The following is a 116,065-nucleotide window of genomic DNA, read 5'->3' on the forward strand; positions in this document are numbered from 1 at the left end:
GAATAGCATTCTGGACAGAGGGAACAGCGTGTACAAATGTTTTTGGCACAGTTAAGAAGACCACAATAGCTGGACCTCAAAAAGCGGGGGGAGCCAGGGGCAAAACCAGGCAGGGCCTGTGGGTCATGAGAAGGGTGTTGGTCTTTATTCTGAGAGCAGTGGGACCCTCTTGAGCTGGATATGTGCTTTGAAACGCTCAGTACTGGCTGTAGTAAGTGAGGAGAGGGAGTTTGGAAAGGGACACGGGGTACCAACGGGCAGCTGTTGTAGTGGCCAAAATGAAACATGATAGGTGCTTAGATGAAGGGAGTAGGAATAGAAATGGAGAGAAGTGGACACAAGCAGAAAATACTGAGGAGGTAAGATTAACAAAACTTGGTAGTGGATCTGAGTTAAGGCATGTGGGAGAAGAGGAAGGAGATGGAAATCGAGGGACAGCTGCTAGATTTCTGGTGTAGGAAACAGGATGAATGTAGTGTCGTTCACAGATACAGGGAAAGCTGGAAGTGGACCAGAGCTGGGGTGGGGAGCTATATGTAAGGAGTTCAAGGTGTCTTTGAGACAGGCAAAAGGAGTTGTCAGTTGGTAGTTGGACTGTGGGTCTGAAAAATCAGACCAGAGTTTGGGTTAAAGCCATGAACTTATGACGTGTCAATATAAGCATAGGGACCAAAGCCACAGGCGTGGATGAGCTTGCCTAAGGAGAAAGACTGAGGGTGGATGGAGTCTAGACCAGGTGAGTGAGGAATTCCCAGTTTTCATGGCCAGATGGAGGAAGACAGTGGGCCAAGGAGACTGAAAGGGATATGGGAGGAAAACCAGGAGGACACGATGTCACAGAAGCCAAGGAAGAGTGTTACAGAAAGGAGAGAGTGGTCACCAGTGTCGAGTGCTGTCAGGCAGTCCCAGAAAATGGATTTAGGCCAATGGTGACCTGGGCAAGACCTGTAATGATGGCGACAAGCAGGAAGGAAAAATGACAGGGAAATAAGGACAAGGGAATGGCATGTCCCTATGCCCCTCTCCAGAAGTGTGGCTGAGACAGGGATGTGTGAGGACAGCTGGAGAGAGTGGAGGAGAGCTCGAGGGAGGGTTTTTGCTTTTGTATCTTTTTTCCAGAAAGGAAGAACTGTGTGTATGTTGACTACTGATGGGAAAACTCGGGCTGAGAGCAAGTGGGTAAATGTCAAGAGAGGAGTGACAATTGATAACACCATCCCTGAGTAGGTGGGGCGGTGGGGGGGGGGGGGGGAGGGAGAGATCAGGTCCGAAACACTGGTGAAGGGATTGGCTTTGGGTAGGAGAAGGAACACCTCCTTTCCTGTAACAGGGCTGTATCCATTTATACAACCTCCCAGAAGGACTTAGAAGAGCTCAAGGTTAGGGCTCCTGGGTGGTTCAGTCGGTTGAGCTTCTGAATTTGGCTCAGGTCATGATCTCACAGTTTGTGGGTTCGAGCCCCACATCGGGCTTTGTGCTGACAATGCAGAACCTGTTTCGGATTCTCTGCCTCCCTCTCTCTCTGCCCCTCCCCCTCTTGTGCTCTCTTTCAAAAATAAATATTTAAATATTTTTTTTAAAAGAAGAGCCCAGCATTTGATTTAATGCTCTGCTGCTGCTGTCTTGAAATTCTTAATAATTTTTGAACAAGAGACCCCACATTCTCAGTTTGCAGCAGACCTGCAGATCATATAGCTGGTCGGGCTCCCACCAACATCAGAGCTATTATTCTCCCCCAGACCTCACTGAAATTGACTATAGTCACCTAAATCCTTTTTGTTATGGCTGTTAATGTAATAGGTGGAAATGTGCGCCTCAGTTGTGTTAATTTGCATTTCTTTGACTACTAGCCAGGTTGACCGTGTTCCCTCGTGTCTGTTCACTAACCAAATTCCTTTTTGAACTTGCCTGCATCCTTTGCCCATATATGGTGTTTGCAAATGCCATAAAACAGCTTCCTATGTGGGACTGAAGCACCAATTTGTTGAAATGTAGGGAGAGAGAGTTGGCTGTAGAACCAGTATGGCATTCCAGGAAGGAAGGTCCCAGCCAGGGGTGCCTTGGGAAGCAAATATCCCACTTGTCGATAAAATCCTACTGGCACATGTGTGTGGCAGTCTTTCAACCAAGCACCTTCACATCTAGGTGCTCCTTCAATCCTTTGTCTGAAGGTGGGAACTCACCACTCTGTGCTTCACTTAGGCTGTTCCCCCTGCCTGGAGTGCCCTTTTCCCCCTCCCCATCACTAGACTCACAGCATTCTATTCATGGTGATATTCAAATATATCTATATCACATTTTGCTATAATTATTTTGCATCTGTCTCCCCTTCTGGGCCATGAGCTACAGATTCTCTCTCGTCTCCACCCAATTCATCCTCAATGCCTCACATGTCATCTGCGCATGCCAGGTGCTCAACTTCTATTGAGAAGTGACTGAAATCAACATAACATATGAACATAAAGACTGGGATATTGTAAGGGGGATTCAGGCATGGCGTGGCAGGTTGGACTAAGTCATCGTTAGGTTCCACCCAACTTTGAGGAGCTTGGATTCTGTGACTGACACTGGAAAGTCCACTGTAGTAGACAGACATCTACTGGGTGCCCTCCAGCATCTATTCTCCCTCTTCTCCTTTCTTAAAAGGCCAGTAGCTTCCTTCCCAAGCCAATCAGTTCATCTTATTCCCCAGTCACAGAAACTGGTTCAGAAATAGGCATTTCAAGCCAAGAAGACAAAAAGAGGTGTTTTCTTGGGGCCCTGGAAAAGCACTGTACTCTCTTATCTAGGAGCTACCAAACAGAGAGAGAGAACATAAGCGAGAGGGAGAGAGAGAGTAAGAATTAGCCTTAGGATGAGACATACTAAAAGAAAGTATTCATTGTTAATCTGAAACTCAACTAGACATCCTGTAATTTTTTCCTGCTAATTCTGACAACCCAATGATTCCATGGAGGGCAGAAGAGAGAGACCAGAAAGAAACTGGACTTTTGGTGATACAGTTGAGCCACTGAATCAAGCCTTGCCTGAAGCCCACACTTCTGAAATTTTCAGGTACACAAACCAATAAACCGTCTTTGTTTAATTAGATTTGAGACTAGTTTCAATCTTTAGGAACTTCCTTGTCTTAATTGGTTTATCAAAAGCTGACAGTTTTGATCTTTTAGGGATGCAGGTCTTGTTAGGAGAAGGCTTGCTTTGCATCCTTTCTTAGTCTGGCTACCCTACTCAGGAACTTCTACAGGGCTCCATCCCTTCTCGTGATGTTAATTTTGTCAACTTGACAGGACCATGGGGTGCCCAGATATTTGGTTAAACATTATTCTGGGTGTATCTGTGTGGGTGTTTCCAGATGAGATGAACATTTGAATCGGTAGACCAAATAGAGCATCTGGCAGCTCCCCAAAGTGATTGGATCTCATCCAATCCACTGAAGGCCTGAGTAGAACAAAAGGGCAGGGTACATGAGAATTTGCTCTGTGTGCTTGCCGCGAAACTGGTGATTGGTCTTCTGCCTTCAGACTTGGACACAGACTGGAGCTTACATCATTGGCTCTCCTGGTTCCTTGACTTTTGGACTCACACTGAAACTATACCACAGGCTCTCCTGGGTCTCCAGTTTGCTGGCTGCGGTTCATGTGTATGTACACACACATATAGATCTCCTATTAATTCATATATATATAGACACACACACACACACACACACACACACACACACACCTCCTATGAATCCTGTTCCTTTAGAGAACCCAGACTAAGTAATACACTCCTCTACTCAGACAAGCATCCCTACAGACACTCACTAGGCTAACTCTGGCTTTATTTTTAGCATGAGACCTTTACGAGAAGCACAGTTTTGTCTTCAGCTTCCTTTCCCCCCACCCGAAGCGGTCTGAGCTGAGGCCAGCTCCCTCCGAGAAGTCATTACCACCCGGTGGGTGCTGCAGCCTCAGCCCTGAGCACAGACTGGCCAGTGTCTGCTTGGCTCCAGGGCAGTGAGGAGCTGCCTCGGGACCGACAAAAAACTGACCAGCTTGTTTTGCTTTGGGACCAGAAGAAACCAGCTCCTTTTAATTCTCAATGGCCGGGCTTGGAAATCCAGCTTGCCAGAAGAGGGGAAGGGGGCAGAGAAGCAGTCCTTTGGGGAAGGCTCTGGCCAGGACATTCAAAAGGCAGGATTTTGCTGGAAACTGTGCTCCGTAGCCAAGACCAGGTGGAAAGATCAATTTGGGCTTTATGAATTAGTCCCTTCATTTTTCTGGGTCTGCTTTTCCTCATCTGTAAAACAGGTTGGGCCATCAGGCTGCAGAGCAGATATTCAGGGCTCAGGGCCCAAGAAAATGATACGGAGTCCCAGTTACTTGGCTTTGGGCCTGAGGCAGGGGCTGGGGCGAGGGCAGAGGGCAAAAGCCCAGCGGGAGGCAGGTACAACTACGAGGGCAATGGCTGAAGCCTTCAGATCAGCTCAACTCATGGTAACAAGCTGGGAACCACTGCACTGCTTTGAACAGCGCCCCCATCACCCGCCTCCCTCCATTTCTGATCTTACTTTGCCCAGCTCCTCACTCTCAGCTCCACTGACACCCCCACAGACCTTGCAATGGTATCTGGGCACCTTGGTTGCAACATCTTGCATTCTCCAAGGGTGCTGATTTAGATCTGTTCTTTGGGCCCTCCTGCTTTGGACCTCCTCAGGTAAGATACCCCGACTCTGATGTATTAGTTAGGTATGGCTGCTGTGAAAAATAGACCCAAATATATCATGGATGAACACAATGGAAGTTTATATCATGCCTCGACTGACAGTGTAGGGTGGTTCTAGCCTGGGGCTCAGGTGTGGTGAAAGTGGGGGCATCCTTCTCCGTGAAGTCAGAGACTTTGGCTGATGGCAACCATGCCATCTTTAAAATGGCTTCTGGAATCATGCTGGGGGACCGCTGTCATCTGACCGATAGAAAGAGCTTGGAAGGCTTTTACTGGTCGGGCCTGGAAGGAACACACGTCTGTCACTTCTCACTGATCAGCACCATGTCGCATGGCCTCCCCCAACTACAAGGATGGAGACTAGCTGTGAGCCCAGGAAGGAGAAGCATGTCGGGTGAACAGTCAGCCAGACTGTGAGATGCCCGACTTCAACGCACTGGCATCTCTGGCAGGCTGGGCTCATGGCCCACCTTGGCTCAGATGGTCGGCCCAGCCTAGGGTTCCTGAAATTCCTCTGACTGGAAATGGGAGTGGTTTGGGATTTTGGGAAGTGCCATTTCTATCTCAGATGGATTCAGCGGAAGGGTGTGGAGCAGTGAGCCCGGCAGGATGTGGCACCACTGCCTTCACCACTGCCACGAAGCACCGTCGTCAACCACATGCCCCCTGGACCTATGGAATCTGTCTTTCTCTGCACAGGGAGGACAGTAGTGGGGACAAGCCTTCTGGTGACCTCCCCAGATGGAGGTGTTTCTCAGTGCCATGGCTCCAACATTTCCTGGGAAACGTGTGTGTGTGTGTGTGTGTGTGTGTGTGTGTGTGTGTGTGTGAAGATGACCACACAAAATAATCACAATAACGCAGAGGTATTATTATCCCCATTTTCCAGGTGAGACAACTGAGGCTCAGAGACACTGTGGTTTTTCTAGGTGCAAATTGTAAGCCAGGGTTTGGAAGCAGGTCATCTGGCTCCACATCCCGAACTTCTTTCCCTACATCATGTTCTCTCCCATTTTCTCTCTCTCCTGTGTCCTTCTGTCCATCCAAATGCTACCTCGCCATGAAACCTATGGCTCTTGTCTTGGAATTCCCAGTGTCCCTCATCTGTGTCTCTTTGAAGTCTGCTTGGTGATAGGATTTTTGTGTGTTATTTTGTTCCCCTCTAAGCCTCTTGAGGGCAAAGACAATGCCACATTCACCTCCTGAAAGCAACCTACGTATACCGATCCATTCAGTGAATGGATACTTTGGTCAGAGAATTCTTGAATTCAATTACATGGAAAATCTAAGCCATGCAAGAAAGATCAAAGGACAATTTATGGTAAACGACACACACTCGCTCCTGTATTTTCCCTTCACACCCTGTTCCCTTCTCATCTCCTGGTTTTCCCGGGCAGGATTCCATCAGGCTTGGTTCATTCACTCTGGCTAGAGAATTTCCTAACATGTTGTTTATTATTACTAGTAGTAGCAGGATAGTACTATTACTATGAATAGCTACAATTTGTAGAGCCTCTGAGTGGTATCGTCCTTGAACATGGGGTCTGTGGAGCCCCGAGACCCGAGCACAGGTCAAGTTCTCTGTACACTTTCAATACGTGTTTTTTGGATACATGGATACTTCGGACACTCGTTTAGTGCCAGGCATTGGGTCAGATTCTTGAAATATATTATCTTTAATTTTCAAAACCACCTAGCAAGGAAAATTATTCTAATCCCTATTTAAAAAAATTTTTTTTACATGTATTTACTTTTGAGAGACAGAGTGAGACAGAGCGTGAGCAGGGGAGGGACAGAGAGAGAGGGAGACACGGAATCCGAAGCAGGCTCCAGGCTCCGAGCTGTCGGCACAGAGCCCAATGCGGGGCTCGAACCCACGAACCATGAGATCATGACCTGAGCCCAAGTCGGACGCTCAACTGACTGAGCCACCCAGGCGCCCCTCTAATCATTATTTTATAGATAAGGAAACTAAGGCTCAGTGAGGTTAAGTAATTTCCCCCAAGGTCACACAGGTAACATTGAGCCCAGGTGCCAGTCAGGGACCGTCCAACCCCAGAGTATACCTTTGGGTTATTAAATCACACTGCCGCCTGATGCCCTTTGAATATTGCATCCCAGTCTCTTTCTTTCTTTTACCTACTCACTCACTTAGGAAATATTTCTGAACTTCTCTTCTGTGGGGGATGCCACATAGGGATAAATGGGGCAGACATAGTTTTTGCCCTAATGGAGCTCATGGTCTGGTGATCAAGACAGATAGCAAATAAGTGAATGCCCAGTGAGAAGCCCACTTTAAAGTATGGTAAGTGTCATGAGGGGAAAGAGGAGAATGCCATGATGGGCTTTCTTGGCTTGGATGGTCAGGAAAAGCTTCTCTGAAGCTTGGACTTGATGGATAAAGAATAAAAAAAAAGAATAACAAAGAGTCAGCTTCTTGGTGAAGTGAGGTGTTCCAGGCAGTGGGAACAGTAGTGGCGTAGGCTCTGAGGTGGGAAGGTGGTAGGCACAGAAAGAAGCTGAGAGAAAACCAGTGCGGCAAGCTGTGACACAGAGGATCGTGGATGCAGATAGGCTATAAGTGACGGAGGATGGCAGGGCCACTGGGTGAGGAACCTGGGTTGTGCTGAGGGCTGTGGCAAGTCCTGGAAGAGTTTTAAGCAGCAGAACCACTGCACGCTGAGTGCACTGGCTGGAGACCAGAGTGGAAAGGGGAAGGGGGGTATTGCAATAGTCCAACAAAGAGAGTGGGGGGGGGGGCTTGAACCAGAGACAGGAAGTGAAGGTGGCAAGCAGGGCTCACTTATGGAGACTTCAGAGAGGAGTCAGACTTCCATGCATTGCTGGGGCTTGGGCTTAGTCCAACCTGTATGAACCGGGAGACCCTGCCTAGGCTTTCCAAGAACTTCTGGTGAAGAGACTCAAGTTTATCCCCTCAAGTCAAAACAGCTGAATTTTCATCTTGAGCGTCAGTGATAGAAAGATACTCAAGTGAGGGCTGGCTCTGACTGTGCAGGTATGATCATTACAGAGCAAAGGCCTGGCACTGGGCTGGGTACGGCCACCATGTCCCATCAGGGGAAAAGGCAGGTCAGTGGTCTGCCCCACAGGGTTGCCAGTTGGATCAAGATGTGTCAGACCAGGATGAAATATTGGAAGGAGGTAAAAAAAAAAAAATACCCTGGTCCTTGAGGGGTGAGGAGTGGGGTCCAGATATCTAAGCAGAGCATCCATGTGTCAGGTAGCAGGTGATGCCCATGATGTGGAGACAGACAGTGAGTTAGGGGAACAGAAAACCCAGCCTAGGGGTCACTGACGGGACAGGGTTAAGATGGAGCTCAATGGAATCCATGTAACTGGAAAGATTTTTGTGATTCATTTTCCAACTTGAGAAAGGTTTAGGACTATTTTCTTCTCTGCCTTCTTCCCCATAAATTCCCCCAATGGATCCCCCAAATGCCAGTTACATTTGGGGGAAGACTTGGTAGAGATGCCTTCACTTAATTTCCAGGGTTAGTCAAATCCACTGGATTTGCCCAGGTGTTGGGTGAGATTGACTTTCTGTGGCCTGATAGTCCTTGGGTTCCAGTTCAGTGAAAATAATGGGAGTTCTTCAATTAATGTCTGCCCTCAACCCCCCTCTCTTCTCCTTGCCGCTACACGGCTCCCTGACTCTGGCTGCACCCACAACCCCAGTTCTGGGTGGGATACATTCTCCCTGCCAGGCTCCCCCCGCCCCGCCCACCACCCACCACCAAGACCAGTGAAGGCAGGTCCTACCAGCCCACACCCTCTCTCCTGAGGAAACCAGGCCCTTTGAGCAAACCTGTGATGGGCCACATATTTCCCTCTCTTTTTAAAAATAAGCACTCCCTGTGGCTCCAGTTGGCCCTCCCCCGGCGAGGTGAGTCCCTTCCAAAAACCCATGTCAGAGCATCCTTTGTAACACTCAGGGAAGAGAGCAGGCGGGAAAAAAGGCTTCTATTTACCCGGATGTTTGACATCCAGAGAAGGAATATTATTGTTTCTCCAGTCAAATACTGGGGCTTCACTGAAAAATATTTTCAATCCGCCAGACTGAGTCCAGTGTCTCTGTGAACCTTTGCCAGTACTTACAGGCCTGGGGGGGGGGGGTGGTGGTGGTGGTGGTGGGAGCCTCGTCCATTTCTCCCAGGCAGCCACGTTCCTGATGGATGCTGTGAAAATGGTGTATCTGGTAGCGGTCGTGGAGGCGGCCCCTGTGACATTCTCCCATTCTACCAGTGGGTAGGGTTATGGGATTCTCTCCCTGCCATTACAGGCTCAGTGTCCTGGGGGCTTCTGGGGTAGAGGTGGAGTTATGCCAAGGAACGGCTGTGACCTGGAGGTCACAGAAATGGCGTGGCAGTATCCTCCCAGGTGCAGAAGCCTGCCTGGGATAGAGCACACAGATAGAGAGCACACAGACTAGATAGAGCCTACCCAGTCCCACCCCCTGCCTCGCTGCATTAAAAACATCATTGGGGGCGTGGGGGAGAGCTTACTTTTTTTTATACTACACACGTGATATGTAGCCATTAAAACACATTTGGAAAATATGCACAAGAGGAAGGAGTACGTGAAAATCGCCCAATTTCCCACTTAGTGGCTTTTAAAAACAATAAATGACTTGCTTTTTAATAAATAGCCTGCTTTCTTCACCTAGTGGTGTATCATGAATATCCCTCCATTTTATTAAATGCTTCTCTAAAACAGTAACAAGTACGTCGTATTTTATTCGGCTGATGCATCACAATTTTTAAGGCAATCCTCGATTAATGGCTATTAGGTAGCATCCAATTTTTTACTACTATAAACAACACTATGATGAACATCCATGAGGCTAAGTCTCTGGGCACACCTATAATTATTTGTTACAAGTGATGGTAATAGCTGCCATGTTTTTAGTGTGCATTCCACCTTATCTGGAAACAGATCTAGCTTACCCAATGTACGTAACTGTGCTTGCCAGTGGCAGAATTCATACTCAGGTTTGTCTGGCTCCAAATCCAGATCTCCAAATGGCCATTCTCCTTGTTCTATTAGTTTGATGCTTTAGAATGATGGGGAACATGGTAGGGCTGGCTACTTCCATGAACACAACCCACTGATGTACTCCATTAGCTGTGAAATGAGTTCCCTGGTCAGAAGCAATGCTGTGTGAAATGCCATGACAGTAAATAAGATATTGTGTAAGTCCATGGATGGTGATGTGGGCAGAAGCATGTGGACAGCAAAGACTAACCCAGATCCAGAATACCCACCTATGACAATAGGCATCTAATGTAACCAACCTATTCATTAAGAGACCAATATATTTAGCTGGTCTTTCTGGAGAGTGGTGTCATGTTGGGAGCTCTGTGTTGGTTTCTGCTGTTGGTAAGTAGGTTGGGTATTCACCAGTGACTGTAGCCAGATCGGTCTTGGTGAGTGGAAGTCCATGCTGCTGGGCCCATGCAAAACCAACGTCCATGCTGTCATGGCTGCTTGGCTTATGATCCCACTAACATACACAGAATGGGCCATTTTGTTGACCATGTTATTCTTTGATGAGGATTCACCTAGGGCACAAATTGCCTTCACCTCTGAGACCATTTGGAGAGGTCCACCCAAATACCTCTTTCTCAGACCTCCTTGTTATCGATTTCCAATTGTGTTCTTCCAAGTCTCTGACTAAGCCATTAGCCATGTCCATGAAGAAGTGTACTCAAAGCTTTTGCCCTGGGAGGACTTCTCTCCACCACTGTCCTTCAGGGGCATCCCTGAGTGAAGCCATGGTGCTATAAAGTTGCCACCAGTTGTCTCAGCACTGTTCGCTCATCTCTCACCCGTGGATCTCTCTTTCCACATGCCATGCCCTCAAGGCGGGATTCCTAATGAACTCTCTAACCACAATTATAATGCTGTAGAAATCTTTTCTAGAAAGTGCCCAAATCTCTCTGATTTGTATCTGGGAACAGCCACTCAAGGACCCAGGCACCGGGTTGCTTTCTCAGTCTTGTCCTGGTGGTCCGTAGGCACAGACCATGTCAACTGACCCCCTTACCTAAGAGTGAGTTATTTTTCTATCCAGGCTGCTCCCCCAAAGGTGGCAGGGAGAAATCTATCTCCCTGTCCTGGTCGTGTCCAATTCCTAATACCCAGAGCACTTAGCACAGAGCCGAGGTTCCTCCTCGTGTCTTTCTCCCTAGGGCACGGAGGCATGGATACAAATCTAGCACTGGAAGAGGGCAAGGCCACAACCCAAACTCCACTAACCTCAGGGTAGCGGGTTGTTTTAGTTGGTATCGCTGAGGAAGTTGTCAGAATATTTCAGATTTTCTCAGTTTTAAGCACAAATTCCACCCACCCCTGACTTTAACAATTCTGAAATGGGTAGGTCTTATGGCAAAGTCTACATTTACTGGCAACTGCCTCCCCCCACCCCCGCCACCCTACCTCCATACCAACCAAAACAAAGACAGTCTATCAGTGGTGTATCTTTCAGTCAAGGTAATTCTTGGCATTGAAGTATTAGGGGAAATGATAGCCAACCCCCAGGGATGGGTGAAATTACCCAAGAAGATGGGTGGGAAAGGTAGGAAGAGAACTCTGAAATGAAATAAAATAAAATAACTCGTAGTATTACTGTAATATCAGTTAAGAATTATTGAATGCTTGCTGTGTGCTAGGCAGTGTTCTAAGGGCTTTGCATATATTAACTACTTCATTTCTGATGATAACCTTACGAGCTAGGCATTGCTATCATTAGCAACATCCCCATTTGTTCAGGCGAGGAAGTTGAGGAAAGATGCCCAGAGCATACACTACTCAGTGGTAGAAGTAGAATCTCAACTCAGGCAGCTCTGGCTCCAGAGACCTTCCATGCTATGCCCATGTCATGAGTGGGCACTTAATCAGACATTTGCTAGGTTGAGTTGAAAAAACATAAGATTGGGGTGCCTGGATGGCTCAGTCGGTTGTGTCTGACTCTTAGTTTCGGCTCAGGTCATGATCTCATGGTTCGTGAATTCGAGCCCTGTGCTGGGTTCTGGGCTGACAGCACGGATCCTGCTTGGGATTCTCTCTCTCTCTCTCTCTCTCTCTCTCTCTCTCAAAATAAATAAACTTAAGAAAAACCACACTAGAATGGACATCCGTTTATTCAGCAGAGTTTTTAGTTACAAGCAACAGAAATCAACTCCTCTCTTTAAGAAGGAAAGGGATTTATTAAGAGGCTATCGGTCTAGGCATCAATGCGCAGCACTTGCTAAGCTCATGAGCAGAAATGTTGACAACATGTCAACCCTTGGTCAATTTCAGCACCATGAAAAGAGGGACATCTGGACATTCGTATGTCCTGATATGATGCCAAAATAATGAACCTGAATCTGATTAAGCCTCTGATGTAACCACCAGTTTCCAAGAAATGCAGAGGCCAGAGGAGTTATTAAACAAAACTATGAGACAGCCATCAGCCAAGACCAGAGGTAGAAAATTCTCTAAAAGAACTCACCCTAATTCCTCAGGAAATAAGAGGCACACAACCAAAAAAAGGAAGGAAAACTTTTATAAGTGCAAAGACATTTAAGAGCATGTTAGCCAAATCTAACAGGTGGATATTATTTGGATTCTGATTTGAATAAACCAGCCATAGAAATGCTTTTTTTCCGGACAATCAGGGAAAATTGAGCATGGTCTGGATATTAAATGATATCATTGTTGGCAGTGTTGGGTGGCATAGTGGTAATGTAGCTGGGTGTGTGGTTTTTAAGTCCATATGTGAGAGATACATACTGACATGTTTAGGAGTAAAAAGATAGGATGTCTGGAAGTTGCTTCAAATTATGTAAGTTCTCCACTTTATTTTTTATTTTTTTTAATGTTTATTTTTCAGAGAGAGAGAGTGCGAGCAGGAGAGGGGCAGAGAGAGGGGGAGACACAGAATCTGAAGCAGGCTCCAGGCTCTGAGCTGTCAGCACAAGAGCCCGACGCAGGGCTTGAACTCACGGACCACGAGGTCATGACCTGAGCTGAAGTCGGATGCTTAACCGACTAAGCCACACAGGCGCCCCTAGGTGTCCACTTTAAAGGAGTGGGATCACAAGTCCTTAATTTTCTAACTGTGGGCTGCACATAGTGACTTCCTTCCAAAGAGTCCAGTACAGAAAGGGGGGATATGGGTAACCCAACAGTGGAGAAACCTCACGATCACCACTTCAGCAGGCAATCGAGGCCAACATCAATAATAAATCATGTTGATGGCACATACACTTAATACAGTGTAATGGGAGTGGCACTTCACCTCTGGGTTTTTTCCCCAAACCCATAACCTCCGTCTAATCATGAGATACACAGTAGACAAATTCCAACGGGGTGGGGGGGTACATCTTACAATACAGCTGGCCAGTACTTCTCAAAACTGTCAAGGTCATCAAAAACAACGGGGAGTCTGAAGAGCAAAAACTGTTGCTCTACTCACAACACCTCTGACACCAAATGTGTGGATTTTCCACACCAAGCAACTCGCCAATTTTCTACAGACACCGACTGAGTGTCCTTCGGCTTAATTCAATTCTGATACTGATGACCCAGAGTTGACACGGATGCCATAGGTGAAGGGCTCAGCCCCACAGAACTTCCCCCACCACAGACACCAATCACAAGGAGCGGGTGTCCAGGTTACCCACACTTCGCTGTGACTGGGCTGCAAACTGAAGTTTCCCACTCTCTTCTTCTCAGATTTGATACTTTGCTGTAACAACTCACAGCACTTAGGAAAACACATCTACTGGTGGCATCAGAAAGGATATTATAAAGGGTACAGAGGAACAGCCAGTTGAAGAGGTCCAGAGGATGAAGTCCAGAAGAGTCCTGAAGCGAAGGTACATCGCTCCCTGCCATATGGACATCCCAGGACATGGATGTGTTTACTGACCTAGAAGCTCTCTGAACTCCATCGTTTAGGGATTTTTATGGAAGCTTTAGCAGGTAGGCACTATCAGTTATTTAAGTCAATCTCCAGCCCCTCTCCTTGCCCCAGAGGATGGGGGTAGGGTGGGACTGAGAGCTGCTACCTTCCCATCTTGCCTCGGTCTTTCTGGCAAGAAAGACAGTATTTGTCAACCACAGCCATGGTTAGCATACAAAGACACCCATCACTCAGAAGGTCCCAAGGGTCTTAAAGCTCTTGTGTCAGGAACCATGGACAAAGACTAAATATTTTAGCAGAAGGTGCTCCTATCACTCAGAAAAGTGGGGGGGTTTTAGGAGCTTGGTTTCAGGACCCAGGGACAAGATCAAATACATATATCTTATCATATCACATTATCACAATATAATGCCCTTAATACGGCATGATGAAAATAGCCCTTTACTTCTGTGATCCTCCTTCCCCAAACACATAACCCCAATCTAATCATGAGAAAAACGGTAGACAAATCCCCAGAGCAGGAAACCTACAATATACCTGATAAGCCACGCCTCAAAACTCTTAAGATCATCAGAATCAAGGAAAGTCTGTGAAACTATCACAACCCAGAAGGGCTCCCAAAACCTGACAGCTAAGCATAATGTGGTCTCCTGCATGGGATCCTGAACAGGCAAAGGTCACTGATGAAAAACTAAGGCAGTCTGATCACGTATGGACTCGATTTAATAACAACATATCAGCATTGGTTTGTTACTTGTAACAAATGTACCATACTAACGTAAGATGTTAATAGTAGGAGAAATTGGTATGGGATGGAGTTTAGGGGAATCCGTGGTACCACCTGCTCAAATTTTCTGTAAACCTAAAACTCTGCTGAAAAGTGAACTCTTAATTAAAATGTTTTGAGGAAAGAAGTGTTTGGAAACTCTACAGGAGGGAAGACGAACAAGAATGGCAGGATGTTAGAGGCGCCTGGGTGGCTCAGTCAGTTAAGCGTCTGACATCAGCTCACAGAGCTCACAGTTCGTGAGTTCGAGCTCCGCATCGGGCTCTGTGCTGACAGCTCGGAGCCTGGAGGCTGCTTCGGATTCTGCGTCTCGCTCTCTCTCTGCCCCTCCCCCATTCACACTCTGTCTCTCTCTCTCACAAAAATAAATAAACATTTTAAAAAATTAAAAAAGAATGGTGAATGTTGGTGAATCTCGTAGCTTGGCAATGGACACGTGGGGGTTCTTGGTGCTATTCTGCTTTCGTATAGATTTGAAAGTTTCCGAAATCAGAAGTTATCTCTGATGAATACGGAGAGCCTCCCCTGTCCTCCAGGTGGGTCGGGGTATCATGCTAGTGGGAACTATCATCCTCACGAAGAGCCAGAACTGGCTGTGGGGACACTGTGGCCCGCACCACCCATGTCACCAGTATTACCTCTGCCTCTGGGCACTCGATCTTAGTGCAACTGCCCCAGCCCTGTGGCCACAGAGAATATCCTTGTCCCCTCTCTCTTCATGTCACCAGCTTGAGTATAACCTGGGACGGGTATATCTAACGGGCCAAACCTTGTTCACATATCTCAAGGGCGGCTGGGATTATGGGTTACCGGCCTCTGTGGTGGGCAGTGGGTTCCCCTGCAAGCAACATTCCCCATGGCAGGAGTTCGCTGAGCAGAGGGAGGGGTCCGCTGCTGGGGCCCACACGTTCCCTCGCGGCCTCACTACACTGGGCTGGGACAGCCGGGTGCTTCTCTGTCTGGTCCATCCTCGCGTCCTCTGAGCTTACCACCAAGCCTGGTTCCTGAGAGGCATCCGTTCAAAAGTGAGTGAATGAGAAGACGTGGTTGTAGGAACGTTCTTGCCTCTTAGGGAGAAGGGGATAAGATCCCAGGGTCGTGAAGCCAGCGTTCTAGCCCAGCCTGCATCCTACTGGCTGTGTGCTTTGCAAGGAATCACTCTTCCTCTCCCATCCTGCTTGCCTTCCCTCTGCAATGAGGGAGGTGGACCAGATGGCCCTGTTGCTCGTCCATTTCTTCAGCCTACGTCAAGGACACTGTCTGGACAAAGAGTCCAGTCCAGCAGGTCCTACTGGCGGGAAGGCTGGCTCACAGCTGACCTGGTGACTCCCTGTGAGGACCAGCCCTCTTTACTGCTGAGAGGGGAGGCAGGCATCTGCCACAGACTGGCCATGTGACCTTCAGAAGGGTCTTGAAGACACCGAGGACTCTTTCCACCTCTCAGTTTCCCCATCTGTAAGATGCGGGTGTGCTGGTAACCAATCCCCAAGGACTTTCGTTGCTCTGGGATTCTGTCGTGGCTAAGCCCACCTCCGAAGGCCTCAGTCACAGGTGTCCCGGCTCAGGGACACACATCTGGAAGAAAGCCCTGGAGGAAGAGCCAGGTCACGGGACTGTTTGCTCAGGACCTAGGGTCTGAGGCTGGCCCTTCCTGACGCAGAGACTGGCTCTGTGGGAACGCAGGAGAGCTGGAGCGGATGACACATGCTGTCTCTCCAGAGGGAGGGAGTCTCTGAGAGAGGAGCGAATCCGGGAACATAAATCAAATGAGGTGTAAAATTGTTCCGAGCCACGCTTCGTAAAGCTGCTGCAACATGTCGTTAATAGCAGCCCCAGAGCTGGGGACACACGGGCGGGCACCTGGCGGGCGGGTGGGGTGGCAATTAGTCCAGGAGTGATGATGGGGGCTCACCGCTCACGCGGGGGTGCTGTTGACCCACCTGGCCCTCATTCCTTCTCTGGCGGGACCTGAAGCACGGGGCTGAGGGCCAGGCACCCACAGCCTGTCGGTCCTTACTGGCCCCTCCTTCTGGAATTCTCCTCTGAGGATCTCACTGTGGGCACCTTAAAGGCAGGAAGGGACCCGAGGTCACCCCACCTGCAGCTCAATTTTTGGAGGGGGCTGAGGCCCCAAGAAGGATGATCGGCAAGCCATCGGCCGTCCTGGACACAACCACGGCCAAGGTGCCCACCTTGTCTGCCAGGCCAAGGTCAGCAGGCTGCTGATCCTTGCCTGTGGTCAGACCTCTCGGCCAGCAGGACAGGAAGCCCACTCAGGTGATTTGGGACCCATCAGTGGCCCTCAGACCTAGATTTCCGGGTGGAGCCGCTTTGGCCAAGTGAAGCGATCGAAAGAGATAACAAGCTACCCTCTATTCTCAGCATTGTGTAGTCATGCTAACCGCAGACAATTATGACCAGCATAATCTCTCCCCTAAGATCCAGCGCTCTGTCCAACTTTCCCCACTTTGCCGCGAGCTGTGAAGACTCTACTGGCAGCAGCAGAGGTGGGGGTTTGCCCAGGGACGGAGGACTGGCCATCGCCGTGGGACACACTCACTGCCCAGGCTCCCTGAGTAGGGCCTTCTGGAAAGAGGTGAGTATTAGCTTTGTAGCTCCACACACCTTCTATCCCACATTGTAGCTTCACCTGCAACTCTAACAAAACTCAACTTGGACAGCCTCCCTCCCAGCTGAACTGTATTTCCGGATTTCTGGGAATCTGAGCCGGCGTTAAAGGGCCTATTTTTCAGGGGTGGGTGGTTTGGGCCCCAGGGGCTGCCTTCTCTGTGTAATGAGGATAGTGGTGTTAGCAAGACAACCTTCTTACATAGTTTTTGCAGGCGGGGTTCCCCGAAAGCAGTTGGGGGTGAAGTTTGGGGTGCAAGGTGTTACGAGGGGTCAACACGTGTGAGAGGAAAGGGGGGGAGGAGGTAGGGGGCAGAGACAGACCTCGATGCAGGTCTGATGGTACAGGCTCAACCAGTGCCCAACAGTGTCCCTTGTGGACCCAAATGGCTGGGTCTTTGTGCCCCCTGCTGTCTCATCCCCTGGCTGCAGGCTGCCCTGGGGAGGGCACGACCTCGGGCGAGGTGGCTATCTGCAGCTGAGCCCGGCTACAGGGGCTGAGAGCTGGAGGCCATGTGACCACCGACCATACTTCCGGCAGCATCCCGGACAGAGAAGTGGGCAGTCATCTCCGTGTTCCCCAGAATCGGCAATTTGCACAGCACTTTCACATTCTGGATTCTTACAACCACCTTGGGGTGCAGGCAGAGCAGAGGTACTTACCCCACTTTATATCTGGGCAAACTGAAGCCACACATCAAGTAAGACGGTGCTGAACAGGTACTCTACCAGCGTCCTCAGTCATCTTCTAGGGCCTCTATGACAAAAAGCAAGGGCTCAGTGATAACAATAATCACTATTATAAATGTTAACAGTATTGTTGATTCACCAGTCAGTGAACAGCTAGACCCTGTAACGTGAACTTTGCACATCAGTTCATTTAAACTCCCAACAATCCTACGAGCTGACTTCAAGTATTATCCCCATTTTGTGGACGAGTAAACTAAGGCTCAGAGAGGTGAAAATTCTTAGCCAAGGTTGCTCAGCTAGTAAGGCAGGGTCACAGACTCAGATGCAAGTCTGTCTGGCTCCACAGCCCGCAGGACCCCATGCTCTTAAACACCATGGCTGATCGGAGCCCCCAGACCCTCAGGGGGGCTTCGAGAGGGCTCAGGCTGGTGCTCCGGCTGCGGGCAGGATGGATGGAAAAGCCCTAAAGACAGGCCCCACTTCCTGAGGGAGGTAGTGCTCTGGTCTGGGGGCCGGAGGCTCTTTTTGTCCTGGCTGTGTGGCCCAGAGCCAGCCCCTTCCGCTCAAGGCCTCTGGGAAGAGGAGGGTCTGGCCTATGTGCATTCTGAAGGATCTTCCCAAGAACTTTTTTGTTTAATTTTTTTAATGTTTATTTATGTTTGAGAGAGAGAGAGAGAAAGTAGGGGAGGGTCAGAGAGAAAGGGAGACACAGAACTCAAAGCAGGCTCCAGGCTCCATGCTGTCGGCACAGAGCCCGACGCGGGGCTCGAGCTCACCAACTGTGAGATCATGACTCGAGCTGAAGTCGGACGCTCAACCGACTGAGCCACCCCGATGCCACTGCAGAGAATTTCTGACCAGCTGGGTTTCTACTTTGGACTCATATCTGGAGTCACCTGTGGCTTCGTCGACCTGCTTCTGTGGGAACCCCCCAGGGTACCCCAGCCCCTCTCTCCTCCCAGCTCCCTGTCTGTAGATGGGCCTGGACTGTGTAGATCACCTCTGGCCCCAAACAGTGGCAAGTCGTTCTCTGTCCTGTGACGTCACACTTGTCCACAAGGCACAACTGGCCCTGGGTTTGGCCACCATCACCTCCTCCTGGGCCCTGGGTGAGCCCTTTGGCCTGGGAAGATACCACGGAGACTCCTGGAGAGACAAAGCTGGGGAGGGAGGGGGAAAGAGGAGACAACAAGGGGGACGCAGGGAGCGGGATGTACGTTGCAGGGGGGTGGGGGCACGGGAGGGCCGCAGGGGCTCCACATTGCACAGGGAACCCTCTCCAAGAAACGTCATGCTCCAGCAAGAACTCATACAATCAAAGATGTGCTTCCATATGCAATCATTTACCCAGAACAAGTGATGAAAACTTCCCTCCCATTAATCATTGGGCAAGAGGCTAATTGATTTACAGCCATGTGGCCTACGCAACACTCCAGAGGGTTATATGTGATGTGAGTACGGCTATGACATCATAGGCTCCAGCGTGGCATGCAAGGCCCTCCCCAGGCAGGGCCAGGCCTGGCTCTCGCTCCCCCCACCGGCCTACTCCACACTTCCTCATTGTATGCCGCTGCTCCCCGATCTCCGAGATGTTCTCGGAGCTGCTCCTGTGAAACCAGAGCTGGGGTTTATCGCCATTCCGGATAGGTTTCGGCTGTTTCACACCAGTCACAACAGGCTCAGACCACTTCTAACCAGTCCAAGCTAGTTCTGGCTCATTCTGATTCTAACCAGGTCAGGATAAAACCTGGTTCTAACATGATCTGATTGGATCACACTCCTTCAGGACTCGTCAAACAGATTCCGACTAAATCTAACTGGATCAAACGAGTTCTACCCGGATCAAAGCAATGCTGACTGGTTTCAGGGAGTCCAGTCTGGTTCCAACGTGGCCTGTGTCTTCCACTCTGAGACAGTGGTCATTGAACCCTTCCTTGGCCTCCTCTGGGCCCTAGTGATCGTTCTTGAAGAAAAAGAGGGATGGTTATGTTTGGTTCTGAGGAAATCTAAAGGAGTTTGTTATTTTAGTAATAACTCCATGTACAGTTTCCTGAGTGACTTTGCACGCGCTGGTTTGACCCCCACAAGAAGTGTCTGAGCCAGGGGCCCATATGCCGTGTCCAGCGGATTTTTAGAGGGGGTAAGAGGTGGGGTCCGCAATCCCAACCCTTCACTTGCCATCTTCGTGCCTTGGTTTCCCTGCTCTGAGCTCCATTTCCTCCCTTGGAAAATGGGGAGAGTAAAAGTGTCTACTTCACTGCTGTGATGAAGATCGAGAAAAGAGAATCAATCTAGGTGGAAGCACCCGGGGCAGTGTTATAACCCAGAGCAAGCACAAGAAATGTTAGCTCTTTTTAAAAATTATGATTTGGGGACACCTGGACAGCTCAGTCGGTTGAGCACCTGACTTCAGCTCAGGTCATGATCTCATGGTTTGTGAGTTCGAGTGCCATGTCTGGCTCTGTGCTGACAGCTGGGAGGCTGGAGCCTGCTTCAAATTCTGTGTCTCCCTCTCTCTCTCTGCCCCTCCCCTGCTCACGCTGTCTCTTTCTCTCTCAAAAATAAATAAACGTTAACATTTTTTTAAGTAAAGAAAAATAAAAATAATGATTTTGTTGTGACTATACATTCATCGCTGGCTGTCATCATGCAAATATGGGAAACGCGTGGGACTGGTCCAGGTTCTGTCTCACTTGAACCCTGACCATGCTGGGCCCTGACCTCCTGGCTTCCTCCCATAGAAGGTTCATAGGAAGTTAGAGACCTGATTACCACGGGTGCTCCCCACTCTCACCTGCCAGGTGAGACCCAGGCTGTCCTGTGATGGGTTTTCCAACACTGTTCCTAAGAGCTGTCACTTCTAAATTGCTTTCTGACACCTGTCAGGGGGTTCTTTTTTACTGAGACTTCCAATGGTTGAGTGAACTCCCCTGGGACAGAGGAAATGGAGACAGCTTTCAAGCCACATTGGGCCAGAGCCCCCAAACCCTGTGTGGACAGTGGGCTCAGAGGGGGCTCTCCTTGGGCCGAGGACAGAGCCCTAAGCTGAAGATTTAGCTCCTGGGGTGTCCCTGCCCCCCCCTCCAAGCCTTTGTCCACTGAGGGAGGACTAGATGAGGGGATGGGGTCTTTGGGGGACTCCCCAGGGGTATTTGGGCCTCTTGACCTGTTCTGACAGGGGTCTTGGTTGGTGTGTGGAAGGTCCCTCACCCCAGGAAGGATCCAGCTCCTATGGTTGGGCCTGGAACCCCTCCTCCCCCCTGCCCCCATCCTTCTCTCTCAGAAACAAATTATACACACACCACTAAACACTCAAAAACTAACAATTTATATAAATTACAGTTTGTCAAGAGTTCACTGGGTTCCAAGCACTTTCCTGCAATTCTGTCATTTACTACCACGAGGACCCCACGAAAGGGGTGTTGTTATCCAGCCCGCACGCAGAGAAGGGAGGGCAGGCTTGAGTCCGCCTCTCTCTGACCCCCCCACGCTTTGCCCTTGACCCCGCTCTCCCCCACCAACTGCCCCTCTTGAGGCTCGCGGGGGCCTGAGTCGAGATGGAAACAGCCCACTGTGGCCCCTTGTGCCTTTGCTGGCTCCACCCCTGCAGGACAGGCTGTTGTCAGGGAGGCAGGTGCTGGGGGCCTGGTATGGATGGGCGGTGGGTGCAGGGGCAGGACAGAGGCACAAGCAGATGGAGGTGGGGCAGGACAAGATGGGTGCAGCTCAGAACCGCGCCCCCCCGAAATCCGGGGCTGGAAGAGAATCCAAGACCACCCCCACAGCAGTGCTCAGCCACCTGGCCTCCACTTGCACACCTCTTCTGCCGAGAAACTCACCACCCCCCCGTGGTAGCCCTTCCATGCAGTGACCTCCCTTCTTAGGAAAAGAGCCTGAAGGGACAGGATTCATCACATGACCTTTCCGCACCGCACACATGCAGAGTGATGGGGGAGGGTCATCTCATTTAAGTCCTACAACCGCCCCACGATATAAATGCTCTTTCTCGCTCCATTTTTTAGATTAAAAAATAATTCCTTGTGGTAAAATACGCATGAAGTATAAGTCACCGTCCTAGCCATTTTTAAGTGCACTGCTCAGCAGTGTTGATATAGTCACATGGTTGTGTGCCCAGAACCCTTTCATCTCGCAAAGCAAACCGCCAAAACCATCCTCCCCGCCTACTTTCTGTCCCCCTGGGTCCGACCACCCTAGGCACTCAGGTAAGTGGAATCCTACAGTTCTTGTCTTTTTGTGATTACTAGCTCCGTTTTAAAGCAAGGAAACTGAGGCTCAGAGAGACTAAGCCACTCACCTGCTGTCACCAGCTAGTCAGAGACCCAGCCAGGCTTTGAACTCACAGTCTCTTTCCCCATGGGCCCATGCAGTCCCTCTAACACAAGCCGTCCCTCCTCCAGCCATCCCAACAGTCCCTACTCTGTTCCAGGTGGAACAGCTCAAGGCCTTTCAGTGTGAGGGCAGCCGTGGGGAAGCCCAGCCACCTGGCTCCACTCCCTAGAATTCAGCATAAACCTAATCAGCCAGGATCGGGGGCGGGGAGAGGGGAGGGTGCTAAAACCTTTCTCAGCTGCTCCCTCAGGGGAGGCCACACACAGGGTCAAACATTCCCTTCGGCTGAGTAAAGGGGAGTCTGGGAGTTGCACTGGGTGATGAGCTGAAGGTCCTGGGCACTCTGCAGCCGGGCTCTCTTGGGAACGCTGTGAAGAGTCTTTGAGAGCATTTGAGCAGAGAACTCCAGGAAGGGCGTGCTGATGAGCTCCCCCAACTCACTGGAGGTGGAGAGGAGACCATCACGGGGTCCCTCAGTGGTCACAAGACAGAGCTACGGTGGGGTGGAAGGCAGCAGAGAAGCATGAGACAGGACTTGTCAACAGAGCATTCCACAGAGACACAGGACTTCTGGTCCATCTTCCTGTCTCAGATAGGAAACTGACAAGCCTTGGCCCACGTCATCCAGCTGCTTAGGTAACTGGCCTCCGTCCCCTGCCCCAGGGATGCCAGTCCTCAATCAACTGCTGCCCAAAGGGCTGTGTGGAGAAAGATTCTGGACCGGAAAGGGAGAGCAATGTGATCGATTAGTGATGTCTGCCTCAGGCAAGGGACTGGCGAGGAGTGGCCGAGCGCAGCCCTTGGCGGTCCCTGCACTGGCACCCCAGAGTGGATAGCTCTGCCCACCCAAGCTTACCACATACAGCTGCAGGGCCCAACGAGATCAGTGTGGGAAAATGTTTTGGAGACTATTAAGATGGTGCAAGGAGGGGGGGTTGTTTTTATGGTTACGTGTGCCTCCCTTAGTCACCCTGAGCCTGGTGCCAGAAAAAACACACAGCCCCCCAATATCCTCGACAGCTTTCACCCACCAACTGTCCCCAGCATGTTGCCTTGCTTGTTGACCGAGGCGGGCTTAGTCACAGGTGGCTGCACAGGGGCTGTGTTTGAGGCACATATGGACGGATGGCATACTTCACAACCACAGACCAAGGGCGCCATGAGTCACCAGCTCCTGGGCACATGGAATTGAGGGCAAGGCCCCTTTCATGATCAGTAGGGCCTGAGTCTGCTAGAATGTGCAGCCACGTTAACCACATCGGCCACATCTTGTCAGATTCCAGCTCCACCTCTGTCCCCAAACTCCAGTGTGTCAGGATGCGTAGAGGCACAGCCTCCTGGTTATACCTCTGGGTGACGTCCCCTGACCTGCTCATTTGCTGCCAGGACGGTGGACCCCGAGGGCTGGAGAAGTATTTCCAGCTGCGTAGAATTCACCGATATTCTTTCCGTGGGGATTTTGTGCGGAAGCGATTGGCAAAGCGGAGACTAGACCGGAGTCACAGCATTGTGATCCTGCCTCTGTCGCTCACTCCCTGTGGGGCCTCGGGCTAGCCACTTAACATCTTTGTGCGTCAGAGTCCTCATCTGTAAGATGGGGATAATATTCTCTGTCCTGCCTAACTCTCTGGGAAGGGTGGAAATTATCCCTGAAATGAACTTCCATTCTTGTAGGACTTTGCAGGTTCTGAAAGGCCTTTAAATCCCCACTTCCATATTTGAGCCTCACAAGGCTCCCGTGGGGCAGTCAGGGCAAGCGTCTGAGTTATCCCCATTTCAGAGAGGAGCAAACAGAGGCCCAGAGTCACGTGGCAAGTTAGGGGTGGAGCCTGGGCCTAATTGCTGCTCACAACAATGCCAGGATGCCGTCGCAGGTGGGTAAAGGCCCTATCAGCCCACAGAAATGCAGAATGGGATCAAATGAGGGCACCTGGTCCAGGCCTTCGGGTGAGGGGGTGGTGGGGACGCCCTGCCAGAGAGCTCCAGGCCAGGTGCTGAGAGACACACGGTTCCTGAAAGGAGAATGTCACACACCCAGGCCTCTCCGGCCGCTGCCCTCCTGCTGTGGGGACCCTGCCCAGCCTCCACCGCCCCACAGCCCCCACAGCGCACCCTGTGCCCTCACATGCTCTCTGTTGCCCACACTTGGCCCACAGGTCCTTCTGCCAGAAACACTTCCCTCCAGGGGCGCCTGGGGGGCTCAGCTGGTTAAGCATCTGACTTCAACTCAGGTCACAATCTCGCGGTCTGTGAGTTCGAGCCCCGCATCGGGCTCTGTGCTGACAGCTCAGAGCCCGGAGCCTGCTTCGCATTCTGTGTCTCCCTCTCTCTTTCTCTCCCCCCCTCTCCCGCTCATGCTCTGTCTCTGTCTCAAAGATAAATAAAACATTAAAGGGGCGCCTGGGTGGCGCAGTCGGTTAAGCGTCCGACTTCAGCCAGGTCACGATCTCGCGGCCCGTGAGTTCGAGCCCCGCGTCAGGCTCTGGGCTGATGGCTCGGAGCCTGGAGCCTGTTTCCGATTCTGTGTCTCCCTCTCTCTGCCCCTCCCCCGTTCATGCTCTGTCTCTCTCTGTCTCCCCCCCCCCCCAAAAAAAAAAGTTGAAAAAAAAAATAAAACATTAAAAACAGAGAGAAAGAAACACTTCCCTTTGTCCATCTGTCTACTCTGTGATAGACTCCCTTCCTCCCAGAGGGACTAAACTGGTGAATATGGGGCCAAAAACATGTCAACATTCCCCTCCCCCACAAGAACACCATCACCCTCAGCTCCACAACTGTCCCTGTTGTTGATTTATCACTTACACGACTGGTCTCCAGTGGTAGACAGACACCCAGCACCTGCCACACCCAGCACCTGCCACGCACAGGAGCCACCAGGAAAGGTTTGTGCAATTGAGCTGAACTGAGGAAATCGCTCCCCTGAGCCTCAGTTTCTCCCCCTGTGGGACGGGGTTGATGGCAGCTGCTGTGCCCTCCCACCCAGCCTCATAGTGAGTACGTGGAGGCTCAGGGGGCTTCTCAGACTGACAGGAGGGAGTGACTGTGAAGTTCAAGGTGATTTGTGCCCGTGCATACCCCTGCCCGCCCCCCCCCCCCGGCTTGGCTATCATCTCTGAATCCCCCCCAAACCCAAGCCAGGACCCTGTTCCCAGAGGCCACTGCTCTTTACCTGGCTGGTGGTTTCCTTCCCCATGCCTAGACTATATGCTCCTGGGAACAGAAACCCAGCCTTGGTGGCTCCTCCCACATTCCCCAGGGCCACATGTGGCCAGGTGCGTGTCAGCTACCCAGGCCTCTGGGCATCCCCGGCTCAGGCATTTTAACCTGGGCCTGAACCCCCTGAAAGTGTATGCAGAAATGTGTGGGTGTGTGCACAGATGCTTGTACGTGACTTCTCAGAAAGGAGGCCTGCTGCTCTCGACGAAGTCTCCAGGGGGACCCAGCACCCCACTGCTCCGTGCTCCTGTCACTTGCCGCATTACACGAGATGGTCCCTTGTGTCTGCGACCCCAAACAGACGGTGGCTCCCTATATCATGAACACCAGCCTGTCACACAGTAGGGGCTCGATGCACATCAATGAGCCCAGCACCGAGTTGGGAGCTGAAAAAAATGTGGGTTTATTTGCCCCTAAGAGTGGCCAGGTCAGTCCCCTTGCTGATCTTTCACTCTTGTGTCTGATATGGAACGGGCTGCCTGAGTCACACCCTCTCTCTCCGGTCTCCTTGAACCCCCAAAGAGATCACATTTGGGGAGTACCTGCTGAAAGCCTAGTGCACACACTCACATATGTTACCACTGAATCCTCACAACTCTGTGGGGTGCATCAGTCAGGAAAGCTAGGTTATGCTGCGGTGACAAAGAACCCTCAGATTTCCATAGCCTACTCTGTGTTTGTCTCTCGTTTATGACCTTGCATGATGGCTGGGGTAAGACTCAGGATGAAAGAACAGGTACCACGTGAAACACTGCTGACCAAGAAGGCTCTGGGAGGGGGGGGTCCTGCATCAGTGATTACCTGATCAAACTCAAAAATACACATGTCACTTTCGCTCATAAGTCATCAGTCAGAACTAGCCACATGGCCCCAACCACACAGGTGCAGAGAAACACCTGAAAACAGAAGAGCATAAGCATCCCCATCTTACATTTGGGGACATAACGGTTGGAAGCCTACCCAAGGGCACGCAAGGGAGCAGCTGGACTGTGCTGATACCTTCATGACTGCTGCAAAGCCCAGCCCATTCTCTGGTACCATCTGGCCCCTGCAAGGGGCTGCCCAGGGCCCAGGAGCAGACTGGAGCTGATCAAAGTATATCCAGGGCACAGGATGAGGTCAGTAGGCCCTCAGGGTCAAATTCCTGGTGGGGCCACTTTAATTTGTGCAGTGTTGAAGGAATGATGGATGGCAACGTGTCACAGACCCACTCTTGGCCATGTCCTTTGCAGAGAAGACGTATCTGTCTGTCAAAGATGTGCTGAGTGTGTCCCAGATGCCCAGCTAGAGTCTCACAGTCCAGCTGGGGAGCTGGGATGACATAGATGATAACCAAAAAGTCCATCTGTCATGTGAGATAGACAAGAGGAATGAGTCAAGATGGCAGATTAGATACACATATCCACTTTGGCTGCCTCCTCAGTCCTCACCACAAAAACCCAGAGAGAGCGACTTTTTAAAAAGTATAAAGATTGGGAGAACAAGAGAAGAAACAATGGCAACAAAATACGGGAAGACAGAACCCAAGGCAATGGAATACCAACACAAGTGGGGAAAGCCAAGAGCCAACCAGGGTTACGTTGCAGAGTTTTTAGAAGGTTCAGGAACTGGAGGCTCCAGAACCTCAGAGGAGGCCACCCAGAGAGCGGGGTCGGAGCCTGTATGGTGCAAGGAGGGCAGCCCACGGGGGGCAGCCTGGTGAGCAGGGGAAGACAGCAACCCTGGGGAGGAAGGTGGTTGCAGTGACCCATGGAGGGGTGTCAGAGCCGGAGGCAGGGTTGGGGGTGGGGGGAATCTTGAGAGAGTGTTGCCAGATGTGAGAGCATGGCTACCTGTGGGGGATTGATTAGATATGTAAATTTATTAAAGATAATGGGAGATAATTATTAAAGACAGTGGGTTCCGCACTGTCAGAAAGGTGAGTTACAAACATGGAAGAGAGAGAACCAAATGGTAGTGGTGGAGGCTGGAACTAAAAGTCTAGGTAAGACTCATGGTTTTCCAGATGGATGGATAGATGATGGATGGGTGGATAGAGAGAGAGATAGATACGAACATGTATGTATTAATAGGAACATGTAAACACGTGTATAAATAACAGAGATAGATAGATAGATAGATAGATAGATAGATAGATACGAACATGTATATATTGATAGGAACATGTAAACAGGTGTATAAATATACACGTATTCCCTAGCTCTAACCACTGTGAGCACCTGGGACCAGCAACATCCCAACAGCAACAAGCACACCTAGCACCCAGATCTTGGCTTCTAAAACCCATTCCCTATTTGGAGAACCAGTGCTCCCTGGAGAGGTGACTAATTCCAAAATTGAAGTACAAGATGAGCCCAAGACATCTTGTGGTTCCAGAAAGCAAGGAAATGCTCAAAGAATGATGGGGATGTGTCCAAAGGACACAGGTGTCACCCTGAAAGGGCTCCCACTAGGCAAATCTGGGATAATTTGAGCACCAAATTATATAATGTTGGTAACAGATTATAATCTACCGAATAAAATAAGAAACCATGACTCCATACTCACGTAACTAACTAAATAAATTGAACAAGATAGTTACACACTATCAAAGTACTTCCCACAAAATGTTTATCAATTCCAGAGAACAAAATAATAATGTTGCAGTGAAGAAGTCTGGCAGATAGCACCCAAATCAAGTTATCAACGTGAACATCACCAGGAATAAGACAAACTGAAATGAAGCCCCACCTGGTAGAAGTAACGAGAAGAGAGCATCATAGAATAGCACTGTGGAATCCCCGCTGATGGTGTAGGACATGAATATAATCATGAACAACATCGGAAAACTCCAAATTACGGGACTTCCTCCAACAGCATGGGGGTCATACAAGTCAAAGAAGTACCAAGGAACTGTTCTAGAACAGTTCTAGCCAAAGGAGGCTACAGGGACTTGACAAGTGCAGGAATGTTTCTGATCTGGACATTCTGCTACAAAGAACATCCTGGGGGAAACTAACACAACATGACTGGGGGCTAAACATTAGGTGGCAATGATGTTTCGACATTACTCTGCTGTTGCCTGGTTAGAGTACATCCTTGAGAGTAAGTTGCTGGAATGATACCCCAAGTTCACCAAATTCTTTAGTGTATATTTCCCGCAAAACTGCGTCCTTGTTTGTAGGAAACACACACTAAAGAATTAGGTGGATCTGGGAAGTCGTTTTCAGCAACTTACTCCTCATGGTTCGGGGCAAAAATGACCTGTATTGCACTTGCAACTTTTATTTATGTATAACATTGTTTCAAAATGAAAAAAAAAAATGAAAAAGAAGACTGATCAGACAAGTAACAAAATGTGAAAAGGGCTTTTTTTTTTTTTTTCCCCCGGCTCAGTGGCTTTGGGAGAACTTTTGAAGGCAGATAGCTGTCTTTTTTGGTGCAAGGGCGCCCTCTTGTGGTGCTCACAGCACAATGCAGCACTCGGCATCCAGGTGGAGTCCAGGAGTTCGCTTCTCTTCCCAGTGGTGATGTCCTCAGAGGTCATCTCATCCAGTCCCCCACTTCAGGCCGGGGTTTCTCCTCAGCCACACCATAAAGATCCCTGTGCCTGTAGCCTCTGCCTTAAAAGTTTTAGATGTGTCCCTTTCTGGCCTGATGCTGGGAACAGCTCTGAGGACTGGATCCCTTGGAGGTTCTCTGGACAGACAGGGGACCCATGAGCCAGCCTGATGAAGGGCTGGGTCAGAGACAAGGGCTGCGGAGGACAGAACCCAGATAGAAGCCCAGAGGCTGCTTCTAACTGTCTGCCTGGTCTTGGGCACATCACCTGTCTACTCTCAACATCACTTCCTTCTTTTCTGTACGTTTGCAGTTTAGAGACCATGAAACCTGCCCAGCCGTCCACAGGAGCTAATGAGATACAAATAATAGATACCGTTTCTCAATAAATGGGTAACCACACACCCAAGGCTGCCTGGGAAAGGCCTGATTTACACTCGCTTCCCAGCATAATTACTAATGACCCCTCTTTCTCTCTGATAGATCATGTGGTCACTACTAAGGATAAACCATCTATCAAGTGGGTGATCAGCCACATGGCCACTTGCCACCGGGGGGCTTGCATCTTAATGGATTTCCGAAAGCCTTCAAGATTCGAAGCCTTTGTGGTTTCTTCCGACCCCTTCCACGTTAGAGGTGACACTTGCAGGAGCAATGGCTACAAACTCATTTTAGCATCCCTCTTAGCAAATCCCAAAAAGCAAATCCCATTCTGAGCTGGGAGCTAAGCCCATCTTAGATGGATGGGCACTTGGCCAGCCCCACACAGCAGGGGACACAGGAAAGAGACCAGGCCCCACATAATCGTCCGTAGAGGAAGAGGCAGCGACGTTGTCAACAGCCACAGCCAGGACTCAGGCCAGGCCCTGCCCTATGTCCCGGGATGCCATGTGGTCAGACTTCCTGTAAGATCTGGGAAGGGAGTGGGAAAAAATAGGATGCTGTAGAAACACACGAAATTGGCCCTTACGACCAACTGTAAGGGCATGTGGATTCAGGCTGAGCTTGATTTCGGACAGTAAAGAACAGTGACATTTCTTAGACCCAGGTATAGAGGAGCTCTCAGACCGGTCACAGAAACCGAATGAGTTCCTCAAAGAAGGACAAGGCTCATAGGAGGCTGGGGCTGGGGCACGGCAGACACTTGGTGTTAAAGTTCCATTTTTCTTTCCTGGTATGTTTTTCTTAAATACATTCATTGTGAAAGGGACGTATGTTCTAGAAGTAATATGAATGTTCATATAATAAGAGGTGATTGTACCATTGACCCTTTGGGGGAACCTTCCGCGGCCAGGGGCTTGCGACGTGATCTGAAACCCTCGCGACCACCCTGGGGAGAAGTACCATTATTCAAATTTTCTGGATGGGGAAATTGAACCTCCGTGGTGGGGTGGGGGGGCAGTGACTCTGAGCTCTCACAGGTGGCAAGCATTGAGGCCTGGATTTTTCTGGCCACTACACCCCACGGCCTCTCCCACAGGGAAGAGCCATGTTCCAGTGGCGCTGTTCACTCCCCATGCGTGCACGGAATCCAGGCTGTGGCGTGGTAGGCAGGCCGCAGCCTGTGGGGAAATTGGAGAAGGGGGCCGTGGAGACAGGTCCCACAGTGGCCCTGCTGGCCTGTGGAGGCGCATGGTGGTGGCCCGGGGGCCACTGATGCCTACCAAAGCCCACAGGCAGGAAGCCAAGCTGGGACAGGAGGGGACCGATGACAAGCTGGGCCCACCGGGCACCTCTGTGTGTTTGGCCCGACCCTGGGCTGTGGATTCCCTTTTTGCAAATCTTGCCAGCTTAAATCCTGCAGGGAAGGGAATTCTGGGAAAGGCAGTTCTGAGCTTTATGGGGAGACAGAAGTACCACGTAGAGAGCCCAACCCAGTGCAGCAACCCCAGGGCCTTGCCTCACCTCTTGGGGGCACTGAAGTTGGGGAGGTAGCTGGCAGCTACGAGTCTTTGGCCAGACAGCTCTCCGTGTGCCACTGCCTGTCCCCTTCACGCAATGAACGCGGACACAGGGCAGCCTGGCGTCCCCTCCTGCCCGGGGCCTGGAGCCAAAGCGGATGCCCTGGAGGGGAGGTGGCAGTGAGGATGTGGCTCACCACAGAGGCTTCCTCAGGGAGCCCCTGGCTCCAACATTCAGAAGGGAAAGGGGGTAGGGAGGCGGGGAACCAGTAGACTTGCTCTAGGACACTGGACAAGCATCCTTCCCCCACTGGTTTCCTGTATTCTTTCTCCCCCACCTTCCACCTGTCCCCCCTCCATGCTACACAGAGGATCACAGAGCCTCTTCTCCCCACAGCCCCTACCCTAGTGTGAGTGAGTGGGGCCAGGGGGACAGAGCTGGGGGAGCCCACTGGAGCTGGCCCTGCCTTGGGGTGTCTGCTCTCTCAGAGCTGGGTCTGCTCCTGTGGCCTAAGCTTTCTCTTCCTGGGAAGAAAGATGCCCAAGACCATCAGCCTCTCTGACACCAGTCCCCTCCCTGCCCCAAACACCTTCCCAACTTTCCCTCATGGAATTAGCCAGTTGGGAGAAGGGCCTTTCCCACAGTGGCCCTGCCCAGCAAGAGGCCCTGAGCGGGGTGGAAAGCGGTAGAAGCAAGAGGTAAGGACCTGAGCGGCGGTGAGCTTTGGGCGCATTTCTTTCTAAGCTTTGGACATCAGTTCGTGCCTGGGATGAGCAAGATGGCACCTGCCTCCTGCCCTCTCTCCACCACACCCCAGCCCGTGGGCAGGACTGGAGCAGAGCATTACTGGGGCGCAGTGGCCCCACAACCACATTCTGAGCAGTGGCGGGTCCCATCGGGACCGGGACCGGGACCAGGACCAGACCGAGGAAAGGCATGGAGGGAGCCCCTGGCACGCGATGAGTGTTACATACAAAGTGAAGTTCTCAGCTCTGATGGGAGAGGGTACCTGAGGACACGAAAGGCCTCAGAGGGAAGCGGGGCAGACAAAAGATGACCAGTGGTGACCAGTGAATGTCGTGTTGTCGCTTGCACATTTTTCCTCACTCAATCTTCCTCACGTCTCTGGGAAGCAAGTCTTATTGTGTCCTCATCTCTGCTTTCAAGACCATTCACTGCCAACCCCTCCTCCCACAGAGGAGGAAACTGAGGCACGGAGGGAAGGTGATTCCCCAAGGCCCCACATGGCCGCGCCAGGACTCCACCACTCGCTGGACCTCGAGATCCGGGGAACACCCGGGGAGAGGCTGGGTGCCGCGCTAGCTTGGTGGGCACGGGTGGTGAGGCGACAGAGTGGGCTGGAGAAGAGGGGCTGCCCAGGGTGGGGTGGGGGGTCCTCAGACGGGCCCAATGGTCATCCCCGAGGAAGGCGGGACGTAGGTTGGGAGGCAGAGCGGACAGCTCACAAAATGAAAACTCAAAAGCAACCACGCCTGAACTCCTAAGCTAAATGCTGGCTGTGTAGCCTTCCGGGGCATGGGGGTGACCAAGCTGGCCCACAGGGGCTGGAGGCAGGGCTGGGCTCAGACACCGCCTCCGACATTGAGTGAGGCCACGGCCTCTCCACCACACGGACATCATCACCTCTGCCACACGGCTCAGAACACACAGCCTCTGAGAAGTGAGTCCCTTCTCCAGGGTCACAGAAGCAAGTGGTGGGGCCATTACTCCAGCCCAGGACTTCCGTCTCCAATGCCATATTCTTTCCAAACACGATGAATCGTTAATGAGAAGTGCTGATGACAGACTAGGAACCAGGTACAGGACCGGGTGCTTTATCTGGATTATCTTTTATCTACATGACCCTCTCTCACTTTTTGGAGTAGGAATCTCACGATCAGAGAGGTTAAACATCAGGCGCAAAGCCACACAGCATTCGACCCCACTCTTCCTTGACTCCAAAGCCCATACTCTTTCCTCCACAGCTTGTTTCCCAGAGTGTGTTCCATGGGTGTCCTGGAAGTGATGGGGGCGGGGGGCAGGGGCGGCTGTTGGTGGACAAAGATCTTGGGAAACATTGAGTTCAACCGTTATATTTACATTAGGATTTCTCAGAACTTGACTAACCTATTTTGTGACCCTCTGATGGTGGAAACTGGTATGACCCGACATAATTTTTCCACAGCCCCCATTTATCACAAAACACTGCATTAGTTAGGAATGTGTTGAGCTGCAGGAGAACTATCCGCCCCCCCTCCCTTACTGGCCAGGACCCAGTACAGAAAGAGGCAGTCCAGGGCCAATGTGGTGGCTCTGACTTGGCACTGGGATCCCAAGCTCCTTCTAGCTTCCCGCCCTGCCATCCTTTCATCCCCGTGGCTGCAAACTGGCACAGCCCTTTCAGGTTCCGCAGCTGCTTTCCAGGCAGGAAGAAGGAGAAAGGCAAAGAGCAAAAGTGAGTCTGAACCTTCATACCTTGGAAGCACCCCTCCACCCAGCAGACTTCCGCTTACATCCCATTGGTCAGAAGTGTGTCACGTGACCACCGTTCCCGCAAGGGAGCCCGGAAGAGTGAGTAATTTTCAGGGGCACATTGTCACCTGGATGGAACAGGAGGTCTAGGGCTAAGGAAGAATGGATACCGTACGGCCCCTCCCGGGACTGGTGTTCTGTGAACCTGACTTGGAGAATGCCGCTTCCCCTAATGTTTTCAGTGAAAAGTCAACTCACTCTCCAAGGCCCCTCCTGGGCAGGGGACCCACTCCCCTGCCAAAGCCTTCGGATTCCCCCACTTCCTCCTCCCCACCCCTTATCAGCACAGGGCAGGTTGTGCTGGAGCGAGGAACAGGGATGTTCGTCTCCACTACGCATGTGTTACCCACCAGCTGCTGGAGGGCAAGGACATAGCCCACCAGTGCCTGCACCTGCCACAGGGCGAGCCCGGGCACGAATGTCCCACAGTCTCACGAAAGGCGTGCAGAGGCAGAAAGTGGTGCGGGATGCGTTACTTGAAGCAGGTGCCAACTCGAACAAACATAAACAGAAAAGCAGACTTCTTAATAAGGACCCAGGGGCTTTGGGGGAACACAGGGCCAGGAGGTAGTCAGGGCTTAGGAAGGGACGGGGCAGAGTCTGAGAGGGCACTGGGATTCCTGGCAGCCTCTCTCCTCGGGCGCTGCCCCTCTGCTTCTCTGTCCAGAGGGCAGGAGGAGGATGGCACACGCAGCTGCGGGGAGATCAGCCTTCAGCCCAGTTCCCAGGCAGGGGGAAGGACTCCGAGTGGCCCAGCACGGGTCAGGTGTCACCGCTCAGTGGCTGGGAGGAAGGCAGGTAGGGCTCAGTGCTACACTGGGTGGGAGGGACAGTTACAGCAGATATTCTAAGACGTGACCACCCAACTCAGGGTGTTGGAACAGAGGAGGGCTCAGCAAATTCCGACCTGGGGGCGAAATCCAGCCTGCCAAGCACTTGCAGAAATACGATCGTATCAGAACACAGCTATGCTCATTCACGCACGTATCGTCCGTGGCTGCTTTGGTGCCACAGCTACCGAGTTGGGCAGCTGTGACGGAGACCGTGCGGCCTGCAGAGCCCCCTCCCTATCACCTGGCCCTTCAGAGACAAGTTGGCGGACCCCCGTGTTGCAAGGAGGACGCGTGTCGGTTAGGACCTTGTGGGTCACTAGAGGGCAAGAATGTGTCACCCAGATCTGCATCCCCAAAGGCGGCAACACAGGTAGCTGGGGGAGGGAAGGAAAGAAGGAAGCAAAGGGGGGGGGGGAGGGAGAGAAGGAAGGAAGGAAGGAAGGAAGGAAGGAAGGAAGGAAGGAAGGAAGGGGAGAGAGGGAGGGAAGGCAAGAGGGAAGGGTGGAAGGAAGAAAGGAAGGAGGCAGGCAGGAGGGAGGCAGAGCGGGAAGGAGGCAGGGAGGGGGCGGGGAAGGGGCGAGAAGGAAGGGCAAAGGCAGAGGCTGGTGCCCTTGCTGTTTTCAGACCACCTCTCCGGAGCCCGAGCAGAGCAGAGGGACGTTGGGGAAGGGGGTTCTCTCTCCCCGCGCTCAGCCCCGCATCTGCTCTTAATTGAGGCGTACTGGTACAAGCCTGATTGGGAATAACAGGTGCTGGGACGCGGTGAACATTAGGGAATAGTCACTTGGCGGGCTCCAGAGCTGCCAAAAACGAAAGTGTGCCGCCGGGCCAGATGTTCGCTCATTACCATCCGCTCCTCCTCAGAACCGTTTAAAGGGAACATTTGTTTGTTGAGGAAACACAGCTGTTCCCAGGGAAATGGGTTTCCCTCCTTTGGGCAGAGGAGTGGGGGAAGGGACCGCTGGGGGAGGGACACTGGGGACGCCTCGGGTGGGTGGCAGTTAAGGGTCTCCATCGGGTCGAGGGCCGTGAGGACGGGTCCTCAGAGACCGGAAAGGCCTAGTGCATCCATAGCGACTTCCTCCCGCACTCGTGTGAAAGATCATTCACTCCATTTCCCAGAGAGGGAAGCACAGGGTGAGAGAGGCCATGTGACTCAGCCAAGGCCACACAGCTGATCAGTGGCCAATCCCAGCCGGGGATCTGGCCTCTGTTCTCTAAGACCCTGGCTCTTGTACACACCCACGTCCGGTCCTCTGCCTGGGACGCATCTCTTTGCAGCTCAGTCTTAGACGCTTCATTACCAGGCCTGTGTTTCCATCCCTGCATTTTGTTTTAAAAAACTTTTTTTAATGTTTATTATTTGAGAAAGAGACAGAGAGAGGGAGCGCGTGAGCAGGGGAGGGGTAGACAGAGGGAGACACAGGATCCAAGGCAGGCTGCAGGCTCTGAACTGTAAGCACAGAGCCCCATGTGGGGCTTGAACTCACAAACCGTGAGATCATGACCTGAGCCAAAGTCAGACGCTTAAGCAGCTGAGCCACACAGGCGCCCCAACCTGCATCTTGTTTTAAATGCCCCGTCTCTGCATCTCTGACTCCCTGTCCTGGGCCTCTGTGTTTTCCATTTGCTGACACCTGTCTTCTTCTTTGCCTTCCCAGGAGGTCACGTCAGCATCTGTGGGTGAGTGGCTGGCTCTGTGTTTCATTCTTCCCATCCATCTCTCTCCCTGCTTCTCCCTCTCCATCTGTCTTTTGTGCCCCAGCTACCTCGGTGACATCTGTAATATCTCAGGGTCTGAGGCAGGGTCTGTGGGATCTCACCTCATTTAATTCTCTCTCTCTGACACCTATTTCTGTATATTTAGGCTAGTGTTTTTCAAGTTGTGTGCCAGGACCATAGGGGGGTCATAGTATCAGTTTACTGGATTGTGACCAGCAATTAAATAAGCAAAACAGAAAATTTCAGAATGTGTTACACATCCAATTTTGTGAATTATTTCAGTTCTCTACACGACTGTGTGTACTGGGTTCACATGTAAAATGTTTTCACTATGAGATCTGATTTTTAAAACATCTTAAAAAACCACTAAATGGACCTTCTTTGGCTGCAAGCGCAGAGATCTCTGACCCAAGAAGTTCCAGAAGGAATTTGGCGGCTGCCAGGCAGCACCCTCAGGCCCTTTCCCTTCTCCTTTTGCTCTCAGCTGTCCTCAGCTAGCCAGCTCACTGTCCTCATGGTCACAAGGCAGCTGCTAGGGCTCCATCTACCCCTCACAGGTCCAGCAGAGAATGAGCAACCTGTTTGGTCCCCTACATCCCTTTTTAGAAGTGGCAACCGTTTCTCTCATGTCTCATTGGCCAGGACAGGGTCACATGCCCGCCTTCTAACCAATCACTGGCAAAAGAGACAAGACTTACTGTGACTGGCTTAGACCACCCAGGAGGGAGGTCTCTTTCCTCACCCATTGGCTGCACAGATGAGGCTCAGAGGCCCTGAGCCTTCTCCCACCAGGAAGAAGAGCAGAAGTCTGTGGGCTGAACTGCCACCCACATCTGCCATAGTCTCTCGCTGTCCCTTCCACCTGGTTCCTGCCTCACTTTCCCTCCTAGTCCCTCTTTAGAACTATCCTGAGGAGAGGCCATGGGTACAGTTTAGGGTCTCTGTATTTGCTTCTTACAGCGGCTGTAACAAATTACCACAAACTTGGCGGCTTAAAACAACAGAAATGTCGTCTCTCACGGTTCTGGAAGCCAGAAGCCCAAAGTCAAGGTGTAAGCCAAACCACACTCCCTCTGAAAGCTCTAGAGGAGAGTCCATCCACGCTCTTCCACCTTCCCGGGGCCCCAGGCGTTCCTTGGCCTGTGGCTGCAACCTCTTAGGTCTACTTCCATCTGCACATGCCCTTCCCCCCTTCTCCCTGTGTCTCCCCTGTGTGTCTCTTATAAGAACACTTGTGACTGGGTTTCAAGCCCAAGAGAATGATGCAGGATGACCTTATCCTGTAAAGACCTGCGAAGACCTTGAATTACACCTGCGAAGACCCTTCATCTCAAATAAGGTCATGTTCACAGGTTCCTGGGCATAGACACATCTTTGGGGGCTGCTATTCAGCCCACTACAGAGACTCTGTCCACCCCAAGCCGACCCAGTCTCTTAGAGGGGCAGGGCCTGGAGTCATAGCCTCTCACTTGTTACCGTGAGACCTTGACCCCGAGCTCCAGTGTCCTCATCTGCCAAATAGAGGCCTGAATAGGAGCTGATGCGTAAAGACCTAGAAAAACATCAAGAGGCAACATGTTCTCTTATTGCTTCTTGTCCTGTGAAAGAAAAAGCACGTTGACTTTTGCTGTCTGGGGAACCAGGTTTTTTGGGGAAACTGGCCTGGTGAGGTGTTAGAAAAATACTCTCAGATCTTCCGTGAGAGTCAAAGGACTTGGCCAGCCTTCCTCTCCCAGTTGCTCCCTTGAGCCAAAGCATGAAGTCTCTAGAAAGTCCTCAGAGAAAGCTGCACCTGTTACCAGGGAGGGGATAACCTGGCCACAACCACAGCTATGGTACGAGAGAGTCATTGGCCCTCAGCTCTGCCTGGCTCCTGAGCTCTGCCTGGGCTCCCACACATCAGACTCTCACAGCAACCCTCATGGTACAGGTAAAGTGACCGAAGTAGATTCATTCAACCATTCAACAAATATTTGAGCATCTATTATGTGCCTGTTAGGCACTGTTCCAGCCCCTGGGGGTTCATCAATGAACAAGACCAACATCCCTGCCCTTCTGGAGCGGACACGTAGCAGGGAGGTTAAGTGATTCGCTGAAGGCCACATACCGCTAACTGACCAGACCAGGCTCAGCCCTGAGTCGCCATGATGTCCGCCAGTGGATGGCTCACTGGTCTTCTAGGAAGCGCTATGAGAGTGACGGGTTAAGGGCAACAAAGTTGGGAGGGTGTGTAATAAAGAATCTGGCTGGCCTTTGTCCCCTTTCCCTAGCAGGTAACTTCTAATCCCTTGGTATCTCTTCATTTCTCATGACAGCCCCCTCAGAGCTTGCCTGATTGTTTATGCTAATGCCGTCATTCATGGTGGGCCTCTCCATAGTTTATGCTAGATGACTCAGATTAGGAAAGATGATACAATCTTTCTAACTATATCAGAAAGACCAACCATGTGATTGAGGATCGGGGCTCTGAGTCATGTAATATCAGCCTGACCTTGGAGGGGGTGCTCGAGATTGAGTTCATTCACATGACCAATGATCCAATCAATCACATCTGCATAATGAAGCCTCAAGAAAAACTCTGGGGGCGCCTGGGTGGCTCAGTCAGTTGAGCATCCAACTTTGGCTCAAGTCATGATCTCATGGTTTGTGACTTTGAGCCGTGCATTGGGCTCTGTGCTGATGGTGCGGAGTCTGCTTGGGATTCTCTCCCCTCTCTCTGTCTCCCCACTCATGCACACTCTCTCTCAAAATAAATAAATACGCTTAAAAAAAAAAAGAAAGAAAAAGAAAAGAAAAAAAACTCTGGACACCAAGCTTGGGTGACCTGCTCCAGTTGGCAACATGCTTTGAGTCTGTCACCCTTTGATGCGGAGGGTGATACATCCCTGAGGGTGACAGCAACTTTGCATTTAGAACCCTCCCAGACCTTGCCCTAGGCGTCTTTCCCTTGGGCCAAACTGGCTTTGTAAACTTTTGCTAAAATAAAACTGTAATCATCAAAAAGACAAATACTGTATAATTCTACTTATATGAGGTACCTAAGAATAGTCAAATTCATAGGGGCAGAAAGTAGAGGGTGGCTGCCAGGAGCCGGGGGAAGAGAAAAATGGGGAGTTGTTTAATGGATATTGAGTTTAGGTTTGCAACAGGGGATTTCTGGAGACTGGCTGCAGAACAGTGTGAAAGCACGTAACACTACTGGACTGTAACCCCAAAACGGTTAAGATGGTCAATTTTACGTTATGCATATTTTCTCACAATTAAAAAAAAAACTATCATCAAAATTATCATGCTTTCCTGAGTCCTGCGAATCTTTCTAGCAAACTGTCAACCTGAGGGTGGTCATAGGAACTCCTGAACTTGTAGCCAGCTGGTCAGAGTGAGGGTGACCCCAGGGACCCTTGACCTCGCAGCAGGTGTCTGGAGTGAGAGCCTTGTTAAGGACTGTGCCCTTGACCTCCGAAGTCTGGCCCAATTCCAGGTAGACGGTGCAAGGGGAGGCTGAAAGTGAGAGCTGGCTGGTGGACCAACTGGCTTTTGGAATCCCAACCAGCCTTGAGTTTCTGTGATTCTTCCATGAAGACCGCCAGCTCCCAAAGCAGAACCCCACTTTCTACTACTGAATTGCTTCCACCACCAAAGAGTTTCTTTGACCAGCCTTTCCTCCTTCCCAGTCCAAGGGTGCCCTTGGTGGGCGCTCCCTGCCTTGGCTTCTTCAAGTTTATGCTGGAATGTTCTTTGGAGGTACCTCTAGCTGTAGACCACAGGCTGGAAGTAAGCTGTTCAGCTGTAAGACAGCAGGCACTATGACTAACAAAACCAAAAATTGCCATGCTGCCCCCCTACCCCTGGTCCTGAGGCTACCAGAAGGGATCAGACCCTCCTTCTCAGGGATGACCTCACCACCCCGGGGATGTGGACTGTTTAATTAGAACACCTTCAATTGGAAACACTCATCCATTTATGGCAAAAACAGCGACAGGCTTTTAAGGACATGCCATAAGTTTTACAGTTATTGGATTTTTCAACTTGTTTACAAAAGCAATATTGTTAAATGGCCAACGGCCAGGCCCAGTTGTTTTTCCTCCTGTGCCTTCTGACAACAGGAAAGCATATTATCTCCCCCAGCCAGCTCCCAGGAGGTGTGTGAAGCTACATTCCATTTTGCTATCTGTTTAATTATCCATTCAGCCGGGCTTACGCTAAAGCTCTTTCTCGTTTGTTCACAGCCAGATCTGTTCTGGAATGAAGCAAAGAGCTCCTTCCCCATTCCTCTACCCCCTGCAGCAGCTCCTGCAAACAGTTTCACTCCAGGAAAATGCCAACCCCTTAAGAACCTGGCCTTTTGGAACAATGGATCCAAAAGGGGATGCAGGGCAGCCTTAGTGACCTTGACCCTTGACTTAGCACCTTTGTGTCATGGCCTCCTCCTTGTTCAGAGAAGGAGGACTGCTTTCGAAGAGGGGTTTCCAAAATAGGCTGCTGGGCACCAGAAGTCCCTGGGGAGATTTTAAAAATACAGCTTGCCACGGCTTGCCCTCTCAGATTCTGATTTAGAGGCTCTGGGTCCTCAAATCGGATTTTTAAAACCTCCCCCGGTGATTCTGATAACCTAGCAGCAGCGCCCTCTGGACTTGATATTCTCGGCCTGCCTTTGACCCTGAGACTCTGTGATGTGCTCTCCCAGTGGAGGGAGGAGGGAGAGGACCAAGCCTTCCTTCTGCTTTGCACACCCGCACCAAGCAGGACCTCCACACCTGCTCACACCTGCTGAAAAGTCATCTTGGAGAAACATCCAGGTGGGACAGGGCTCCAGGATCAAGTGGGTACAAACAAGTGGGGAAGTGCCTATGAGCTGATACAAGGGTTGTGTGAATGACCTTCTCATGGAACACCAGCGCTGGCTCCACAGTGTGTCTAAAGGGACTGGGAAAATGTATGCCTCCCCAGCTTTCGATGGGAAAGGGCCTCCAGATGAAGGCAGACTTGACATCTGCCGCTGGCTGGGCTGAGGGATGCAGAGGAAGGCAAGGGCAGATAGCCAGAGGCAGGAACTAGCCTTCCCAGCAGCACCCGTTGGTCCCCAGAGAAGGAGGCTAGGAGTAGGGCCAGGAGCTCCTGCATTCAAACTTCATCCACCCCACGCCCTCTAGAGCAGCGGAGTGAGGACAGTAACAACAGCTGTCACAACCCCACTGAAGCTTAACCCCTCTCTGGCACCTAAGAGTCTAATACACTCACACATCTGTTACCTCCCCTCCATCCTTACGACAGCTCAGTGAGGAAGGCAGGGCAAGCCCATCTGACAGCTGCAGGGACTGTGGGTCCCAGATAGGACTTTGTGATTTGAAAAAGGTCACAGGGCTACCAAGCGGTAGAGCCGGAATGCTCCCTCAGATCCAAGTCCAAGTCCACAGCCCCACGGACCACCTTCATCATAATCCACTTACTTATAGCTGGGCTTTCGTCTTTCCCAAAGGGCTTCCATATAAGTGACTGATGTAAGCAGGGAAGGTTTGAGATTCTCAACCCATAACTGAGGACACTGAAGCTCCCAGAAGCGAACGTGGCCACAAGGCTATACCCCTCACAAACCAGGAGCTAGAAGAAGGAGTGTCAAGTTGGGCAGGGGGTGTGTACCAGAAAGAACACGATGTTTGGAATATAATGTTCGGTAGCTCTTGCACGCTGTGACCCTGGGCAAGGTATTTAAGTGCTAAGTTCTGTCATATTAAAAAACAAAATTCGGGGCACCTGGGTGGATCAGTCGGTTGGGCGTCCGACTTCGGCTCAGGTCATGATCTCGCGGTCCGTGAGTTCGAGCCCTGCGTCGGGCTCTGGGCTGACAGCTCAGAGCCTGGAGCCTGTTTCGGATTCTGTGTCTCCCTCTCTCTCTGACCCTCCCCTGCTCATCCTCTGTCTCTCTCTGTCTCAAAAATAAATAAATGTTAAAAAAAATTTTTTTTTAAAAAACAAAAAACAAAAAACAAAATTCAACTGAGTAAATTTTGAAGATCTTACGGTCTTTATGAAAAGATTCGTGAATCACGCAGCATCCAATCTAGCAGATAGAGAGGAGCTCTGGGGAGCCAGGCAGAACAAAGGACTTTTACGGCAGAAGGGGGTAGGAACAAGGAAGTTATACTAGCAAAAAATGGATTGGTTGTGGCAAGGTCACTTTCCTTTAGGAAATGGCAGGGGTCTATCTATCAGGCAGATGACCTCACTAGTGCCCATCAGGTAATTCCTGATTGGTTTAAGATTCCATTTCTGGGAGAGCTGAAACTTTAAAGTAAATCTCAGTTTGGTGATGAGGGGCTTAGCATAAGTGACTCCATATTGGGCCTGTTGTCTTGTTTTTAGCAATTCTATGTTAAAGGACATTTGCTTACATTTTTTTTTAACGTTTATTCATTTCTGAAACAGAGTGCAAGAAGGGGAGGGGCAGAGAGAGAGGGAGACAGAGAATCCAAAGCAGGCTCCAGGCTCTGAGCTGTCAGCACAGAGCCCGACACAGGGCTCGAACTCACTAACCGCAAGATCATGACCTGAGCCAAAGTCGGTCACCTGACTGAGCCAAAGTCGGTCACCTGACTGAGCCACCCAGGCGCCCCTAGGACACTTTTTAAAATGTAAAAGAAGTACTTTATTACAAATATAAAGATGAACAAAGATTTTATTTCACTCACTAATTAATGAGGGGACCAGTAAGGTATTAAAAACTGGCTCAAAGGAGAATCTAGAGAGCATACATATTAGACAATCTGAAATGGATTTACAAATAGTTGCAAAGATGGTCAATATCCTCAGGGTCATAGTCATTTGCATCCCAACAGACAAAATTTATTTGCATCTCTATGGACAAGATCATCTGCATTATTATCAGTTCTCTGGAACTTAGCTGTAAAAATCGCTCAGACAATATAAAACGAACAGATTGCCCAAAAAGGCATACTATTCGAGCCTACCACTAATCTCTTTTTGCTTATTCCAAAGACTTGCACAGTTCTTTCTACTTTGGAAAATGGGATGACCAAAGGGCTGTTGCAAGCATTAAATGAGATGGCAAAAGTTTACTGTCTAATGTGCAGTGGATGGCCAGTAAAACTTCCTTCCTCTCCCTACCCAGATATGGCTCTGCCCTTCTAGAATGGCTTCCTGACCACCCCAGCCCTGACCACTCACTCCTCCTGAGTCTGGCACAGAGGAAAGGGACACGGCCTTGATGTCACCCATGGTATGTTCCCGGCTCTGCCACATCCTTGAGCAAGTCATTGCTCCTTGGCCTCAATTTACTGCCGGTAAAAACGAGTAGCTAGACCAAGTGACCTCAAACTGATCTTCAGCTCTCTAAATCTTGCCTTCCCATTGGTTGCTACAGCACAACCAGAACTGTGGGTCTTCTGAGACCGATTCATGGCATCGTGAACAAACATGGACTTCGGAGCCAGCGGACAGATATCTGAATCCCAGCTTAGCAACTCACTGTCTCTGCGCTGTTGAATAAGTGACTTAACATCTCCGAACCTACATCGCTTATCTGCAGACAAGGCTCCAACAGAGGCCCGAAAGGTTACTCTGAGGATGGAGCTGGATACCATGCCGTGTCTATCACATAGTTAATGCTCTGCAAGTGTCCATTTCCATTCTCCGCTTTCCTACGCCTCCCTTTGGGTCTGATAACCCCTGCCTCTGTCCACGGTCAGCCAATCAGTCAGTGAAGAGACCCTCACAGAGCTCTCCTCTGGCACTGCGTTGAGTGCATGGTTGCACTTGGCTCCTGCCCTCAGGCAGATTCAGTCTTGTCATGGATCTAGGCTAAAGATACGGGTAAGGGCAGGGGAGAGAGAAGGGCCAGCAGTGGGTGGGGAGGGGTCACAGGAGATAGAGCTCACTTTGGCAGTACAAGATAGACTTCTAGGAGGAGGCGACCCTTGCGTGAGCACTGCAAGATTTAGACTCAGGAGAGTGCTTTACAGTCACGGGCCACTTGGACAATGCTGTGGAGTCTGGAAGGCAGGGCGTGTGCTAAGAAACTGCTCGTTGTTTAGCTTGGCAAGGGCCCAGGGTACCTGGAGGGGAATTCTGGAGGACAGGTCTGGAAAGGGATGTGTGGTTTTGATTGCCAAGAGCTTTCGGCAATAGGCAAAGGAGATTAGACTTCACCCTTCAGATAATGGGGTACGAGGGGAGGAGGCTGTGGGGCTCTTGTCTCCTGGCCAGCAGGAAATACCATGGGGAGAGGCGCCTGCCCACTCTGTTTCCTCTCCAATGTCTAGCACAGGGAGGGATGCATAAATGACACACGAGTCCTCTAGGATCTTATTAACATGCAGATTCTGATTAAATAGGTCCAGCATTGGGGCCACAACTCTGCATTTCTAACCAGTTCTCAGATGACACTGATGCCTCTGGTCCACAGGCCACACTTTGAATGACAATTGCACCAAGTGTGCCCTCAAAGTCTGTGAGTACCCTCAGGATCAGCAAAAGACAACACTGTCGTGAAGATGGGGCTTAGGCTAGATACCTTTCTCTCCTCTTTCCTCTTCATCAGACTCCAGGCTCCGGATCCCCACAGCCAGACTTCCATTGCCCGGCTGCCTCGAACTCAGCCCCCAACACACTGCCCTACCTGCCCTGCCCCTTCCAAGCACTAGGGATGCTGAAGGTCTCACTTCCCACTCTCTACTTCTAATTTACAAGTCACATTCCCTCTGGGCTCTAGGAGGTGAGAAGGAAGGGACTGCTTTTAGCTAAACCCTCCAGGGAAATTCATGGATCAGGCAGCCATTCAGCTAGGCCTGGAAGGATGCCAGCAAGTGGCAGGGATCATTCCACCCAGGCCGAGATGTTAATGGCTGACAAACACCTATTGCCCATACCTCCCAGAACACACTCTTGTCTTCTAAGTGGGGCTTCGAGGGCCTCAAACCAAAGGAGCTGATCTCATGCTGGGCATCATGGTAGGCTTTAGCATGGGAGCCCATCATGCAGGTATCTCTCTCCAGGGCTCAGCTCGGATCATCCTCCTCCAGGCCACTGTCCTCAGCTCCCGGAGCACCCCATGCTCTCCCACTATCAATGCTCCGATGGCCTGCCTCCCCTGAGACTCCGTGAACTCCACAAAGAGAGGCAGCATCGCATCCCCAAGACTTGGCATAAGAGAGGGGCTTCACAATGTCTGAGAAATGAATGAGTGGCTCTACCCAGATCCCACAGCTATGCACAGATCAGATGTTCTCTAGGTGGTGACTTTGCCCCCAGGAACATTGGGCCATGTCTGGAGACATTTTTGGTTGTCACGTCTGTGGTGTTGGGGGGGATGGGGTAAGAGAGGGCTGCTGGCATCTGGAGGCCAAGGACAGCGTCCACACAAAGGATTTTCTAGCCCCAAATACCAATAGTGTCAAGGTAGAGAACTTTTGGTGTGGGGGGAACAGTGACACGCAGGGACACGGTACTTTTGGGGGATGCTCTTGGGGGCACTGAGAGAGTCCTCTATAGAAACCGAGACCCAAAGGAGGTAAAGGGACTCACTCTGGGTCACACTGCAAGGCAGCAACAGCCTGAAAAGAGAGGCCAGTCTTTGGACTCATCAACTCTGCCCCCATACCCCTCATGGCCTCTTTCTTCACCCATGTTGCCACATCTTGGAATCATCCTAGCCCTGCCTCCCTGACACAGTTTACTAAGAACACTTCAGTAGCAGAGGTGAAGGTGTCTTGGAAAACACCAGATGGCTTAAATCTATGAGGCTTTGAGCCCTCCACTGCCAGAAAGACTCTGAGTCCTTTTCCCCAGACCTGCATTTATGGAAACATTTCCCGCCCAAGAAATTTAAGAAAAATTTAAATGGTAACAAGGCAGGCAACAGTGAGCTAGTAATAAGACACCTTGGGATGTTCATTATGCTAGATTTCCAGACAGTTAAATTGGTTAATGCATTTCCCTTTGGCTTCTGGATCAGTGACTGTCAGCAATGCAGTGGCCACCTTGTTATACATTACAGCTTAAACGCCTTGGTGACACCAGTCAAGTTCTTCTCTCCAGATAAGAACTTGATTCATGAACAGCAGAGAGGAGGAGACAGATGACTCTGTGCCCACCATACGGGCTGCTGGGGGCCTCACTCTAGCTCTCCCACACCCTCATATACAAGCAGTCCCCCCCTCCCCAAACAAGCAGTTTCATACATGCAAGCGAAAGTAATTTACTCAATTATTTCCTGCTGTTAATTAATTAATTCCTGTAATTATTTCCTGTAAGGCTTGGGCATGGGGAAAATCATGATGTCCTTCGTCTCTGCATGGGGAGTTTCTTTTGAGGAGCTGGCATGGCCCATGGATGGAGTGGCAAAGGGGGGCAGTGGGGTGGTTTGGGGCAGTGAGCATCATGAAAACTCAGCCACGGCTGCAATTCTATGGGTCGAGATCTAGCCTGTCTTTCAGTTTTCCTTATCTGTGGGCTAACAACCACCCTTCCATCCACCCCCTCTTCCTTCCTTTGACAAACACTCATTAAGGTTCTGGTGCGTGCAGACTCTGGACCAGGCACTGGAAATACAACTGCAAGAGAGAGAGAAAGAGGTGGGGTGGGGAGGGGCCAAGGATGGCAAGACATGTGGAGAGGGTACAAGTTGGAGGAATATTATCCAGCTGGGACAGGCCCCGCCCATGAATTCATGGTGTTCCCCCACTGGCCCACGACCCCCAAGACCTGCCCCTACTCGCCCAGCCCCCAGCCTCCCTCCCCCCAGGCAGCAACCAAAGCCAACTCCCCCACCCCCAAGGTCCCTGCCTCGAGATGTCACCTTCTCCCGGAATGTCACATCCTCCTGGGTCTGAGGCATCCTTCACACCTCACACAATCCTCTTATCCACTATCTGCATGGTCCCCCCTCCCCACTTCCTCATGGTTGTTGATGTTTCTACTGTGTTATTATTCTACTGATTACTTTTCACATGCGTTTGCCTTGGCTCAAAAGCTAAACTGTACCACCTCACCCCATCAGGATGGCTATTATCAAAAACCCAGAAAACAAATGAGGAGGTGGAGAGACAGGGAACCCTGGCGCATGGCTGGTGGGGCTATAAAATGGTGAAGACACTGTAGAAAACAGTATGGCAGTCCTTCCAACAAATTAAACATAGAATTGCCATTTGATCCAACAATTTCCCCTCTGGTATACACACAAAAGAAGTGAAAGCTGGGTCTCAAATAGATATTTGAGAACACCATGTTCGTAGCAGCATTCACAATAGCCATAAGGTGGAAACGACCCAAATATCCCTCATTGGATGATGGATAAACAAAATATGGTATATCCATACAATGGAATATTGTTCAGCCTTAAAAAGGAATGACGTTGTGACACATGCTAAACATGGATAGACCCTGAAGATTTATGCTAAGCAGAATAAGCCAGACACAAAAGGACAAATATTCTAAGATTCCACTTCTATCAAGTACCTAGAATAATCAAATACGTAGACACAGAAGGTATAATGTTGGTTATCAGGGGCTGGGAGAGGGGAGAATGGAGGCCTAGTGTTTAATGAGGACAGAGGTCCAGTTTGGGAAGATCAAAAGTTCTGAAAATAGATGGTGGTAATGGGGAAGATGAAAAAGTTCTGAAGACAGATGAAGGTAATGGTTGCACAATGTGACCATGCCATTGATCCGTACAATTGAAAGTGGTTACAATGATACATTTTATGTGAGTTGATAAAAATATCAACTATATTTCAATTTCCAAAAGAGAAAACTAAATCTAAGCTGTGAGCTCCTTGGGGCTGGGCCTGTAATTTTTACTCCTTTGGTTTCTGTTCAGTGATATTAACAAAAGCAATGGCTGTGTGGTGAGAGGCGAGAAGGAGGAAGGGAGGGCGTCTCTGGATCAGCGGCCCATTAGGACCAGAGAAGGGAGCTGCAGCTCTCTGCCCCCATGGCAGACATCTCCTGCAGGCCGATCTTCCAGAAGCAGGCACTGTAGCCGCAAACCCCACGCTACCATATACCCTACCAGGCCTTCCCTGCTCGATCCCTGCAGGCCTGGAAGGCCATGTCACTTGCCACTCCCCCGTGCCTCCTGTGCGCAAATAACACTCAACCACCTTGTCTCTAGTTGAGCCATATTCTCCCTACCTCTCTGCACCTTTGCTCAGGCCATCTTTTGTCCGGGAAGTCCAGCCTTACCTGCTACTTGGTAAAGTCACCTCGTCCTTCACACTCAGTTCACACCCAATGGCCTCCCCTGATCTTCTCCAGAGCTCCTGCTTGCCCCTCGGGGCCCCACAGTGCCTTGCTGTGCCTTTCCAGAGTCAGCACCTAACACGGGGATCTGTAAAGCCCGGGCATCTCCAGCTGGAGGGCCGGATGGATGATGGGGCACTGACCTCAGTTCAGGACCTTTCCCCTTCTTCCCACCTTGCTTGCAGAGCCTGGTTTTTGTTCAGCTGGTCCACTTCTTCCTGGCCCTGGGAGTGAGGGCAGCCTCAGCCCCAGGGAGATGGGGCCTGTTCAGTCTACACTAATCACTACATCCCATTCCCCTTGCCAGGTGTTGCTTCTGGGAAGGGATCCTGTGACCTAATTCTGGCCAAAGGAATGTGAAGGAAAATTGGGGGCGGGGCTGCAGGAATGTTTCTTTTCCTAAAACGGCTCGGCTCCGGTTGGGAACAAGAAGAGAGAAGTACTTCTCCACCTCTGGGCCTGCTCATTGACATTTGTCAACTGGCATTGCTGCAGCCACCCTGTGACTAGAGAAGCGACATCACCAACACACTGGGCACATCAGGGCAGAAAGAAGTGGTATCAGGCAGGGTCCAGGCAGGAGTCAGACACCATACAGGCTGTGTTAACAGCAGACATTACTAATTGTTAACTAGGTATAAAGAATGTTAACTTGGGGCGCCTGGGGCTCAGTTGGTTGAGCGTCTGACTTCGGCTCAGGTCATGACCTCACATTTTGTGAGTTGGAGCCCCGCGTTGGGCTCTGTGCTGCTGCTCAGAGCCTGGAGCCTGCTTTGGGTTCTGTGTCTCCCTCTCTCTCTGCCCCATCCCCACTCATGCTCTGTCTCTGTCTTAAAAATAAATAAAACATTAAAGATTTTTTTTTTTTTTAAAAGAATGTTAACTAGGTCACTTGAAAGGTAAAAAGGGAGGTAGCAACTGCAGGAAGCAGAATCATTCGCGCTGATCTAGAGGAGAGCGCCGCGGAGCTGACATGGCGGCCGAAAGTTGCGGAAGCTGCTAGCAGGTGCTGACGTCTCCGAGCTCGGAGGACGCGCGCTGGGGGCCTGGTCCAGGTTCTGAGGGAGTGTGCGGTGAGGCTATGTCTGCGCGTGTTGGAGAAACCGCAAGCTCACTGGGCCTGGCTGCTGGAGGCTTGGCCTCTGCCGGGAGGAAAGGCCCGAGGCAGGAGCTGGATGCCTCCGGGAGGAAGTGGGAAGCCCCTGCTCCGCCGCGCGGTTGCCCTCCAGCGCCCCCTCTTGGCCGACTTTAACGGAGCGGCAGGCCACGCCGCAGAAAGGTCTGGTTGCAGCGACCCAGGTCCAAGGCCCAGTGCAGGAGGGCGGCTTTGCCCCTGATCACTGGTACAGATGGAGGGCGCCTAAATTCTGGAAGACATGCTAAGCCACTGAAGTAAAAAACCATGGAGCTCCCCCCACTTCAGCTCTCCTGGAATCAGAGGAAGTAAATGTCCCCACCCATAACCCGTTCCTGTGGGCTTTCCTGTCACTGACCCAGCGTCAGTACTGCCACGCCTGGTCATATTCAGCTCTGTCCCCCACAGGTCTCGTGCAGGGCTGCGCGTCTGGAAACATAAATGAAGTCAAATGGAAGCCTCTCTTGCAGCTAGTTTTGGGGGGGGGGGAGGGGACTCCTGGGGTGAAGCCCTGTTCCTCACTCATTATGCCATTTCAGGCCAGTTTTCAGCTCTCCTGGCCTCCATTTTCTCATCTATGAAATGGGGTGTTAAGAACAGTTATCTCATTGGATCCCGCTGAAGGCAAGGTGAGAGGCTGATGTCTATCCGCCTTACACACCATAAACACCATTACCTGTCCTTGCTGGTCATCAGCTCTTAGGCTGCTGTTCTGACAAACAGGCTTTGGACTGGCTCCCCCAGCACCCAGCACCTCATAGGTAGAGCGCCAGGCTCCATGCCTTACCTCCCTGGACTCGGGTCACAGGCTCAACGACCTGCCTAGTAGCCACTACCAAGGCCCAGGACTCCTCCCTGTGTCTCTGGGCCAGTCCATCCTGCTGCCTTCCTGTTGCCGCTGCTCTGTCACATATGCTACATTGGCTACAGGGGCTGTGTCCTAGCAGCCTGGACTTCCCTTCCTTCTGTTCCTGCTTCCACATTCCACTCCCTTCTGGGCAGCTTGTGCCATTCCCCCCATTCCCGAACCTTCTGTGGCCTTCGTGAGACAGGTCAGGGATGCTCATTTCCATGTTGTCATTCTCCAGCACAGCACTGGTATCCTAGGGCTATTGTAACCAATAACCACACACTTGGTGGCTTAAAACAACAGAAATTTATTCTAGAGGCCAGAGGTCTGAAATCCAGGTGTCAGCATGGCCACACTCCCTCCGAAGGCTATAGGAAAGAGTCCTTCCTTATCTCTTCCAGCTCTGCTCACTCCAGTCATTTGTTGGTTTATGGCGACATCATTCCAGCCTCTACCTCTAACTCGTCCTGGCCTTCTCTCTGTGTCTCTGTCTTTTCTGTCTCTATAAGGACACTTCATTCTATTTAGAGCCCACCCTGATCCAGTACAATCTCATCTCAATCCTTACCTTAATTACATCTACCAAGCAAGACTCTATTTCCAGTGAGTTTGGGGGACATGCTATTCAACCCACTATAAGTGGCAAGGACCAGACCCAGAGAGGAAAGCTAAAGCTAGAGCAATGGCTGAACCCACTGGACACAGGGGGTTCTTCTTCGGGAGCCAGCTGTCACGCGTGAGTCAAACCTCAGCCACTGTAACCACGCGTGAGTCAAACCCAATATTTCAGCCACTGTAACCACTCAGGCTTTGGCAGTCAGTGGTCACACTAGAATCTCTCCATAGGTTACATTACACCACCCCTTCCGTCTCACCTACAGGCTGTTGGTAAAGTCCTTCTGTCCAAGCACACACTGTAAATAAAGCCATTTCCGTTTGGGGACTGGCGGTACAGTACAGGGAAAGAATTAAACAAAGAAAGGCAAAATCTTCATCATCCACAAAACAATACGCAAAAACCAGGGCATTCCTCCGGACCGTCGATAAATAATCCAGACCACAAAAATAATAGATTAGACAGCTTGTGTAATGGTAGCATGTGAAAGACTGTGGAACTTTCTAAAATTAATTTTCTTCATTTTGGTTTATTAAAATTGCACTCATCTATCTCCCCTGTTAAATATTTTATTTTTTCATATTAATGGCTGCAATTTCAGCTTGTGCCTGTTTCTGTTATTAACACTGTACAAACTTAATATCATTAGTAGTTTTTCCCTTAATTATGTGACTAGAGAAGAAAAACATCAAAGTTTCCGTGAAATTGGAATAGTATATCTAAATTGCCTCATGTTTATTTTAACATTAACAGTAAATGAAGCTAATGGGCTTTTATATTATTAAAAGCACTCATTTGTGTCCTGCCTGTTCTAATATATAACAAAGCTTTAAAAGATGTTAAATAATTAGTTATTTAATAGGGATGGGTGGAATAGATCAAACAAAAGGAAAAGTTGAGGGTAACCAATGCACATGGTTGAGGGGTCTGTCCCTTTTAGGGCTTTCAAAAGGGATTCCCTCTCCTCAGGATCCCTGCCCCACTGTTAAGGGAGAGCTCTAATTTACAACTACCCTGGAGAGTTAAAGCAACAAAATCTATTGCCACAGCCCTGCAGAGGACACACATGTGGGGGGGGGGGGCAATAATGTTTGCAATTATTTCTGGACAATCTCCATTCATAATTCAATACCTGCACAAGGCCCATGTGAGGCTGGGGCTCAGAGGTCCTCTGTGGGAGGGAGGCCGCGGGGCTGCTGCTGGCCTGCCTTCTCCCTTACAGTTTCCTCGCCTCATAGCAGGATATCCCTGGCTTCAGGGGATGCTGGTGCATGTAGGTATTCATCTGCCTTCTGAGCCTAGGGAGACCTAGGGAGGGGCTCTAGCCTGTGGGTCTGGAAGAGGTACCAGGCTGTCACCACTCTCCTGCTCAAAAACCTGCAATGGCTCCCTTGGCCTGCTCTGTCAAGGCCAACCTCCTTCTTGGCACTTGAGGCCCTTACCTCTCTGACCCTAGCTCCCACTGTTCTCAGCGTTTGCACTCTGTTCCATCAGCTGGTTCCCTCACCGGACCCAGTACACGCCAAGCTGTCCTGTCTCCTTGCCTCTGCTCATGCTGTTGCCCTTACCTGAAACCACATTCACCCTTTCTTTTGCCTATTCATATTCTAGTCCTTTATAGTTCCAATTCCAGATCCTCCATCAGGCCTCTCCGGGTCCCCCTGGCTACCGAATTCCCATAGAGCAATGGTCCTCAGACTTGACCGTGCTCAGAATCGTGGAGAGGGCTTGTTACAGCACAGATCACTAAGTGCCACCCTTAGTATGCTGGGTTTCCTCGGTGGTCCCCTAGGTCTCAGTGTCTAATGAGTTCCCAGGTGATGCTGACGGATGCTGCTGGTCCGGGAACCACACTTGGAAAAGTACTAGAGCATATACTGTCCATCCAGTCCATGAGGCTGTACTTGTACTAGCTTGAAAGGTTCTCTGATAGTGGCACATGGCCACTGTCTCCTCACATAGGCAGCAAGTTCCCTGAGGGAAGAGACACTGGCATATTTCACTATATCCCCCGAAACGCCCCGAGCTCAAGGATGGGTTCATGGTGGATGGAGACAAGGACTCCTGATGAACCGACGGACCAGTTGCCATGGACTTTCATTCCATCCTTAGAGAAATCTCCATCTTACAGGTGAGGAAGCTGAGGCTTTGAGAAATGACGTGGATGAAGGTCACACAGATATTAAGTGACGAATTTGAACACGAGTTCCTCGCCAGAGCTCTGGCCAATACGTCTTAGTTGAACGATTTCAGACACGTGGTCTTGGAGGACAAGGAGACCAGATGCTTTTGTCACTGCTGTGGTAAGGAGCTTGGGCTTCCAAAACAACTATACCTGGTAAGCGGGGAGTGGGTGGGTGTGAAATTGAGATAACCACCCCCTCCGTGGATTTAGTGATCCTTTAGTCTGGGGAAGGTATGCATGGTAAATAAGCCGCCCTCCAGTCACTTGATGCACTGTCACCCTGATGTTAGGGGCAGTCTCAGAATCCTTAACTGATTGGCGTTTCTTTGGCTAGGCGATACGTATTTGCCATTCACAACGCAGCCCAGCTTCTCTGCTGCACAGTCGAGAAAACAGAGGAAGATGTTTCCAGAGAGGAAATGCAGCCATGGTCAACAGCAAATTAGTGATGTGTAATTCGTTATCTCTTGTGTGTAACAAATCATCCCCAAACTCAGCAACTTAAAAAAAACCAAACATTTATTGACTCATAGTCTCTGTGTGACACAAGTTTGGGCACAGCCTATCTGGGTGGTTGTGGCCCAGGGTCTCTTGTGAGGTCACAGTCAGGATGTTGGTGGGAGCAGCTTGTCATCCAAGCATGGACTAGGGCGGGAGGATCTCCTGCCCAGGAAGCTCTTTCACTGAGCTGTTGGCTAACAGTCTAAGTTCCTCATCACGTGATGCTCTCACAACCTGGCTTCCCCCAGAGCAAGCAATCGAAGAGAAAACAATGAAGAATTTACAGCACCTTTTATGGCCTGGTCTCATCACTTCCACATTATTCTATTTGTAGGAAACAAGCTACTAAGTCCAGTCCACATTCAAGGGGAGGAGAATTAGGTTCCATCTCTTGAAAGGAGGAATATCAAAGAATTTATGGACACCACATGTTGGAAAAGGATCTAGAACTCAAGAGTGTCCAATTTTTTTCCAGTTGTTAAATAAATTGTGCAAAAATACATTAACTTTATATATATAGTGTAAAGCATAATTATGAAATGAGCCCCTGAGCAGTCACCACCCTGACCACTAGACTTAGAACTTCATTGGCACCCCAGAACTCCTGTGTGGCCCCCCCTTGGAATCACAACTGCTTTCCTCCCAAGATGTAATCACTGTTCTGACTTTGGTGATTTTTATTTTCTTGCCTTTCTTTATAATTTTACTACCAATTGTGGGATCACTAAACAATGCAGTTTAGTTGTTTCTCCTGCTTTTGTTTTTTTGAACTTAATGTCAATGGAATCGTACTGTAATGATGCTTTGGTGTCTTGCTTCTTTCACTCATCACTACGTGTGAGTTTCACCCATGTGTTTGCATGTAACTGCATTTTATCCTTTTTGTTGTACAAAAGCCTTCTTATCTTTAATGATTCTTTTTGCCTTAGACACTATGCTGTTTGATATGGATACAGCTCTATCAGCTTTCTTTCAATACTTGCATGAGAGGTTTTCTTCCATCCATTTGGATGGATCTTTGTACTTTAGATGTTTTCCTACATTATTTTGTGCTATTTGCTCCACCTTACTGTGTTCCTTTTACTCTCCTTTCCTGTATTTTTGTATTAATGGAATATTTTTGGACCATTCAGAATTGCCCCTCCAATTAGTTCAACGGGTATGTTCTCTGTTTTTATTCTTTTAAAAGTTCACCCGGAAATGACAACAACCTGTACTCAAAAACTATCATTTACCAGTGCATTACATTACCAGTGCACTACATTAACCAGTGCATCCTCCGGGACTGTACAAGGATGTTAAAATACTTTAAAATCCATTCAATCCCTGCCCTAGATGTTGGTGTTTTCATTTTTTAAATGTTATCTTTTTAAAAATCTCAAATAACACTATTGTTACAGCTTAAAGCAGTTAGTATTTATTTTGTCTACCTATATACTTCCCAGCTTCTATGCTCTTCGTCTGTCTATACACTTTGTTCCTCATTCTGGAATAACTTTCCTTCTCCCTTTCGTACAACCTTTGGCATTGCCTTTGGTGAAGGCTCTGCGAATGGCAAATTTTTTTCTTCTTATTTTTTTATATGAATAGCCTTAATTTTATTTTATTCTTGAAAGACATTTTTACTCACTACAGAATTCTAAGTTGGTGGTTACTTTTAATCGACAATATGCTAAAATATTCTACTATCTTCTGGCTCCCACAGCTGCTGCTGAAAGTCAGCTGCTAATCTACATTTTTCTTTTGAGTAGATTATAACCTGTTTTCCCCCTTCTCCAGAAGCTTTAAAAATCTTCCCTTTGTTCTTGGTGTTCCCAAGCTCCACTCTGAGGAATCTACGTGTGAATTTTATTTATTTAAACTTTACGGGTTTCACTAAGTGTCTCAAAATGATGGATCACAATCTTTCTTCAGGTCTGGAAATTTTTAGCCATTATTTCCTAAATGATTGCCTCCGTCTCATTCTCTTAAGCTTCTCCTTCTGGAACTCTGATTTGATGTATATTAGATCTTATCATTTTATCTCCCATATTTCTTAACTTCTCTTTGATAGTCTCCATCTCCTTTTTCTCTTTGCTGCATTCATCCAGTTCATGGATTCTCTCTTCAGCTATGTCTAATCTACTATTATACAGATTCATAGAGTGTTCAATTATGTTTTTCATTTCTAAATGTGATATTTCCTTCTTTTTATAATCTGTCAAGTCTCTATATGGTTTTTTTTTGTTTTAACATTTTCCTGTTCCCTGCAGATATTATCATCCTTATCTTTTTACCCTTCTAAATAGTTGTTTTATATTTTGTATCTGATAAGTCCAATATCTGAAATCTTGCAGATCTGCTTCTGCTGTTTCTTCGGGTTCTCATTCCCGGTGCCTTGCTTCCTTCGGTACTTGGTTATTTTTTATCTGAGCTGTTCATTTTCCTTGGGAAATTGTCTTTGGTAATTCTTTGGAAACTGGGATGAAAAGATCTGTGTTTACTTCTTCCAGGTACCTTAAAGTCTTGCCAGTCCAAGACTACATAGGTTCACGGCTACAGTTATTTTGACTATTCAGGTGATATAGATTTGGGCTACAAATCCATTTTTCATGGATGGCTCTTTTTACGCTCTATCCTGCTCAGAACCAAGGCAATTTTTCTCACAGTCCCTGGGTGTGGGAGAGATTGGGCAATTTTTCTTTTGGTTCACACATACACTGAGGGTTTCCCTTTGGAGTTCCACCTTTATGAGGGAGAACATCCTATTAGACTCCCCATCTTTGCTGATGGGTTTTATATTGTCTCCCCTGAACCCTTGGCAATGTCAAAACTGAAGCTCAAGTTTGCTGGTTGGGCAAATGCCCTAAGGCACAAGTAGCTGCAGCATTCTCAGAGCCCCTGTTGTCAATGAGGTTTTGGCCTTGTAGCTTTTTACTCTCTTGTCAGCTCTTTAATGCTTGTAAGAAGATATCTTTCATTGTATTCAGCATTTATAGTTGTTTCTACCCTGAGGGTTAGTCTAAACGACCCAAACTGTCATATTGCTAGAAACAGAGGATGTTCTGTGCTTTCTCCCCAACACTAGATTAGCATGTTTTCTGAATTTGAGAAACGAAAGCAGGAAGCAGGATGGCCCAATCCAGTGGGTAGTGGCAGTGATGGATGGTGGCTGTTGGGCAAAAAGTCCTGCTGAGGACGGTGGGGGTTCCTAGCCCACTAACTGTGAGCCCTGCTCATGCGCCTGAGTAATTGGTATGTGTTCTCCAGGAAGGATGGTCCTGATTCTCCTAACCTCCCACTGTTTTGTCAGTCCTTGGAGGCTTTTAAGCAGGAGGATGACACAGTCAGATGTCACACCAGAATAAAGGTCGTGGCTGCTGTGTGGAGTTGGAGACAGTGCAAATTTAGATGGAACAGTCCAAAGGCTGTTGAAGTGGACAGGGTGAGAGATGATGGCAGCTGGGACTGGGGTCAGGGAGGGGGAAAGGAGTGGAAAATTGATTGATATCAGGAGGTGCCATCAACAAGCAACATGCTGTTGGCACGGTTGTTCCAAATCCATGGCCTTGACACCGTGAAGATTATGGGTTTTAAGACCTGTGGTTCTTCTTAAGTCTCAATTGACACACATGGCCAGAAGGCAACTTGATTCCAAAGAACCAGTCCTGGGACCACACTGAGTTAACTGAGGGATACAATGCCCCTTCCTTAAATGGACACGTCAGATTGACAACCACAAAAACAGTGGGAAGCTGACGCATCCACCCATCCCCAGGTATGCACAGGGCCCTTCTTCATTATGATTCCCTTGCACCCATTCATCTTGCTGTCTGTCATAAATGGCCACTCCCAGGTAAAAAGGGTTACAAAGAGGACGAGAAAATAAAGAATGGAGAAATAATAAAAAGTAGGATAAGAGGGGTGCCTGGGTGGCTCAGTCAATTGTGCATCTGACTTCGGCTCAGGTCATGATCTCACAGTTCATGAGTTCGAGCCCCGCAACAGGCTCTGCACTATCAGCACAGATGCTCTGTTCCTCTGTTCAGATCCTCTGTTCCCCTCTCTCTCTGCCCCTCCCCCACTCTCTCTCTCTCTTTCTCTCAAAAACGAATAAATGTTTTTTAAAAATAAAGGTAGGATAAGAGAATTATAAAAGGTCAAAATTAAAATGAGAATAAAATAGAAATTTTTAAAAACAAATATTAAAAGGAACTCAAGAGTTGAAAATAGGGAGTTTATGAATACCAAAACCAATGGGATTTAAAAAATAAGATATTAGAATCTGGGAGATACAAAGCTGTATAAGTGAGAGGGACTCACTTGGAGCAACCGGAAGAGTGGCTCCAGTTCTAAAAGTCAAAGTGACAGTAAATTAATTATTTAAGTGCAAAAAATGGGAGAATTGGTAAAGGGAGTCCAAATAGTAATGTGGGATTAGAAAAAATGAGGTAGATGGTAAGACCCTAAAATGAGAGAAAGAGAAAAGATGATTTAAAGGTAAAATGAAGTTCAAAAGGCACATGCACGCCGTCTTTGAAGCAGCATTATCCACAGGAGCCAGGATATGGAAGCAACCCAAGTGTCCACTGACTGATGAATGGATAAAGAAGATGTGGTGAATATACACACTGGAATACTACTCAGCCATCAAAAAAGAATGAAATGTTGCCATTTGCCATGACATGGATGGAGCTAGGGTGTATTATGCTAAGTGAAATAAGCCAGACAAAGATGAACAGCAGATGATCTCAGTCAAATGTAGAACTTAAGAAACAAAACAAACGAAACAAGAGACCAAAAATACAACAGACCCAAATACGGAGAACAGACAGAAGGCTACCAGAGGGGAGGAGGGGGCGATGGGTGAAGTAGGTGAAGGGGATTAAGAGGACACTTATCAGGATGAGCCCTGGGTGATGTATGTAAGTGTTAAGTCACTATATTGTACACCTGAAACGAACATAACACTGTATGTTAATTACACTTTGTTTTTAAAAAAAGATGAAATGAGAGAACAAAAAGGAAAAATCCAGTGAATGTCAGGTCTAAGAGCTCCTGGGGAGAATGAGTGGGCCTCGTCCAGAAGGCTTCTATTCTCTCTGCCTCTCAACCCCTCCTGGAACAAAAAGAGGGGGCATGTAGTTGGGGGGTTCCTATGAGAAGTGGGGGGAGCCCCAGTCTGAGAGCAGAGAGAGCTGGGTCCCAGTGGGGTCGGACTTCATCCCTGCAAGGCTTGAGCCAGCCCCTTCCCGGCCAGACCTCAGTTTGCCCAGCTATAAAGAGAGAAAAGCCCAGTTGACATGGGTGGGGTTCCTTCTGTTCCGGGGTTCTGGGAGGGGAATGGGTGCCAGCAGCAAGCAGGAGACAGGATCTTTGTTTTGTGGCTTCTTAGGGGAAGCACTAAATTTGGAGTCTGAAGTCGTGGTCCCAGAGCAGCATTTCTTCAGCTTCTCCCCATCTGTCTCCCTGGGCATTCAGCTCCTTAAATGCAGGCCCTTGTCTTATGCAGCTCTTTATCCCAGGCTCCCACCCCCACCCCCAGTACAGACCTTGCTAAGACCCTGCTCAGTGCATGTACGAGGAAGAAGATAATAAAAATGATAATTCTACCTCCTGCCGGTGCTTACTAGATGCCCTCACTTCATCTGAATGGGTTCATTTAATCTTCATAACAGCCCTATAAGATAAGTAGAATTCGTATCCCATTTTACAGATGGGTAGACTAAGGCTGAGAGCACTGAAATAACTTGCCCAAGATCACCCAGCTAGGAAGAAGCCAACCTGGGGTTTAGATGCAGGGATGGTGGCTCCAAAGTGGTGAGATTCATCGTTCTGCTATGTGGTGAGTGGGAGGGAGCAACTGTGGGCCCCACAGCCCAAATGGTACAGGTATGATTTAGAGAGGAGGTTTTCTTGTGTCCTGCAGAAGGAGGCAGCCATAGTTTGGCCAGGGCATGGATGACGTGACCTTACCTTATTGTTGGCATCGGGACCCAGCTCTTCAAAGTGCTGGCTCATCCATCCACTAGGGTCTCCTCTTTGTTGCTCCTGGAGCACATGGAATCTTCTACAACAGAACAGAGCAGCCACTTCAGTATAAAGCCCAAGCAAGAAATAGCCAAGGGACTGGTGTCCCTGGCAAGGGGAGATGGCCATTTCCCTATGGGGAAGGAGCATTGGGCCTGGAGACTGGAGAGCCTCCTAAGGGGCCTTGCCCCCTTCCAGTCCATTCTTCTCACCTTCTTCCTTCCCAGGGTCTCCCCACAGCTCCTAGCCCTTCACTAGGTACTCAGGATGCCTAGGGGCTTGCGTCCGCGCCCCTCTCCCACTCCAGCCTCTTGCTGGGCCTCCCACCAGACCCAAGTGCTGTCAGGATCCTTAGGACCCCCTCATTGGGATGGTTAAGATCCCACAGCTCGGTCTCAAGTCCTGGGCCAGCAGAGTTGACAGGCAGACCAAGTTCTGTCTGTGTTTAAGGCAAACTTCCGGAGAAGGCTGCTGGTTCTGCCTTGTAAATGTCTCCTCATTAACCAATGAGGACACTTCGGCCTCCCTACCAGGATGTGGACCTGATTCCACCTCCGCACAGACTCCTACTGATGAGAATCAGTTCAGTTCCACGGCTCCCGTGAACTTTCCCCTCTGCCTCCTCTGAATGGTTCCAACTTCGTCCTTCTGGGCTCCCCCGGTGGTCACCTGCAGGGTGTCCCTACTGGAGTCCCCGAGAGAGCCCTTCCCCTCCCACTGAAAGTCTTTCTAGTCCTGTCAGCTATAACCTGTGACCTGGTAGAGGCCTGCCAGACCAAGCTGGCCCTGCCTTTGGGAGACACAAGGAGGGCCTGTCCCCAAGGAGGGAGGATGGGTACGGAGAGAAGCCAGAGAGAATTCTGGCATGGAGCCTGGTGGACTATGGAAGCCCAGCATGGGAACTGGTGCTTGGCCACACCACTCATTCATTCACTCAACAGTTCCCGGGGTGGGGGGCTGCTCCATGCCAGGCACTGGATGACACTGGGAAAGAACCAGGCAGATGTGGTAATTCCCCAAAGGAGCATATGGTGTAGCAATGGTCGAGACACAACCATCACAAGGTGCAAGGTCAGAGCTGCGGCCAAGCCACTCCTCCCTCCTGAGCCTCAGCTCCTCGTTTCTAGAATGGACACACCACTACCCACCTCCTGCGCAGGTGGGCTGGTCGAATGAGTACACACAGAAAGCCTCCCACATAGTGACAAGTGCATGTGGCATTTTCCAAACCAAAGGTTGAGTCTCAAGTACAGGTTGCAAAAGCATTAAGTGAGTCATGAACAGTTTCTTTTACGAAAGAAATGGAATAATAAAAACATTATATGCATCATACGTAATGTAAAAACATTACGTTTGTGAAACTTCTACTTTAGTTATAAGGTTGTGTGTTTGTATACACTGGGTCATATGGGAAAATGCATTATTTTTCAAAGAAGTTTGAAGGCCACTGGTGGTTCAGAGCAGGGTGCTGGGTGACTCGGGCCTAGTTCAAATCCTAGCTTCACCACTGATTACACTGCGTGATACAGACACCTCCCTTCACCTCTGAGCCTCACGGGGACAGCACATGCGAACAAGTTGCTCAGAACAGCACCCAGGACATCACAGGGCCTCAAAATATCACTACCTGGTCTTTGTGTATCGTTTGTGTACAGGCGGACCTCGGGTAAGGGCTAACCATCTCAGATTTAAAACAAGTAAAAAGGAAAATAGCATTTATGTTGCTGGGGTTTCCTGGGTCAACAAGTTACCTTTTCAGGCATCGGTGCACCAGGCACCAGCCTCATAGCAGCTCTGTGAGGTAAGTTCTAGCATTATTCCCATTTCACAGCTACCGGAACGGAGGAGTAGAAGTTCAGACTGAATGTGGCTCTGGCCGGCAACCAAACGCACACTCCTGCCCAGCACCAGAGGCACTGCAGGCCCTGATTCCTGCCTCCTCCAACCCCGAGGCCCCTAGTGGTTCCAGTTTTGAGGCTCCTGGACCAGCCCTCTCTGCTGGTCCACTGGAGCCCCGACTCAGGAGATGACCCCTCCCCCGGAAGTCATGAGCCAGCGCAGAGGCCCGAGGGCGGGCCCAAAGTGCCAGTGTCGCCGAAGCAGGGAACACAGGCAGCATCCCAGCACGATGTCAGCTGCTGGCTCTCACCACATCGATCATCCAGTCCTTAAGACATATTAAAATGGATTTAAAAAGACATTTTGCATTTTCTCTCCTTAACACCCACATTATTGCCACACATCGGCTTTTGTTTTAATTAAAATCGGTTTTGAAATCCTCCATGAAACTTCAGTGGGATTGTTAAAGGCGGCAATTTCCTTATCGGCAGTGCGTCCCCACAACATACTGTAATAGTTATTTTGCAACAAAGCACAAGTCTTATTAATTTAGCTCAATCAAATCAGCACCACGTTAATTTATGGGGCTGTAAAAATCTGGCAATGCTGCTCTAGATCAAGGAACTTAGGGCAGGCAAGACACCAAGTGGGATGTTTATTTTGTACAATGGTCCCTAACTGCATTTCTGTGATTTAAAAGCTTTCCGAGGCGTGCGATGATAATATTACATGCATATAGAATTGTGTGTTTGCTATGCCTCATTACTCCCCACAGAGACCCAAAATCATTTGGTATTCAACTCCTACCTAAAATATTTCCTTTTACATACAAATATTTTTTCTGCTTTAAATGGCTTCTCTATGTTAAATTTTTTTTTTTTTTTCCCAGGGCTGTGAAGCAAGATCATTTCCTACGTGGGATTCTATTTTGGTCTAGTATTGATCTTTAGTGGTGGTTACTAAGTGGGTATTAGGCTTTTCCCCCTTCTTTTCCTCCAGCCAATCCCTCCAAGGCGGTTTCAGAGGGGTTAACTTTGCATTTTCTGCCCTTTTCTCCCCCCTCCCTTCCATATTCCCGCTTTGGGGGTTACTTTTACTAATGTCTTCTTTGGTGACTAGGAATGCTTCTCTCTCTCACTCATGTCTTAACAACAAAGCTTCACAATAATAATTATAATGATTTACCGGGAGATGCAGCTTAGCAGCCAGCAGAGAATTTGAAAGGCATGGCGGGGAGGGAGACTGCAGCAGATGTGAGGTGGAAATCAGGAGATGGAGGTTCAGAGAGAGCAAGTGACTTGCCCGATGTTACACAGCAAGTTAGGAAGTGCACTGGGCTCTGGGACTCAACCTAATTTTTCCATCAGTTGAATGAGGACCACAAGAATTGGAGGGAGGGGGGCGCCTGGGTGGGTCAGCCGCTTAGGTCCGACTTGGGCTCAGGTCATGATCTCACGGTTCATGGGCTCGAGCTCTGAGTCAGGCTGTGTGCTGACAGCTCGGAGTCTGGAGCCTGCCTCAGATCTGCGTCTCCCTCCCTCTCTGCCCCTCCCCGACTCATTCTCTCTCTCTCAAAAATAAACTGGGAAAAAAAAAAAAGAATTGGAGGGAGGTTACTCACGTGACACAGGGCTTGGCGCAGAGTGGGTGCTCTGGGCGTAAACACTCGGCCCGTCCTCAGCAAGGCCCGGCCCGGTTTTTCAAGCACCTGGCTCTGAATTGCAGCGATGGACTCTGCAGGTGTCACGAAGAGCAACCGACAGCCTCAAACACTTGCACCTGCCACACTCGGTGTACGAGATGCTTCCTTCTTGCATCTACTCCAGGACAGCACAGTCTTGCTCTGGGGATACGGACCCGGCACTGAAATATGATGCAAGCATTAACTAGTGTCTCAAGACAGGCATGCACGAAACCCCATTTAGGGGATGAGAAAACTGAGACTAGCAGAGAGTTTTGAGGGTTGCCCTGGGGTCAGACAATCAGTGGCAGAGGGAGATTCCAACCCACGGCTATGGCCAAGGTCAGGGCTCTTTCCAGCACACTGGCTGTGTCTGGCACGCTGGCCAGTCTGCAGGGGCCCAGGGAGATGGGGGCTAAGGTTTGGGCAGGCAGTTCCTGCTGGTGGCATAAGCATCCGCTGATGTGACAGCATTTGAGAGGCCCCAGAAGGCACTCCTTGCTCCCTTCCTGGCTGTGGCCGAGCCTTAGCAAGAATGGTCCCTGGGTTAAATCTTGCCTTTTCCCCCACACATGTGTGTATTTGCTTTAATTATATAACCTGCACCGCCCAGTCCCATTCCTTCTGTGTCCTATTATCGAGAATGAGTTTCTAGTTAGCCTAGAAACAGGAGAGCTCCCAGTGCCTGGGAGGGGCCTCTGGGTTTAGGGGTGGAGATTCTGATGTGTGACTCCCAGATGCCATCACACCTTTAGGGACAATGATGTGGGACTCACTACCTCCAAGGCCATTAACATCCACACCATTGTGGGACAAAGCCCTCGTTTGAAATTCACCCTTCCTGGATGCACCTGCAACCAACATCTTCAGGAAAGCATTATGACTTCATTTTGAGTGTTCAGGCATCCTCTCTGACCTCCCAGTGCCAGGAGGCTCCAGAGCCACCTGGAGATGGAGGTGTCTCAGCCACATAAGTTAGCGGGGGTGGAGACAGCGGTCTCTGGGGCTGGGAGTGTAGAGAGGCAGAGGTGAGGTTCCCGGAGATGAGAAGATGGAAGGGGTGTTCAGGCCTAGGCCAGATGTGGAGTTCATGGCCTCGATGCCTCTAGTGAGGAAGGGGGCCGGAAGAGTCACAGCCAGGAAGCTCAGTTCTAGGCAAATGCGAACCCTTTGGCTAAGTTCCAGAAAAGGACCACTGAGATGGGAAGGTGAAGTGTGAGTCTTAAGTCTGCTGGGTGAAGTCTCAGAAGAGGCTTCACCCCAGGGTAGTGACGTCAGAACCAAAAGCTTCACCCTGGACTTCATTCAACAAGTACTCTGGAAAACGTGCTGTGTGCCCAGCACTGGGGCGCGCTCGGGGAAGGAGAGGAAAGCACTCCCCACGCAGTCCCTGTCCTCCCGGAGCAGGCTCTGGGCCGCCTGGTGTCCTGGTGAGAATCTGTCCTCATATCCCGAGGCATTTGCTTTCTCCCTGCTTAGGGAGCTGGGCCCAGGAGGAAATGAAAATGCTTGTGGAGGAGGCTGCTCTTTGGACATCCCAGCTCCGCCTCTGCAAACAAATGTCAAGCCTGTGCAAGGCCAGGCCCCATGGTTGAACCAATCTGAGGGTGGCAGTTGCCACAGAAAAGAGGCAGCGACGTGGTTGCTTTCAAAATGGCTTCTCTCAGACAAGGCCACAGCTAGGTCACAGAGCGCCTTTGTGTGAACTTGAAGAAGGAGCCGTCTTAGGGCAGACACAGGCCCCCACAGGACCTCAGATTGGCGCAGGGATCCCAGGATGGACCTCAGCTTTTATAGCGCCCTGGGCTGGGCATACTTGTGCAGTGAACAACCTGGACAACTGTAGTTGGTGGCTTTGCCCCAGAGCCCAACTGCATGGTCAAAGCCGCCAGGCCCTGACGATGCAGGCCAAGGCTTCCCCTACACCTATGGATCACCCCAGATCTACACCAAGACTCTCCCCCCAAAGATGAAGGAAGCTGTACCCTAACAACTCCTCCCCTTCTGACACAACCCGCTCGCTCAGGCACCGGTATCACACCCATGACCTCCTCCATCACTGCGTCTTTCCTTTCACGGAGGGACAGGTGGACGTGGCAGGGGGAGGGGGGAAGACCGCTGGAACCACTTTCCACAGCCAGTGCCAAGCCTTCCCCTCTCTCCGCGGTTCTTTAAGAAGGCTTTCTAAAGAAGAGGAACCTTCCGTGGTAGCAGATGGCGGATAAGTAGGAATGGTAAATAGTTTTAATTACTGCATAATGTAAGTGAGACAATAAAGGGGAGACAGTGGAAGCAAGCTGCTGCCGCCGAGGCCCTGAAACTGTTGTGGGGCCCAATTTGTCTGGCATGTGCTGTTCTCAGTCTTGGGAGGGCTTTAAAGAGAACGCCGAAAATATTAATTGCCCGCCTCACTGGCCCATCCATCTTCACAACCGAGTAACACGCTTTTTTAATTTCAGGGGAATCGTTTTCAAATGGGAATCATGCAAATGAGTATTTTAGCTATTCATTTGTTTTACTGCGAGCGCTTTGTGAGCAAATGGCCTACAGCTTGCAATGAATTAAAAGACACGGGCACTGGAGACCGATTTTTAATACAAAGTCTTGACTCGGAGACGACCCCGACCAGCAGCACAGAAAATGTTGGCATAGCAACTTTGGGCATTTTCATGCAAATTGGCTTCTATATAGATGATACGAATGCAATGTTTTCCTTCAACTAATCATCATAAAATTAGTTTCACTATATTTAAATGCCTCCACTTAATGCATTATATCCATATGCATGAAATTGCCTCCGCTAATGCAGTACATAAAATGCCAAAGATACAATGAATAGCCAAATTGCAAGCAGTTATGTTATCTCCCATAAAACGGCTCCCCTCCCCCCTTCTTTTTTGTGAGTGTGGGTGTTATTGAATGTGTGGGCGCCAAAGGCATCTATCACAAATTGCTATTAACACACACACACACACACACACATGCAAACACGCACACACACACACACACACACACACACACATGCACACACACCCCAAAGTCCTCTTCAGTTAAGTAACGTTAAGCTTGTAACCCAATCTAACAAAACCCAAATGAAACTGGGCCTGGGCAGGCTGTGTTCACCTGGGCCGGCCGCCCTCTCCTCGCACAATCTACAGCCGCAGGAGACGGCAGAGCAGAGAGCACCGCCTGCCTTTGGGGTTAGCTCCAGAGGGGGTGGTTTCACGCCCCGCCCCTGTCACCCGGTGGATGGGGAGGTCCCAGAGAGATGTGTCTGAGCTAATCGGGGACCAAGAGGCCATCCGGGAATAATAAAAAATGGAGCCACTGTTGGTGAGAAACGGCCTCTGAAGACTGGCCACGGAAGCCTGGAGAGAGGAGGACTCTGGCAGAACATGATCAAAGTCAACAACTGAGGAAGGACAGGAGAGGAAGGAAGGCAGGGATATCCACGGAATCTCTAGGTTCTGGGTGCTGGGCTTGGAACTGTATGCCTTCCATGTCATGTCATCTTTACAGCAGGGAAAAGGTCAACATGATCATCATTGGTCTTAAGGACTCTGAGATGAGTCTCAAAGAAATTGAGGAACATGTCCAAAGTCACATGAACAGCAGGCAGTGGAGGAAGGATTTAAACCCAGGTCTCTGGGAGTCCAAAGCCTCACTTTCCTCTGTGCCAGGCTGCTCCCTGCAGATGGCATCAAGTAATGGCAGGAATCGGTTAAATTACTCTTTGCTCCAAGAGGAGCTGTCCTCTCTCCAAGCAAAGTAGGGGCGGCGAGGGTGGAAGGAGATAGTGGTTGAAGGGGACTTTTCTTCAATGTGTAAACCTGATTCTCCTTGGGTATCTGATGAGTCCTCAATACAGCTGCCATATCCCCCCAGGGTCACACGATGTGTTTATTACGTGGACAGACGGCTGTGCACCCCAACTTACTATCTGGGCCTCTGTCCTCCTCCAATCCCACCAAGGGAGTCCGGGCTCTTCTCTGCCCCAGCCTTGGTGGGTTTGAAATTTGGCTTCAATATACGGATGCCATTCATGTTCAGGGTGGGAGTTAGGAGACAGAGAAGCAAGAGGTGAAACTCGAAAAATACAAGCCCTTCTTTTCCACCCGGAGATGGTGTTCCATCTCCAGAAGGCTCCAGTTCTCATTCCCTGGGGGACTTTGTGTCTGGCTTAAGTAGGGGTGGCATTTCCTCACAAGAATGCGTGAGGTTGCTATGGAAACAGTATGGGTGGTTCCTCCCCAAAATTAAAGATAGAATTACCATATGATCCAGCACTTTCACTCCTGGGCGCCTCCCTAAAAGAAGCGAAAGCGGGGACTCAGATGTTTGCTCAGCCGTGTTCACGGCAGCATCACTCACAACAGACACAGTGTGGAAACAACTCAAAGGCCCACGAGGGGATGAAGGGGTAAGCAAAACGGCATATATACATACGAGGGAGTATTATTCAGTCTTACAAAGGGAGGACACAGGCGACAATAAGGATGAACCTTGAAGACATGCTACGTGAAGTCAGTTGGTCACAAAAAGGCACACCCTGCACGATTCCACTTACGTGAGGTCCCTGACACAGCCACATTCACAGGGGAATCACACTGGTAGTTTCCAGGGGATGGAAGAAGGGAGGACAGGGGTGTTGGTATTTAACAGCTACTGAGTTTGAGTTTGGGACGATGAGAAGAGTTTTGGGGATGGATGGTGGTATATTTGCACCACAATGTGAATGTACCTCATGCTACTGAGCTGTACATGTAAAAATGGTGAAGGTAGTAAACTTATGTGTATTTTACCACAACTAATAATTTAAAAAAAAATGCATGAGGTAGGAAAACATCTCTTCAAGACCCCATGCAGGCCACCGAATTCAGGAGCCAAACCGTCCGGGCAGCTTCATGAAGAGGTGAGAACAGTTCCTCCCGATTGCTCGGGACTGCTCACCTCTAGCGAAGCACTTACTTCTGCGTTCAATACGAGCCAGTTGAGTTAAATTAAGGGGTAAAGTGAGGGAGACACCTATGAGTGATACAATTAGCCAGGGTCTAAGCCACAGATCAGGAATCCCTCCAATCTCATTGAGTTGGTCCATTTTCATTTCCTTCTTGTCCTTCTCCCTTTTGCCTTCTATCTTGTGTGGACAGCCCCCTCCACCCATCCCCAGCAAACAAATACTCCTCTTACATTTCTGTCCACTGGCCTATTTTATTGTTGTCCCCCCCCCCAAAGTGTTTTTCTCACCACCTGGAATTGTTAATAGCTACTGTGGCTTTACAGACACTAAGTCAAATTGGCGTGCTTTCTTGCAAATTGAGTGATTTATGTGATGTACCCCCTTACCAATGCATATGCTGACCACCGGTCCTGTGATTCTCCTAATGACCACCAGGTGGCATGATTTGGAAAACCCAACCTATATCACTAATGGCAAGTACCACCTCAGGTGGCTGTCCTCCTGTGAGATTTGGAGGCATGGTGTCTAGGTGGCGATTAACCAGGACTTGAAGGGGGGCACATCTGTATTAAAAAGCCAGACCTTTCAATGACTGCAAGTATAAGGGCTCTGATGATGCCCCATAGTTCCAGCTGCTTTTCATGTTCCCTCTCATATCTTAGCTCCCAGAAGAACCATTATTGGGTTACATGTCTTGGGTATAACCTGCCTCTAGGACAGGACGGCATGCTTCAGCCCTCATAGTACTGGATGGACCACTCTCTCCCAGGGCCTAGCTCCTAAGGTCAGATGAAATGTCCCATGTCATTCTGTTTTGGCTATGTTTTCCAGTTTCAGCTTTTAAAGAGTTTTCTCCTGGAAAACGTCCTGTGGTGAGAACAGCTCCTTCCGATTGCTCGGGAAGGAACCACCTTCCCGAATGCAGCTTCCTGTGCTAGTTCCTTCCTGCACCTCCTCCTGCTGCCCGTGGGGGAAGCTGGGGCTCCTGCTACAGTGGAATCCTGCCATCCCTGACCTGTGTAAACCTGTTGTCTCCCTTCCTAGAACTTTCTTTTGTGAGTAATCGCATTCTCCTGGTTTATAAGCAGTCAGGGAACAAAGAAATGATGACGATTAAGAATTAGTGGGAATTCAGCAAGAAAAGGCATATATGCTCAACTCACCTGGTTTCCCTCTGATGGGACGCTTTTAGACATAATGCATTTTGATGCTAGGAAGCATTTCTTAAGTCTCTGTTGTTAGCCTTGTAGACAAAATGGAGGGAGGGGGCAAGATGAGAGTTTAGCTATGCAGATTCACGGCTGGTTAGTCAACCCCACACAAACAGTAGGGGAAACTGATTGGAAGGCAGTCACTGGTGAAGTGTTGTAAGGCCTACCCTTATCTCTGTTCATTCCTACCTGTTACTGCCTTAAAGGGAGACTCTCGAAGCACACGTTCCTTGTTTCCAGGCATTGCAGAAACCGTTGCGTGGCAAAATTGGGGCTGGAAAAGTCCTTAATGGGCTACAAAAGAAAAAAATATATAATAGGCTGGATGCAAGCAGGTGAAGTTTAACAGACAAAGAAAAACGTGGTTTCCCATTTAAGTTCAAACCATCAATTGGCTGAGCATAGGATGGGGGACACTTAACAGCACGTTCTTGTTTAAAATCCCTGGAGTTCCAGCAATCCAAAAACTGATTCCTAACTAAAGATGGGGCCCAGCTGCTCAAAAGAACCAGTGCCAGCTGAGATGGTATGAACACAAGCGTGTGGCAAAAGGGGGTCGTGGTGCCCGAGCCGCTAAGCATGCCGGGCTGAGTGACCGAGTTGGTCAGGATAACGTAGTCATTTGATGATGCTTGAGCCGCAGAAACAGGGACAGATCTGGTCTCTGCTCAACGACTCTTGGAGGGGAGGGACCACATCCCGTTGCGTACGTTCCCAGTATCTCTTATGGCACCTGACAGAAGAGAAGTTGATGGTCCTGTTGGTCAAAAGAATGGATACATGAATGATTGGAGGGGATGGGAGGCTTTCTTGGAAGACTGGAAAGGTTGTCCCAGTAGAGGGAACCAGGGCCCAACTGTGATATCTGCAGTACTCTGAGCCTACCCACAACCCTACGTGTGGCAGCCCCACTCCTGGGATTCCAATTATAAGTGATTTGCATATCCTGTAGTGGAAGGAGACATCCACTGCGGGGTTCAAATTCGCATTGGGCTCCACACGGGGTGTGGAGCCAACTTTAAAAAGGGGTGGGGAGGGGCGCCTGGGTGGCGCAGTCGGCTAAGCGTCCGACTTCAGCCAGGTCACGATCTCGCGGTCCGTGAGTTCGAGCCCTGCGTCGGGCTCTGGGCTGATGGCTCAGAGCCTGGAGCCTGTTTCCGATTCTATGTCTCCCTCTCTCTCTGCCCCTCCCCCGTTCATGCTCTGTCTCTCTCTGTCCCAAAAATAAATAAACGTTGGAAAAAAAAAAAGGGTGGGGGGAGGATGCTCCAACAAACCGTGTAGAATGGATGGATTTTCCCTGAACACATCTCATCACCCACTGGTTTCCCACTGATAATAAACACCCGTCTGTCCCCTAAACCCTGCTCTTCAGGTGCAGAGTCTCTCCTAGGGGAAACCTCCCTGACATCCCCCAACTATGATTTTCCTTGTCTCTTCTGGTTCCAGCCCTGGCTGTTACATAACTGGGCAATTCCAGGCCTCAAGGAAGGTTCTCCAGACTGTCCCTCACGTGTGGCGATTCTCTGTAATATTTTGGCTCCGTGGCATTCTCAGTAACTACCAGATAAAGACAGCTCCTTGGCAGAAGCGGGTATTTATGGGGGCATCCATGTTTACCTTCCAAAGAAGATTCAGGAGACAATGACACGCTGCCCCTTCCCATCACATTTGTCCAAGTATTTCCTTAAATGGTGAGGGGATTTGGTTCTTTAACTCTTTCAGGATGCATTAATGGCCATGTGAGAAAGATTCCTTTTGAGGCCACTGGAACCTCTTGCTGGTTTTCTCAGAAGTAGAAGTCCCTTAGCTGGGAGTCTCCAATCCCTGGGAGACCTTGGGGGAAGTTGCTTTCCCTCTCTGTGCCTCATTTTCTCTAACTATAAAATGAAAGGATGTGGGTAGAGAAGCTCTGAGGTCCCTACCAGGAACAATGGCACAATGATATATTTTAGTGTGGGCATACCCCCAATAACTGAGGCTGAAATATCAAAACAAGATCTGGGGTTAGTAAACAAAGCTTATGAAATGGAATCCTCAAACAATTATTCTTCCGATCTCAATCAAGAGACCCAAATAATCTGGCTTCTCAATTTGCAATTTCCTTGAATTCCTGCTGTTGATTAGTTCGGGTAGCCAGTTAATGGATTCTGGCACACCAAACCCATTCATTTTGTTTTCTTAGAGGCAGGCTCCCATCTTGGAAATCAGAACCAGGAGGTAATGGCTTTTGATGTATTGTCAACAGGAGAGTCGGGAGTTCTCGCACAGCGTCGTCACCGCCTGGGATCCCACAAGAACAATGACATTGAGGCTGGGGATGAAGACAGATGGGGAGGATGTCGCAGGCAGAGGGTGCCACTGGGCATCATGGGGCATGGGCAGGGTAGACGTCTGGTGAGACAAGGCTGGAAGAGGCAGAGCCCATAGGCAAGCTGGTTAAGATCTGGGGTGTCCAGTGGTATCCATCGCAGGAGAGCAGAGGGGTCAATAATAAGAATTCACAATTGGGTACTGAGGGCCCGAACCAGAGAGGAAGTGGAAATTCTAATTTCAAGGACCATGTTAACTTGCTGTCTTGGAGAGCTGGCAGATGCCCGAGGCAGGAGCAAAGGCTCAGGACCCAGTTGGCCCAGAGTATGTCCATTCATTCAACAATATTTATTGAGGACCTACTATGTGCTAACTGCTGTTCTAGGCACTGTGGATACAGTCATAAAAGGCCAACAGAAGAGCCTTGCCCCTGTGGAACTAACTCCCGTGGAGGAGGCAAATAACAAATAATCACATCACATATTTTCAGGTAGAGATGGACAAGAACCATTACAAAGTAACATAGAGAAAAGGCACGGAGAGTGATGGGAGCTGCTATTTAGTTAGGGTGGTCAGGGAAGGCTTCACGGAGGAGGTGACAGGGAGCAAAGACCTGCATGAAGCAGGGAGTGAGCCATGTGAATACCAAATACATTTCACCAAAAGCTGCTCTTAGTACCAGGGGTGACGGAGCTGCTAAGATAGCATTCAAGCTGTGAGTGCTGTAGAAAATACAGCTAATCATGGCTTGAGCAGAGAACATTAATTTAACTTACTGAATAAGAGATGCAGTAGGCAGCCCAGGGCTGGGACAGAGGGTTCAAGGGGCCTTGCGACCCAGGTTCCTCTCCTCTTTCTAGCCTGTGGCTTTTGTCCTCAAGGCCATGAAGCAGCTGCTCACTCCCAGGCACAGAGTGTAAGTCAAGATGTGAAGGGGGAAGAGAATGGGCAAAAAGATCTAAAAGGATATCAGCTGATTCTGTCCCCATTAGCTCCAGCCAATGACTTCTGCTGTGTCCTCGGGGCCAGGACTGGGTCACATGGCCACCTCTGCACCAGTCACTGGGAGGGAGAGAGGGGCTGTGTGTGGGAGCCAGGCCCACCCATCAGCACCATCGACCCTGGGCCATCCTCTCAGGGCTTCCCTTCATGGAGGGCAACTCTCTGATGGGTTTCGCCCTGAGTCATCAGAAAATCCCAGCTCTCCTCTGATGAGTAACAGCCCTGTAGGGAATCAGGAAAACCCAGCTCCAGTTCAAGCTCTGCCACAAACTTGCTGTGTGACCTTGGGCCAGTTGCTTCTAGTCTCTGGGCCTTGCTGGAGCAATCACGAGACTGCTCTCTGCATTAACGGTCTAAGGTTCCAAGTGCCACCCTTGTCTCTGCCACCAAAATTCTACCACACAGAGCCCCTGAGAACTCAGCTGGGTCCTAGAGGGGCCCACAGAATGGCCATTTGACCAAAAGAGACACCAGCTTTTAGAGGCAACCCAGCTGGCAGGGCCAGGACAAGGATTAGGTAAGTGAGGCACTTGCCCATAGGAATGTGAGTGGGTGCCAAAAAGGTAGTAATTAAGATACATAATATTGTAATGCAATATTTAAAAAAAAATTTAATGCTCATTAATTTTTGAGAGAGAGAGAGACAGAATGTGAGCAGGGGAGGGGTAGAGTGAGAGGGAGACACAGAATCCGAAGCTGGCTCCAGGCTCTGAGCTGTCAGCACAGAACCCGACGCAGGGCTCAAACTCACAAACTGTGAGATCGTGACCTGAGCCGAAGTTGGACGCTCAACCGACAGCCACCCAGGCACCCCTGTAATGCAATATTTTTTAAATCAAAGCTAATATAAAAAAAAAATCCATGTTGAACAAAATATCAAAATTTTTAATAAAGAAAATCAATATTACTGATTTTTCCTTTTACTTCCGACTCCCAGATGGTTCAGCATGGCATGACATCGTTACTGACCCTCTTTAATTTAAAATTTTGAAATTTTGCTTATCATCAACATTTTGCATTAAGTTTGGTTTTTAAAATATATTCTGTTAAAATACTACTATTTGACCGCTGAGTATTTGGGGCCTTTATTTTGCACCCAGTGTAAATCCCTGACCGGCCTCACCCTGCCCTGCCAGCTTTAAGGAGCCTTTGAGAGCCTGTTGCTGGACAGTGGCCAATCTGTGCAGTCAGGCATTTGCCCTGTCTGGGGACTTCAGGGTCACACAGTGGACATGGGCAATTTTTAGCACTTTGCCACGAGGTGTTTGGATTAAAGGCCCTGGTATTTCTTTAATAAGAAAAACAGGCTGCAGCCATTAAAAATTTAGTCCTACAAATAGCTCCTAGTAGCTCCTCTCTGAGGTGCTGTATTTATTTAATCATAGTAAATTTGGGCCAAATCCTCTCCTGGGGTTTCCAGCACCTGCCTCTATACCCCTGAGGAGTCTGTCACTAGGACCATGCCATTCGCACAAAATCCCTCTGCCTTTGGCTCCCCTGGCCCGCTGGCTCACAGGGAGATAAAACACCTTAGCCTCATTACTCAGATGGCTAATTGCGAACTGATTTAATTAAAGTATACAGATATTTCCCCAAGTTAGTTACATTTCATATCACTCCATTAGGAGTAATTGGCTGGAATGAGAAGCGGCAGAAAGGGAGGCTGGCCAGGTAGGTGGGGAGCAGGGAGCCCCCTTGGTCTGTGGAACGTGTGCTGCCTGAGTGTGGGGGCGGTCTGAAGGCGTTCCCGAGGGTACAAGTTCACTGAGAGACGTGCCTCCGCTCAGAAGCCCACTGGGGACGTCCCTGGGTCATTTTAACCCCAAGCACTAGATTGATTGCACACAGCCTGGGTCAGGAGCCGGGGTTTCAAGCCCATTCCGTACTTAGGAGTTCTGTGACCTGGAGCAGTCACCTCACTCACTTGACTCTTGGCTTCTTCCCCTATAAAATGAGAATAATAGTACTGCCTGCCTCAGACGGTTGGTACCAGATTCAGTGGAACAAGCTTGGAAAGCCTTTATTTTAGCATAGTACCTGGCACATGGATAATGCCTAATAAATAATAATACTGTTATTTGGGGCTGGGAGTATGGTTACGGAGTGAAGCAGTATGGACAGGAGAAGCATCTGCCTTGGAGTCAGAAACCTTGTGGTCTGGTCTCAGGTACGCCCCTAACTGTGCAATATTGGGCAAGTTGCTTCCTTTCCAGGGCCTCAGTTTACTTTTCTGGCCAATTAAGGGAAGGAGGCAGAGACTGAGGTTTGCCCACGCTATATCCATTCTCCCCTTCTTCCTTACTAGCACAGCCCTGACTGGGGCAGCAATGCCCAGCTACGACATCCATAGTTCCCAACCTCCCTTATAGATAGGGCCGGCCCCATGAATTCTGGTCAATGAAGTGAAAGTCAAAGCTGTTCCCTTCTAGGGTGGGGTTCCCAAGAAGTCTCCTTTAAAAGGGGCTAACTCAGCTTCAAGCACCCCTCCCACCCTCTCCTCCTTCCTTCTTTCTTCCACCTGGAATGTGATCCTGATGGTTGGAACTCCAGTAGCTATCTTATGACCAAGAGGTAACCTTGAGGGTGGAAGCTACCTGCAGAGCCACTTGGCCAAGCAGAAAGATAGAAGATGCCAGAGACTCTGATGACATCTTGGAGTTGTTGCCCCAGCCATGACCACCCTGGATTTCACAGCACCTGAGAGAGAAAAACTGACCTGCCCTTTTGTGTTTTGTTTTTGTTTCTGTTAAGCCTGAGCCTTTTGGGGTCTCGATTACTTGCTGCTGAAGGCTATCCCTTACAGATACAGGGTGTCCTGCTCTATCAGAAGAGTAAAGCTTGATCTCTGAGCTGGTCACAACTTTCTGTCCTCTTTCTGCACCAGGGGGATCCCTCAGCCTGCAGCAATGTTACCTCACCCCCACCCCGGCTCCAGCCCCAATCTGCTCACCCACTTTAGGATCTTCACTACACAGCCGAGATCCCCATATTCCTAGGCTATAAGTCTCAAAACTTGAGGAGGTAAGAAGCAACCTCTTCCCACAGAGAGATCATGTACCCAATCTACCTATTTCCAAGCACCTATATGGCCAGCCCATTTGCTCACTGCCATGGCAGGGGTAAACAGCTTGGGACAGCTTGCAGCTCTGGTGTCCTGGAAAATGCAAGGATTCACTGCTGAAGTAACTGATTTTCATCCCTGTTCTGTCCCTTAGTGGTTGTGTGACTGCTAGAGACTGAATGTGCCCCCCAAATTCATATGTTGAAACCTAATACCCAGTCTGTTGGGATTAGGAGGTGGAGACTTTAGGAGATGAGAGGTCATGAGGGTGGGGCCCTCATGAATGGGATTAGTGCCCTCATCAAAGAGGCCCAAGGGAGCTCCCTGCAGCCTCTGCCCCATGAGGTTACGGTGAAAGGACGGCCGTGTACAGAGAAGCAGGTCTCACTAGACACCGAATCTACCAGTGCCTTGAGCTTGAACTTCCCAGCCTCTAACACTGTAAGAAACGAATTTCTGTTGTTTCCAAGCTACACAGCCTAGGCTATTTTGCTATAGCAGCCCAAATACACTAAGATAAGTGACCTGTGGAAAGTCTCTTAAGTCTTGCTGGACCTTGGTTTTCTCATTTATAAAGTGGGCAGAATAGGGCCGTCTGGGCAGCTCAGTCAGTTAAGTGTCCAACTCTTGATTTCGGCTCAGGTCATGATCTCATGGTTCATGGGATCAAGCCCGCACTGGGCTCTGTGCTGACAGAGCAGAACCTGTTTGGGATTCTCTCTCCTTCTCTGTGACCCTCCCCCTGCTCACGCTCTCTCTGTCTCTCAAAAACAAATACATAAACGTTTAAAAAAAAAAAACCACCAAATAAAGTGGGCAGAATAATACCATACCATTCTGTAGGGGACAGGATGTAGAAACGAAATGTGGGAGAGATGCACTGTAAATCAAAAAGTGTAGTACTCATCAGAACCTGTCATTATCATCAGAGACATTTTTTAAAAAAATTTTTTTTTTCAACGTTTATTTATTTTTGGGACAGAGAGAGACAGAACATGAACGGGGGAGGGGCAGAGAGAGAGGGAAACACAGAATCAGAAACAGGCTCCAGGCTCGGAGCCATCAGCCCAGAGCCCGACGCGGGGCTCGAACTCACGGACCGCGAGATCGTGACCTGGCTGAAGTCGGACGCTTAACCGACTGCGCCACCCAGGCGCCCCGATTTTTTAAGCCAATCCACAAGATTTCCTGAGCTCCTTCTCTGAGCCCAACCCTGTAGGCATGGTGAGAGGAATACCAAAAAAGTACAAGCCGCTACCCTCCATTTTGCAGAGAGAAAAGGGGAGTTCAGAGAGGTTAAGTAACTTGTCTAAGGCCACACAGCTAAAGAGTGGACGTGCTGGGATTTAAGCCCAGCTGTCTGAGTCTAAAACATTCCACAGCCTCACCACATAGAGGTGAAAGGCTATGGCCAAATCCAGCCACACCTGATTTTAAAAATAAAGTCTTCTTGGACCACAGACACACTCATATGTTTACATCTTGTCTCTAGCTGCTTTTGCACTACGGTGGCAGAGTTGAGTAGTTGCATAGAGGTTGTGTGGCTCACAAAACTCAAAATATTTTCCACCTGGGCCTTTTCAAAGTTCTCCGAACGCTAATCTCTAGCGTCCTATTTGTCCACCATCTGGCCACCAGTGAACACCCTTTTCCACGCCTGACACCGCGGCCACCGGTGATGAAGAGACATGTCCGACGTGAGTCTGGTTATTTCTCAGGTTACGAGTGAGGCTGGCCCCATTTCACAGATGAGATTTCCTCCATGAGAGGAGCCTGGAGATCCGCACCAGGACACGGAGTGGAGGAATGGAAGGAGAATGTGGCGGAGAGCCGTGGGCTCTCCTCGTGTCTCTCTCCATCCCCTCTACCGACTCCCACTTGTCAGAAAGTCAGGGAAAGTTGATAGGCTGGGTGCTGGCTGCATGTTCTGCACGGACACCTCATCCACCGCCCTCTGCCCTTCCTCTGCCTCCCAACCTGCTGCCCCTTCCAGACGGGCTCAGAGTACCAGGGCATCCACCTCGCCTACCACGCAACCCCCCAGAGCCCTTCCTGGCCCCTTTGCCCCCACCCACCTCACTGGTGTGTTTACTTAAGGCTGGATTCTATATCTGGAAGTTCATTAATTTTTCGTGGGTGCCAAAACGCGGATCATTTGTGCTTATCCTCAACTAAATAAGTCAGGTCATAAGAGGTAATGCCATGGGTAGTGGAATGTAAACAAACACATTCTACCTCAATAAACATGCTAATTTCCAGCTATAATATTCACAAGTAAAAGATCCATCACGCCGACCCTATTTGGCAAAGGCAGCGGGCCTCATCCGTCAACGGGGGAGGCTCCCGCCAGTTCTCCGCGGGAGGGAAATAGTACAACTTAACTTGCTTGATGACGCCCTCGGGGGGAAACATGAGCCTCATAAATGAGTCTGGAAATGTGATAAAAGGATAATCTTGCATAAATGAGCCTATATCATCATTACCTGCACCGACCAAGGCCAGGCACAGGCTTTGAGTGATGGAGTCACATTTCATATAAATTAAGGCCGAGGAGCTAGTGCACCAGGCCAGCGGGGGCTCTCTGTCCTTGCTGTGTCCCGCTGCCCACCCTCGCCCGAGGCTGCCACACAGGATGCGCGGAGGGCCGAGCAGGAGGTTCAGGGCTGGCTGGGGCTGGGGCGCCGGGATGGGAAGACTGCCCAGGCCCAACCTGAACACGAGTACACCCTTGGCAATTGGTGACATCAGAGCGGGTATTGGTCCTTCCTCCCACCTCTCCGAAAAAATTAAGGAACCCATTATTTTATTTGCTCAATTTAGTGGACACCTATTAAAGGGCAAGGCACTGAGAGGCACTTGGAAAATCAAAATAAGATGAAGCCCTTGTTTATAAGAATTCGCCGTGGGCTCAGCGAGGCAAAGCAAGTCCTCCCAGCCCGCTTGGTCTGGGGTCAAGTGTGGAGGGTGCTCAGAGGACAGAAGGGCTCCCCGGCCTGGCTAAGGCAGAGAAGGCCAGGCCTTCGGGGCATAAAGGAAGGCAGGCTACTACTCAGTGAGTGGTGAAGAGCTGGGTCTCCCTCTCCTTGCTGCCCCTCCCCAAGGCCCACAGGGACACTGCCCCGTGTGCAGCTTCTGCTGAACTCCTCTGTTCCGCCTGTGAGGACTTTTAGCAAAAGAAAGAGAGATGAAGGGCACCCGGATGGCTCACTCGATTGAGCATCTGACTTTGGCTCAGGTCATGATCTCACAGTTTGTGGGTTCAAGCCCCACAAGGGGCTCTGTGCTGACAGCTCAGAGCCTTGGGCCTGCTTCAGATTCTGTGTCCCCCACTGTCTCTGCCCCACCCCTGCTTGTGCTTTGTCTCTGCCTTTCAAAAATGAACAAACATTAAAAAAAAATTGTTTTTAAAGAAAAAAAAGAGGAGGGACAAATACACAGAACCCGTACGCTGTCTCGGAAAAGATCTGGCAGAGATCTTGACGCTCTTTCTGATCCTCCCTTGCCCCTCCCCCCCCCCCCGTGATGTTGTGGGTGCCCTACCCAGCTCCTTTATTCACACGGCTGAGGCACCCGTCCTGGCAGTGTTAACAGCCACCGCTCACAGCCACCCTCTTCCTCAGAGGACTGTCTTTGGCCAAAGAGGAGCCACCTCACCTGGGAGGTTATCCCTGCCTGCTCCTCTGATGTCAGACCAGGTGACTCTGGGGGTACAGAGGCTGGCCCCCTTGACTGATCCCTTTGTCAGGGGTCATGCTCTGAGGTGAGGCTCCCACCAGGACGGGTCAGGCTGAGGCCAGACTCCAGCCGAGACCACATATTTGCTGCCCCATCCTGCTTCGCTTACCCACTTCTCCCGAGAACATGCCCCTTGCCCCTGATAAACTACATGCATCAAAATCTCCATCTCAGGCTCTGCTTTTAGGCAGCCTGACCTAGGCTCTCCATTTTCCTCAAAGACAGACTTGGAAACAACCCACCACAAGGCAGCACAGCAGGGGCAGACCGGGTAATGACGAACGTGCTGGGGGGCTCAGAGAAGGAGAATCTAGCTATGCCTCAGGGGGTCAGGGAGGGCACCTTGGAGAAGGGGTGCCCACCTTCCCCGGGCTGGGTCCTGCATTCTCCAGGTGGGTGAGGTGGGAAGGGGGTTCCAGGCAGAAGGAACAGCATGCCCTTTCGTTTCCCAGGCACTTTCCAGCATCACTTCATGGCAAATAGCAGCATCCATGTGACATGGAAAGGGCTTGCTCTAGAAGCCTCCAGAACCACCAGGGCTGAGGGGTGGCCAGCCCATAAATGCTTATTATGGGAATGAGGGAATGCGTACAAGCAAGTGAGTAAAATCATTCTGAACATTCCCCCAGTGGACAGTATTTCATCCGTCCTGTCACTTACCCTGTGCCACCTGCTCCCCCACTAGACCAGAAAATCCTTTCCAATAGGGGCTGGGGCTGGGCATCAAGAGTGTCTCCCTGAGGCCTAGCTCTGCTTTTTGCAGTGGATGCTCAGGAAATAACATCCCATGGCTTTGAACCACTGACCCGAGAGGAGAAGGGATCACCAAGACCAAATGTTTAGATGTATCAAGGCCTTCATTCATTCATTCACCAAACAACTTTGTGATGTGATAGAAAATCGGTGAATCAGAAATAGAGACGAGGGTGCCTGGGTGGCTCAGTGGGTTAAGCATCCAACTTTAGCTCAGGATCTCAGGGTTTGCGAATTCCAGCCCCGCATCCAGCTCTCTTCTGTCAGCACAGAGCCTGCTTTGGATCCTCTGTCTCTCTCTCTCTGCCCCTCCTCTGCTCTTTCTCTCTCTCTCTCAAAAATAAACATTAAAAAATTTAAAAAAAGAAGAAGAAATAAGGAAGAGAGGAAATTATTATGTGCTAACAGTGCACAGAAATTGTCCTAGGTGCTTTCACATGCTGCACTCAAACTTCATGATAACCTGGAAGGGGGCATTGTTACTGCCAGGAGCAGATGTGCAACTGACATCTACGTGTACCTAGGTCCAGAGTCCAGGGTCTTTCCATCCTCTCTCCCTCCCTTCCTCTCCATGGGAGGATGTTGTAAAATCAAAGTTGTCAAGGTTTGGAATCAGTTAACCAGATCTTTCTGGAGGCAGAAGATCAGGAAGACCTCTGAGTCTCTCTCTCAGCAGAGAATCCTCTGATTTAGGCCACCCGGGCCCAAGGAGCTCTGATGGGCAGATCCCCTCCCTCCACCTCCCAGACCCAGGCCAGCTCTCCTCAGGTGCATCCAAACACCTGTAACAGACAGAAAGCCATGCTTCCAGGGATTGTATGATTCAGAACCGACTTGAGGGGTTAATTTTTTGAAGGAAAAAAGAAAGGTATAAACACTGCTGAAAAACTGAGCCGACAAGCTCAGGGGAAACCCGAGCCACAGAAGTCTTAGTCAAAAGTGCTGGCTGAGAAATCGCCGGCCCCTGCCAAGCCCAGGGAAGGGAAGCTTGCACATTCCCGGGCTGCGTGTTTCAAATACTTTCCGCGGTTTCGCCAGTGGAGGGCCAGGAGAGAGGAATCTGTCATTACCAACTTGGGTCTGCAAAACAGCTTGGCTGGCAGGGAGCAGTGAACTCGCAGGAGGCAGGAAGCGGAAAACCTGAGTCATGAGCTTCAGGGGACGGGGGAATGTGCAGGAGGGAGGAGGTGAGAGGCAACCGACCACAGACCAAAGGGTCTGCGCGGATCCTTTGACTCCCAACGCATTCTTGCCGGCTACCCACCGTGACTGCCCCTGCCCTGTGGGGTAGAGACTCGTGCAGTTTCCCAAACGTTCTTCATCAGTGTAAACATTTGTGGAGGACCTACTAGGTGCCAGGAATCCTGCTGAACATCCAACACAACGACCCGAGGCAGCAGAGCGGGCACCGTATGCCCGCTTTTCAACCAAGGAAACTGAGAGCCAAAGAGGCAGTGGAATTGCCCCACGCCACACAGCAGATGGCCAAAACATCAGTTCGTCCTTTGTGTATTGAAGACCTACTAAGTGCCAGGCACTGGGCCAAGGACTGGGCTGCAAAGATGGAGATGACAAGGCCTCTTCAGTGAAGGGCTCAAAATCTTATAGATTAGGACCATTTTGTGTGTGTGTGTGTGTGTGTGTGTGTGTGTGTGTGTGTGTGTGTGTTTTCAAGATACATTTATATCTGCTACCCAAGTTTTCTTATTACACCATGTGTGGGAGGAGGGGTGAGGATGCTTCGGAGATGTGACAACATGGAGGTGAGGGACAGGAGGGATGTGATGGCGGAGTGCTGGGTGACGAGCCATGAGGCCCGGCCTCACAGTTCAGGCTGTTGCTAACGTGCTGTGTGACGCAGGGAGCCGCTTCAGTCCCTTTGGCTCTTGATTTCTGAAGAGGACACCACCCGTGCGTGTCCAGCCTCCCTTTGGAGCTACTGTTTGCGACACACCGTTGCCTTCATGCCGGTGGCTTCTTACTGCAAGCCGCCATCCTCTGCCTGAAGACCTTCTCTGGCTGCGGGACGATGCTGCGTCCAAGGTGGGGCAGGCTAAAAATGGGGGGGTTCATGTCCCCAGGAGCAGCCGTCAACAAAAGACTGATGGGAGTTGGGGGATGAAGACAGGCCTTCCTGTCTCCTTGAACAGGACAACTCTGAAGGGCATGTTCACAGCAGCCTCCCTCCCGGGGCTTCCTAGCGGCAGGGGCCCCAGCTGCCCGCAGGGGTACTCTGCCCATCAAGCACCCTGTGTTCTCTCCTGTCCTTCCACCTCCCACATCCCTTCTGGCTCTGTCGGTTAAGTGTCCGACTCTTGGTTTCGGCTCGGGTCATGATCTCACCGTTTGTGGGTTCCAGCCCTGCATCAGGCTCTGTGCTGAGCCCCCACCTTGGAGCCTGGAGCCTGCTGTGGATTCTGTCTCCATTTCTCTCTCTGCTCCTCCCCTGCTTGCACGCTCTCTCTCTGTCTCCCAAAAATAAATAAATGTTAAAAAAAAAAAAAAAAAAAAAAAAAGAAGCAAGCAGCCTCCAGCCAGGAGCAAGGCCTGAAAGGTAAGGCCCAGGGTCGGGGAGAGCACAGGGGTGAGGGCACCAATGCAGGGCTTCTCCCAGGCCATAAATCCCCTGTTGACCCCTACCCACAGCCTAAGCAGCCCCTCAGGGTGCCCTGAGGGGAGGGGGTCCTGTGGAGAGAACTGCAGAAGAGGGGGCAGCAGCAGGGCCTGAGGGCCACGGCCCCCTCCCTGGGCTCCTCATCTTAGCTGCCCTCGCCTCCCCAGCCCCGCCTCCCCCCTGCCTCCACTTTGTACCCCACACCTAGATGAAATCACACACAATGCCCTCTGCTCTCCTGCCTTCAACCCTCACACCTGCCATTCCCTTCAGCCAGAACGCGCTTCCGTCCCTCCGCACCAACCAACCCCTCCTTCAAAGCAGTTCGGGCATCTCAAAGTCTATGCAGCCTTCTCCAACATCTGCCCTGTTCTGGTCATCAGGCGTCCCCTGCTCTTCCTGCCCTTCCATGGGGTCTGGGACACCCTCCAGCACCGTACCCAGTGTCCTCTCTGGGGAACCACTGTTGTGAGTCTGTGTTACGTCTTCCCAAAGGTCTCTGAGGGCAGGACTCATGCTCGTTTTCTTTTTATCCTCAGGTGCTGGCTCTTACAGCTCTATAAATGTTAGCTGAGTGAATAAGAGTAGGAAAATTACTCAGAGCTTGTTGAGACCCTATTTCCTCACCACAGGGAGCCCGATGGGGAGACCAAAGGCCAGGGATTTGGCACCGCAGACTGGAGCCTCAGAGGATCAATTCTGCCTCCACTGCATAGATCCAGAGGCTTCCCTTCATAGCTAGAGACCTGCAAAGAGGTGGCCCTGTGACAGGTCCCTTCTAGGGACAGTTTTGTAGAAGTGCAGTGGTTTTAAAAGCTTTTCTAGCTATGAAGTTCAAACAAAATCCTCCCCAGAAGTCCAGTAACTGCTCTGGTTAAAAGGGAAGGGCAGGTGGGGGTAGAGTCCTCTTGACAACCCCTTATCCTGGAGACAAACCACTCGAGAATCCCCTGGGACTCCATAGAGCTGTTTCAAAGACACTGGCCAAGTAAGAAGAGCTAGGTTGTGTCCGAGGACCTAGGTTCTAGTCCCACTCTGCAACTTGCAGGCTGTGTGACCCTGGGCCAGTCACTTCACCTCTCTAGGCCTCAATTTCCTCATCCCCATGATGGAGAAGTTAATGTCTCCCTCACAGGGATGCTGAGAGGCTCAACGCTGATAACCAGGGTAGCTTTGTACCTTACGGTCAGCATAAAATTTGTTGTCAGGGGGCCCAGAAGGACATGAGAAATCTTGTGTCATTTTGAAACAGGCACTCTTGGAGGCACTAGGCCCTGGGCTACAGAACAGACACATGGCTGCAAGACTCATGGTTGCCTTTTTTTCTTGGGCCTTCAGGCCCCTGCATGCTCGCCAGGCGCCTCTTTGCCCCAGACCTCATTACCCAGCCAGCTGGGGCCCTCACGCAGGCATTGTTTCTCGTCCCTGGGTGTGGAGCTGGAACACGTGGGCACGGAAAATTCCTCCCCTCGCTGCTCCACCAGCCAAGCCCCAGTCCCAGCCCGGGATGCGGACCCCTAAAGGGAAATGGAGGCAGAGTGTTCTGGCCCCAGGAATCAGCTAATGGAACCTTGTTAATTACTATGTAAATTACTTTAATAGCCTGATCCCCGCCAGACAGTTGTTCAGGGGCTTAAGACTCTAGGCTGAGGAGCTGGGATCTCAGGTGAGGGGAAGGAGCAGCCTTTCCTTGGCCCAAAGAGCTCCCATGTATGGTTTCCCATGGGGTGGGAGGAGAGGCACAGATTGGTAACCAGAGGGGAGGATGACCTTGCATCTGAGCATGGCCCATGAGGATCCTGAAAATGACACTGACATGTAGGAATCAAGTCCATCTTGAAGACTGGCACTAAAAAGCACCTCAGATGTCTCTGGTCCTCACGCCCTCTCTGCGTCCAGGGAGAACAGAAGCCCAGAGCAGGTGAGTGACCTGTCCGAAGTCACACGGCAAGATGATGGCCAGGCAGGGGCGGTCTCCCATCTCCGGCCCAGGGCTTCTCAAACTGGCTCCTGGGGACGCGCTAGACCTGGGCGCCCTGCCTGAAACATCCAATAGTAAGACTTTGCCAACTTTCAGAGGAAAAAAGAAATGCAACCAGAGGCATTTTCTTGATTTTAAGGTCTACCTACAGTTTTTATAAAAAGATACACTACCCTACGGGCACGATCCGTAGCTATATTTTCTTCCAGAAACATGCTCTTGTACTGTGGAATTAAGCATGCCACATTAAGCTATAGAATGTCATAGCATTCTATAAGGAGGCCGTGACTTTAAGATTCTCTGACCTGAAGGGAACCCTCAGTCCTGAAGCACTTCTTTTCATCTCAGTTTTCCAGATAAGGGAAGAGACACAGAGATGCTAATGACTTCTGAAGGACCAGTGCTCTTCCCTCCCTGCCATTTGTCAGAAGTATGTGTAAACCAAGAGTGACTAAGTGCTGAGAGGGCTAGGAAGGAAGGCGGGCGAGAGCGAGGACACCCCTACTATGGGGCTGTTGCCAGGAGGTTGAGCTGTATTTGGCAGGCTCCCCGCCCTCTCCGCGGGCTGCCTGCAGGCACACGGCTCCCTGCTGCAGCACGGGCCGAGTTTCAGACAGTAGGTCTGCTGGCAAGACGAAGGCTGGGCTGGAGTGGTTCTATCATGACATGGTGGCTCTGTGGCCACTTGCTACCTGTGTGACCTTGGGCATGTGGCGTCGTCTATCTGAGTTTTGACTCCTTCATCTGAGAAATGAGAATAAGAACACTTGCCTCACAGGATGGTTGAAAGAATGAAATGAGATGGGCCTGTGCACCTGGTATGGTGCCCGGCACTCACTTTCTCCCTCCTGGTCTCCCCTCTCTCTGTAAGATGTAGATGTGAATATGTTCTTTCATGGTTACTTAATTTTTTGAGAGAGAGAGAGAGAGAGAGAGAGAGACACAGAATTTGAAGCAGGCTCCTGGCTCTGAGCTGTCAGTACAGAGCCTTGACACGGGGCCTGAACCCACAAACCATGAGATTGTGACCTGAGCTGAAGTCAGACGCTCACCCAGGCGCTCCAAGATGTCAAGATTTTTAAATTCGGGTCAGGTGCAGGGGCCTGGAGTGTGTCACTAGGTAAATGCAGTGGGCTATCAAAGCCCGCACCCCCCCCCCCGCCCCCCTCCCTGGATACCCAGTGCCTTCCTTGCATCTCCAGGGAGTGTAGTGGATCAGAGGCTCTCAGCGCCCCGTGAGGCTCTGCCCAAGCCTCTCCCTCACGTGCCCTGCAGTCCCAGCTCTGCCCTATGCCCGGCACTGGCTGGCGGTTCCCTTCTGCCAGCCCCCAACCCTCCTGTCAGCACCCCCAACTCAAGAAGCCTTCCCACTGCCTCCAGAACCTGGTTTCCTTGGTCCTCAATGCCGCACACAGGGGCTTCCTCCTTCTCTTCCCTCGAGGGCTATTCTACCACCACCTCCTCCTGGGCTCTAGGTTCTGAGTATTTCCTGGGTCTGCTGGCCAGAAAAGGTAGGGCCATCTGAGACTCGGTCTCTGTCCTTGGGAACGGGGAAGCAATACAGTAGTCCCCACCACAACCACGAGAGGGGAAATGCTGTGAAGCTCTGCCAGCAGCAGGGATTGCTAACGCTTGAGATAGGTATAAAGGTACAAACACGGATGCCGACAGATCAAATACGCCAGGCTCTCTTTGAGGTGTCTGATGATCCCCTGCTGGGGCTGTCAGCGTCTCCTCCACGCCTCACCTCGGAGGTCATTTCCTTGGAGAAACACCTTTCCCTCCACCCGAGCTTGGCTCTGTGTCCCTCTCCCACCTGGGCACTGCCCAGAGGGGACCATCGTGGCCTGTTTGCCTGCCTGTCCCTGCACTGGGCTGAGCTCTAGGAAGGGAGGGGCCGCAGCTCATTCACCTGGCTCTGGACTAGTTTTGACTGCAAGTAACAGAGTCCAGCCAAATTTATTTAATCAAAAAGGGGAAATTTCTGGAAGACCATGAATGTGCTTTAGGAGGGGCCCAAGGAGATACAGCTGGCCTCAGGAAGGGCTGAAACCAGAAACAGGTCACCCTCCACACTTCCCCTTCCTCTCTCATCCCTGCTTCTTTCTCCTCTCCATTAGAATTGTCTCACGAAAGTTTCTGCTTAGCCCCTAAAATGTTAACTATAACATTACCGAGTATGAGAAACAAATAGTCTGCTGTGCGCGATTTTAAAGTAAGTGGTCAGGGCGCCTGAGTGGCTCAGCCCGTTCAGTGTCTGACTCTTGGTTTAGGCTCAGGTCATGCTCTCATAGTTCATGGAATCGAGCCCCATGCCAGGCTCTGCGCTGGCAGCATGGAACCCGCTTGGGATTCTCTCTCTTCCGTCTCTGCCCCTCCCCTACTCATGCTGTCTTTGTCTCTCTCAAAATAAATAAATAAACTTTAAAAAATAAAGCGATCAAAAGCTGCTTGGATAAGCTTGAGGCTCTCACCTTAAGCCCTTCCCCACACAGAGGTTATTAAAGGGGAGGAGTCAGAAGTTAAGGAGTTTAAGAGGGAGGATGCCTTTGGAGCCGGTCTATATGGTGTGTGTCCTTTCCACCACTAACAAGACATGATAATGGCCTTTAGCCTTAAAAAATCAAGCTGCCAGTTATTTTAACAGAAAAAGATGGGTTTGTTTGGGAACAGCAGAGAACTGCAATCTGGACAAGCTGGCTGCAGCAAAATCATAGGCAAGTCCACAGAACAAAGAGAAGGAGTGCTCTTATAGAGGAAAGGGGGGACATTGGAAATGCTGTTACAAACAAAATGTCCCTTGGAGTAAACTGGGAGTTGGAAGTATTGTGGCTTTTCATTGGCTGAGTTGTCACTGTGTCTCACTGGCTGGGCTATGGGGTGGGAGGAAAGCCTTTTTTTTTTTTTTTAATGTTTATTTATTTTTGAGAGACAGAGACAGCATGAGCAGGGGAGAGGCAGAAAGAGAGGGGAGACACAGAAACAGGCTCCAGGCTCTGAGCTGTCAGCACAGAGCCCGACGTGGGGCTCGAACTCACGAATCGTGAGATCATGACCTGAGAGCTGAAGTCGGAGGCTTAACTGACTGAGCCACCCAGGTGCCCCAGGAAAGTCTTTCTCCGTCCTGCTGGGGCAGTAAGGTAGTATCCACCTGCATGGTCCCTGTCTTCCTGTAGGATTTTTCAATTGGCAATGAGTGATAGGACTTAAGAGCTCCCTGTGCCCAACCCCCGAACTTCATTTTAGTGAGTTTTCCTTTATTAGTTTTCACGTAGCTAACACCGGTGGAGCGTTTATCGTGTGCCAGGCCCCACGCCGAGCACTATACATGGGTCATCTCATTAAGCCTTCAAAACAGACAGCTGAGGGAGGTTCTATTAGTATCCCCCATTTTACAGATGAGAAAACTGAGGCATGGGAAGGTGAAGTAACTTGCCTAGTAAGTTTCAGTTTGGATTCAAGCAGCCCCTGACTCCCAAGCCCTGGGTTATACTGTGTCATGTGTCAGCCTGTGGCTGTGGCACATGGCATTCTTGCGTGTGTTACACACTACTGTGACAGTATGGATATAGGTGTGCACATGTGCCTGTGTGTGTCCCCAGGGGTGTTACACACACGTGCACGTGCCCCCGTGGGAGACCGAAGAGGGAGGCAATGTCACACTTCCTCACACTTCATCTCCCATGCAGTGCTGGTGAAACCTTACCCAGCTTCCGCTCTTTGGTGGCCATCTTACTTTCTCCTTTTAAGTTTATTTATTTACTTTGAGAGAGAGAGTGTGAGAGTGGGGGAGGAGCAGAGAGCAAGAATCCCAAGCAGGCTCCACACTGACTATGGACGTTCGAACTCACAAACTGTGAGCTCGTGACCTGAGCTGAAATCTAGAGTCAGATGCTTAACTGACTGCACCACCCAGGCTCCCCAAGTGACCATTTTTCTTGATGAAAAATTTCGTTAGTGGAGGAATGGTTGGTGGGCACTGGGGAGCCCTGCATGCTTGACAGCTTTGGCAGATGGAGGCCCAGAGGGAGGAGCAGCGCCCATAGCGCTCACTGCTCCCGTGTCAGGGATCTTGGGGTAAACCGAAGCCACCACACAGGAAGGAGTCGGGGCCTCCAAAAGACCCGGGACATGGCGGCAGCTACCTCCCCTTGGCCTTTGCCACCCAGCCGGCAGGCTCCCCTCAGCCTTGTTGCTAGATGCCCCAATGCCAGAGCTGCCTTCTGAACACCCACTCCATCCTGAACATGGCCCTGCTCCACAAACCTCTAGAGCTCCCTCCTACCCTAAACATGAAATCCCATGCTTGTGCCCAGCTTTCCTCCAGCACCAGGGCCCAAACAGCCTCTCCAGAGAATCCTTTGAGGTAGGTGCCAAGGCTGGCACTGGGTGAGGGGAGAGATGTCCTCACTCTCAGGGTCCAGCCTGCCCCACTTTCCCTGCATATACTCCACCACCCTTGGCACAGGAGCGGGGATATCCGCGGGCTCCTCAGAACTGAACTAAAGGTGCTACAGGAAATTCAACTCAGATTCAACAAAGGCTCTGAGCACCAGCTTGGTGCTGTGCCCCTCCGCATATACCCTGTCACTCAGCCTCACAGCACCCCATTTTGAAAGTACCTCACTGTCCCAGAGTCTGTCACAGAGCCAGCACATAGCCGAACGGCAGCAATGATGACTACCACGGACTGAGGACCTACTATGGGGGAAGCCTCATAGTGGGGCTTCCCTCCCTTACTTTGTGAACCCCTGTGACAACCCAGAGCGTTGGTCCCCCCTTCAGGAGGTCAGTCCCAATTGTTCACTGACGCCACATTTATGAATTTGCCGACTCAATAAAATGTAGTTAACTCCCATTCAATACTTCTTCTGCTTCCAGGGTCGTTTGCAAACATGTGCAGAGTGGCAAAATACTCGAGTGGCCCTATTCACACGTTCCCAGACGACGTCCCACAAAGTGACGCTCTGCCTTTCTTGTCTCAGCTCGAGCTGCAAACAACTGGCCTGTGGTCTACTTAGTGCCCTGCTTTTCACATTTTTGTGCTTTTATTCTTTGGTGATTTCACTGTTTCAGGTGGCCCCACAGGTAATGCTAAAGTTCTGTCTAGTGGTCCTACGTGCAAAAAGGCTGTGGTGTGCCACACAGAGAAAACTGGTGTGTTAGACAAGCTTCCTTTTGTCAGTGAATCAATAATTTCTATTAAATAAGGTGTTTACACAGAAACATAAAACAAGGTTATGTATTGATCGCTTGACAAAAATGCAACCTGAAAACTGACCGGGTGGCAGGAAACCCTGTATTTTCCCTAGGAGAATGGCTCAGTATTTGTTAATTCCGTGCTCCCAGGTGCTTTATAGAACATGGCTATGGCAAATAACAAGTATTTTTGTCCTTTGCTGGTGAAGAAGTTGTCACCCACCTGGGCTTCCACAGCTAGCCATTCCGAGAGGAATCAGAAACAAGTGACCTCCCCACCTGGTTCTTTCACGAGGTGTGGGGTACATGCTGGTGGCCTGGGACATCAGTGGGGTGTCAGTGGGGGGCAAAGTGAGGCCAACTTGCTATTAAATAGCATTATCTAAAGTTCTTTTTCATTTATCTTTCAATCCTTACGATTGGATACAAGTGAAAGCCTGGGTCTGGTGCAAGTCCGTCCTTAATGAGTCCCAAATCCTCCTGCTGATCCCCCTTTTTAATAAAGAAAAACCCTCAGGTGCACAGCCTCTAGGAGGTAGGAGGGTCTAGCTGGAATGTAGTAACACTTATCTTTATACTTGCCTTCAAACAGAATACTTGCCATAAATAATGGCTCATGATAATAGTTTTTAACTTTCAACAAAGGGACAGAAACTTTCTTTCCAAATAGATACAATTAAGTACAGGTATATTTAAAGAATATATTTCTTTAAATATATTTATTTAAATATATTTAAATGTGCGACGATGTTCAGCGTCGCTCCTTATCAGGGAAATACAAATCAAAACCACACTCAGGTATCACCTCACGCCAGTCAGAGTGGCCAAAATGAACAAATCAGGAGACTATAGATGCTGGAGAGGATGTGGAGAAACGGGAACCCTCTTGCACTGTTGGGGGGAATGCAAATTGGTGCAGCCGCTCTGGAAAGCAGTGTGGAGGTTCCTCAGAAAATTAAAAATAGACCTACCCTATGACCCAGCAATAGCACTGCTAGGAATTTACCCAAGGGATACAGGAGTACTGATGCATAGGGCCACTTGTACCCCAATGTTCATAGCAGCACTCTCAACAATAGCCAAATTATGGAAAGAGCCTAAATGTCCATCAACTGATGAATGGATAAAGAAATTGTGGTTTATATACACAATGGAATATTACGTGGCAATGAGAAAAAATGAAATATGGCCTTTTGTAGCAACGTGGATGGAACTGGAGAGTGTGATGCTAAGTGAAATAAGCCATACAGAGAAAGACAGATACCATATGGTTTCACTCTTATGTGGATCCTGAGAAACTTAACAGGAACCCATGGGGGAGGGGAAGGAAAAAAAAAAAAAAAGAGGTTAGAATGGGAGAGAGCCAAAGCATAAGAGACTGTTAAAAACTGAGAACAAACTGAAGGTTGATGGGGGGTGGGAGGGAGGAGAGGGTGGGTGATGGGTATTGAGGAGGGCACCTTTTGGGATGAGCACTGGGTGTTGTATGGAAACCAATTTGTCAATAAATTTCATTAAAAAAAAAAAAGAAAAGAAAAATGTTAAATAAATAAGTGTAAGGAAAATCCAAGGTGGCCTCTACTGGTTTCTGAAGGAAGCAAAAACCAAGAAAGCAATATGTGAATGACTGATGTTTTAGGGGTGCTGGCTGGCAACATTCTGTCTCTTGATCTCGATGCCAAATACACAAAGGTATATTAAAACTTTTAATGGTTTGGGGCTGCTGGGTGGCTGAGTCGGTTAAGTATCTGACTCTTGATTTTGGCTCAGGTCATGATCTCACAGTTTTCTGAGATCGGGTCCCATGTTGGGCTCTGTGCAGTGTGGAGCCTGCTTGGGATTCTCTCTCTCCTTCTCTCTCTGCCCCTCCCATCCCTCAAAATAAATAAAGAAACATTAAAAAAAAACTGTTAATAGTTTAAGCCACTATGGCTTAAACCAACAACAAGTTTATTATTTTATCATTCTGGAGGTCAGAAGTCCAAAACAGGTCCATAGGACTGTGTCCTTCTGGACGTCAGAAGGAAAGAGGATTCCCTGTCTTTTCCAGCTCCCGCAGGCTGCCTGCACTCCTTAGCTTGTGGCCTCATCTCCTATCTCCGAAGCCAACATTGAATCTCTCTCTCCTGCCTCCCTCTTTCCTTTATAAGGACGCTTATGCTTACACTGGCCCACGTGGATAAGGCAGGCTACTCTCCCTATGTCAGAATCCTTAATCACATCTGCAAAGTCCCTTTTGCCACGTAAGGTAACATACTCACAGATTCTGCAATTAGGATGTGGATATCTGTTCGGGCCTTTATTTTGCCTACCACATGTGTGAGTGTGAGGGTGTGGAAGCATATACAGGGAGAATAAGGGTGTGTGAATGCATGTGCCCAGAAGCACATGTGTATGGGTGGCGGGGGGAGGGTGTACAGAACCTGCAGGGCTGGGCACTTGGGAACTAAGGCTCCTCCGTGCTCACAGCCTTCCAGCACAGCCAAGCGTGCAGCTGAAATCTGCCACTGTCCCCTCAAAGCCTCTCTTTGCAGTGAGGTCACCTCTTCCCTCCCAGCTGGGACCAGGGTAGAGGGGAGGGCTGGGGATCCCATGAGGGGGTGGGTGGTGCTGGCATGCCTAGGGCCCCTGCTGAAGACACGGAGGCCTGGGTGGGGAAGACGGCCCTGGTCCACTCTCAGCAATCACTCTGCTCAACTGCTCTTTGACGAGCTCCCCCAGCAAACGTAGGGCAGGTTCATCATCTGTATTCAGAGAGAGCCATTTGATCACATTTCTGGGCACCACCCTGACCCCATCCTGGTTTGGCTGGGCTTGGGGGTTTTACAAACTGCAAATCCATCTGCCTTCATAACTGCGCCGTTTATTTTCACAACTGAGGTGCCCCTTGGCACCTTATTAGTGATTACAAAACACAGTAACAGCAAGCTCTCATTTATGTGCTGCCTACCTTCCACGTCAGCATGCTAAACCCTTCACACACATTATACCCCTTAACCCTGTGCCGACCCCACAAGGGAGGCATTTCTGAGCGAAGGAATCCAAAGCTCAGAAAGGTTAAGTGACTTGCCCAAGGTCCTGAAGCAAGTGACCATGGGAGCTAGGGTCTGAGTGCAGCCCTAAAGGTAATCCACATTGCGTTGTTTCTGGGAAGAGCATGCCTGGGGCCCCATTCCTTCGCTTAGGCCTGCCCCTCCTGGAAATTCTCCTCCAAATGTCCCCATGTCCTGGGGACGGGGGCGGGAAAGTGGCCCAGGTCTGGGGCTGTGCCTCTTGTCAGGTTAGCCCCAGATCTCTTGCTGACAGGCTTCATCCCTTTCAGGCCATGGGCCCAAAGCCTTGGAGAGGGAACTAGCCTGAGAGAGTGGTCTCCAGCCATCTTTCAAGGATATGGACTAAATCTCAGGCTAGAGATTTTTATACCTACTTTCCCTTCCTTAAACACAAAGAAATGGGGTGCCTGGGTGGCTCAGTCAGTTAAGTGTCCAACTTTGGCTCAGGTCATGACCTCACAGCTCATGGGTTCGAGCCCCGCATCGGGCTCTATGCTGACAGCTCCCAGCCTGGAGCCTGCTGCTTCAGATTCGTGTCTCCCTTTCTCTCTGTCCCTCCCCCACTTACGTCCTGTCTCTCTCTCTCAAAAATAAATAAAACTTAAAAAAAAAAAAGAAATCAATATATAAAATATAATTGCCAAATTGCCTAAAATGCACAGTCCAAATACTCCCACAAAAACCTCACAGTGAGGGTTATGTCAAAAAGACACAGGAGCCAACTGCAAGAGCTCCAAATAGGCGGAGCTAGGAGAATTTAAGCAACAAAATTAAAAGGTATTGGATTATAACCCAAAGTATAAAATACATATCCATGAGTCCATAGTGCTATAAATTTATGACCGAATAAATAAATAAGAGAGACAAGACAAAACCCTGGTGCAAAACAATCCCAAATAATATTATACATATAATATATAATATAATACACACACACACACACACACACACACACACACACACACTCCCCACTCAAGGAACACGAACATAAGACCCCAAGCCTTAAGTGTGGGTTGTGCACAGTGACTTCCTTCCAAAGAGCACAGTATGGGAAGTGGAGAGAATAGCTTATTATGGAGACAGACACTACCTCCGCTATGCGATCAAGGCCAACCTCAAGAGTGTAAGTTATGTTGGTAAGTATGAGGAGAAGGGCACTTTATCTCTGTGTTCTTCCTCCCCAAAACTCATACCCCTGCTCTAGGCATGAGGAAAACAGCAGACAAAGTCCAGGAGAGCGGCGTACCTGACCAGTACTACTCAAAACTGTCAAGGTCATCCAGAACCAGAAGAGTCTGAACATGGTCACCCCCAAGAGGAGCCTAAGGAGACTTGACAACCAAATGCAGTGTGACATCCTGGATGAGATCCTGGACAAGAAAAAGGCGGTAGGTAAAAACAAAGGAAAACCAAACGAAGTAGGGACTTCAGTTAATAAGAGGCACCAGCATTGGTTCATTAATAATAACAAATGTACCATACTAAGGTAAGATGTCAGTAAGAGGGGAAGCTGGGTGGGGAGGTACGTGGAAGTTCCCTGTACTATCTTTGCAATTTTTCTGTAAATAAAAAGCTATTCTAAAATTGACAGTTTATTTGAAAATAACACATTAAGGGGCGCCTGGGTGGCTCAGTCAGTTAAGTGTCCAAATCTCAGTTTTGGCTCAGATCATGATCTCACAGTTCTTGAGATCAAGCCCTGCATGGGCTCTGTGCTGGCAGTGTGGAGCCTGCTTGGGATTCTCTCTTTCCCCCCACCTCTCTCTCTGCCCCTCCCCTGCTCATACTCTTGCTCTCTCTCAAAATAAATAAACACTAAAAAAATAAAAAATAAAATAGCATATTAAAAATTTTAATATATACATTAAATTTTTAAAAACATAGTATTTATTATTAGAGCTTTAAAAGTAACATAAAAATAATAATTTTGGTATACATTCGTGTACTTTAATCAATTTCTTAGCCATATCTGTTTCTAATATCATGTCACTGGTACTTTTCTAAAGAATGTGTGTGTTGTTTTTTTTTAAATGTGGTCTCTTCCCCCCCCAAAAAACTGCCCATAATCATCTTCAAAGTTATATGTTATTATTAATAAAATGGAAATTGTTGATACCCTTTGTTGACTCTCCTCTGTAGAGCACAATATTCTTAACATGAGTATCATTTCTCTGCAGATACCTGGGAAGCTCTGAGCAAATCCTAACAGATGGAAGATATTCTCAGTTCTAATTTCTTTAGATAGGAATGGTTAACTATTTCAGCCCAAATATTTTCATGGGTAGTGTCTTTTTAAATTCCATTTAGAATATCTTTCTTTAACAAGCCATTATGAGAAGATAAAACTCACCACATAACTTGGCTTTGTAATTCTTTTCAATATTTTGCCAATTGTAGATGCCGTAAACCATCAGCCTTCTGTCTCTTCAATCCAATTTAAAATATAAATCTGCCCAATTAAACATAGGAACTCCACCAAAACATTCTTCCCACAAGTCAAAAAAAAAAAACAAAAACAAAACTATAGAATTTCTACATTACATCTTGACCATCATTTGACCTCCCCTAAGCTAATTTATTCAGTGACTTCCTTGCTTTTGAGGGACAATGTAAATGTTTTCCAGTGTAAAATCGCTGAAATTTGCTTACTGCATTGTCTATAATACCTAAAATTTGATACAGGGTTTTATTTTTTAATTTTTGTTTAAAATTTATTTATTTTTGAGAGACAGAGAGAGACAGAGCATGAGCAGGGGAGGGGGAGAGAGAGAGGGAGATACAGAATCTGAAGCAGCCTCTAGGCTCTGAGCTGTTTGTTAGCACAGAGCCCAAGGCAGGGCTCCAACTCACAAACTGCAAGACCATGACCCGAGCTGAAGTTGGACACCCAACCGAGCCACCCAGGCACCCTGATACAGGTTTTAAGTTTATCTTGGCACACTCGTGGAACACTGTGATTAAAGATTTTCAGTTTCTTTTGAACAAAATTGAGAGGACTCATTTACAAAATGTTCAATTCCGTTATAAACACTTAAAGTGATTTATAAAGTATTTCTCCAAAGGCTCAAACATTTAAAAAATTCGACTGATGGCAGACAGCAAAAATAAAAACAAAAGCAAAAACAAAATACATCTTGCTATGCAGTGCTGTGCCCAAATCATATTGGAAGACGGAGGCAAAAGGAAAAATCAATAATACTGATCCTGTCTATTCAAAATTTTGATATTTTGTCCATGAGGATTTTCGAATTAATTTGTATTTTTAAAATATTATAGGGGCACCTGGGTGGCTCAGTTGGTTGAGTGTCCAACTTCAGCTCAGGTCATGATCTCACACTCCATGAGTTCAAGCCCCACGTCGGGGTCTGTGCTGACAGCTTAGAGCCTGGAGCCTGCTTCAGATTCTGTGTCTCTCTTTCTCTCTGCCATTCCCCTGCTCATGCTGTCTCTCTCTGTCTCAAAAATAAATAATAAGAACACCAAAAATAATTTTTTTAAAGAATAAAAATAAATAAAATAAAATAAAATATTATATTAAAATACTATTTATCTTGACTACTGTATTTTTTGGTCCTTGAATTTTTCATGAGAGGTGGATGCCTTCTCTCCACCCCTACTCCTGGCCCTGCTGCCATATTGAACTGTATTTTAAATTAAATATCATCTTTGCCACAAAAATATTGTAATTACCCTTCATGTGTGCATGTTCATACAAATAAGTGAAATTTCTATTTCAATTGATATACCATGGCAGCCTATTCTATCCCTGTTTTCAAATATGCGCACCACCACGGATTCCAAGTTCATTTCTGCTCCATGAATTTCCTAATTGGATATGAATATTGTTTTTGCCATGCTGCTGTGTTCTGCTGAAATATACGCTCACATTTGCAAGCACAAGTAACTGTATCTTCAGTGCTGAACTCTGTAAACAAATGTGTGAGAATATTTACAACAACGTCAGATGCTTTCCCCTCGCCAGAATGAACTTACCAAAACTTGCTTTGATTCCATTATCGAAATAAACTGAATTTCTATATGAAGCACTTGGTGACCTTGATTTAAAACCGCTGAAGGAGTATGTTTGGTTGCAAGGAGGAGAGACCCTCTCAAACTAGCTCAACTTGGGGACGCTGCGATGGGGATGGTCCCACCGGGACAGATTCTGGGCCCCTGACGGCATCAAGGAGTGGCTGTACCAGCACTGGGTTGCCTGCCTCCATATTTCTTTGATTTAAAGGAAGGAAATGAAACTATTTGTTTAAGTTGCTGTTTGGGGAATCTGCCAGAACATCACTCTCACTGAGCCAGCATCCAAATCTCTCCTTTCCCACTGAATCCAGTGCAGGCTAATTTGATGGAGCCACCAGGAAGCACATATACAGCTCAGAGTGATGACCTCTCTCCTGCCCCCAGACATGTGTTCTCTCAGCCAATAGCAAGAAGAAACAGCCCTTAGATACAGGACACAGTTCTAGGAATTACAAGGCAGGAGGATTCACATCCCAACCCTGCTCTGAGGGGACAGGGAGGGAAGGGACATTATTAAGCATCTATCATGGGTAAGAGGCATCAGCTGTTATGCCTTATTTAATACCGTGTAAAGAACGTGTTTGTTCCTTTTTATCCATTAGGAAACAGGTTTCCTAATCCATTTAGAAACTAAATGAATTGCTGCCTTGGGCATTTGGGCAACTACAACAAAATATCACAGACTAAGTGGCTTATAAACAACAGAAATTTATTTCTCACAGTTCTGGAGGCTGGAAAGTCCCAGATCAAAGAACCGGCTGATTTGGGTTCTGGGGAGAGCCTGCTTCCTGGTTCAGATGGCCTTCTCGCCGTGTCCTCCCACGGTGGAAGGGGTGAGGAAGTTCTCTGGGTCTCTTTTATAAGGCACTATCCCCATTCATGAAGATTCTGCCCTTATGACATCATCACCTCTCCAAAGCCCCACCTCCAAATACGATCACATTGGGAATTAGGCTTCAGCATACCTGGGGGGACATTAACATTCAGTCTGCAGCAATTGCCCAGGGTCATATGGCTAGGAGGAGATGCTGCAGAGCTGGGAATGGAATCCAGCACCTGACCCGCTGTCCCTGCAGCACATGGCTCCCTTGCAGTCTGGGGACACCGTGCCTATCTTTAGGGAGAACTGCTCTTCCCCTCCTCCACCCCTGTGGATCCAACGGGGGCTGCCAATTACAGGCCCCCAGGGGTTGATACAGAATCCAGCTCGGGCCAATCAGTGGGGCTGTGAAGTGTAAGGCCAGGGTGACACATGGAGGAAGTCAGTCTTGAGTCAGAGAGAAAGGTGTTGACAGGCCCAGAGACAGAGAGAGAGCCTGGCAGGGTCTCCTCTACCCTGAAGTAATGGCACCCTCCCTCGACCCATGGTTTGGTTGTGGGAACCTGTACGCTTTTTGACTGAGCTAGCTTGAGGTGGATTTGTACCACTTGGCTCCCGGTGGGAATGCAGTATGGTTCAACCACTTAGGAAAACTGTTCAGTCGTGTCCACGAAAGCTGAATACATGCGTACTCTGTGACACAGGAATTCTACTCCTGGGCATATGCCCAACAGAAATGAGTGCCCGTGGACACCTAGACACTTGTGCTAGGGGGGTGTCCGGGTGGCTCAGTCGATTAAGCATCCGACTTCAGCTCAGGTCATGATCTCACAGTTTGTGAGTTCGGGCCCCACGTCGGGCTCTGTGTTGACAGCTCAGAGCCTGGAGCCTGCTTTGGATTCTGTGTCTCCCTCTCTCTCTGCCCCTCCCTGGCTCATACTCTGCCTCTCTCTGTCTCTCAAAAATAAATAAATGTCAAAAAAAAATTACACACTTGTGCTAGGGAGTGTTCATAGCAGGACTATTCGCAACAGCCCCAAACTGGAAACAACCCAAATATCAACAGGATGTTAGACAAATTGTAGTATATCCACATTACGGATGCTATACAGCAATGAGAATACACAGTCTATACAGATGCATACAACAGTATGATTCAATATTGCAGACACTAGACTGAGTGAAAGACTAGATCCCCTTTCTGTGATATTTAAGAACAGGCAAAACTAACCAATGGTGATAGAAGTCAAAAGAATCGTGACCTCTGGGGGCAGGGGTGGTACTATCTGGGAAGAGGACACAGGAGACTTCCCAGGGTGCTGGAAATGTTCTAGGTATTGGATAGGGTAGTAGTTAAATTTGTAAAAATGTCACTGAGCTGTACATGTAAGATTGGAACGCATGGCACACTTCTTCATATGTATATTAACCCTCACTAAAAAAAAAAAAAAAGAAAGAAAGAAAGAAGAAAGAAAAGAAAAGAAAAGAAAAGAAAAGAAAAGAAAAGAAAAGAAAAAGAGGTCAGCATGTAAAATTCTGAGGCCAGCCTTCACAGGGCCACATGTATGCAATGAATGGTTGCTCCAATGCCATTCTCCACAGTGTGAGCAGATGGGGGAGCTTTTGCAAAGCTTTTGCAAAGCTGGATGCTAAGTGTCTCGGGGCTCAATGAGTTGGAGATGCAAACGAGTTTACATTTCTAGAGCAAACAGAGGGGCACCTGGGTGGCTCAGTCATTTAAGCACCCGGACTTCAGCTCAGGTCATCATCTCACAGTCCATAAGTTCGAGGTCATGATCTCACGGTCCGTGAGTTCAGGCCCCGCGTCGGGCTCTGTGCTGACAGCTCAGAGCCCAGAGTCTGCTTCAGATTCTGTGTCTCCCTCTCTCGCTGCCCCTCCCCACTCACACTCTGTCTCTCTGTCTCTCAAAAATGAATAAATGTTAAAAAAAATTGTTAATAAAAAAATAAAAATAAATAAAGCAAATAGAAAGTAGTAGTAGAGAGAGAGACAGAGACAGAGACAGAGAGATAAAGCAGCAAGAAAAAGAAGATCCCTCTCAGTTTTGGTGCTTTCTTTGGAAATGACCGTCCTCCAAGGAAGGACTGTATTCTTGTTCTAAGAGATCTGGACAGTGCTGAGCTTCAAGAACATTGGCAGGGGGTGAGAGGGGGAAAATATATCCTGAGGACCCTGCTCCTATCTGGTCAAGGGTCCTCACGCTCCCCATATGTATTTCTGATCCAGGGCGTGATTTGCCTACTAAAACTGAAGTTACATTCAATTCTTGTCCTAGACATTCCTAAAGTAGCAGGGGGAACAGAAGGCCCAGACAGGGATGGAGAGGACAGGAAAGGAGGACACCATAAAATATTTTTAGAGATTGCACCTTTGTCTATGGTTAATTAAACAGTAACACGGAGCCAGAGTTGCTGAACTTTCTCTTTCTTCTGTGTCAGACATTCAGCGCCCTCGATTTCATCTTATTCTCATAGCAGTCCTGTAGGTTACCATTATTATTCCACTTTTACAAGCTAGTAGATTAAGGCTCAGAGAAGTTCAGTGATGTGCCCAGAGCCACACAGCGAAGACGTGACTTGCCCACATCCCTCCTTCCCTGCTCCTCCCACCACAGAGTCATTCTCCCCAGTGCAGTCAGAACGATCTTTTAAATACATGATTCCAATCCTGCCTCCCCATTTCAAATGTTTCACTGTGTTCCCCAAGCTATCACAGACAGACCTCATCCTCATGCTGGGACCTGGCCCCTAGCTCGTTCCCATCACTTGGCCACTTGCTTCTGCCACCTGATCCCCAAAGGTTTGAGCTTCCTCTTACCACAGTACTCTCGACCTGTGCTGCCCCCTCTGCCCAGAATGTCCTACCCGACCCCCTTCCCCTGGAAGGACTCCCTCCATCATTCCAGGCTCAGTCCAAGCGTCATCTTCTCAGTGAAGCCTTCCTGGACTCTCACATTACCATCCTCTATCCACGCTCAGAGAATGCTGCCTACTTTCAACATCGCTTCCCACAGTCTGTGAGTATATGTTCGTGTGACTATCAGTTAAATGTCTACTTCCCCCCCTAGAATGTAAGCTGCCTGGATCTGCTTGGCTCACCTGTATCCACAGAGCCTATCGGGGTGCCTAGCACCTTGAGGGTTCTCCAAAATTTGGTGAGTGGCTGGCTGGCTGATGGATGGGTGATGGATGGGGCAGAGAAAGTGTTCCAGCCCAAGTCCATCTGACCACAGGACCCTGCTCTTTCTACTCCGTTTCACCAAGTCTGTGGTCCTAGGACCTCTATGAACACCAAGTAAAATCAACATGGCTAAAGCTACAGCACATCTCAAAAACCTCTGATCACCAGTCCAGAGAAAGGAAATAAATAACCTTTCAACGCCTTGCAACAGAGTGGCCCAGGAACCCCGGCCTCCTCATTATTAAAAAGAATAAAAGTGGTGTTCCGATTTCTCAGGAATGATTTGTGAATGTGGTATTTTGAGTCTGCATGTTTAAAACTATTCTATGGTCTTCATGTTTGTCTGGATCTAAAAATCCTTGGTTCATACTTTTTCTCCTGGGGTTTCTTGAAAACGTCCCATTGTCGTCCTTCTTCATGTATTCCTATTAAGAAGTCTGATGCCAAACTGATTTCCTTTCCATTGTAAGGAATTGGTCTTTGTAAATTTAAGGCCCAGAGGATTTGTTTCTTTACCCCTAAGTCTAATATCTTGGAGCAGACTGTTTCAGGTCTATTTCCCCATGTACAGAGTAAGCTCTTTGAACACACGAACTCAGATCTTATTTCATTTCCAGAAAGTGTTATTGTTAGGAGCACCTGGGTGGCTCAATCAATTAAGCGTCTGACTTCAGCTCAGGTCACGATCTCACAGTTCGTGGGTTCGAGCCCCACAGTGGGTTTGAGCCCTTCGCTGGGCTCTTTGCTGACAGCTCGGAGCCTGGAGTCTGTTTCAGATTCTGTGTCTCCCTCTCTCTCTGCCCCTCCCCTACTTGCTCTCTGTGTCTCTGTCTTTCTCAAAAATAAATAAACATTAAAAAAATTTTTTAATATATTAAAATAAAAAAAGAAAGTGTTATTGTATTATAGTTTTAAATTTTTGTTCTGTTTGTCTTTTTTTCTTTCTTCAGGGACTCTAATTATATAAATGTTGACACTTCTCTGCCTGCCTTCTCTAGCCAACAGTTTTTCTTTGGTATTATTAAATCTCATTATTTCATGTTGGCATTCTTAGCTATTTTCATTCCTCTCCTATTATATATTCAATCAAATCTATTCTCCCTTGGGCACCTTGTAATTTTTGTCAGTTCTGACATTATTTTCCTTTCTATTTCTTTCCTGAATTTAGTAAACACTCATGTTGCATCTCTCATTTCTGCTTTGTCCGTTTCCTTTCTGAGCTTTCAAATTTGTGATGTGAGGTGGGTTTTTCCCTCATATCTGCAAATATTTGTTTAAGGATATTTAATTCAAGTCAGGGTGTTCTGTAACAGTTTTGGTCTCCATCATGGGTTTTGGAAAGAGAATTTTATCAGCTGAAAATATTTTGATTCTCATTTTTTTGTTCTGTAGTAGGTTTGTGTAGATGTTGGCTTCTACTTTCTTTTTTTTTTTTAATTTTTTAAATGTTTATTTACTTTTGAGAGAGAGAAAGAGAGAGAGGCAGAGAGAGGCAGAGACACAGAATCCGAAGCAGGTTCCAGGCTCTGAGCTGTCAGCAGAGAGCCCGACACAGGGCCTGAACTCATGAGCCATGAGCTGAAGCCTGACGCTCAACCAACCGAGCCACCCAGGAGCCCCTATTTTCTGTCTATTTTTAATATGATGTTTTTTTCCACCAGGACTTACAGGTGGTCCTATGCAGACAAGGGTAAACACTTGAGAGGCTCTCTAAGTTTCTTAGTTCCAGAGTGTTGTCTTATGTTAGTACATTAAAGTGAAGTGGTTTTGGTAGGTTTCCTTTGTTTCTTTGGACCCTAATTTCTACCATTTGCTCCTTATTTTCCTTCACCATCAACCATTTGGAAGATTCCTCTCCCTTCAAGCCATCTCTTTCCCACAAAAATGGCTGTTCATAAGACTTCCACCTTTGGTCTCATACTCTGAAGCCCTTTATTCAATTCCTCAATAAACAGCACTCTGATTCTTCAGTACTTCCCCACTCAGGGTGAGACTCTTACTTTTGGGGAGTGGTTTTATCTAAGCTCTACCACCATTAGAACTTGATGCAATCTCCTCTTTTTCTTGGGGATCTCCACTCAACTCTGCCCTAGCAAAGCCTCTGGAGCTGGCTCTGTTGGTTTCAAATGTTTCTTCTGCACTGATCAATATGATATGTCTTTCTTCTTTGGACTATTAATAGAGTGGATGACATTGACTTATCTTCAATATCTTGCATTCCTAAGACCCAGTTACTTTTTATATATTGCTGGATTCAATTTGTTAATATTTTGTCATGGACTTTTGTATTTATGTTCATGAGAGATACTGATCTTTTCCTAAATCTGTCTGGTTTGGGCATCAGGATAAAATTAGACTCATTACAATGAACTAGGAAGTATTCCCTTCTATTTCCTGGAAGAGATTTATATGTCAAAAGATTGGTTTCATTTCTTCTTTAGACATTTGGTAGAATTTGCCAGTGAAATCTTTTGAGTCTGGAGTTTTATTTTTCAAATGGCTTTTAACTATAAATTCAATTTCTTTAATAAATATATGACTGTTTGAGTTATTTATTTCTTCTTGGATGAGTGTTTAGTGGTTTGTGGCCTTCAAGGATTTAGTTCATTTTATCTAAATTGTCCATTTATTTTGTAAAGTTGTTTATATTATCATTCCCTTATTAGTCTTTTAATGTGTATGAAGTCTGTTGCGATAATTCAGTTCTCATTCCTGTTATTGGTAATATGTATCTTCTTTTTTTCTTAGTCAACCTAGAAATTTACCAATTCATTTTTTCAAGGAAACAGCTTTTTGTTTCACTGATTTTTCTCTATTGTTTTCTTATTTTAATTTCATTGAATTTTGCTTTTGTCTTTATTATTTCCATCCTTCTGCTTGCTTTTGGTTTATATTTCTCTTCTTTTTCTAGTTTCTTAAGGTGAAAGCTTAGATTGTTGATTTGAGACCTTTCCTCTTTTCTAATATAACCATTTAACACTATCAACTTCCTTGTAAGCATTGTTGAAGCTGCATCTCACAATTTTGGTCTTTTTTTTAAATTCAGTTCAGAATATTTTCTAATTTCCATAACACTTTCTTTTTGACCCATGAATTACTTAAAAGTGTATTTTTTTTAAATTTAAAGTGTTTAGAGATTTCCCAGTTTTTTCTCTGCTATAAATTTCTAGTTTGATCTCATTGTGATCAAATAACACACATTGTATGATTTCAATTATTTTAAATTGCTAAGACTTTTTTTATGACTCAAAATGAGGTCTTCATTGTAGGTTCAACGTAGGCTCTGCACACTTGGAAAGAATTTATTTTCTACTGGTTTTTGATTGAATGTTCTATAACCATCAGTTAGTTCCAGTTGGCTTATGGCTCAGCTCTCGTATATGCTATTTACCTGTTCTATGAATTACTGAGCAAGGAATAGTGAACTCCTCAACTATAATTGTGGAGTTTTCCATTCCTTTGAGTTTAATCAGATTTTGCTTCATGCATTTTGAAGTCCTGTTATTAGGTGCATACACACTTAGGATTATTATGTCTTCTTGGTGAACTGGCCCTTTTATTGTTATATAACGTATCCCTTTATCCCTAGTAATTTTCTTTGCTCTGAAGTCTACTTTGTCTGATATTAATATAGCTACTCCAGCTTTCTTTTGATTGGTGTTTGCAAGATGTATCTTAATCTTCTTTGAATTGCCTGACTGAGATATAATTCATATGTCATAAATTCACGTATTTGAAGAGTACTGTTCGATGGTTTTTTGGATATATGTCTTAGTCTTTTAACCTATCTATATCATTTTATCAACAAAATTATAGGAAGCATATGGTTGTACCTTGTTTTTATTAATCCATTTTGGCCATTTCTGTCTTTTAATTGGTATGTTTAGTCCATTTAGATTTAATGTGATTATTGATATATTTGAATTTAGGGCTGTCGTTTTATTATTTATTTTCTGTTTGCTCTGTTTTTTGTTCCTCTGTTTCCCCTTTTCTTCTTTCTTTGCGTCATTTAAATATTTTCAATTTTCTTAATGTTTATTTTTGAGAACAAGAGAGAGACAGAGTGTGAGAGGGGGAGGGGCAGAGAGAGAGGGAGACGCAGAATCTGAAGAAGGCTCCAGGCTCTGAGCTATCAACACAGAACCTGATATGGAGCTTGAACTCACAAACCGTTAGATCGTGACCTGAGCTGAATTCGGACACTTAACTGACTGAGCGACCAAGGTGCCCCTGAACATTTTTTAATATTCCATTTTAATTTATCATATTGTATGTTTTACTATATCTCCTTGGTAATTTTCTTGTGATTGCAACTTACATACTTAATTTTTCTCTGTCTACTGTGAATACTTTACTATCCTAAATAGAATGTAGAAATTTTACCATAAGTCACCTTAGCCTCCTTTCTTTATACGATAGCTGTCTTATATATTAGACCTACATTGAAAATGTCATCCTAGAAGAGTCCTAATTCTTGCTTTCAACGGTCAATCATATTTTAGAGAACTCAAGAGAAGGTTAACAGTCATTTACCCAGATAGTTACCATTTCTGTTGGTTGTCCCTCATTCCTGATGTCCTAAGTTTCCCTATGGTATCATCTTTCTTTCATCTGAAGAATTTCTTTTAGTATTTATTTTACAACAGGTGTGCTGACAACAAAGTCTCTTAGGTTTTTTTCATCTGAGGATATTTTTATTTCACCTTTATTCCTAAGGATAATTTCACTGGATACAGAACTCTGCATTGGTGGTTCTTTTCTTTCAGCACTTCCAAAATGTTTCATTTCCTTTTAGCCTCTATGGTTTCTGGTGAGATATCAACAGTCATTCAAATATATGTTCTCCTATAGATGATGCACTTTTTTCTCCGACTACTTTCCAGATTTTCTTCTTTATCTTTAATTTAAAAACCATTTGATTATCACATACCTGGGAGGCGATGTTTTTGAGTTGATCCTGTGTGAGGTTTGCTGAGTTTCTTGAATTTACAAATGTGGGAAGTTTGCAACCATTATTTTTGTATTATTATTTCCTGAACTGCACTCTTTCTCCACTCCTTCAAGGACTCTGATGACATGAATGTTTGACATTTTAGTATTGTTCCACAGGTTCCTGATAGTCTGTTCAATTTCTTTCAATTTTTTTCTCTCCATTGTTAAGTCTGAACAATTTCTATTGATCTATCTTCAGGTTCATGGACTCTTTCCTCTGTCCTCTCCATTCTGCTACTGAGTCCATCCAGTTATTGTTAAATGTTGTTTATTATATTTTCCAGTTCTATATTTTCCATTCAGTTCTTCTTCATATCTTCTTTTTTTGTTGTTGAAACTTCCTATTTTTTCATTCATTTCAAAAGTGTTCACACTTATAGTTACAGTAGTAGCTTTAAAGTCTTGTTCTGATAATTTCAATATTTATGTTTTCTCAGGGGTTGACAACTACTGATTGTCTTTTTGCTGGAAGTTGAGATTTTTCCAATTCTTCATATCCCAAGGCATTTTTGATCGTATCCTGGACATTTTGAACATCATGTTATGCGACTCTTGGTCTTGTTTAAATATTAAGAAGAATGTTGATTTTAAAAACAAATTAGCAGGCAGTTGACTGAGGCAAGGTTCAACCACAAGCTTCAACCCACTATTTATAGGCTCTGGTTCTAAGATCAGTTCAATTTTCAAAGCCTTTTGTAGTTCTGTTCAAATGTGTCCTACATATGCAACACCAGTCTGAGAACTGGGTGGTGGTCTGCCCCCTAGTTCAGTTCTCAAAACCTCTCAGACTCTCTTTAGGATGAGACTGATGCATGCACAGTTTGGAAGTGATCCCAGAAGTTTACATACAAAGTTATACAATCACTCTCTGGTGCTCTCTCCTCTCCACGCGCACCCCAACACTTTTTGGCTGTCTGTGGCCTCCCTAGCCCGTCCCCCGGCCAGATATCTGCCATTTTGTGGCTCTGCTATGCCCTTCTTATGACCGCATCTGTGTCTGACACTAGGCAGGGGAAGGACACAAAGAGAAAAACAGCAAGAATTTGCTCAAGCTCTTCTGTTCACAGGTCTTCTAACAGAGAGAAGGTTTTCTTTCCCTAGGGATTTTAGGTTCCTACATACAGATGCTGTCCTCCCCACTGCCACTGCCACCACTGCAAGACTGCCCGGGGGGCTGGCATGAGTGAGGATGGAAAAAAGAAAAAATAAACAGAAAAGCTTCCTTCTCCCTGATCCTTAGGAGGACTTTTTCTACTCTTCAGGCCAGAAAGAAAACTCTATTTGCTCTCTTAAAGCTCCTTCTGCCTGTACGTGGTTCACCCTTCCAGATTTCAGGCTGCCTTTGAGTCCAGGCCGGCCAATACTGAAGGGAAAAAATGAGAAACTCAACCCAATTCGGTTGTACTTCAAATTCTTGTTTCCCTCTCTGATCTATTGGCTACAATTTACTTTCCAATGGTCCACACACTCTGTCCAGGAAGAATAACTGCATTCAGTAGGAGACAAAGTAGATGGTGTTCACTCCATCTTTCCTGGAACCAATCTTTCATCCACTCGGCTTCTATTTCAATTATATTTGTCACTGCTAGAAATTCTCTGTGGTTCTTCTTCAGATTCATCTGGTCAGTTTTGATTCTCTCTCTCTCTCTAATTCTTTTGTCATACATGCAAACACTTCTTTATTTTAGGCAAGCCACACATAATTATTTCATATTCTATAACAGATAATTTCAATATCTTCAGTCAGCGTTGCCGTCGGTCTGATTCAGCAATGTTGTTTTCTGCTGACTCTCATTTCATGTAGCTTATTTCCTCTTCTGTTTAATGATTTTTTTTCCAGTATGACCTCCTGTTCCTTGGAAGTTTATCTGTGAGAAGTCCTTGAAGCCTAGATTTAAACTGTGTTTCTCCAGGGAGTATTTGCAATTGCTTCATCAGGCATCTGGGGAATACTTCAAATTGCATATTTACTTAGTTTTGTTATTTGCTTTTTTTGTTTTGGGGGTTTTGTTTTTGTTTTTGTTTTGTGTGTGTTTTGTTTTGTTTTGTTTTGTTTTGTTTGGAGAAGGGGAGTGCAGGGAGCACTAGGCAGTATAAATTCTGGTGCCACACCCATTCGAAACTGGGCTTATCCTAGAGATTCTCAGGAAAGAACCTTCTTTCTTCCACTCCAACTCCAGTGAGGACAGAGGCAGACAAGTCTCTGTGGATACTCTTCCCCCCTAGTTTAATAGCCCTCTGGGATCCTAGCTTTATGTAGAGGACTTCTGACCTATTCTCACCTAATTCCCAGGAATTATCCTCTGTGCCATGAGCTATTAAACTCAGACTCTGGGTCACCAGGGATAGGCAGATATCCTGTAGGCAAACACTAGCTCCAAAATGTACTTACCCCCATCAGAATCAAGATTTCTTAATGCTCCTAAACACTGACATTTCCCTTATTTTATGTTATCTAAGCTATGTTTTTAAAACTATATTTTAAAAAAGGTATCCAGGGGCACCTGGGCAGCTCAGTCAGTTAAGCGGCCAACTCTTGATTGCAACTTAGGTCATGATCTCATGGTTCACGGGGTTGATCCCTGTGTCAGGCTCTATGCTGACAACAGGTGCCTGCTTGGGATTCTCTCTCTCCCTCTCTTTCTGTCCCTGCCCCGTACTCTCTCGCTCTCTCTCTCAAAAAAAAAAAAAAAAAAAAAAACCTTTAAAAAATTAAAATTAAAATTAAAAATGTATCCAGCATAAAATTTGTCCCAGGGGATATTTCTCTACATATATACTGGAAATGGCAACTTTGGCTTCTGATAGAAGTCCAGATCATAGTTATTCTGATAGCTAATGAACTTAGTTTTATTTCTTCCACCTAATTTCACATTTATTACTGATTATATTTTCCTCCCTCTTTCTTCTTCCCCTTTTCTGGATTGGTCAAATTTCTCTTTATTCCTTATTTCACCACCACCACTAAGTCACATGCCTGTTTGGAAATTCCACCCTGCTTTTCAAGTTTGCTGTTGGTTTTGCCTGTTCACTTCTCGTATCCTTTTAGAAGATTTTTAGACTACCTTTCTTCTCTGTGCTCCAAAATATCCTTTCCCCTCCATGGATTTTCTGATAATTTAGATCACCACTATCCCAAAGAACTTTCTGCAGTGGTGGAAATGTTCTATATCTGCCCTGCCTGATTCAGTAGCCACTAGACATGTGTGGCCATTGAGTGCTTGAAAAATGGCAAGTGCAACTGAGGAACTGATTATTTGGTTTTATATAATTTTAATTAATTTAAATGTAAGGAGCCACATGTAACTCATGACTACCATACTGGACAGTGCAAACTTCAATACTTCATTTTTGACTCTTAACAGGTTTTCCTTTACCGCATGGCCTTTGTTTCGAGAATCCCTACTTAAAACGTCATTATTCATTTTGATTTAACTAACATACCCATTCCTTCCTACTGTTTCCTATACACTCTTTCATCCCCTGTCTTTTTTCTTTTTCATCCCCTATTTTAAGATCTCTCTTTTAACCCACATTCCATCGGTTTGAGTATCTCCTTAAGTATTTCGTTCAGTCCTTAGTTGCCCCTAAAATGCCCTGACAGAATTAATGGTATCTTAACTAGAATGAAGACTCTTGGGTCATAAACCTTTTTCCCTAACAGAGTGTGGATGTTTTGTTGTCCAGTATTGTAGATCTAAAGATTAACGTTAGCTTAATTCTCTTTGAAAGCTACCTCGTCTCATCTCTATGAACCTGTACAATGTCCCCTTTCTCTTTCAGTGGCAGGTAGTAATCTCGGAGCTGAAGCATACGAGAAATAGAACTTTCCTTATCTAACTGAATTGTGTTTATATTTTGAGCCATCATTTCACTTGGATGGAGGACACCTAATCTTAGTGAAGGCTCCATCTCAGTTCTTGGGTAGGGATGGGAATTATGTAGTATTGAGGTGGGGGAGGAAGAACACCAGGAGGCCCCAGCTCTTGGTCATCTGCCTTGCTCTTCTCCCCCAGGATGTCTAAACATCAGACACTGGTGCCCACTGACTATGCACGGCCTTATTCTGGGCTCCCTTGCAGCCTCTCTAGGTCCTCCTGTCCTCTGTGCCTTGTCTGTGCCACACTCTTGGGCACATCAGAAACACACTGCTGAGTCCACCCCGCTGCAGGCTATGGGAATCCCTCTTGGGCACCCAGGAGCCTTCTGCTGCTCCTGGCACTTCTGAGAGGCCACATCAGGCCCATCTGCCTGGATGTGCCCACCGGGCGACTTCCATTTCCACTGCAATGTTGTGGTGCAAGGAAGTCCAGGCTCCTCCCACCTCCTTAGCTGCACCAGGGGCCCAAGGCCTTGCCATACTTAGATCCTCATACCCAACTAGGGGGTCCATCCTCTTCTCTCACCTCCCCTATGAGTCTTCTCCCTCCCCAGCTCATGGAGTCTTTCTTTAGTTTGGAGGGGCGGGGGGTAGAGGCACATAGGGAGTGAGTAGCAAAGACTGAATTGAAATCCAGGTGTCCAGACATCAAAGACAGGCTCCTCCCAAGCCTGCAGTGAGTGTTCACACAGTAGCATGCATCCTGCCCTGTACAGAAATGCCCTGGGAGCCCCTCAGAGCAGAGACTTACCTGCTAGGTGGGGAATACTCGATAAAAGCTGGATGAGGTTGAGACCACCCAGGCAGGAGGTCTGCAGCGCATTCCCACTCTTTGTACACGGTTGAGTCCCCGCTGTGCTCCAGACACCGATCACTCCTTGGCCCATTAGCCAGGGTGCTCTGAGAGATGGCGCTGGGGAAGAGGTGAAGGACAGGAGATGAATGAGCGTGCCCCCAGCATACCACATAGCAAGGCCACCTCACAATGATGTGATGTCAGACGTCATGCTCCGTGCTTTTTTCCATGCATTCTCTTATTGAATCCTCACATCACCTTTTATTTTTTTTTTTTCAACGTTTATTTATTTTTGGGACAGAGAGAGACAGAGCATGAACGGGGGAGGGGCAGAGAGACAGGGAGACACAGAATCGGAAACAGGCTCCAGGCTCTGAGCCATCAGCCCAGAGCCTGACGCGGGGCTCGAACTCCCGGACCGCGAGATCGTGACCTGGCTGAAGTCGGACGCTTAACCGACTGCGCCACCCAGGCGCCCCACATCACCTTTTAGAGAACAGAAGAGAAATTCTTCTTCCTTCCCATTTTATAGATGGGGAGATTGGGGCTTCAAGAGATTGAGTAACTTGCCCAAGGTCATGCAGCAAGGAACGAAAAGCTGGATTCAAAACCAGCTCAAAAGCTGAGCCCCAAACCTGCACAACACACGGCCCCTTCCGCACCTGTTCAGTGGTGATGAGACCCAGTTGGCAGATACGGGAAAAGCCTCAAGGAGGAAAGGAACTCGCTCGAGTTAGTGTAAGAGCCACACCCAAACCCAGCACTAGAGCCTGGGCTGTGTAACTGCAATACCGCCACTTACCAGAGGCTTCTAGGCTAATGGAAAGACATCCCTCCGTTGCTGTCCTGGGGTGGTGGCCACCGGGTAGGCGTAGTGCCTGTCCTGGCCAGCAGAGGTCAGCCTTTCAGGGTCGGCAACAGCAGGGCACGCCCGCCAAGACACTCCTTGGGTGCAGGCCGTGTGCACGCCCCAGCACTGGGGTAAAACCATAGTCCAGCTCCTGACGTTGTGGAGCTACCGGGTGTGCCACGCTGAGAGGACACGGCCAGCCAGAGTGCCACCTACACCTTGCACTTCCTCACTCGACCCGGGAGTAACCCTGCCCAAACGTCAGCACCTTTACTTCAGAGAGCATGCGCAAAGCCCTGCTCGGGGAACAGCCGCAAGTGGCTCCACCCTCTGGCCTTAGTTGATTGGACCAGAGCTGGGCACGTGACACACACCGGGCCAATCAGCCTTTCTCCTGAGTTTCCAGAGGCACAAAGTCTAGCTCCCAGGAGCCGTAGGCGCTGGTGGCGGTCGCCTGGGCCAGGCTGGTGAAAGGGGGCTGGCTGGCCTCTAGGGACCGTGAGGACACACCTCTCGGCTCTCTGGGGAGCAGAGCTAACCGACGGCTTCAGCAGCTGTGCTCTAGGCCTTAAAGACCAGCAAGTCCACCTGCCTCACATTACACGTGGGGAAACCAAGGCTCAGAGCGGGTCAAGGTGAAGGAGGAGGGGGAAGTGGCCGCCTCCACAGTTGGATATGAACCGGGAAGCCAACAGAATTATGACTAGGAAAGAGGCGTGCGCGCACACACACACACCTTCCTCCGCACACACGGCATGCACACCAACACTAGAGAAGGTTCCCGTCACCCTCGCCCGCGATGCCCGCCTCTCCACTGCAGGCTCGCAGCACAGTCGTGCGTCTGCGGAGGCAGCGCTCCCCACAAGGCGGTGACTGAGCAGGCAGGGCCACAAAGGAGACCCTGTCCTGGGAAGGACAGAGCCCCGCTGCCAGGCACGCTGGCTGGAGGATTCCCCGTTGGCCTTGCCAAATTTCTTACAAGTGCCCTACAGTCAAAAACACTTCCTTTCAGCCTGCCTCGCTCCTTCCCTACCTCCTCCCCCCATCCCCCCTTCCTGGATGATCAGCATTGAGCTCTCTCTCTCAGCCTCCCCAGCACCCTGCCCTTCCCCTCACTGATATGTCCTCTAATAAACCTCTTGCACATCTAATCCTGCCTTGGCATCCGCTTCTCAGAGAATTTGGATTAATTCCAGGTCCTTTACCCTGCAGCCACGCTGTGGCTCCTGAAGTTATGAGACATTCATGAGCCACACACCGACTGAGACCGTGGCCCAGCAGGTGCCTGCCTGTCCTCACCATGCCCGGGACCCATTACCCCCTAACACCCAGACTCGGAGCATTCACCCCTCCTGGGATGCAGGCATCACCTCCCCCCTTCAGCGCCTGAAGCCTGTCCTCTCTCAGATAATCCCAGTTCTGAGACTCTTTCCTCACGCAGAGGTGAATGTGTAAGCCCGAGGCAGACTGGAAGGCTAGCAGAAAGAGATTGTTATGTATTAGTTTATGGCTATGTTTTATTATCCAGAAGTTTATCAAGTACCTACTATGTGCAAGGCACAGTGACCACAAAATGGTCCGGAAACTGCACAGGATTTGGAGACACTTGGAAAGCAGGGTCTGAATTTGAGCATTCCCACTCAAAGCTGTGTGACCTTGAATGAGTTACTTAGCATCTCTGGTTCCTTGTTTCTACATCTATAAGTGGGTTGCACGAGAATTTCGTGTTACAGAGCACAAAAAACTAACAATAGCAGACTTCTACACGTAGCCTACTACTTCTGTCTTTGAAGGAAAGAGCCAGGCCAGTGGGGTCTAACCCTCAATATGGGGCATGCAGAAACCAGCCTCCCATACACAGCTCAGCAGCTGGAGCCTGTGTGCTGGGTAGACATGTGCCTTCTGAAGGTCAGGACCCAACAAGAGTCTGACTTAAGGCTCATGTCTTTCTCTCCTACCACCAGACCTCCTTCCACAAGAGCAGACCCATTGGCTAAGGCCGAGGGCACAAGGGAGGTGGACTCCTCGTGGGAGTCGGGGCACTGCAGAGGACAGCCTGGCTGCCAGTGGGGATGGCTCAGTGTTGGAAGCAGACATGGAGCCAATCCTCAGGGAAGGGCTAGAGAGCTGGACATCTTTGACCTGAGTTACCTGGGTAAACTCTCTACATCCCAGGAGACAGGTGTAGACAAAGCTACCAGGATGTTCAGAGGAAGGAGAGCTCAGATCCAAGTGGAAAAATCCAGGAATTCTTCCTGGAGGAGGTAGCATGTGACAACTTTGGAAAGATGCACTGGGGACTAAAGGAGAGGGTAGGACACTCTGGGGAAAAGAACCGACATAAGGAGAGGATAGGACATGGGAAAGGATGACATAGTTCACCTGGAGTGGGACAGGAAGGAAAGAAAAGAGTAAAAACTGAGGCCATATGAGCAACCAAGCAGGGACCTTATGCCCTGCCCTGGCCAGGAGTTTGACATTTACTCTGTTTAACAGAGGGGCCACAGGATGAGATTTTGAGCAGAGGAGTAGTGCTCTCCACATGTATTAGCAAGAAGCATGGCCCAGGAAATTCTGCAGGCCCAGGTGTCCCAGGAAGGCCCCAGGAAGGTTTGGGCCGACTTTGCCTTTGCTTTAAATGGCCCCACCTCCCTGTCTGCGATTTTATCAGGGGCTGAGGGAAGATCTGCATTTTCTGTATCACAAGGCTGTCACACATGCTCTGTGATCCACTCCCAACACACAGGCACACTCACACAGACATCCACACAAACGCACTTTTCAGAGAGCCAGGCAGGGAGCCAAGCCTGTTCCCCGCGTGCATGGACAACGATGGCCACCAGAGGGCGCCTCTGGCATCCCAGCAAAGAGCCTGAGACTGGGCTTCACCAGCCCCAGGCTGAAGGGGCCTTATAGACTAACAAGTCCTCCTGTTTCGTTTTACACGTGGGGAAACCGAGGCTCAGACAGCGCGGCGGGGACATAGTCAAGGTGAAAGGAGGAGAGAGTAGCCACCTCAACAATTGGATGTGAACAGGTGGCCCTTAAACTGCAATTTGCAAGCCGACAGAATTAAGACAGAGAGAAGCACCCCCTGCCCCCACCAGCGCACACAGATTCTCACGGCCACTAATCCGGAAAGGGTTTCCCTCAGCACCTGTCTCAACACCTGCCTGGCCACCGTTAGACGGTCCCTCTTTTAGATTAAAATACCCATGTCCTGCCAATCTCTGTATAAGTGTATATGCCCCTCTAAGGGTGACAGATGGCATCCTTGGGCCCTGAAGTGGGAGGTCTGCCCTGGATCCTGGGGTCCTGGCTGCAGCCCCGGGGACCCACTGCAACCTAGGAGTGGGAAGGTCCACCTCCCCCTCTCAGGATGTTGCCTTGCTTCTCCCCATTTCTGGACCACGCCGTCTCTACCTCTCCTGGTAATGAGATCCCATTCACCCTTCAACTTTTTCTGTAGCTCCCGCTGGAAACCTTCATATGTCTCTCCACCCTCTTCTCCATTGCTCTCGGGACCCACCTCTGCCAGGCCTCTACCCACCCCGATTCAGATGTGTCCCTGTTCTCGTGTTTCAGCCTCTAGCAGCCCCTCAAGGGCCGGGACTGTGAGTCCCTCATCGGCACACCCGGTGCCCGCTCAGATCCTCCCCGGATCCCCCACCGCCAGCTGCTTCTCCCCACGGCTCTTTGATGGAGGGGGACAGCATGGTCCCCCTGAAATCAGGAGACCTGTTTTAGCCGCCGCTCCGCCACCAGCTGGTATGGTTAAATCCCACCCCCACCCCCATCTCTGAGGTCCTCCTACACTCATTCTGCCCACGAGAGGAATTGGCCTAGACACGTCTGGGATCCGTTCACACTCATATGTTCTGAGTGAATCTAAGGTTTAACTTACAGTGGCCCTTCGGAGAAATTTCAGGTCCTCCTGGCAGAAAATTTCCAAGGCCTAGAGTGTGGACCTCCCACCATTGTGGGACTGCCAACTCCCATTCCTTGGACTATCTTCTATAAACAGCAGGGGACAGGAGCTCCTCAGTATGTGGGAGAGAGAATTACACACATGTGTTTGGACTAGTGCAGCAGTGAGGCTGCCGGTGCAGACAAGGCTCTCAAATTCAGACCACAAAGGGTAGAGGTGTTCCTTTCCAAGGATTCCTAATTTTTCTATGCTTGGAAGGCCTTTGAGATGCTATAGAATCTGTTTTAATGCTGGACCTTGAATGGTAACAGGCAAGAGTCCTCAAATTTCACTTGTCAGCATCTGTGCCTCAGACTGGCTTGGCCTTTAAAGCCCCGAACATTCATGTTACCCAAGCCCCCAACTCTCTCTGGACCTTCCTGGGCTCCTCCCTCTTGGCAGAAGCACTGAGTGTCGTGGTCACCGTCTTTTAATAAATAAACACAGGGCAGGCTGCTGCTGAAATCTGTGCTCTGGCTGGAAACTTGAATGGGCCTGGAACTTTCCAGTCTGTGTCTGCAAGGGGCTGGGTTAAGGAGTGTGTGTGTGTGGGGGGGGGGGTGCTCAGGAGACCTGCCTGTCACCAGCCTGAGGGTCAGCATCTGGGAGGCCTCGAGGAGAAGATTTGGAGGCAAACAGAGGTGGGTCTGGTCTCAACTTTCTGGGGCTTCTTTAGGCTGCCTTGCAGGACAGCTAGGCGGGAATGCCCAGGCGTGCTGGCTGCCCAAACCCCAAAT

General features: G+C 48.8%; 1 long non-coding RNA gene across 3 annotated transcripts; it reads right to left on the minus strand.

The window, feature by feature from the left end:
- Positions 1–12,839: 12,839 nt before the first annotated feature.
- Positions 12,840–111,622, minus strand: LOC125168335 (uncharacterized). 3 transcript variants are annotated; one of them, XR_007153089.1, is made up of 7 exons: positions 111,314–111,622; positions 110,467–110,628; positions 69,268–69,372; positions 62,848–63,089; positions 59,334–59,427; positions 17,715–17,808; positions 12,840–16,283 (listed from the first exon to the last, which is right to left on the minus strand). It is a non-coding gene; the product is annotated as an uncharacterized LOC125168335 (long non-coding RNA). The 3 variants fall into 3 exon arrangements; XR_007153090.1 differs by lacking the exon at positions 12,840–16,283 and adding an exon at positions 16,331–16,487; XR_007153091.1 differs by lacking the exons at positions 12,840–16,283; positions 17,715–17,808 and adding an exon at positions 50,202–53,612.
- Positions 111,623–116,065: the final 4,443 nt, after the last annotated feature.

The sequence above is a fragment of the Prionailurus viverrinus genome, chromosome B3, assembly GCF_022837055.1.
Source record: "Prionailurus viverrinus isolate Anna chromosome B3, UM_Priviv_1.0, whole genome shotgun sequence".
NCBI lineage: Eukaryota > Metazoa > Chordata > Mammalia > Carnivora > Felidae > Prionailurus > Prionailurus viverrinus.